General features: G+C 45.9%; 2 protein-coding genes and 1 pseudogene across 6 annotated transcripts; 2 read left to right on the top strand and 1 right to left on the bottom strand.

Annotated features, from left to right (window-relative positions):
• Window positions 1–14,491: 14,491 nt before the first annotated feature.
• Window positions 14,492–78,783, bottom strand: LOC146202319 (plasmolipin-like). Of its 3 annotated transcripts, none has more exons than XM_084588085.1 (6): window positions 78,607–78,783; window positions 47,876–48,057; window positions 34,588–34,758; window positions 33,510–33,608; window positions 30,267–30,351; window positions 14,492–21,644 (listed from the first exon to the last, which is right to left on the bottom strand). In XM_084588085.1, exons 2-6 carry the CDS (start codon window positions 48,005–48,007, stop codon window positions 21,640–21,642), a joined length of 492 nt encoding a protein of 163 aa, XP_084444211.1. In that variant the 5' UTR covers window positions 48,008–48,057; window positions 78,607–78,783; the 3' UTR covers window positions 14,492–21,639. The 3 variants fall into 3 exon arrangements, with proteins under 3 accessions (XP_084444211.1, XP_084444209.1, XP_084444210.1); XM_084588083.1 differs by having other exon boundaries at window positions 30,134–30,351; window positions 78,607–78,782; XM_084588084.1 differs by lacking the exon at window positions 14,492–21,644 and adding an exon at window positions 29,150–29,306 and having other exon boundaries at window positions 30,134–30,351.
• On the top strand, window positions 62,887–63,493 carry LOC146202320 (microtubule-associated protein RP/EB family member 1-like; annotated as a pseudogene).
• A 548-nt stretch (window positions 78,784–79,331) lies between the features above and the next one.
• On the top strand, window positions 79,332–95,229 carry LOC146202321 (kelch-like protein 36). Of its 3 annotated transcripts, XM_084588087.1 has the most exons (3): window positions 79,332–79,735; window positions 83,165–83,241; window positions 88,239–95,229. In XM_084588087.1, exon 3 carries the CDS (start codon window positions 88,351–88,353, stop codon window positions 90,166–90,168), a length of 1,818 nt encoding a protein of 605 aa, XP_084444213.1. In that variant the 5' UTR covers window positions 79,332–79,735; window positions 83,165–83,241; window positions 88,239–88,350; the 3' UTR covers window positions 90,169–95,229. The 3 variants fall into 3 exon arrangements, with proteins under 3 accessions (XP_084444213.1, XP_084444212.1, XP_084444214.1); XM_084588086.1 differs by lacking the exon at window positions 83,165–83,241; XM_084588088.1 differs by lacking the exon at window positions 83,165–83,241 and having other exon boundaries at window positions 79,332–79,731.
• Window positions 95,230–144,179: the final 48,950 nt, after the last annotated feature.

The raw sequence follows: 144,179 nt of genomic DNA on the forward strand, positions 1-144,179 counted from the left end.
GGTATACAAGAGCTGTTCACAAGTCGTTGTTTTCTATCGTCATTTAAACTGAAGGTTTTTTTTTTCTTTCTCACATTGCAACATTTACAACAATCTTCTTTATGCAGGTGGTGCCGCTACGAAAGGTGTTCTCCTGTTTTGACTGAATCTTAATGAATTAGATAAGTGGAGCTTTCACGTTGGCAACCTCACAAAATCATTGCTATTTTCTCCCTGCAGGGGACTGGCCACGCGAAGTGCACCGGATGCGGGACCCTGAAAGTTTAACGCACTGCATGTCAAGATTGAGAGAAGCTGAAGAGAGTACTCGCGGAGTACTGAAACTGCTGCGCTGCACTGCAATGAACTCTAGACTGAAGCTCTTCTGTTTGCGTTCAGTGCAGTGTCGAGAGTGTCTTTATAACTCTTATTTCGGGCATAGTGTTAAGGGGATTGTGAACATGGTTACAACGCTTTGTCACTTCTAGTGTGTTTTTCAGGTCCTTAACGCGAGTTTCATGCTTTTGCTGTGAATAGCTGTGAATACATGTGCCATTCGCAAGTCTGACCGTTAGCACTGACGAGTGTTTTTTTTTTTTTTTTTTTTTTCCACTGCGCTATTGCTGGGTCTCAGAAGGTCCGACGGCTCACATGCTCGAGCCCCAGCCCCAGTCCTTTGACCCAGCAGTCCTCCCGGAGCCGGCTTTAATTCCTGTGGCGGCCGTGTTGTCATGGCCACACATGCCGCCTCCGCCCGAGGACTTCGGCGAGCGGTTCTGGTGCCATGCGTGTGGAAGGATCTTCGCGCGCCGCAAGGCACTTTTGGCTCATTCGAACCTCTGCGTCAGGTCTCCGAGTTTTTCCTCTATCTTAATGAATTATTTAAACGAAGATTTCAAGTGTTCATCCTCGCGAAAACGTTGCTGTTTTCTCCTTGCAGGGGAAAGGCCAAGCGCAGAGGCGGAGTGAGAAAAAGTGGAACTCCGGGCTAACACTAAATTGCCCCCCCCCCCCACCCCCTTTGTGTTATCTCCATTGACCCCCCCCCCCCCCTCTCGTTTCTTCAGATTCTAAGCTGAATAAAAAAAAATTAAAAGAAAATGCGGTTAGCATGTTTTGCACCACACAGAACACAACACCAGCACAGCCACTAGCGCTTGGACGAGGAGATATATCAATTAAGGAGCTAGTCCTCGACTCACTGTGACACGGTCAATTTGCTTCTTCCGAAATTGGAGAACGGGAGTGATGTAACTGTCTAGGAGATGGTGGTGGTGATGGTGCCAGTAGAAAAACATCCCTTATCTCATCTATTGTTCCTGTTACATTTTTTAGACTCTTCCTCTCCCACTGCCACTAGGCTGAGCGATTGACGGCAAAGGCGTACCCAGAGAAGGGGGCTGGGGGGGTCTGCTTATGGGGCTTCAAACCATCCCGAAATATTTTCGTACTGTGATGCACTGCTGACCAAAACAAACGCAGGTGCCGGAAATTGTCTTTTTCACGCACGAAAAGACTTTTTGTCGTTAATTTGCGAACTCTGGCGGAGTTTCGTGGCAACGCCCTTGCACATGGAATCACATAACGCAGAGAGCCCCATCCGAGCACAAGGCTTCAAATGAGTTTCGATGGCGAGATGACTCGTCGCGGCGGCCACAGGATCTGTGGCGCGAATGATTTTTTAAAAAATTCGTAAACTTCGTGGGTATAAAGTTCTTACAGACTTTCTATCCGAAAGGTACGTCGGACCATAAAACGAGACAAGCTGAAAAACACGCAGCGAGGTCCGATGCATAAGAAAAAATTACGAGACGCTGACGACTAAAGTGGTGGAAGGCGAAAGCCGCATTCTGCTACGCATTTGTTTCGAATGTGGCGGTGAATGATGCTTCGAGTAAAGAGGCGTGACTACTGTTTCACATTCCTCCCTTTCCGGCATGGTACATGTGTACGCGAAGAATTGTGACAGATACTGCGCCTCTTCTATCCTGTAAATCAACTTTAAACGACGCTGATGCCTGTTGTACTAACGCCTCCTAGACATCTGGGTCTGCTTCTGTTTCTTTGTGGTGCGGCGTTCGAGGAAGCGGCAAATGAAAGGGACGCCTGGATCGGAATGGTGTCAGCTTCGTATAGACCAACACCGTGTTTACAGAGAAAGGAGGCGCTCGCGGCGCGGCAGCTCACGGGGGGTGAAAAGTAAAGGGACTTGAATATTTGGGGGCTGGGATTTAAAAAATTCCTATGCAAAATCTGCTAACCCATTCGAGCTGAAATAACGTTCACAAAGTAGCAAAATATCGTCTACGTTATCAGATAAGTGATTCAACATCGGTACTTACCTAGATTTCTCGAAATCGAGAAAAAACTGCTCTCTGTGGCGTGCACAATCTTCGCAGAAGAGAGTCGAAAAGCTAGTTTAACATGGTGCGTCATCTGTCGAGCAGTGAGGAAAGCTCCATCCCGGTCGTTGGCGCGCTTGCCTCGCTGCCCGACAGATGACGCACCATGTTAAAATAGCATTTCGACTATCTTCTGCGAAAATTGTGCACGCCACCAAGGGCAGTTTTTTCTCGATATCAGAAAATCTAGGCAAGTAAAGATGTTGAACCACTTATCAGATAACGTAGACGATATTTTGGTACTTTGTGAACGTTATTTCAGCTCGAATGGCGTAGTAGATTTTGCATAGGAATGTTTTAAATCCCAGCCCCCAAATATTCAAAACCCTGTAGGTGTAGCGCCCATAAGAATATATGGAACCGAAAGATTTCAAAGCAGTTTTCTCTTTTCACGGGGCATTTATGATGTCGTTATTCGACACAGAGCAACCGTGAACACCCTAGAAGAGATAGCGAAAATATAAAATCTCATTACCGAGGCGAAGTATTTTTAAAATACCGCGAAACATGTGGGAGGGCGATCCCATAGAAACACATGTGAACACAACTTACCGGAACATTTTTCTCATTTCGCAGAGCATCAGAAGTGGTGGCCGGTCGTTAAACGTTGACAAGCGCTTTGAAGAAATGTGTGATAAAGTATGGCGCGTCTTACGGACACAGTCTACTTTTAAAACTCCCCGAATATCCTGTGTTATGAATCCAGATACCGCCGAAAGGCAAGCTGGGTGTAGCGAATCGCGCAGTTTTGCTTACAGTCTGATATGCTGCCGCATAGGATATGCTTGATAATACTGTCGCTCCAGTGATACGTCTTAGACAGAATTACATTTAAAAAGCAGTTAAACGCCGTACAACAATATGGACATAACGAGATTCGCGCATTGCAGCAGACGACAGCGCAGCTCCGGAGCGTCTGCTAGCGACAGCGCCGGTGGTGCATGGTCGTCTGCAACTGTGCGCGGTCAGTTAATCGTGTTGTGAACGGTCGCGCAAGTTCGAGACTTGCATTAGTTGCAAGAGAATGTAGTGTGTCATACAACATGACGTCGGGGCATCGTACAAGACGCTCACCAAAAATTTAAAGGGTTCAACACTGCTGAACCGAGCAAAATGTCGCGGTAAGATGTGTTCACATGTGTTTCTATGGGATCGCCCTCTCAACTCGCACCCTCATATGCTTCGCGGTGTTTTAAAAATACTTCGCCTCGGTAATAAGATTTCACACTTCCACGACCCGTTCCAGGGCGTTCATGGTTGCTCTGTACCGAATAACGACATCACAGATGACCCGTCAAATTCGAAAACTGGTTTGGAATATTACGCTTCCATGTATTCCTATGGGCGCTAACCCTACTTTTCACCCCCAGTCGGCCCACGCTGGCAATAGAAGTGCCACCGCATCGTGCTTATGTCACAGATCGGTGTTGGTCCATATGCATGAATCGCCTTGTAACGTCATGACCTGTCGTGACGGCCATCGCGCGCCCCTTGTCGAACACAACTAGCATTTCATTGCACGCATTAAAGTTCACCGGCGTTCTATAATTCGTCTACAGGAAAGGCACATTATATGTCACTCGCGGAATCTTGCTATCATTCTAACTATAGACAAAGGGAATTGCCCATTACGTGAAAACGTGCCGTGAGTGCCAGCGACGCAAGACGCCCCCCGATCAGACCAGCTGGGCTACAACACCATACCACCACCGACCAAATTTGGTCCCATTTTGTTGAAACGGTTAATCGTTTCAACAAAATGGGATGGATCTGCACGGCCCCTTTCCGACTTAATCTGCTTAATCTATGGGTAACAAGTGGATCGTCGTCGCACTGACTACCTTGTGCGGCAGGCAGCCCATGACGATCACGATCGGCGCAATGCTACCGCACAATAACCGATGAGGAGAACCTGGACGTCGCCACCTACCTTCAGCGTGCAGAGAAAGCCCGACGGCTTGACCGGCTGCGCATAAAAGACCAGCCACACATTGACGTCCGAAGATACAACTTGCGACGACACGACGCAGATTACAGGCCGAGAGACCAAGTGTGGGGTTGGACGCCGATACGCCGCCGCGGAATGAGTGAAAAGCTCTTGCGACGGTATACCTCCGTCCATACTGAGCCCTTCGATGCATCGGACAGCTTAAAGGGACCATGAAATGCCTAAAATGCCTAAAGTTATTTTGTTTACCTTTCTGTGTTCGTTTTGTAAGCATCGGGTTGATGCCTTTTTGAGGGGGGAGGGGGGGGGGTTAGTGCCGCAAACCATTCAAATCTTTATTTGTTCTTTTTTTCAACAGCCCCAGAAAGCGGCCTTATCAATCTGATTCTGGCACGCGGATTAATTGTTTGTTCATGCTCGATGTCGCGAGAGACACACCTTCACCAGTTTCATTTGTCGCGCAGATGCGCCGAGATCTGTCTCGATGGAAGATTTCGGCCGCTCGCGTATGTTTCTACAATGTTCCAGGTTGTGCTAGTAATAGTTTGAGGCTTTATCTAGATGTTTCTTAGCTGCCTTTAAATTGAGCGTTGACGATGTGCGATAGGCATTCTTTGTTCGACGGCTGCCGAGCAAGATTGTTGCTATCGCCGCCTCCGAATCACTTTTGCAGACGCAAGTCAGTCCAATAAAGAAGGTTTAGCCCATAGGTCCTGTCTTGGAAAGGTTTAGCACCATAAATATCTCGGGGTCCAATTTTCAGTAAACATGAGATTGAGTAGACATATGAGTATCCCCGAATGCTCAGCCTCATTCGACGTCATTTGCATAAAGTACCCCCCCCCCCCCCTAGAAAAAAAAGCAAAAAAACAGCTTTTGATTACAAATCTGCACGCCATACTCTAGTCGCTTGTATCCCAGGGAAAAACACATCCAAACTCGTGTTACCAGGTTTATTTCTGGTCATTATACACCCGCAGCGATGTCTCAATGATTAAAGCAAACCTTGGCTGGAAAGAGGCAGCTACGCCGCCAACTAGCCGTGAAATTAAGGAAATTTCTGAATTCATTCTGCTTTTTGTGAAAACAAGTAAGAATTCGTACATTTGACCCCCCTACTTCATTTATAAACGATATGCGATCACAGGTTGAAAATTCTCGGAAATGGCTGCCGAACTTACGTCTAGCAGCACGTGGTTGACATGATCACATTTTGCTTGTGAATCCGATGGCAGCGATATCTGGTAAATCTTTTACCTTTTCTGTAGTAGTAGTATAGTAGCAGCAAGTAGTTTTCTTCACATAAACAAAAACGGAATTAAAAGGATGTGTGCCAGCCCCGGTATCTGCTATCTATAATCATCGCACCTGAACTGGAACGGCAGAAATAAAGGGATTGCAAGGAACAGGGATAGGAAGAGGTGAGCGACGGGAAGAAAAGAAAGGGTATTTTGCCTTTTCTCCCTTACAAAATCCCCGTCTTGGTCTGATTACTATCTTTTTTAATTAACACATCAATAAAAGCTATCTCCCTTCAAAAGAAGGGCGTCGTAAACGCAGGAAACAGCCGTTAGGCATGGCGGGAAAAAAAAATAATAATAAAAAAAAGACAACATCCGACTAATACACTGCAACGACCGGGGAACACCGGAAAGCCGAAGCTCAACCTGTTCCACATCAGTTATTTTGTTATCTTAATGTTATTGTTATTGTGTAATTCCACATCTTGTTATTTTAATGCTTTCCTGTTCTTGTTCGCATTGTATATTGAGTTTGCTCCCCCCTTATCTAATGCCCTCGGGCCTTTAAGGGAAAAATAAATGAAATGAAATGAAATCAGTTGAGATATTTATGCGGTCGGGCGTGAGCCGAGCCCGACAGCCATTTTTATAATAATAATAATAATAATAATAATAATAATAAAATTTATTTTTTCCTTTTCCCAGTACAAATGCAGGCCTGCCAAAGCCACCGGAGGCTTGAATGGCAGTGTCCGGCAGTATACGGCATATAAGCCATGCACCGAGTAGACATGTAAAAAGAAAAAAAAAAGGAAAACGAAAAAAAGCAACAACCTTTCAAGCAGTTGTGATACGTCAATTCGTGGTCTGTGCTGTACTGGTTGTAAGAATGAGGAAACACGTTGCCGGGAAATTGCGCACAGCTCACTTGTATACTTTGTCGCTATCATATGTTATGCAATTTCATTTATTGCTGCTCTAGATTAACTGACAAAAGAAATGGTCTCTTCTACGAAAAGTAAAAAGGCTGCAGGCCAAATATCAGGGCAGTTATCACGACGTTGCAGTGGTTGACAGATAAACTGAAAATAATGTACAATAGCTCCCCATGTCTTTCCATGTCTTTCCATGCCTTCCCTCTGCACTTCCCTTCGCTATCCTCTCCCTATCCCTTTGCATTCCCGCCGGTCGCAGCTCGGGTGCTTCAGATTTTAGACAGCAGTTGCCGCGGCCGGCAGCACTCTTTTCCTTCCTTTTGTTTGATTATTTAATGCATAACCACTACCGCCAACAGTCGTCAAATCGACATCCGCCGAGTTAAAGAATTGCGGCTGTTAGAGAAAGCAGCGTTCAAAGTAACTGCTGTTAGGCGCGTATTTGTAACAAACGCTTATTCTTTTGACAATTCATAATAAATCCAAAGGACAGAATAAAACAAACAAGGGAAGGCAAATTCTGAACGAATGGAGAACGTTCTATGAGGGCGATATCTCTTGAGAATTCCAGCTCCGGCTCTGTAATAAAATGTCTCAATGAAGGCAGAAATTTGAGCACTAGCAGTTTTATAATTACGATTGTTGTATGTCTAATATTTTTTCTGCATTATTTTGTGTTTCTGTTCTCTTTCATTCGTTCATATAAAAAGGAGGCAATCTTCAGAGTATGATTTTCTTTTTATCTCAGTTTAGAATGTCTCATACCTCTTCTGGTTGGGCTCCGCCGGAGTGACGCAGTATTTACGGTGCTCGACTACTTTTCCCAAGGGTGCGGGATCGAATCCCGGTCTCGGCGGCCGCTTTTCGATGGAGGCGAAAAGAAAGGCGCGCGTGTGCTTGTGATGTCAGAACACTTAAAGAACCCCAAGTGGTCGAAATTTCCGGAGTACTGCACTACAGCGTCTCTCATAGCCCGAGTCGCTTTGGGGCATTAAATCCCACAAACCAACCAACCTTTTGGTTATGACCTTGCCAAACGCATCAGTTCAAAAGGAATGCACAGCAACACGAGCGATCTATGAACCATAGCTTAAATGAAAGCGTCAGGCATATGAAGTAATTTTTTTGCACGGCGTTATAACAAAGCTTCATAACTTTCTTTCTGAATACTAATGGGCATTTTACAAGTAGCACTAATAAGTATGCGCGACACATCCTCGACCGCCACTTTCACCTGGATGCCACGCGAAAATGACGGGAGGTGTTCCCTGCACGTGGATTTCCGCGAAACGACGTCGCTTGCTCCATAGACGCAACTAACTGTTGCATTGTGTGCAGTGCTAGCATCTTCTAAGAGGCTTATGGAATGCACGCATTACATATTGTCCAAGTCTCCGCTAGCTCAAGCGAGAAGGCTTTGGCTAGGTTCATCTCCGTTTTGTTGGCATGGGTTGAAAGGGTAAGACGCGGCGAGGGGGGGGGGGGGGGGGGGGGGGTGAGTGTGTCACGGAAGGACCACAGATGACTCGCATCTCTTCCCTGGGCTAGGCTAGGCGAGACCAGCCCTGCACACAACTACTGCTGAACCCACCCCACAATTTCCCTTCCGTCAAACTTATTTCGCCTGGAAGCCGCATGATGAGTGAGCCTTTTTTAAAAAAACGTTCTTTTTTCTTTTTTTTATCTACAACCACAAAACAGGAGTCACATCTCCATCCAAGCCGCCTATGTTCGTTGCCACGTTACTGCCGCGGGCTACATGACGTCACGCGGGCAGGGTTGCTTGATGTTTCCATAGGCAATCCGGGATTTTTCGCGATAGTGGTAACACGGAATGCGCGTTACTATTACAGTCAGCACGCTTTTAGATTCAGTTTAATTAGAACAAATAGTTTGACCTCTGCCGCGGCAACTCTCACGTGACCGTACATTAGAGAACATCCCGGTGTTCGGTATTTTGCTGTGGTCACCCTGCTCAAACCGTTGGAGGCTAGACCTACACTCTGTCCTGTCGCAGGCCGATGATGACCGCAGTTTCGTCGGGTGAAACCGCTGCACTTGAAACGGACGTTTAGCATGCGCGATTCTTTGTTCGTATATCATTCCATAATGGCGGCGCACTTGACTCCGGACCCATCGCTTAGGACAGATCTCGTAGCTCTAATTTTGGTTAAATTTTTATACCAGCGATGATTGTGCCACAGAAATGGGACCGAACAATAAGTGTTGGTTTTCTGATAAAAACGGCTACTGTTCTAATAAGATGGAGCCAGTAGACTGAATTAACTGCCGAGCCAAAAGTGCAGAATGTCCTTCATAATGCTTGTTTAGCGTGCGTAAACCTACCTGCGCTATTCTAGCTCTCATGACTGGCCATGAATGGGAGTGGCAATGAGTGTGAGTGAGTGGCCGTGAACAGGACCGGGCGTGAGCGTGATCAGGTGAGTGGCCGCGAATGAGAGCAGCCCCCGAGTGTGAGTGCGAGTGAGTGGGCTTGAGTGCCACTGGTTGTGAATGTGAGTAAGCTCCTCTTTATGGTGCCCACCTATGATAGACGCACAAGCAATGCCGCTGTGGCACAGTCGCGCCTGAAGTCGACGGCGCTACGCAGAAGCTACAGAGCAGAATTGCAAGATCATGCCAGAACAACAACGAAAAAGCTCGACAAAGGGTCTACCTCACCTCCACAATGGGAGAAGGCAAATAAGTGGGCCCTAGACACACCGGCATACACTGCATAGAAATTTTGAAAGACGCAGGTACAGGGGTGAACGCTTTTTGTCATTGTCGACGCTACACAGAGTATCTCGAGGTGAAACATATGGGCAACGTTGATTGGCTGGTGTCATAGATATGCTGAGAGCATTGTTTGTCCCATGTTCAGACTACCAAGAAAAACCACAAAAAATCATTTCAGACAATGGAAGTGCCCTCATGTCGGCAGAGAGCTCAGAGTTCTTCACACAAAACAGCGTCGAAGTAGTTGCATGGGCCCGCTACTATCCTGCAACAAATAGTCAGATACGTGGCGGGGCTAATACGCACGCGGGGTCGTTACAGCGACAAGTCGCCAGCTTTCTGTTCAAACATTGCAGTGTGCAGAGTACAATGTACCCGCCTGCGCAGCTCGTGCTCTCACATGAGTTTTGAATACACACCTCTTCTGGAGCCACTGGCAAAAGACGGGGGCGAAACACAGCGGCGTCTCCTCTGGCCTTGTGTCGTTGCGCTGTTACACTAAAAATCATGTCTGACCAACCTGTCCATCAGTTCTCATAGCTGCATGTGCCTTAATTGTGAAGTCACTGGAACTTTAGTGCCTTGCTGGCACGTCCCAACTCTCGCACTGGAGCACATGGCTCCACAGCGTGCCATCGGTGGTGGCTTCAAATGCTATCATTTTCTCTTGCCGCACTGGCTGTCTCAGGATACCCCCATATATACCTTAAGAGATGCAGCTTACGCTGCAAAATAGCGGGGCTACATGTTGGATATTCGGTTCATATCTCATGGATCTCTTGTCTATATGCTCTTATTTTGCAGTTTTCTCCCTACTTCATCGTAAACCCATCTCCTGCTTCTCCAGCTTGACCATGCCACACGAGCGCCAACAAGGCAGAGTGATCGAACCCGGCTGCAACAAAGTGCATGGCAAGCAGCGGATACACGCACACTTTGGTGTGCACCGAACCTCTCTCGTCTGGCAACTGTGACATTCCTCTCAATTTCAACCGCCTGTGGGAATGGGAGGAGGGGTGGCCTTCACACCCACAGGGTCCCAGGTTTAAGTCCCTACGGTGAGCTGCAGGTAATACAGTAATACAAACGGTTCCTTGTATGCAATAACTTTCATGAATAAACAGGTAAAGCGCAGAAAAAGTGTTCATTTTTACTTAGCTGCCTTGAATGTATCTCCTAGGAAACAGTAAGTTTTTTTTTCTGGATAACACTGGACAACGCATGAGCTAGTTTGAAATCATGGAAATAAGGCAACTGAGCTATACAGCTATCAAGCACAATAATAAGCTTTTAATGAGGTCATGAAAGACAAAACAGTGTGCGGCTAACTACATTGTACAGTGGTGGAACTGACAATGCTCTTGTTGCAGCTTTCCTAGCAGAAAAAGAAAAGAGCTTTTTCTAGCAGACCTTTTGTGACAGAAAGAAAAATGTGTTGCGTAGTCTTGAAGCACATAAAAAAGGGAAGTCCTATGAAAATTTCATCTTTCGGAAACAGTAAATTCAGGTTTCTTTAGAGACAGCAAAATAAAAAAAAAACTGATAAATCAAGCCGTATATGTACATAGTGCGATTTTTATTGAGGCGAAAAGTAGTCAGGTGTATAAAAGAATATCCATGCAGATCTCGAGTATAATTTAAACCAAAACTCCCAGGCAGTATCTGTTGTCTTTCTGTAACGATACCGAAGGGGGGTGTAAATGGTACATCATTGGCGAAGCTCGCGACATGAATGAGAAATTGTAGCCGTCTACACGGGTGACACTATATTCCTTATTCCCTACTGCTTATTCACTACTGCTTCTCACCTACCCTCGAAACTCCCCTTCCCCCGTAGAAATGTAGAAGTCCCACGTAATTTCAATTCCTGAGGAAGTCCCTAGTGCCGAAAAAATTCCATCAAATACTGCCTTCTTGGCCAGATTGGCTGAGCTTAGTGCTTGCATATTGGTTAAGCCGTTCTGAGACCTATGTTGCCACAATCATGTATTCTCAGCGCACCAATAACAGTTATCTCGGCCTTTAGCTCTGCCAGTTCGTTATCAAGTAGAAATTTAGTGACTGTGCTTTAATTTGTTCGAAGAGTGGCACTCATATCCAAAAGCATTTGAAGTGTATACTTTCACAAGCACATCGGACGATTCTGGTTTCAGAAAAACTTCAGGCATGAATTTTATTGCTAGTGCTGGCTTAGTCCCATCGCTGCAGTAACGAAACTATACGCGACCAAACGCACGCAAGAGAGCGCACAGGCTGCGCTACATCTTGTACTATGGCTCTGGTGCCCGTTTCAGACTTCCTTTAGGTCATACCAGATAAAAAAAAAGAAAAAAAATTCTTACAGATAGAAACTGTGCAAGGCAAAGGCGGTTGCCGCGAATAGACAGCAGGAGCGCTCTCGTGCTGTAGCTATTAGAGTCACTGGAAAATTTTCAGAGTACCGCAAAGGTGCCCGCGGGCGCCATCTTCCTTCCAGACCGCCGGACCCAGTTGCCGTCTGAACGGCGAGTGACAGCATTTGAAGTCTTCTAACATGTTTTTAAAGTAGTAAAACTGAAAACTTTTGGCATGCTTATTCTGACCAGAACCAGTGATTATGTGGTCACTAACTTTATTACTTTCGTCCGCAATCGATGGGAAAAGATGTGTGTGGGTGAAATGGCGAACACTTCAGGGCGCCTGCTCTTGTAAATTGCCGGCTATTTGGATCAGCTCGTGTTTTACGGGCAGTGCAGTGGTGTTACATGTGTTACAACATTATAACGTGACGAAGCGTGAAATAGCATGTCTGCAAAGAGCGCAGGAACGTGTGCGTATATTGTCAAGAATGCCGTCCGCTGGCGCCGCTCTGCTAGACGCGGTAAAGAGGGTGAGGGTGAGGTGCAGAGTTTATTGCGCTCTGACATGATGAATCATTTTGTATAAGCAACACAAAGTGAAACAGCAGGCTTGCCGAGACAGCGTAAATAGACTAACATACAATTTAGTATCGCTGTCGCTGCTCCAAGAACGCCAAGCTTGTTTTTGTTTAAGCATTTTGCGTGAACTTAATTCTTTTGCGGCACCATCATTAAGTGAAGGAAAAGTAATGCGCTGGTCGCACTCATTTTCACCCCGAAAAAAAAATAAAAACATGGCCTACTATGTCATTGCTCTCACCGCGCGGTTGTGAATATTGTACTTTTCATTGTGTAATGTTATCTCTTTATGTTGTTTCATCGACATATGCCTCGTGCCGCCAATTTGCTAGAACGTCACTCATTAACTGGCATGAAAAATTAAAATGACATCGCACATTGATGGCATCTCTGGTTGACACACATTTGCCGAAAGTTTCCAGCTGCGAACACACAGCTTTGGTTGGTTGGTTGATTTAGTTAAGGGCTTAACACCATCCCAAAGCGGCTCATACAATGAGACACCATAGTGGAGAGCTCCGGCAATTTCCAACACCTGGGTTTCTTTAACGTACAACTAGAAATAAATAACTAATAAATCTGTGCATAGAGCTTTATGTACATTTGCATTAACAATAAAAATAAAAAAGGAAGAGCTGCGGCGGTCATCGATCTGATTCGCACACAAACATGCAGAGTGTGTGTGATTTCGCAGAACTGAATATAGATGCATCTTATGCCGGCTGGATATTTAACTTAATTTGAGGGTAGCTTTTGCAAACTTCTGCAAGTAAAATGGATGCTGCATATTGCTGCACACGTGTGGCATACGGCGTTGGAAGGTAAACACATGTTGCCATTAGGCGAACCATGTTCACGTTGAATACTTCGTGCGCTTCTTTCGCAGCTAAATGAACAAAGTTTCAAACCAATGAACCAGCGTATTTTGTGCAAGGTGTTCCTTGACGGCATGAATTTTTCCTGTTCGGTTCTGTGCAGCCACACCTACCACTGGTGCAGATCACTCTTTTCGTCCAGACACAGAGAAAACATATTTCTAGACTCAGGCCTGGTGCCGCACCTTAGACATAGCAGAATTTCTCACGTGTACACTGCGAGAAACGATCGGAAAAAGGAACTCCCACGCAAGACACGTATTCTGTGCACGCGCTTGAAAGGGATATGGCGACGCGAAGTCACGTGACCCGAAGTCACGTGACGCGGATCAGCCAGTAGGCGAGCGGCGGCGCAGGGAAAACGAATGCGGTACTCTGAAAATTTTTCCAGTGACTCTAGTAGCTATGCCTGCTCAGCTCAAATCCGCCTCCATAACTCAAGCCCACATAATGCGCGAAAATAAAATTATGCAGCAAGAGAGCAGGCAAGCTGCGTTATATCAGCGCCATCTAGCCCAGAGGTCTCTATCACATGAGAAATAGCAACATTCAATGAAGAAATCTGTGCAATGTGAAAGCGGTCGCCGCGAATACACAGCCATGGAGTGATCACGTGTTGTATCTACACCCGCTCAGCTATAAGTCGCCTCCATGCACGCTATGCTCCATGGGTACAGAAAAGGGAAGAAGACAATTAAGGAGCACAGACACCAGTTCATTTTCTTCGTCGGAGCGTTCACGTAGCATGTAGCAAACGCGGTGCTGCACTTCCGTTTTTCCGTCTACGAGCACAGGATAGCAGCGTTAGCTCTCTCAATGACTGTCAACGAAATTCTTTCATGCAAGGCATATCACTATCTCGTGCTGCCAGCATGTTGGCGACTGGTAACACGAAAAAAAAAAATGACTGTTTAGCTCAGGATAGTCTCGAATTATTGTACACTAGCTTGATTATAGCCCTGGTGTTCCATGGCGTGAGCTCAGCACTCAGTGCCTGCCAACACAGAGCAGTCTAAAAAGCGCATGTTGAAACTATGTGACAGGCGCAAGATCGTGCCTGTCATGCTAATGAGAGCTGTTTAGAAATGATGCAATTTTTGATCGCAGTTTCAGGAAAACAGGAACATCCATGACTTTCAGATATATGTTCAGGATCAGAAACTCACTGTGAAACTTGAATTGAACAGAAGATTTGGTTAGCAAGCTTCTCGGAGTTTCAAATACTTCAACACCCATACTCTCGCCGACAGTGGTGGGAGCGTGCGTGCCGCCTAAGTTTAGTTTCGTCCCTTCAAAAGTTTCCCCAACAGTCTTTTCGCATTGGTGTGGTGCAAAAATTACCTACAGCTCGATTGCAGAGCAAAAAGCAGCAAAATTTGTCATTTAGCGCAAGTGGCACAGCTGTTCCCATAATCATCCTGTAGTGGTGGAACAAATAACACACGACAACAAAAGCCATTTTTGAATATGCTGTTTTCTATCGTTAGTTGAGAATAATTCAATACAACATTGTTCTATACAAGTGCTTTTGAAACATGTACACAATGCAGATCAGATTCTTCTGCAACATTTACGTGCTACAAGTGTGACCACAGCTACGATGACAAAAACAAAGCAGATGCGACACAAACGAAAGAACTGTGACAACAACAGTGAAGCGATAAACACAGTTTATATGTCATAACCACATATGTATATATGTGTATGCATGTATGGAAGGATAGGCGCGATGGATGGACATCCTAGAAAATGCGAAGCACAAGGGCCGATAGACTGTGGTGCAGTTGACTATACCTGGAAGTTTTCTTTCCCAGGACTGCAGCCTTCCCCAGTGAGCTCAAAAGGTACACAACTGACACACCTATTACGCTTGCATTTCTTGATTTCAAACTAAGGCTTTTTTGAAGACAGACAAAAGAAAAACAAAATGGCAAAGCAGCCTTACCTTTAAACTTGTGAACTAAAACTGAATTGTTTTTCTTCTGAACATTACATAAGTTTGCAGTACTTTGCAAACCAATCATGATACTGCTGAAATAAAATCATCATGGGCATTAGTGGCGTCGCTAGTTTTCCTTCTGGTGAGAGGAGGGGATAATATGTATACATTGGCAAAGAAGTAATGTAGAAGATAGACTTTGCCCACCCCCTCTGGCTACGCCACCGTGATTATTGTGTGTATAGGATCAAGAAAGGGTCCTTTTAACAACTAAAACAAGTGAATTCCCCTAGTAGCACGAACTGTTGCAAGAACAATGCTGTAGTGCGAAGTCACTAGATACTGTGCACAATGCTTGACGACACTAAAGTATTCTGCGCAAAGGTCAACTGGAATTAATATCTGCAACCTTCACCAACATACAAGATATTATGCAAAGCTATGCAGTGTATAAAGAAATTTGGGTCACTTGCAATTTTTTGGTGCGCTATACTTCCAGCACTGTCTCGGGCTTTATGTTTACTCTTACAAAGGAAGTACTATATACAGTCATGGCTCAGCCACCACGGTGGCTGGACTGCTGAACCCAAGGATGCAGGATCGAATCCTGGCTGCGGCAGCCACTTTTCGATTGAGGCAAAAAGCAAAGGGCCCACGTACTGGGCGATATCAGTGCACATTAAAAAACCCCAGGTGGTCGAAATTTCTGGAGCCCTCCACTACGGCATGTCTCATACCTGGAGTTGCTTTAAGATGTTAAACCCCACAAACCAGCCAGTCATGAATCATTATTCTGACCTCGATTTACATTGCAGACTTGAATATTTGGAAATAATGGCAGCCAGGACTTGAAACTCCAAAAATTCTAGTAAGTACTACAAATACTAGAAAAATCTGGTACTGTAGTCTACGTCATCTGTTGGTACTTCATAAAAAGTCTAAATGGAGGAATGCTTTCTAGGGCTCCATGCATGCGAAATAAAGTGTTCGAGCTGGACCTATTGCTCATTTTGATAGGAACTGCAGGAAAAGTAATGAACAATGCTGAAGATGCCACAGCATAGTGCCGCCACCTGTTGAGATTGTGTCGAATAGTTAACCACCAAGTTTCAATACTGCCCGAAAGATTGCTTAGGATCTTTATGGCAGCTAGTGTTCCTGCATATGCTCTCAGAGGAAGAAGAGCTACGTGAAGATCTGCCATTATAAGCACAGCCCTGCTGGAAAGCCGCTCTTTGTGCGGCAGAAGCGGCAATTAAGGCATACTCCGAGGTGTTCTGCCAAAAGTTGTGCTGGTATTAACCTGCAAATTTCTATTTCAGCGAAAGCACGAGGCGTCAGCTATTGCTGTGCATCTCGGCACCGTCGTCGCCTTTGGTAAATCTCACATGCGCAGTGCTGTCCTAGTGCAACAATAACTGCAAATATGTACATGCTATGCTTAGCAGAATGTGTACCGCAACCATGTATAGCTTGCTAATAGTGACAGCAGCAGTATCGCAGCATGCAGACAGATAGGTAGGTAGCACCAGGTGTCCACACATGGCTCTTTAGGTTCGGTGCTGCTTCTTCGCATGCACAGACTAACCAATAAAGTCTGCTCCACCACAACAATTTTGAACATTTGACATCGGCACAAATACAGTTCATTTTTACAATTATCATGCTATAGCTTTTGTTTTGCAACCTAAAAGCTGAAGCTCAGTGAAAGCATGTGAATGGTGAAGCAAAATGAGCAAACATTTGTTACTAATAGCCATTCTTTACTGATGCCTATTGTAGACACTCTTGTGCAGGTGATGGAAGCCAAAACAGCTTTTCGCATGAAAAATGCACGATGTCTCAAAGCATATGGCATGCCGAGTGCAACATTGCACAATGTGCACCATTTCCCAAAACATTGTGGTTCACGTGACTAGTCACAAGAAAAATGTCGCCACAATGCACTTTTGCATTAATTAGTAAAGTTCAGTGAAACAAAACCCTGCCGAAAAAAATTCTAAGAGGGCACTTTGGACCACTGAACTGCGATGAGGCGAAAGCCTCTTGCTCGGTGGTCCGAAGCCCTCCACAACTCCTCTTTCTCCTTTTTTTCACTCCCACCCCCTCCTTTTCCTTACGGCACGGTTAAGTTGTTCTAGGAGAATTGTGACAGATACTGCGCCTTTTCTTTCCTGTAAACCAATTTGAAATGCCGCTGATGCCTGCTGTACTAACACCTCCTGGACATCTGGGCCTGCTTCTGTTTGTTGGTGGTGTGGCATTCGAGGAAGCGCCAAATAAAGGCACCGCGCGGACGCCTGGATCAGAAGCCCGGCGGGGTCATCTTGGCATATGCGTGAATCGCCTGGTGATGTCATGACTAGTCAAACCGGATGCGACACCATGATGTCAGTTCCGGTTATTAGACACGGCCGAATGTGACATCATGATGACGTGACATCCGGTCATGACGTCACCAGGTGATGATGTAATAGTCATCTCAGTGACAGTGATGACGTCAAACTACCATTATCTGTCACTATCTACCACTAACTAGCTAGCGGTGGCGGTCTCCATTGCTACCGTGCTGGCATGATGCTAGACAAGGAGAATTAAGGTATGTTTCTCATGTGCCCGGCGTGGCTAAGTTCGGATGATTGACAGCTATAGTGTGACCAAATGGATGATAGTATGAGCCATTAAAGGCTTTTGCCTTAGTATTAAAATGCTCACACTCAAATGGCAGGCCCAACCCTGTACTGATGCTTTAATTCTAATAAATGGTTCCACAGGTTGCAGAACTGTTCCCAGGATGTTGAGGCTGAAAGAGACCTAATGTGCTTGAGCTAACAACTTTTCCACAAATTCATTGCCATGTATACACCGTGGAAACAAGGCCTGTGGTACATGCTACCCATGGTGATGTATCTTTAAAAAGCCATGTAACGGCAACATTCTAGCAATAATTCGTGCTACTAAGGTTGTTTCTGCAAGCCAACCTACTACCCAAGAACACGAAAAAGCAACAGAAGCAGCTGTGAACTGAGTAACAAAGCATGAAATTCTCAGCATATTCAATATTTTTCTTGCATTAATTAGATTTCACAAGTGCCCAACACACACATAAAACGTGGAGTAAATAAGCTGACTGAGAAAATTTCAACAATGAAGAGCACATTGTGCAACAAGCTCAAAAATGGAGTGCATAAATGTAAGCTTACTCCTTTGGCAATGAAAAACTACAGTAAAGGGGTCCTGAAAACTTTGAACATGGTAAATGAACACAGCAATGAATTATAAGCTTAAGAAAATTTGAGCCAAATACAGCTACCCAACTTGTATAATAGGCCCAAGAATAGTGTGCCAAAGATTGCTTACTGTACACTGTGCCTGCTCGCTCTGAATCTGCAGCAAAGTTGGTATACCAGTGTAGTCTTGACAAAAACGTACTGGGTTTGGTGATGCTGCTAGACCATGTATTAGGCAGTCCCATACATAAAAGTTATTTCTCCTTCTCAGACATCAGGGCAGACAAGTGGAAGCTGTTGGCTAAATTCCTTCAGCATCGTGGACAGTGGCTGCCAATGGGAGCAGAAAAGCATAAAAAGTGGCCAAAGCAGGCACACCAAGTTGCTAGCCTAAATTAGCAGTCACCAGTTAACACGTGCAAGAGAACGAACGGAATAAGTTCTGCATGCAGTGCCTTATAGGCTGGGAATGGCAATAAATGAAAAACTAATACAATGAGGGATAATTCCTTTGCTGTTGATAACTTCCATGATACAAAATAACCTTGGAAAATTGTAAATTTCACAAGCAGTTATGAAATTATAAGATTTTGAAAATAAAAAAAAAAAAAAAAAAAAAAAAAACTCGTTTCAGGACCCCTTTAAAGAGCATGTGGAACAACAGGTGACTGGCAATATCTTCGATGTTACCTTCGTGCCCTAGTAATGTGGCTTCTTTCTTTAACACCGTGTCCACGCATGCACACATACACACACACACACACGCACAAACACATTCCCACCCATTTGGCAGTGGTTTACACATGACAACGCCTTTACCAGAAAAAACTACTCATATGTGGACACCCCCTTCAACCTCCTGACCTTCCCAGATACCTTCGGGCGATATATAGTTGTCATCCACGAATCTTGACAATAGTAAATAATAAACGCTCTGATCTAACACAGACAAAGCAGGTTTGGTATGTGCGTTGCTTGCAGGCCTGGCATAACTACAACAGGCCAAAAGGAAGGCAGATGACTGTGCAGATTGGGAACAAGTGCAAAATGAGAGCGCAGGTTGTTCAGCGAGAGATTCAGCTCTGCAGTATTCCAAACACAACACTTCCGAGACACATGAAATCAATCCCGCCCTGCCACTTATGTGGCTAGTTTGTGTTCACCCTTCCCCCAACCATCCATGCAGTCAAGGTGTGGAGTGGTAAATGTGTTATGGCACAATTCAGTCAACAACCAACATGCACAAGGCGTCTGCACACAACAGGAAGAGCAAGAATTTCGCAAGACGCCCTGGCATGGCACAAAACAGTTTATGAGGTTGTGCAATGGTAATAATCAAAGCCAAACCTCCAACTGGAAAACCCCATGTGCAGCAATAGCACAAGAAATGCTATCAAAGGAACAAAATAACTGGAGGAAAGTACAAAAACATGCCTCATTTGTCATGAAGTTTCAAGACAGTGTCGGGATTAATTTATGCACGTTAACCTAACAGGCCTCTCCACCCTTAAATAAATTGATAAAAAAAATGTGTGCAGATTAACTACTAAAAGGAATAAAAGGGTCCTCTCATCCAAGTGACCATGTCTCATAGTCCCGACAAGTTAGCAAAAAAACACGGGGAGGAAAACAGTGCAATAATGGGAGGACCATGAAAACCGAATGCAGCTGCTTTCCCCACATAGCATAATTTCTCACAGCTATATATCCATCTATAGAAATAATAGAATGTGTGTTGCAAGCCACACAGTAACAAAAATCAAGTTCACGGCCGACTTCAGCATTTCTTTGATGTGCCCGTCAACAGCGGCTATTTGTACATAGAACGCAGCATGCGTTAAGCTGCAAAGTGCCCTGCAGGAGGCAGGCCTTAGAGACTAATGCAGAGTGGATGCACAGAGTGCAGTTTCATTGCAGTCAAAGAAGAAAGGCAAGCGTAGCAACACACTTGTGAGACAACACTACAATGACACTGTAGTTACAACACAAGCTATACAGTGCAAATAATTTCCATGGAACGAAAACAGCACTGCAAAGGAAGCAATGCATCACTGACTGCGTGCGCTTGTTTGGCTTTCGTGAAGCATGCAGGTATACATACTTCCAATGTATGCATACTTCAAATAAGCATACAAGTCTCTCTCACTCAAAAAAAAAAAAAAAAAGACGTGTGCAACACAGCAAAGCAGTTAAAAGAGACACGCAATGTTCACGTGGATTGCTTACGAGGAGGACACTCAGTGCAATGGCAAAAACTTGAGCTTATGCTTTTGTACTACATGAGAGTGCCACAGTGGAGGACTGTACAAGTCAATTCAAGGCCATGCTTGCTGCAGGGCTAAACATGATTAAATAAACAAGAGCACAAACATAGTCAAAGACCTGAAGCTGCAACTCTGCAAGCCCAGCTCAGGCTGGTAGCAGTGTGCGTTCAATGCACAGAGCAAATGGCGATGGTATGCAAGGCATAGTACCAGGACTGCGCAGCACCTTTGCAATAGAAACAAGAACTGGGCAACAACCTATGATGCCATTAGGTCTTCCTTTTTTTTTTCAGACCGAGGCAGTTACACTACATGGCAAAATAAGTATGTCATGAGTCAATCTCCACATATGCTGCCCATTATGAAAGCATGGGAAGTAAATTACCGAAGTGTGGACATGTTTGATATCCATTTTTTGCCCACCAAGTAATTCAACCTTGGAGAAGGATGCTTTGTAATAAGCATTACGTCTATATCTTTCAAGCATATACCATTGAACTCCAGTGGTAACTAATTTTTTTGTTGCACTGGTGCTAAAAGTGTGCGCACAAAGCAATTCACACATGATGACAAAAAAATACAAGTGCTTCCTTGCACCCAAAAAGGCAGCCTCCCACACTGGCACTGAGCACAACCTTTCTTCCTGAATGCAAAGATTTAAATAAAGACTACACAATGCCCTGCAACAGAAATAAAAATATACTTTGGTACTTTTTTTTCACAAGCAGGGGCATGCAAGCAGTGCATGTCAGCACTTTTTTTTTTCATTAGAAGAAGAAAAAAAAAGGAACAGTATAAAAACCTTCAAAAGACTGCTCTGTTCACTGGTGGAAACTAAAATCTTCCCACACAAAAAACAAAACAAAAAAAAAAAAAAACTATTAATAACCGCGGGGGATTCAGCCTACCTAGCAATACACACCCTAAAAAGTAGCAAAAATTCACTTATTTTTCTCTCCTGGCACAGAACTCATAAAAGGCTTTTATAGGCATGAGCGCACAAAAAGAAATGTCCATACAGCCAGACTGAATGAAGATATGACGAATGCCATTCCCTTCTTCATTCTTTTGGTTTTCCCATTGCAGCAGCTGCCTCCCGTCACTGACACCCTGGTGGCCACTTCAGTGTCTAATGCAAGACTCACTGGGTTCCTCTTGGCACCACTCCTTCACTCTGCAAAGAAGAGCTAGTTAATTAACCTGCCAACGTATAATGTGGCTTACACATTGGCTCCTTCAAAGAAAAAAATACCATTCTAGGTGAGAGGACAGACACCCGCTTTAAAATAAAAGACTTTGTACTTCATCTCCTATTACCAATGGTGAACGTTTTCCAAGCACGTGCTAAGCAAAGGGGGTTCTGTCAGGAAAAGGGGGTTTGCACCTTCTAAAGAGCTCCTATAGAGGGAGTGAAAAGGATGCCAGAGATAATGACAGCAATGGAGGAGCTCACCACATCTAAGAAATCTGTGGGTTTCAAGAGGAGTCTGTGAAATGGTATAGTAGAAGCTGGCTTTGAGAAAATAATTGTGTTTAGCATGCACATTTTATAATAACGATGAGGCTAGCTGTCTACAGAAAAAATGAAACCAGCTGCGGAATTTCAAAAATATGACAAATCAACTGAGAGCCAACCAATGTTCTACTGTACCAAAATGTCCTGCGTGATAGAAAACAGTTAATAAAATTATGCCCGTTTGGGGAAAGGCATAACAAAACAGAATAAACTCCAATCTCACGATTACGGTTCAGATGGGCTCCTTCCTACTAGCTGCTCTGCCTACAGCTCAATTTTTGAAACCACTTGGTTCTTTATCTTAACCAATGTGCTTAGGCCACATGAACAGGCAATGATCGGAAGTCAGACTATCAAAAATGCCATTTCACATGGATCTCCCATCATCACATGTCCCGGTGGAACAGCAAAGCCGACACTGGAACGTGGTCCTCCATCAAAGAATCCCCACGATTCTATGAAAAGTGTGCAAACTTCAAAGAGAAAGACTGTGCAGTTAAAGATTACGCCATGCACAGCCATCCTGAGGCAAATTTTGGCGGCAAGAGACTTTTTTTTTTTTTTTCTGAAATATACACATGAAAAATTGAGGCCTTCATGCAGAAAAATATCCTAAAAAATGCAACACAATAAAGAAGTTTTGCTGCAAATTCAGTTTTATGTTTTCTCAATGTTTATGTGCACATACTGTCTTTTCTTAAGACCTGTAGTATGTAGATGACATTAGTTGCTATTCATCTCTAAAATGTCCCTTTGCTGGTGCGCAGGTGTGGCCAAAATAATAAAGAGCATGCTTCAGCATTTCACCTTTCCTCATGCATTCTTTATGGAAAACAGCCAGACTTCTTTTATCCGTATACGAGCAGACCAGTACTATTTGATAACATATGTATAAACTGTCTCTTAACTTTTCTTAGGTAAGGCAAGAGAGAAATTTGATTGCAGAAGTGTGCTCCATATTATTATTATTATGACTGCAACTGTACACGCTTTATATTTTTCCATAATTACCATTGCTTCAGACAATGCTAGCTTTCCTTTGGTGCATTTTATTTTGGTGAACTCTATTCCCTCAAGTTTTCTCTATCGCTTGTCCCATAGGCAACCTGCAATGGAGTTTGCTGAGACATGTGGCGCAACCTGGCGGCCGACGGGAGCTAATACTGAGTCGGCGCAGAAGCTGACGCCGTATATGTTGCGGCCGCTGTGTTCTTTCTGCGTTCGCGTTTTGTTATCCCAGTGAGTGTGATTTACTCATTTAGTGACTTCAGTGGTCTCGTGCGATGCTTCGACTACTACGGATGTGAACAAGAATAAAAATAAGCGCAAGGGCGACGAGAAAGACTACCACAATCACGAAGGAGACCTAAGCGTACCGCTTGCTGGGAGAACCTGGGGAGAATGATGAGAGAAGGAGATATTGGCTGCGAGAGATAATGTAACTGAAATTTGTTTTGTTATGGGGCCATTGACGTACAGACGCCAAGAAGCTAAAATAAGACGATTGCCCGTGAGCGGAGGAAACGGTATAAACTTCTGACTCGAGGAGTCGCACGCTGGTTGGGGCACATTACTCAGTACGCGCTGTAAAATTTGGCGTGTACTGGTATATGCTGTGCAAGATCGAGGGGCATACGTCCAGAAAATCAACAAAGCCGTGCAGCCGCAGCATCGTATTCCAGCCGCATTTCAACGGAGGCGAAATAAAAAAAAAATGTTCGTGGATCTGTGAACCGGATTCTAATGCGGTGTCTATTCGGAACCACAAAGCCAAAATATCTTCAAAACTTCCAATTACAGATTTCAATAAGCATATTTATCTGTAAATTAGTTCTTAAGGTGCTGAAAAAGTTGAAGTGGCGGAGTGTAGAGGCCCGTGATACTGTGTACGCTGAGAATGGAACTTCGTTCTATTGTTCCGCGCCAAATATTTCTTTCACCGACTGCTCAAGCTACTCAAGAGTCTCTTGTCTCAGACGATAGAATATTTCATCATTAGTAACAACAGTAAAAAATTCTAACTCTTAACGACCTCCGTTACGAAAGCTTGCCGTTGAGTGCCAGCATTTCCCGCCGGCTTTCCCAAAGCTTGAGGTACGGAGATACAAAATGCATGCCAGTTATTGTTGTTGTTAAGGGCTTTATTTTTCCAACGGTGTAGGAGGCCCCCTACTCCCCGCCCCCGGCACGCACAGTTTTCGTTGATGACGCACGCTACAACCGCACAGTGCTTGCAATCGCCACGACATCCGTAGCGTGTACCGCACCATGCCTCCTGCAACTTCCGCGGCACTGTCGAAAGGTGCACCACGAACAAAAGTGTTCGTCATGGTATTAAACTTTAAAGCAAAACCGCTAGGAAATTATTATGCTGCTGTAATCAAACAGCAAGAACAGAAAAAGAAACGGCGATCAATCTCTTCTCAGGTTCTCTCTGCACTTTCAATGTTTGGGTATGAGGTGTGAACGCAATAGGTGAATGAAAAGCTACGTTTAAAACATTTTTCATTCATTTAATTATTTCTTAATTCATCATCACATATCCGACTAATGCCCTGAGAGAATAAATTTCATTAAAAAAATTCCGTCTACTCACGCGACATTCAAAGCTGTGCGCGCGGGTGTTCCGTCGCGAGCGGCGCGCACTTCGCGGTGACGTCGACACCGTTCACGTTTTAAACATGAGCATTCTCGAACAGGCGGTGTCATTTCGTCAGTATTGGTTTTCGGAAGTAGCTCTCAAGACATTCGATTGCCTTAAAACTGCAGAAAATGAGAGCCGAGATGCTTCTAGCCGTACAACGCGAACGCAACCCGACCGCGCCAGCCTACTCAGATTGCTCGGCGCCGCCGTTGGCGGCGCTGAACGCTGCGCTCCACTAGCGCCGCCTGGCCACTGCAGGTTGCCTATACTGTTATTTCTCCTTTGCTCAATCACTATTAACAAGAGGAAATTAAGACAGTCCTCAATGTTAAGATTTCCACATGTAGTACTACAACTCATTCACGGTTCTTGTATATTTTTCTAATAAGCCTCTCTAAACTTGCTGAAAACTCCAAAAACCATACAATGCCTTCAAAATAAATGCCCTTGTAAAATATGTGCTCACAACCCATTCATACTTCACAAGGCAGAGATGCGCACACTATGATTCGTAACATGATAATCGTGACATGATCAATTCTGCCTAACAGAAGTATAGCGCGCTGCAATACACACCAAGCAAATAAATTAATAAAATAAAATTACCCTATAATGAGGCCTCTGCTTTCTCAGCTTTAGCAAGCTATGTTGCAGCTGAGCGGATATACGATCTATAACCCGAAAGCATAAATTTGCAGCTGCTGCTCCCCTCCAGCATACTGGCAACGCACCGGTCTCTGGGTGTTGCTACGCATAGCTCACTTTGCATCGCTTCTGCTGTGGATGGTGCCTTGGGGAGAAACCACTGTCTATCATAAGAGGCTTAATTCTGTTACTGGTACACCATAGATACAAAGACACCTAAAATAAAAGTAGAGTACAGTTGAATTCTGTGTCACTCTTGGCAGTGATGCAGACGTCGCAAGAGCCATCACACAGCAACCGGTGCACCAGACGATTGCTTCTTCACATGACAGTAGCATCTCATCGAAAATAAGCACGCCAGACTGTAGGCCACTTTTTAGTAAGCTCCCTATTCACCTTTTTCATGTGCTTTTACAAAAACTGCAGACCCAGATTCCGTACTGTTGTGTATATTTTTAAAAATTTTAATTCTCATAATCATCAATTTTTGCTGACCTGAACATATCGTCCATCAATGTCCAGCCCAAGTGAAGTTTTTCGGCAGGAAATAACGACAAAGGAATTGAAACTTAAAGTGCTAGTGGTGCCAGCAGGCCACCAAGGTTGTGTGGCCGACTCGCAACTTATGTCGAATGTTCCGCTGAATGGGAGCTTGTTAAACGCAAAAAACACTGCTATAGCTTTGCATGGGAGTTTCAAGAAAATATTCTGACAGCTCGATATAAGCAATAATTCAATGTATAATCAACCGTATTGCACAAAGAACAAAGGAAACGGAGCAATCAAGTGTGTGTGGCATTACCCAAAACTGAGCACCAGTACTGGGCATCAAATCATCTGCAAGAAAATTTGTGCGTAAGTGTGTCTAGCTATCAACAGCTACACAAAAAGGAACGAGCATATCTACACCTATCTTCAAGCACATATGCAAGCATGGGTTGATCAAGTCACTAATTCACACCACGCCCACACTTCCTTCAGAACTCCAAGATACAAAAGGAGTCTGTCAAAGTAAGTAAACTTGCAAAAGTCGACAGAGGTCTCCCGACCTAATCAAATGAAATCACAGTTTTAAAACGTCCGAAAAGTAAAATAAGGTAAATAAATTGCATGCAATTCCTTGACACTGTCAACTCATCTCTGAGCAGAGAAGGCACTCATTTCAACTCTAGCTGTGGTTCATTATTCATAGCCATTAGTGAAGTAGAGCTTGAAGACATTACGGACAGAATGAATTTGGCTTGTATCGATAGGGTACCATATTCTTATCATACAGACTACTTTTAATGAAAACGGAAATTTTATGAGCTAGAAAAGCTCAAACAAAGAAATGCAGGTGTCACCATCAACGGCCAATTTCGCAAGTAAAATGAATGCACTGGCACAGAATTTTCGTGCAGATCCCAGAGGCTGCGCTACACTAGCCTTCACTTCAGAACGGCAGCAATTGATCCATTTCAGTAAAGACAACGAGTTCGAATAGACTGGGGCAAAGAATTTTAAATTAATTTTCTCGTCAATATGTCTTCTCGCCAATCGAGTCTTTTGATATCAAACAAACCTTAATATATAACCAGAAAAGGCCAGAGAAGCAATATTACTGAGATTGGTAATTACATGCAGTTGCCCTCGGTACCCAATATTCAGAGTCGGACAAGCATAAATGCAGAAAGGAACACAAATGCCCCTATGTGTGCAAGCTACTGTAGTGTTATGTTCATCTGCACTTTTCCGGGCTACAGGCAGAAATTACTAGAAAGTTCCTGTGTGCAAATGTAATTGAAACATCATACTGCACAGAAATGCATAACCGAATAGCTTCCATGCAGAGCACATTTCTGAAGCTTTTCCTGATCAGCAATCTATCCAGCGCACAAGGAGAAGTGCCTTTAAATATTTAGCTCTTTCGTTACAGCAAAAAAGAAATGGCAGTTTTTCATAGGTCTCTGAAAATAATTTTTTTGACAGTACAAATAATATTACAGCACGCGTTGCAGCATACAAAATTGCACATAATGGGACGCTTTTTTCAAAAACATAAGTTACAAAGCAAAAATTTCATTTGGGAATTCACACACACAAAAAAAAGGGAAATTGCCATTTCTGTAGCAAGTCGATAAAAATAAGATAGAAAAGGCGCAATATTTACAGATGCATTATTAACAAAAAAAATTTAGAATATACATTCAGACAATAAATGACCCAAGAACACTAAAAAAAATAAGGTATCGTACAGCGCTGTTCTTCAGCTGCATAGAAAAACTACAGGTGGAAACAGCCTCATTTTTTGTGCCATGCGGTGAAGCAGTTCCTGGTTTTCGTGAGGCACCAAACCAAAACTGCTGCAAACTGGCTGTAAAGTCTTGGGAAGAAAAAGAAAAAAAGAGAAAAGATTAACTACCAACTAGCCTGTTTTTACACCATTGCTGTAAAGGTCCGGTATACATGTTGGACAAGCGGCGAACCTTCAGGAAAGAGTTTTCGTGGAATAAAACAGCCCGGACTCAGAGTCAAAGCTCACTAGTGAACAGCTGGCGCCATTTTTGGGTAATTATCACCAGTCAGCACAGTCAAACAACAAAGCTGACAATATCATTCAATATTTAACTTGCTGGAAGTCTTTTCACAAAAATTTGATGTTAATGCTTCATTACTACGTGTGGGACATTTTGTTTCAAGCGCGAGCACTACATCCTCTTTCGAAACAACGTATGCACATTAGTTTTAAAAAAAGTCTACCAAAAATGAAAATGTCGCCAGAGCGAGAACTGGTTCTACAAGTGCAGTGCCTCGAATAACCACTGGGGGGCGCTAGGTGGACGAGAAATGATTCCAACTTGTTGAAATCAGCAGTTTTAAGCATCGATTACCAGTGATCGATTTGAATAGGCACGGTAACGAAAGAGTTAATTTCCAAATAACAAACACCCTGTTTATGCAGCACGCACTGCATAAATACAGCTAGTCACCTATGAGTAGAGAAGCATTGTGAAAGAAATCAAGAATTTCGAGGCATTTAAGCTCCACCTTTAAGGTGACCACACAACAGTGTTAACGGCTCCCATCAGAGGCTGCTGTTGCAGACCCTAACTAGCGTATACACTCACCCCTCACTCTGCGTATTACCACTCATTACATTCACCCCTCATTATGCGCTCACCGCTTTGCCTTGACGGCAAGGCAAAACCTGGCCTGTGCCATGGCTGATGGTTAGGTTAAATGCATGGTGATCACTGTTGCGTAAAGTCGACCTGTCTTCAGAAAAATGGCCAGCCAAAGTTTGGCCGATCTACTTGAGGGGATGTAAAGGCAGCGTTGAACGAGCTGCAGAAGTATGTACCTTGCGAAAGTGCCTGTTCATGGAGGTATTCGTGGAGATTCATGCCTCAAAAGGAGCAGCTAGTTCATTCATATGCAAATTAGCCACACCACTTATTCGAAGGTTTCCCCGGTGGTTGGCACTGGCGGTCGCTCCCTCCGATGAGAGGTAGGTTGGATGAGGTCAGCAGCAGTTTACGATATGTTATTTTATTTACAGATACTGCAATCCACAAGGGATTTTAGCAGAGTGGAACATAACAAAGCATAAAAATACTCGCAGGCAGCCGAACAAAGTGCAGACAAAGTAGACAGCTGTCAGGTCAATACAACAAATATTTTTGAATGCACTGCACTAAAAAATAAAGAAAAACAAAAGGGAGCAAAATAGGCATATCTGCACTTTTGTGCTGTCAGCAGACACCACCACTAAACAAAGAAAGAGAAGACTGAGTCACAGTTGTATTATTTAAGTTATTTCAGTCAGTTACAGTCCTGAGAAAAAAGAAACATTGAAAAAAAAAAAAAAAAAAAAAAAAGAGAAAGTATATTTTTACACGGTGTCTAAGTTAGTTGATACCTCTGCCTGGTGGCATATCTAGAAGAAAACAATTATTTTTTATTTGAAACTGTAATTATGACCTCATGGGATATCTGCGCCATGTGTGAGCTGCGAATCGTGCTGGCCACTGGCCATTCGGATCCTCACTTGACTGTAAAAGGCAAGGTGAAAAACCATTTTAGTTTTAGTCTCTGTTGGCATCGTAAAAGATTTACAATTTACTGCTTAAAATTATATGCGCGCTGCGATGCCATCCCAGAAACTACAAAATGAAGTATGGTGGTCCTACGATGTGGGGGAACTGTATGTGAAGTGTGTTTTCGCAATGAACTTTTTTGCCTGGGCAAGAATATTTTCCCATTAGTTCAGCTAATAGAAAAACCAGGATAACTAACATTGTTCAAGGTCCCAACAACATAAGATTTTACTGTATTTCATTGTATAACAGAGTTCATGTATTGTATTACAGCTCCATTAGAAAATGTGGCTGTCTATGCAGCACACAAGCCCAATTGTACTTACTGACGCAGAATTTTACTGTATGCATGAAGTTGGAAATAAATTGATTCATTATAATTATGACTATTATGCACACTGACGCTGCCTGTCATAACAAGGACAAGAATTAGTTATCCTCTAGGTGTTCGCTCAAATGAGCTTTGAAATCAGCAGTTTCTTATATTACTCAACTTGATAAAAATAAAAAAAGAGAATGCGCGAACAAGGACTTCTGCTATTTACAAGTTACTATCTATGTTTAATATAGCCAGTATCTCATAATCTATAAAAGTGGAGGACCATTAGTAATAGCATCAGGAAACTATCTAAACCGTGAAAGCGCAAACCAACAAGCTCAGTATTAGCAGCGCTAAACATTGATGCACAACTTGTGTGAGTAGTAAAACACCATGAAGCTACGCACTGGTGGCAGCAACACGAAATGAATCTGAAGCGATGAGGGGAATGTGGCACACTCACCAGGCTGGTCTTAGCCACAGGTGTGGGTGCATGCCTTATAGCAGCGTGCATTGTTAGTAGGCGGGATAGTTGGGGCTGGTGGGCGACACTGTGTTTGAAGCTCCGAGCCCTGCACTAGGCACCGATCTCTCACCCTGGGCAGGCTCTCCAGACTTCCAGCCTTTGTACTTGAAGAAGGCATCCGCGCCATACAGAAACATGGCCACAAAGCCGAAGAACTGGGGGAGTAACCAAAGTAAAAATTAATAACAATATGATGACTGAGGTTGAATGAAAAAGGACAAGTGACAATTAAAATGCTACACATTAAGCAAAGCAACTAACTGTTTCACAAATCAAATAAACAGCCAAAATTCTGCCGCTGCATTGGCTAAAAACGACATGTGCGGTACAGTGTTCCCACACCAAGATCCAGGATGTATGTCAAACTGTGGCCATGTGAAGACAGTTGTCTGTCAGTCAGAACTGTGAGTCTTCGAGCCCCTCATCCATTAGCCCTTTCCTTATAGCAAGAAAAATGGGCAATATTTTGCAGGTTCATTTTAACATTGACTTAAAAAATTATGAAAAAAAGAAAGAATGTTTGTTAGAATCGCTAGCTTGCTTTCAGGCGATTGGTTAACTAATGACAGCAGCCATGCTATAATAATTACAGAAGAGACCCCAGCAGCTGTCCGATATACATGTAGCTGCATGATGAGCGATTGGTTGCTGAATGAAAGAAATGAAAATAAAGTCCTAGAAATCCTTTGAGAGTTTTGAAAAAGAAGTGCTTCACTTGCACTTCAATTATGCTACTGATGCAGTCTTCTATGTAAAGTATTTCAGATCTTTCAGCAGTACCCATGAACATCTATCCCAAATGGCAACGTCTAGGCAAGAAAAACACTTCTAAGGCAGACAAGTATACCTGGTATGAACAAATAACTATGGTCAAGCAGCTGCAGTTAAAATCTCAGACATGAATTTGTGCACCTTGATGAGGCAAGGACTAGCTCAGTCTGCAGGAGTTCATTTGTATCCAGTGCATTCCAAGTCGGCAGCGTTAACTCATGGCCAGACATATCCGAGTTGGAAAGCACCAGTGACCACCACAGAAACAAATGTCCTCAGGCTTTCTGCCATTTATCTATATTACCATAATTAAAAAAAAAAAAACTCAGTATTCCACGTAAACAGCAACACACTCAAAGTAGCTGCAAATCAAACCTCAGTTTAGGGCTAAGGAAAGGCATTACAACAGCATCAATTATTTCCATCACCGCCCACCCAACTGTCTACTGCAGGTCAATATGCAGGTCAAAGCACTCCTCCCTTAAAACCAGCCCAGTCCTGCACAAGCTCCATCCACTATTTCATTACAAACTTCCCAATTTCACCTGTCTACATAAAACTCTGTACCACCCCTTGCTGTGATGCTTGCTTGTCTTGGAATCCACTTCGTCACCTTAAAGGACCATCATTTATCTAGTCTCTATGTTACCATGCACTGTGCATTGCCTATTTTTGCATTTTTTTTTTCTACTCCAGGTATGATATCAACCATTCAAAGATCCCAAACACCTGCTTAAAACCTGCTTGTTGCTTCACTGAAATAAAAAAAAGAACAACAAAAACATCACGGTCTCATGATGTTTATAGATGACGAAGTGGTTCCAGAAGCTCAAGTTTCACGTGACTTTCTCTGTCCAGCCAACACTGCTATGCTTGTCATTGCCACTGCAAGCGTCACTTGTCCAGAAAAAAAAAAAAAAATGAAGGTTATGTGAAATGTGTACCACAGAATGACATGAGCTGGTGGCTGCTGCTTACACGCTCTGTAGCCACACGGTACTCCAGTGCCAAACGAGATAACCAAATTTGTTGAGGCACAATACTAAAAACAAAAATGTTTCTGAAATTCTAGAAGTGAATATGGCTATTACAAATGGCCAGCTTCAAATCTCCAATTGCAACCATGTTCCCAACTATGATAATATAAGTTAACAGTTACTACTTAGTTCACCAGGTTACTACTAGCTAGCAATTCGCCAGTTTTCTCTATGCACCATCACTAGTATTATTATGCTGCAAGTCACCTTTACACATAAAAAAAAAAAACATCCGGTGAAACATCCAGAGTACTTTAACCTTAAAGAGGTTTAATTTACTCTGCCTCTTTAATTTCACTGTTGCATACAAAGCCTGAAAGAAGAATTGCTCAAAGATAGGCAATGACACCTGTGGTTACTGGCACTGTTAAAGTACCGCCTACATATAATGACATGTGTAAATTAACAGCTCACAGCTACTTACATCAAGTAAAACCTCGTGATAAGCTGAACTATTTGCATGTAAAGCATATTATGTTGGTGTCTCGCACTGTCAAGGAGGCCTGGCAAAAAAATAATAAACAGTGTGCAAGCAACACCACTTCTCTTAAACACTATGTACACAGCTGTACAAATATCGCAAAATGGACACTGTGACCGGAATATTATTGCCTTGAGTTTTGGCACAAAAAGTTTTTACTGCACACTTTGTTGCATACTTTCTGTGCATAACTCTGTTCCTTGCGGGTCCCATCAAGCGAGACAGTCTGCGAGCATTCGAAGTGATAATGCTCGTACCACATTCCAGAGTGAAGACTGATAACTTTGAAGATGGTGGCACAAATATAAACAAAATCCACTGTTTGCCTCATTCACGGCACTGAGCAATTGCTAGTATGGTGACTACTTCGATGGGCACTAGAATGGAATGATTGTTGATGTGTAACATATTGTTGGAATAAGTGGCAACAACTAAAAAAAAAATTGCGAAGGGATATCCAGTTTCATTTACTAACGTCCTTGGTGTATATTGCAACAGTGAGTAGTGATAAGCGACAAGACTAGAAAAATTTGATGAGAAAGTGTGGCCATAGCTTCCACAAGACAGTATTAGTTAAAACCATAAAAACGAGTTAATTCTTGCCCTGCAGTGAACTCAGTACAGCAGATGACAATGAAGATTAACCATTACAAGGTGACAAGATAAGAAACAAAACATGCTCTGTGTACAAAATGCTAGTACATATTTTAGGCCATTCAGTGTCAATGAGAGTTCTAATTTAGCAAACACTTCTGCTTTACTTTCTAAGCTCCATTTAGCCACAATCAGAGCTGCACTAAACCATGGCACAAAGCTAGATGTTAGAATAATATCACTTCATGTGGCCAGGCAGCTTCAATTAATAAAGGGGTTCTGGAAAACAAAGCAGAGAGTAGAAAAGGTGGTCATTTTTTACACCTGAGGCCTGTGTGTAATTGACACTAAAGGTCCCTCAATTAGCCACTTCTCAGGCTCGCCAGTTAAAAAACTGCACATGCAAAAAAAAAAAAAAAAGAATACTTACAGCAGCCGCTGCCAGGCATTCCTGATATCTGCCTTTAACAGCTGCAGCTATCGCTGCCGTAAAATACAAAGTTGCCCAAACGCCACAGTACACAAACTCCTGAAACAGAGAAAGAAGAAAAGAAAAGCAGTGATGAAAGTAATAAAACACAAACATAAGAGGTGTGAAAATAATTAAAGTCAAGAATGCAGGTGGTACGACACTGGCAAGCACGGCTAAGATAGGTTTTGCTCTATGTGCCTTGATGTTTACCGCCTACACTAGCAAGAGGAGTCAAATGCACGTATACAGTCATGCAAAAAAGGTTCACGGGACGTGGATTCACAAAAACGAATTGTTTGTGGTGAGACAAGCCGGTTAGCTGCAATGCTTGGAAATATGAGGGGATATGCAAGTTCAACCAGATGGAACAAACACCAGCTGTCTGTGTAGCGAAGGAAAGTTATGAGATGCATTTCGGTGATTCCACAAACCGCAACCTTTTGTCCACAACTGTACATCATGATCATTATACAACACAGTGACTTGTGATAACACATCTTATTAGCATTTTCTGTGTAGTACATTCAATTAGCATGTGCCACCTCTTTCTGCTTCACCATGCATTATGTGCATTAATAATAAATGTGGCTGAGAAAGCTGACACCAGCTTTCATGCTGTAGTCTAGGCAACGCCTAATGCATGCAGCACTAAAGGAATTATTTACTTGAGGTCAAAATGTAACGAAGCTGGAATTCACTAGTAGCATAGACTAACTCATACTGAGCCTACAACTAAGAGCAATTGACTGAGAATGAGTCTTCTGTAGAGAAGAGGAACGAAATACTGCTATTTTAATGTAAACAGTGAACAAAACATAACGTCACAGTGAACACTACTGCAAATGAATGAATAAGTGCAAATGCTGGGCATGACTTGTGTCAAAAAATCCATCTCTCTGCCATGCACATTACACCATCTTATACTTGCTAACCTTTCTACAGTGAAGGCAGCAATGAGAAAATATGCTGCTTTTAATATGATTACATTGCTAAGCTGTCCCAATTAATATAGAATCTATGGTGTGTGTATACTTACTGCAAGCATCCAGGGAACAAACTTCACCCTCTCAATCAGGCGGCAAAGGTAGAAGAACAGGAGCACCAGTGTCACCCAAAATGCAGTCATCGACACAAAACCATACCAATTGGATGTGCTTGGGAAATAGTAGTCAAGCTGAGAGCAAATAAATCCAATCAGGTTGATGATCTGTAAAAGTGAACATAACACGAAATATATCAGTGATGAAACATACCACCCATCTGCAAAAAAGCGAACAGGACAAAGCAGTTGAATAGGACACATATGTATGTGCTCCCAAATGCAGGCATAGTGCTTCTGTAAAGAGACAATAGGGTTAGCATTTGCAAATATATATTTTTTTCCTACAGAAGCACACACACATCTGACCTAACATCCATTGTTTGCAGTACTCTCATAGCTGAAACTGATCATAAAATACACATTCAACTGTATTTAATAGCCAAAGCTAGCTTCTGAGCTGCTTCTTTTTCTAAGCTTTAGCATTAAGCACATAGCGCCAAGGAGTTTCTAACTACACAAAGCACAGACACGTGCAATATACTGCCTCTTTATGACAGACTGCAAACAATATTTTTCACCAAAGCAGGCCACTCCTGTGGACATATGCACCAAGTAGTTGCTTATGAAGTTGCTGAAGATTGCTGTTAAGCAGGATGGGAATATAACACTTCTTCACTGTTACAAGCAAAAGCTGGGTAAAATATAATACACATACTCAAATATGTTTGGATAAGCGCTGCCAAAGAAACAGATTTTCTTTTATTTTCCTTTTTCTTTTTTTCAAAGTAAGCTAGGATGAGCTACATGTTACCAGTAATGCCACAGAGGTTAGGACATGAGGCCCACACCCAGCTAGCTAAATTGGGTCAACAGAAATGTGCAACTACCCACTGCACAGCATACACAAGCCACACTGCCGCAGATTTACCAAATCGCCAAAGTAACACAGAAAGATCTCCAAACAAAAGGTAAAAAAAAGAAGTTTGTTTCAAATTGAAATCCAATACCACACAGTTGTCATGCCAGTGAGTACCACTAAACTGCATGGTATCATGAACAAGGCTGGATCAATATGAATGCAGTCTGCTCTGCCAGACATAGCACCCACGTCCTAATGTCTGGCCTGATGCAGGATATCAGAGAGAACCACCAAGAAAAAGTGTGCACAGCCCTCCGTTTGAATGTGTAAGAAATGATTCTGCCCTTCTGTGGAGGAAGAATGCCACAGAACACAGTCAGTGGGGGCCGCTCCACTGTCACAGTTGACGCATGGAGCCCAGTACCCAGTGAAGGTGCATAACCATGGGACAGTACAGCTCGGCATGTGAAATTCCAGGCCAATACAGTAGTCCCGAGGACCACTCTGGAGAACTATAGGCCTTGCCTGCCAGCGGAGGGGGCTGCCCAAAGCAGAGAGACAAGGCGTTAGATGAAGCAGACATTGAGGCTACATGCAGAAAAATGGCTCGCTAGAGGAAATATGAAAACTGCAAGCTTAGAAGGGATATGCTGCCTCTTCCACATTACATATGCTGCCTGCTTGTCCTTGAATAGACCATGGAGCTCTGCATCAAAGAGTGGCAGGGCATCTTTTTGCCTTGGGTCTCATTTTAACTTTGCAACAACCATGGAGACGACTGTTAGACTGGTGAGGTTCCAAAGGCTAAAAAAAGCCTGACTAATCCTCTGAAGCTTGAAGAGAGTGAGTAGCAGCTGTATGTAGACCCAACCTCAGTCATGGTGTAAATGGAAAACCTGACTGTCCCTTTCCTTTCTGGCAGGCACAAAGTGCACTCCCACAGGTTGTATTAGCACATGCAAGGACAGCAGTCTACCGCATCCCAATCTGGTTGTCTCCAGTTTGAAATCTGCCTTTCCTTGCCCCAATCGCTGTTTCTAACAACAGAAGGTTCGAGGTATATATAAAGCTGGTTTGGTCTGGTTTGTGGGGTTTAACGTCCCAAAGCGCCTCAGACTATAAGAGATGCCGTAGTGGAGGACTCCAGAAATTTTGACCACCTGGGGTTCTTTAACGTGCAGAGATATCGCGTAGCACATGGGCACCCTGCCTTTCCAGGTGCCCTGTCTGAAAAGTCAGCAGATCTCTTTAAAACGTCCACCGGCTTCTATACAGCAAGCTTAGAGTCCTATCTAGTAAAGGCGTGACCCTTAACTAACAGGGAGATTGACATATCTTTGCATGAGTTGCTTAGAACATGGTTGTATTTGGTCACAAAATACACCACTTGGCAATAGACCACTTGGCAACTGCCTTCATTCCAAATCGTATATTATTGCAGGCATAAGCAGAGGCATCAAAATCCAGACGTGGGCGACTAAGTGGCATCCAACCACTGCCGACCTGCAATAATATGGTAAAGTGAGCTTGGCAGCTTTTTCGCAAAATGTGAGGATAGCAATGTACTATCAGCAACAAATAAAATGCGAACGAGCAAACTGATAGGTCAGCACAGAGAAACAAACAGCCTCTGTGCTTTCGAAGTAAAATTCAAGTAGAAGTGCACTATAGGGTACCTGCTGCTACACCTACACTTCTGGTACTCTACAATGAAGCTATCCTGCTGCGGCATCGGCACATGCAGTGCGAGGCAGTTAGTAGGCTCATGTAGCTTTAGCTATTTTACTGCCATGCAATTTGTTTTGGCCATGCAATGTACTGCGAATAACTTAATTTTCACGTTTTTTTTTTGCTGCATCTCTTCGGGTTTAAGGGGGCACTCGATCCTGCAGAATCCAGTGAGGCAATGAAACCTACATAACATTCTTTGAAGTGCAATATTGCTTTCTGCACATGCGTGAAGTTATAGTGCATGCACATGATTGGCAAAGCACCGCCGAAGCCCAGGTATGAAGCCCTGAGGCACTGAAACTGTCTGTGAAGTCACATTGTGATGACAGCAACAATGTGGTGGGTGCATAATAAATAAAACATATAAATAGCATACAGTCGTGAATGTGATTCGAACCCATGGCAAAGTGCACAGGTCAGCTCCCCCGGCCAATTCGTTAAGGAAATATGCTATTGCTGCAGCCTGACATCACAAACAGCCCCTTTCTTATGCTGCACAGGTCAGTTACAAAGCAAGACCACGCATGGCATTTGCCTGTAGAAGCTGAAATTTTGACTCTGAGACAGACCCCTTCTGTGATGCCTGCATGGGGCCCACCGGGCGATTCACTCGGCGTATGCGGCTGCGTTCAAGAAGCCCTGAGCCGCAGCAGAGCCCCATCTGTGCAGTTTTAGCCTCTCGCTTTGGGTGGCCAAATCGGTCGGCATGGCCTAGCTGTGTTCCACGCTCGCGTGCTCGCCTGCCACCACTTACTATAGTCGGGACTCCTTTTGCGTGGCGTCGTTCGGTGAGATACCTGGGCGCAGACATCGACCAGTACCTTTCCTACTGACCAACGGCAATGCAGATGAAGAGGACAACCGCCGCAATGCATAAGCTCACTGCTCGTGGCCAGGGCATTTCATAGGAAACCACGCACTGGGGGTGGTGCTTTACATACTCCCAAGCACCTCGTTGCGTAAGCCAAATTGATTGGAAGCAGCCTGAGGTGCTGCACTGCAAAATAAGCCCCTACGTGTATGCCTCGACCTACCCAAGAACTTGCAATGTGCTAAGATGTTGACCGAGGTGGGCGCGTGACCACAGGATCAGTCGACACAGTGGGTACCAAGAACTTCTTTCTCCTCCCTGGTCATGAACCAGCTAAAAGGATGATTTCGGCTCAAGATGTTACCTGAATGCTACTTTAAAGGTAACACAATTCCATGGAAAGTGTTAGATGATTTCGGTTCAGTCAACTGCATTGTGTCATTGTTGCCGCACCCTAACATACGATGTTGCCTCCTAGCTGTGTTCACTCCCAGTTTTATGGCTGCTTAGATTCAAAGGCATTAAACAATGCAGCCTAAAAGGGAATACACCCCCAGAGAATGTGGTCTATATACTTGTTTTAAAATGTAAAAAAAAAAGTAGAAAAACTATCACAAAACAGATTCGAACCATTGTCTTCAGTGTTAATGTAGCGCTAATCCATTGCGCCACAGTAGCGACCAGAGGAGGGCATTTTATTTGGTGCTCTTATTTGCTTTCGTAAAGGTGACACTACTTAGTGGACCCTACCATTGAGAGAACAGAATCACACCACAGTAGGCGCTGCACCACATGACAGGCACGCACAGCGTGCTACCAGACGGCAGGCCATTACTGCAGTGCTAGGCTCGTGCACGAGAACAGCACTGCATTAGTACGAGCAAGTGACTAAATGTATGTCCCCCTACGGTATCTGCGAGTCCTGGCCGGCTGCTGCGAAGGCTAAAAGAGACATCGTCGGCATCACGGCGAAAGCGGAGCACTGTGCTGTGCAGCAGCTAGCCGGCTGGATAGTACACTGGTGGCTTTGTAGCCAGTGAAAGCTGCTCACTGGCAGCGGCAGCTACAATCTCCGGCCCTGCAGCTCCACAGCCAATAACATATGTGCCTTCCCTGCTACTCTTCCGAGGCGGTGTTGCTGGGCTTCCAACTGGGCCTGCTGCTTATCCTTGCTCCTTCTCCACCCTCAGCCACCAACAATATCTGGCCGTGGAACTCTATTGTTGTGCCCAATCCGTGTGCACATCGACAGCGCGGATGGATGCAGAGGCTACTGAGGCCTCGAGGGCTGCACACCCCCTCCTAGTGACAAACATCTCCCTGAGCAACGTGTGGGCGATCATCCAACCTTACCTCTGCTAGCAGCACCCAGACCCATGCATCGCGCATTGGACGTATGTGGCCCGGAGAATGAGTGCACCACGGACTAGCAACAATTGTGATGAGTGTGGTGGATGTGGTGCAGTTGAAACATTGCAGCACTTCCTCAATCCTTCACTGTGCTGCGTTCGCTGAACCGCATCGCGAAATGCTAGCAATCCACAGAGTGCTGGGTGTCATCCCCAACAACCTTGTGGAACTCCTGTTGCCACAAGACAATGTGCGTACCATGAGTGAATTCAGATGGGCCTTTGTGCGTTCTTAGAGCCGATGGGCTTGACGGCCCTTCTGTTCGAAGTACTAATGGAATGCTCCACGAGTGCCGCTTCAGGTGCCCTCACAGCGGGACATCCCCACGCAGATCGCCTGTTCTGTGCAAAATTAATGTGCGCATTTAAATTTTGTTTCTAGTGATTGGACATGACTCACACGCGGACTATGCACAGTCTTTGTTAAATGTTTAGAGCTCAGGGGGTCTCCTAAGCTATGTAGTGGCACTCCTTTAGCATTAATGAAGGTACACGGGAGAGGCCCAGTAGGACAAAAACATCTTGATTCTTATATTTAGCTGATTTGGGACACTGAGAATGCATCATGAGTCACGCGGTGTGGCTCAGAAGCAAATCCCTTCTGCACTAAACTTTTGAAAAAGACTGTATATCTGCTTGTGCCGTGCTGGCCGCCTTGCGACCCCTGCACGTGCGCCTAGCTGCCTCTCCCCCCCACAGCAATAAAATGTATGGACGCCTGCCCGTAGCGACGAGCTGTGCAATGTGTTAGACAATTGTGAGCGGGCGTCGCGCTGTTATTTTTACCATACCCCTACCCTGTCCAGTCTCCCTATCGCTCCTCTCTTTCATTTCTTCTTATTATCTACTTACTGTCACTTCGTTTCCGCTACTACAGCTCAGGTACTTCCGAGTGCGATAGCAGATGCCTAGGCTGACACAAATCTTTTCTTTAATTATTAACTAGTTTCATTAAAACCATTTGATGATGGCGACGCTGAACAAAAAGTGTTTTGTGTCCCTTGTCAAATGCTTTAGCAGAATTTCACAAGATAGAGCAGATTTAAAAATAAAGAAATCATATGCTCATTTCACTCCACCCAATGGCATCCATACAGCTTTCTCAACTATTAAATTTCTGATAAACCTGCATAGCTTTCCTTTGTAGCCATATGGTGGTGCTTGGGTGGACGCTTGTGATAATTGCAATTACTCCTTTATTCCACTTGCTTTGTGGTCAGGGGGGAGGGAAGGGGGGGGGGGGGCAGTTGCATTGGTCGCATTGGGGGGCTTCCATTGGTCGAGCCTATACTCCAATCTGCTTAAGCAGACGTGCCGGAGGCGCCAATGACTTTTCTGACTGCCCTTTCCAATAACAGCTGTTACTGGGAAGAGCAGGGATAGCGAGCAAAGCCTGTTGCCTGCGCCTCCGCCCGGCCTAGATCCGGAGCATATCAGTACTCCACATCTTTTGGCGGCAAATGCCACTCAGCTGACGCAGATTGATGGGCTAAGCCACTAAGCTAGCTATGCTCTACTAATATATATATTGTCAGGCACTTCCCGCGGTCCTTATTGAAGGAAGATGAGGTTTGGCGGAATAAGCAGAAGAGGACGAGGAAGCTGGGTCTGTCCGCTGTGGTGTGCTAATCTCCAGCGTATCCTACCGTCGTGATCCTACCATCTGTGTAAATAAACGTCGTAACAAGTGTGGTGGAGTTTGCGGGCTACAGATCACCACGGAACCTCTCCTACTTCGCTGGAGCAGAAGAATTGCTGGGCTACCCCCCCTTCGGACGGAGATGGCGCAAGCAGATGGTTCAACGCAGCCAACGCCAGCAGCCCATCCGACCACCGCACAGCCTTATCGGGAACCCCGGCACTTCTATGGCAAGCCTGGGGAAGACGTGGATGACTGGCTCACCCACTACAATCGGGTGAGCAAATACAACCGCTGGGATGAGACTACCAAGTTGGCGAATGCGGTATTTTTTCTTGAAGAAACTGCGCTAACATGGTTTGACAATCATGAAGCATCTCTTACCACCTGGGATTGCTTCATGGAAGAAATGAGAGCGGGATTTGGTGATGCTGATGCTCGAAAAAAGAGCGCCGAACAGACTCTGGCTCAACGAGCGCAAGTACCGGGGGAAACCTACACAACTTACATAGAAGAAGTCCTCAAGCTGTGCAGAATAGTTGATGCTCTGATGACTGAGGAAGACAGAGTGGGTCATCTCCTGAAAGGAATAGCGCAAGACGTGTACAACTTCCTTATCTGCAGGGACAATTTGAATACCACCGCTGATGTAACACGACACTGCCGCACGTTTGAATCTTTGAAGCGACGCCGTATCATTCCGAAGTTTGGTCGGCTGCCTAATGTGACAACTGTCGCTAGTGTGGATGTGTCTGAAACGACAAGCCTGGCAGATACAATTCGCCAGATCATCCACGAAGAGCTTCGGAGGCATCAAGATATTGGGGGCCACGTCAGACCCGTCTACAGTGGCACTTCTTCGTCAGACAATAGCCCATCTTCTACCTGTTATGATCCCTCTGTTACGTCTCCTTCGGACATCCGATGCTCTGCTGCTCATCGCCTGAACATCCAGCCTCTCACCATCAACGCCTACAACAGCGAGCACTCTCGTCCTCCTCGTCGACCACATCCAGAGCATGAAACGTTTAATACAAGCGACGATGAGCCTTATTCATCGAACAAACGTGAACCGCCAGTGTGTTATGCCTGTGGAATGATCGGCCACATTTCCCGCTTTTGCCGCAACAGTCGTCCGTACCAGCAGTATCGCCGACAGTGGGTGAACTCCCATACAAGGCTTCCTGCTGACAATGATGATTCATATAGAAGAACACCTGGCCGGAATGAGTACAGTGCAACAGCTAGCCGACAAGAACGCAGAATGGTGCTGAACCGAAACGAATCACCGGCCTCTGACCGTAGCCTGACACCACCATCTCGGCGCCTACGACGCTCCCTTTCTCCCCGACGAAGGTCGCCACCTCCGGGAAACTAGTGAGTGCGGCCGATGGAGGTGAGGTCGCAAATGATTCTAGCTTACCCATGCTCTGCCCATTTCGATGCTAAAAAACCGAATTGAAGTGTTTGTGGACGGTGTACGTGCTATGGCGTTGTTGGACACAGGTGCAACTATTTCTATTATAAGTCTCGCTTTTAAAAACTGCCTTGGTCGTAAAATTATGTTTGCTTGGGATAGTGCGACAACATTATGTGGTGTTGGTGGCGAACCGCTTAACCCACTCGTAGTCTGTTCAGTGAATCTTGTTATCACCGGCCACACATTCCAAACTGAATTCGCAGTACTTACTCGATCAATGCATGACGCAATTCTTGGACTCGATTTTCTGGAGCAATGTGGGGCCACTCTCGACTTTCGCAATGGAGACATTTCTATGAGCACTCGAATTGAATCTGCTTTGCGTGAAAATTCGCGGACCCATCCTAGCACGCTTTCGGTTTCGGAAGACATAGTCATTCCTGCAATGTCAGCAGAGTTTATACGAGTTGTTAGTTCCAGCTGTGCCAGTGATGCGTTCGACGCTGTGGTTGAACCACTCACCCTTAACTGCGCGAAGAAAAGTATTCCGATTCCCCACTGCATCATCTCAGTTATGAATGGCCATTCTTCTTTGTGGACGACTAACTGCTCTAACGAACCTGTTGTATTACCACGTGGTCTAAAACTTGCCAACTTTGACGAAGACACTTTTAAATCAGTGGCCGTGCTCAGCACAGACAATTCCCAGCCTACCGCATGCTCAGAAGAAGATGAGACAAACTTTCTTGCCATGATTAACAAATCCCTGCCAACAAGTGACCGTTACAGTTTAGTGGAAGTTCTGGCGAAACATACTGTGGCTTTCGATTTCTCTCGGGACTCGCCACCACGGATTCCCATTTCCCGTACTCAGCACCGAATCAATACAGGAACTGCTGATCCAATCCGCCAGAAGCCCTATCGTGTATCCCCATCAGAGCGCCAAACAATCGAAGAAGTTCGTGACATGCTGCATAAAGGCATCATTCAGGAATTGTCCAGTCCGTGGGCTGCCCCTGCGATTCTAGTCAAAAAGAAAGATGGCACATGGCGATTTTGTGTCGATTATCGAAGGCTGAATGCTGTTACTAAGAAAGACGTGTATCCTCTGCCACGTATTGATGACGCCATTGATAGCATTCTGCCTCCTACTATTTTTCCTCAGTTGATCTGCGATCAGCCTATTGGCAGATCCCCATGCACCCGGAAGATAAAGAAAAGACTGCATTCATCACCCCAGACGGGCTGTATGAATTTAATGTGATGCCGTTTGGATTATGTAACGCTCCAGCCACGTTCGAAAGATTCATGGATACAATTTTGCGCGGGCTGAAGTGGCACATTTGTATGTGTTATTTGGACGATGTAGTGATATTCGGGACAACTTTTCATGAACACAACAGTCGATTAGAGATTGTCTTGGAGTGTATTGAGAAAGCTGGTCTGGTACTCAATTCCAAGAAATGTCGTTTTGGGGAACGCCAGACTGTGGTACTTGGACATCTCATAGACAAGGATGGAATCGGGCCTGATCCGAAAAAGATCGAAGCTGTCACTTCTTTTAAACCGCCGAAATCGTTAAAACAGCTCATGAGTTTTTTAGGGCTTTGCTCCTATTTTCGGCGTTTTGTTCCGAAGTTTGCTGATCTAGCATATCCCCTTACTTGTCTTCTGCAAAAAGATGTGCCTTTCAAGTGGACTGCCGATTGTGACTCCGCCTTTAGTCAGTTAAAGTTTATTTTGACATCAGGACCAGTACTACGCCACTTCTGTCCATCAGCTCCAACAGAACTTCATACTGACGCCAGCGCAGTTGGAATTGGTGCTGCGCTCATACAGCGCCACAATGGCGATGAACATGTCGTTGCATATGCAAGCCGTTCTTTGAGCAAGGCTGAGCATAATTACACTGTAACTGAACAGGAATGCTTAGCTGTTGTATTCGGTGTGCAACGGTTTAGGTCATATCTTTATGGATGTACATTTAAAATTGTGACGGACCATCATTCCTTATGTTGGCTTGTAAACCTTCGTGACCCCTGTGGACGCCTTGCGCGGTGGGCTTTGCGCCTTCAAGAATTCAATTTTACTGTGTCTTTTAAGAGTGGTCGTAAGCACGGTGATGCTGACTGCTTGTCACGGTTGCCACTTGAGACTACTGATTGCGACAATGAGGTCCTGGATGAATATATAGCTGCTATCTCTACAAGTTTCCCTGATGTTGGTGAATTCAAGATTGCGCAGCGGCACGACAACGAGTTGGCGCCGCTTTTTGAGGCAGCAAGTTCCCGGAACCCTATGACCTCATTCTGCATTCGTGACGGTGTACTGTACAGGAAGAACTACTCGTCAGTAGGTGCGCGGCTTCTTCTGGTAGTTCCTACAAGTCTTAGGTGTCAGGTTCTTCGGGTAATGCACGACGATGCCACAGCTGGACACTTGGGTTTCGCGAGGACATTGCACAGGACTAAAGAACGTTTTTATTAGCCGAATATGCGTCAAACTACTCAACGTTATGTGGCCAGCTGCCTCCAGTGCTAGCGTTTCAAGCACCCAACCTGCTCACCGCCGGGTCATCTTCAGCCTATAATGCCACTACGAACCCCATTCGAACAGGCAGGAATTGATCTTCTAGGACCATTTCCCCGTTCCTCCAACGGAAACCGCTGGGTCATAGTGTGCGTAGACTACCTTACGCGGTACTGTGAAACTGCTGCTATACCATCAGCCACTGCTTCTGATGTCTCTGCGTTCCTACTACGGTCCATCATTCTTCGACATGGGCCTCCTCGTGTGTTAATAAGCGATCGTGGCCGACAGTTTACGGCAGAAGTTGTAGAAGAACTTCTTCGCCTCTGCTCATCCCATTTTCGCCATTCAACTCCTTACCACCCACAAACAAATGGTCTTACCGAACCCAATCGGACGCTTAGCAATATGCTCGCAATGTATGTCGACTCCCGCCACAAAAACTGGGATGAAGTCCTTCCGTTTATAACATACGCATTTAACACTGCTAAGCACGAAATGACAGGCTACAGTCCGTTTTTTCTTCTTTATGCACGACCTCCACGAAGCACTTTGGACACAATTCTGCCTTTCTCACTCCCTGCTGAAACTTCACTAGCGCATAGTCTCTCTTTGGCTGAAGAAGCTCGTCGACTCGCTAGACTTCGCACTCTAGCCTCCCAGGAACGCTACAAGCAACGCTACGACAAGCGTCATCAAGATGTTAATTATGTCCCTGGTGACTTGGTGTGGCTTTGGACGCCGTTGCGTAAGCGCGGCTTGTGCCAGAAACTGTTGCACCACTATACTGGCCCTTCCGTTGTATTGGAACGCCTCAGCGCAGTAAACTTTGTAGTCTCTCGCGTGACCACCCAAGGGCGTCGTTCTCGGAAGACTCAAGTAGTCCACGTGGCCCGCATGAAGCCCTTCTATCAACGTGACGAACCTTGACTCGCCCGGCGGGCATCGTCTGCGAAGGGGGCAGTGTCACGCACTTCCTGCGGTCCTTATTGAAGGAAGATGAGGTTTGGCGGAATAAGTAGAAGAGGACGAGGAAGCTGGGTCTGTCCGCTGTGGTGTGCTAATCTCCAGCGTATCCTACCGTCGTGATCCTACCATCTGTGTAAATAAACGTCGTAACAATATATATATATATATTTTTTTTTTTTTGCAGATAAATACCTCTTGCAAAACACAGATACCAAAAATAATTTTTAGCAAAGTGCCAATTTATACTGCAGCAAAAATGGCTACGCTACCAGCACGATATTCCTATCTGCTGTTAGAAGCATGCAGGAACAGCACTGCTAGCTCGATCCTTGCGGGTGGTTTCTCTTCTCCAAGGAATGTGCACCATATTTTTTTGGAATGTGCTCTCCCATCTTTGCAATTTTGCAAGAAAAATGTTTGAAGGGTAATCTTCCCGACTCATTTCTTAATCTTTTATCTGCTTATTTTCTGTTTGTTTCATAGGTCATGCCCCTCCTTTCTTGCACAGATATCCAGAACCAAAAGACAAGCACCAAGGCCATCAAAAAATTTTATGGGTTCTGTAAGTAGCATCCTGTACTCACAATGTGAGGATGTGAGTTTGTGAAGGAAGGGGTAAATAAGGTGCTGGATGAGAGTTTGGAGTTTGGCAGGCCATTAAATTTACTTCCAAAAGCATCCTTTTTAAGGGATAGTAGCCATAAGAGTTTTTTCTTTTCCTTACCTACCCAATCAAAAAAAGCAATGGGTCCACCTGGGACCACCAAGTCAGATTGAATTGGTTCTTCCTATCCCAAATGGCTTGTCCAAAGGGTATCGGCCAGCCCAACTGGTTTATTCACTCTCAATTTGTAGTCGCAAAACCAATTGGGATTCCCAATTGGAGTGAAGAATCCAATTGGGGTTCCAAGTGGACTTCTCAATTGGGAGGCCCGCTAGGGAGAAACCAATGGGCCTCTCCAATTGGGAGTGAATCGAAACCAATTAACGAGTTCCTGATGTTACTGGTGCCATTGAAAGTGGGTTGTAATGAAGAGCTGAGCCATGTTGATATCTTTGCAGCTTCCAAAAGCTGGCACATCTATGGGCATGAGCGTAACACAAAGAGGCTTGACAAGTCTGCTCAATGTTGATGCCCATTCAAGCCTAAAAATTGGACGCCCCTTTTCATGCCTTCCAAATAAGTGTTATAAATGCTTACGCTTGCAGAGCTTCCATGAGCTGCACATGTACGAGAAACTTCAGCAACCAAGATTATTTTACCCTGTTACCCTGGCTACAACTTCTTGCCAAGCATGCACAGCACAAATGAGCAGAATGAAATGCCACAATCGCAGATTAACACTGCACACACTCTTTCCCCTTCCCTCCTTGTTTTCCCTTGCCAGAGACCTACATGCCCTACTCTTTATGAACTTCATTGCTCTTGCCCTTTTGCTTCGCATCTCCTTTCCAGAGACCCACCTCTAACAAGACTCGCGCCATTTCCCCTTCAGTGAGGTTACACTGAGCATTTGATGCAACACTTCATACTATGTGGGACAGAAGTACACAGCTGCATGGTCTATAAGTATGAGTTGTGCACTCTGAAAACCCCTATGCAGCGCATAGGTGCCAAAGCGGTGAAAACTATATAACACTCAATTTGTCCAGTGGACAGGAAAGAAAACCGAAGTGTCGAATGAGTGCCTAAGCTCTAGACAGGCAGCAGTGGGCAAAAGATTCATGCTGCTTGTGCTCTGCTCCTGCAACCAAATAATTTAGGTCATGAAAAAAAAAAGCATTCTCAAAGGCGCGCACAGCAGCTGAACATTATACAATCAGTGCAAAACAGTTTCTTACATGAGCAGTGTGCACACCTCTCTTATATTCCCCCCGCAACAACATTTTTCTACCAAGGCTAAATGCAGCTTACGATTTGGGCTCCCTTGAGGATACCCGGCAAGGTGCGCAAATACGATGGGTCGAACACCAGCCATGAGGCAGTCCTAGTTGTGGTAGTGGTTGTCGTGGTCGTGTGGGAGTCGGGGAAGCCCTGGCCCTGCATTCTGCCAGTGGGTGCAGCAACAAGGACAACAGTGTGCTTGGCGCGACCTCCTACAACAAAGAGAAACCACACAGGAGCAAGACTGAACAATGCCCAGCACAAAAGAATTAGTAGCAGCAGAACAGCTCCACTCATCTCAAAACAAAATGCCAGTTCCATGTTCAAATTTGCAACATTAAACAGCAGTACTCACACTCGTCCTCAAATTTTCGGATGGTGTGACAACAGCTAACTTTGGTTTCTTACATACATACAACCATTAGGAAATAATGACAGCAAAATAGGACCATAGCAAGTCTCGCTTTGCATTCTCATACATCAACAGCATTTGCAATGCTGCTTTTAAATTTTGACAGCACTTGCCACCAAAACAGAAATGCATGGGTTAGTGAAATTTTCTGACTTTTCTGTTCTCGTGCAAATTTGTAATCTTGGGACACAAACCTCTCACTGTGACTTCATTTATTATTCCCTTTTAGTACTCTTTTAAACCATTCCGGGGAACTTTTACTCAATGACATGACCTGACAATGCTAGATACTTACGATTTGAACTCGTTGGTTGGGTCATGATACAGAAAAGAAAAAAGGCATTAAAAAAATGGGGACAGAAAAAAAATGAACACTAACAGTGGGATGACAAATAATGAATAATTGCATATGATTAAACACAGCTAAAAGCGACAACTTTTTATGTATCTCCACATTTTTAAAAATTGCTTTGCCCATATTATGGGACAAAAATGTAATACTAGAGAGAAAACCCCAGTGATAACTGTTTGCCAATACACCACCAATTCTTTCCTGTCCTATGGAGTGTACATTCACTCCACTTCTACTGTGCAACAAACCAAGTCTGCAAGGTCTAGTGATTTTCGCAAAGGTAACTGCTAAGTGATTAGTTCTTGCTCGCACATTGGCAAAGTACAATCGCGTACAAAATTTATAATTTGGAATCTTCACACGTCTGAACACATGGAAATATGAAAGGTTTTATTGTGGCGTTCCGCGACTGCTATCTGCTTGCACAGGTATAAAAACTGTGCCTGAGCAGTAGCATGTATGCACTCGCACCTGCCACCTCTTCCCTTTCAGACCATCTGTGCATGAGCAGCTAGCAACAGCTGGTACTTCAGAGATGTGCATGTGCACAGACAGTGCTTTGCAGAAAGGTATCGCAGACCACGTTATGCTAAAACTATCAGGCTATCTTTCGACCAAGCTAAATCAGTTGCGAACAGAAAAGCAAGACCTCCATGCAAAAGCCATAAAAAATTCTCCAACCATGTGCAGTTCACCAATCTATGCAAAAAGAAAAAAAAAAAAAAAAAGAGGCCTACACTGCAGCCCTCTGCGTAGAGTTGTGCTCTTCATGGCTTTTCGACAGTGACGCGAGAACAGCAATCTGCTATATCATAAAAACCCACTGCAGTGGCGCATTCGTCTGCTGAATATCTGCAAGGATACGGACTCCACTTCAGCAGCAGTGGCCTCTTTTGTACGCAGGCAAACACAAGACACCAATTATTACTGAAGCCTCATTACAGCTACCAAAATACCACTGAGTTAAAAAGAGATGGCAGCATCAATAGCATAGCAGGCCCAAAACCACGACAAAGCACGACAGAAGTGGCTGTCACGCTCCAACACTCAGGCTGGCTCTGCATGCTCAAAAAACGAACTGTTTCAGCACTGTGGAAGTGTACTAGTAGAGATTCATATGTTATATGCAGGACTGCCAAGGCACCTGCTACGAGTGCACAGTGGTCAGGTCAGCTAGACACACTGTGCACGAACAGCAGGCACCTGACCAATCCAACACACTTCAGTTTAGTCCGCTGTGCTAACCCTTTTATGCCAACCACGTTGAGAATGCAGAGCGTAATTCATTTAAAGGTAGAATAAATATCAAACAAATACTCTCCTGAATGAATTCTAATCTTATTTCAGTTCTGCACAGAACTTTGAGAAATAATGAATGATCAGTCTGGAGGAAAGCTAATATACCACCATGGCACACAGGCTGGCTGAAACCCAGACTACATTTGGTAGCATGCCTGAGTCAACACATTGAATATCACTGCAAAAGTGCACGCACGACTCACTGAGGTTTTTGCGCATACCGGCTGCTTTTCACTAAAAGTGAACTGAAGTTTTTTTAAATTTGACAGTCGATGTAGTTAGGAGCAGATGCGAGCACTGCAGGGAAAGAAGAAATATGGCATTCGAGGCCTTGTCATAGGTTGGGGCAGCTGCAGTAAAGTCTTGAGAAGCTATGAGCCCCTTAGCTGAATACCACACTCAGTCTCCTTCAGCCCTTTTGCCGTGTAGCGCTAGAAAATAGCAAACCGGCATTCGCCTTATCTGAGTAGAGCCTGCTGGTTCCACCTGCTTTTCCAGCCCGTTCCTCACTTCTTTTGAGACTCATTTGAGATGTCCACTGAGGAGCAATATAGTTTTGAGCAGGTGTCCCAGCTAAATGTAACCTATGAAGAAAAACTAACAGTCCAAGCCCAGCGAAACCAACCTTGAAGGTTTTCAAGTGTATCGTGGCCTAGTCTGCAGTATTGTTATTATTCACCAAAGCTAATTAGAAAAGACTAATTTGCCAACTTTAAAATTATACGTTTGAGGAACAAACTCAATTCAGAAGCTCTAGATCATCTCGAAAAACAACTCGCTGCAGTGCTTGCAGCATGCACCATTTACGCAGCTTTATTTGGTGGCTTTAAAAGAAACCTATCACCTGACACCAGCTACTGGCACATTATCTCTTGCCCAGAGTAAACACAGCCTAGCCTTATAAGGAGAGGACTCTCCAAGTAAAACCTAATTTTGGTCGGTTTGTGGGGTTTTAACATCCCAAAGAGATTCAGGCTATGAGAGACTCTGTAGTGGAGGACTCCGGAAATTTCGACCCCCTGGGGTTCTTTAACGTGCACTGACATCGCACAGCACACGGGCGCCTTGCTTTTCGCCTCCATCAAAAAGTGGCCGCCAAGGCCGGGATTCGATCCCGCATCCTTGGGCACAGTAGTCGAGCGCCGTAACCATAAAAGCTAATTTTGTTCACCAATATGAGTCTCAGGTTGTTCAAGTGGCAGTGCTGCCATGCGGATGCTTTTTTTTTTTTCTCACAAGAGTTACCTTTTATGCCTAATGAAAGAACTACCGTGCATAAACAGTAGCTTGGGGGAAGATTCCCGTCAGCTGCCTTTGAAGACTATCCACAACTTCTGCATTTTCACCTCTTGCCTGATGCATATATTACCTTCTTGAACGACAAAACAAAATGCTACAAACTAGGCCATTCATATATTTTTTAAATAGCTTGGTTACACTTAGCCGGAACATCCAGTATACTATGCCTTTCTTTTCCTTAAAGGGACACTGCAGCACTTTTTGCAAAAGTTGGGCATTCAGCAGAAAGCCATAGTATTTCATGCTGCGAACTCGAATATCAGATTGAAGTTAGGTAGAAGAAAGCAGAAATAGCCTTTTTTCAGCAGAAATATGCAGCCCGCGCGACGGGGCTCACCGCGGGTCGCGCCGCCGGCCGTGATTGGCCAAGGTGTCGCGTGACGACATTCTGAGGACCGGGGAAGCTGCAGATGCGGCTCCTTCGCTGCGCTGTGTCGATCGCAGCTCTCTGCGGCTTTGTGATTGTCATTGTAGCATGCCATTTCCACATGAATGACCATCGGGATTTTTACCGCATGTATCCGTACCAGATACGCCCACAAGCGATGCAGCACTTCCGTTGTGGGGAGCGTAAATTTGGCATGAAAACTTGTTTTGGTTACCGTGAGGCATTTTGAAAAGTAGTGTGTGTTATTATTAGCAGAAACTACATGGCCCTCAGCGAAACATCGGCCCGCATATTCCTGGGAAGGAAGGGCAGCGAACAATGCCCTAGCCGATTACCTCCGTCCAGGCCTCTCGCCCCGCCCGAAAGGTCATTGTTGTGAAAAATGAACCCAAAGCTTGGTGCACCAAATCCCGCTTTGAATGCCAGTCGTGGTAGCTTGGGGAAACGAAGAATTTTATAGAAAGGATGAAGCAGTACACAGCTGCCACCAGACAAACGAACAATAAGCGAAGTGCGGTTGCGGAGCTCTGCAATGCATACCAGGCATTGACGGGGCCATTGTGCTGAAGACCAAGTCAAATGCGCGCAGAATTCTGCTTGAGTCATACGACAGTTAGCAGACGTTGAAAGCCTTTCCTTTTTATCGTACTGTCACAATACACCTTTAGTGAATTGATGGCTCATGTATATTTAAAGCCAAGCTGCATCTCCTCCGCACTCCTTATCTTCTAATACTCCCGTAAGGGTTCCACGAACATATCAGACACGTGCCGTGCTGGAAAAGATCTCGCAGTCTTCACAACCTAGCTTCGACACAGCAATGGGCTCTTCTTAATCATCTGCTAGTTTGCAAAAATCATCAGCGCGTGCTACTGATGAGTTGTCCATGTTTAGCACAGAAGCCGTTGCGCGAAGCTTTTGCACAAAACAAAAAAACGAGACACTCGAATACAACCATGCGCCGATGCTGTCTGACCGTCCCATCATGAAATTGCAGTCCATGAACGATCACAGATGACTGTCACGACTGTTTTGTACAAGGAAACAGAAGGAACCGCGTCATGGTTCAGCCATGCCTTTTTGTCAAAGCTCTATAGAAATCGCATTAGGAACAAACTGCATGTAGTCACAGTTACGAAAATGCTTCGAGTAGGAAGTTTCCTTTGGTCGGCTTGAATTTATCTCTCTTCTCAGCAACGCCGCTGTGCGCCGCGAGCTTTTAATATAATGGAAGATTACATCCTCGCGTCCACAGCTGTTCGTGCATACGAACACGTGCAGAGCTGTGTTGTATCAGATGCACAACATTAAGTTAATGTGTTTTGTACATCCGCAACACACGCAAAACGAAGAACAGCACACGCCGAAAACCCCTTCCGTTGGCTCTGAATGCCTCCGGCTCCTCACTGTGACGTCACGACAGACGGAGAAGCGAAGTTTCTCCCTCCGCTTTCCTCCTCTGTAGCAGTCGCGTGGGACGTGGGAAATTTGAGTTGTGCGCTTTCACTCGACGATTGAACAGGGGCTTTATGCATAATCGAAAAAATAACTTTACAGGCACGATCAACAAATAATCTACTTCAAAAGCCTATAGTATTGGTACATTTGAAAACCGCTACAGTGTCCCTTTAAAGCCAATTTTTGATGGTACTGTACAAACAAATCAAAGCTAACAAAAGCATAATGAAAATTAACCGATAGAGCTGATTAGCACTATAAGCTTATAATTTCTATTTATAATTATATGTTTTCTTCCTTCTGCTTTGCTGTGCACAAATTGTTTTTAGCAATGTTGCTCTTTACTGTCACAGTTACTGCAAGCTAACTAGTACACAAGCAAGCTCTCCTTTAGATAAGCTTCTATAAACTGGCCGTCAAATGACGCGTGGTTAGGGAGGAAGTATATGCTTCTGCAGCAAGCTCTTGGGCTAACTAGGTTGCTGTGACGCACATCTGTTTTCATACCGACGCTATCATGAGCTGTATGGGCCAAGCATGCACAATAACTGGTGTAGCGCATTCTAAAGATACTGTTGTTGACCCATCTGCTGCACTCATAAAGGCACCAGGGGGATGGAATTTTCTCCAAAGTTTGCTTAGGTTCGCCTCAGTGTTATCCCTCCATTCTGTCTAAAATGTAGAGATGGTGCCTGTGGCATTGTAATGCCAGCAATGGTGGACCCTAGAAAACAATTAATTGAACCATGTTAATTGAGAAAATGCAACTAATTAATAATAGCTTTAACCAACGGCCCCGGCGTGGTGGCTTAAGCCACCATGCCGGGGCCGTGCCACATAGTATAACGGGCTTCTCCTGTACAGTCAAGCCCAACCTAGAAATTTAAACACCCCCTTTTAATCTCTATGCCTGGGGAACACATAGCTGCTATAACCACTAATAGAAATTTAAACACCCCCTTTTAATCTCTATGCCTGGGGAACACATAGCTGCTATAACCACTAATTAGTGGTTATAGCAGCTATGTGTTCCCCAGGCATAGAGATTAAAAGGGGGTGTTTAAATTTCTAGGGGGGCTTGACTGTACAGGAGAAGCCCGTTATACTATGTGGCACGGGCAGAGGCTCTTTATTTTTCTTTCCTTTTCATGCCTTAACATAATATATGTACAGGAGAAGCGAAAATAATTTTTGACAACGTCAGAGTAAAAAAAAAAAAACAAAAGTTAGAATTTTAAGGGGCACCTTCGGAAAATCACTAGGTTGGAGTTCTCGGCTACTCAGCTTGAGAACGCGGGTTTGATTTGGCTGCAAGTACGGCCGCGTTTTGGTGGAGGCGAAACGCAATTAGGAGCCCGTGTACTAGGCGATGCCAGTGCACGTCCCATCATACTATGTCCCATCACCACACTGCTCCACTAAGGCGCCCGGATGAATCAAGAAATTTGCATCCGGCCGTTATAGTAACAGCGACATCACTTTTTATCGTTTCGAAAATACAATTACTCTTGGCGCCACGGCGTAACAAATTTTCGCCGTCCGGCCGCGCCCCTTTTTGAAAAGCGCGCGTCCTCGGCGCACCGCGAAGCGACGTCGGTCACTAAGGTGCCCGATGGCTTCACATTGCACTGCCACCGCTGTCACGCAATGAGAAGAGAGCTTTGGCGAGCATCGTATAGAAGGCCACGAGGCACGCTCCACGGAGTGCCACGTGGTGATGGACGTCGCGTCGCCGCGCGCGCTTTTAGAAAGGGGCACACGGCGGCCAATATTTGAGCGGTAGCATCGTGGGTAAATCGAGTTTTCGAAATTCCAAAAAGTGATGTAGCTATTACCAACAGCCGTCCATAAATGAAGGATAGCTTTCCCCACCAACCTCACAAGCGCACAGACTACATAGCTATTATCGCTCACTCCAAACAAAGGTGGGCAGGAAATAGTGCCCCTAAGATATACTGAACCAGCGAAAGACACAGAAGCACAAGAAAAGAAGCACACGTGACAGCGCTGGTCTTTCGCTGGTTCAATATGTTATATTCGCACCAACTGCCAACTAGCCCAAATGGTCACATTGTTAATAGTGCCCCTAAACTACTGCACCCAGTGACGTTACATGTGAAAGCATCCGCAGCGGTGCACTGCCGCACAAGACACGTACTACGTCTGAGTGAGGAAGCAACCCTTGTGATCAAATCGTATCAGCATTCTCAGCCACAGCTCAAAAAAAAAAAAAAAAAAGAAAAAAAAAATGAAAGAAGAAGAAGACGAAAAGCACGGATGGCGGAAAGAGAAACAAATGTTTCACCAGCATTAGCCTCAGTTATGGCTTGCACGCTAGTCCCCACGTCGCAAACTACGAGCACTCCGCACATTAAATTCGGGCCGAGAGAGAATGATCCTTCACATAGCCGCTAATCCATTTAACGCGGCTAAAACGCGGGTAAAAATACACCGCGCGAGGGGCTGCTGAGCGCAACCGCGGCAGCGTCCCACCCTCTCTCGTCCGCCAAAGCACGGGAACCTAATCGCCGACGGCACGCCAGCCGAGCAGCGAGGACTCCGGTCGGGTTTATTTATCCCGTGCTCGTTTCGCCGAGACCGTGAGCAGCCGAGCATGGACGAGAGGCGCCGGCAGAGGACCTGGCCGGCTTCCAGGGCAACACCCGCACGCCGCCGGCTGGCGGCCCAGACGGAGGAGCGCGCACCTGCCGCCGCGGCCACTTGCTCGAGCCACTTGTTGGGGTGGGGGAGGGGGTGGCCCTCCGCTGTTGGCGCCACCCGTGTTTCTCTTCCGATTCAGCTGCTCAGTGGAGGCGCGCAAGCAAAATAATCGGGGCGCGGATGTTCCTCCCCGCCATAAACGTGACCCGTCTGCTCTTCGTTCGGCTGTGGCCGGAGTCGAGCGGCCGCTTGAGTCCGGCCGTGGTTCAGCATATGCGGGGTGCGCTGTCCGAACTCCGACTGCGCGACGGCAGCGGAAGTCTTGTTGAGCGCCTATAAAACGCCATTACTTCGAAAAACGGTTAAACAGTCTCGTTCTCTCTCCGTTTAATTAATGTACTTTATTAAATTGAAATGCCCGGGCTCGGGCCGACCCGAAAGTCCAGGCCAAGGTCGGGTTTAGGACCGTACACAGAGGGCCGATGTCCGGATTTTGACTCTATTGTACAGTGATGTACAAATCGGGTCGTTCCGCCGAGAGAGAGGGAAAAAAAAATTAAAGGTTTATTGACTCACCTATTTATTTTTTACTCTGCCGCGGTCATAGAGTTTCTTACTCTTACCTAGACGGAAAGCTCTGCAGCCATCTATGGAAGTTTACATGGATTTCCAGACGACCAGTTCAGCCACCATGGGCACTCAAAGCATCATGGGCCGGAGAGCTACCGAGTGCAGAACTACAACTGTTGGCCAAAACTAATACTAAGATAAACGTTGTTCTACCGTAAACAATGTCCTATCATTCAATACTGTGACTATAAAATTTCGAAAAGGGAGAGAAACAGCATATCAGTGTGAGATCTATCCAATATAAGCGATGGCTCTTTCTCCTATTGGCTTAGTTTTGAACAGCACAAATACCAATATTTCGCACTTAATAGGAGCACTTAAAAAAAAAAAAAAACGTTTTGGAATTATTTTTGGTTGTGCAATCACTTAAGGAAGTTTTTAGTGGCATTTCGGGAAACAGAAACCATTTATTGGCGACGTCTGCTTTTGCGCCTTCGCTACTATGGCTTTCGCGGTCTATGTACGCACCTTCAGATGATGATGATGATGAAAAAGAAACATCATAGTAACGCCACTTTATGCATCCGAGAAAAACCGACTGTCCCGCAACAAGTAGCACACCGGCCCATGATTCTTAGCGCGCCCATGGTGGCTGAAGTGCAGCGCCCTCAGCTTTCCCTCTAGGTAGAGCTTTCCCTCTAGGTAGTGTAAGGAACTCAATGGCCGCGGTGCCTCAGTGGTTAGGGCGCTCCACAAGAGAGCCGAGATGCCAGAGTTTGATCCTGGCCGCGGAGGTGGTATTTCGTTTGTGGTAGAGAGCATCGTTCCTGTGTACTGTGCGGTGTCCTGAAGCCTGACCTCACGTACATCAGCAGTAATATCCTTGTCTCTCTGAAAAGTGCTTGGGTTTGGTTTGTGGGGTACCGTCCTAAAGCGAGTCGGAATATGAGAGACGCCGTAGTGGAGGACTCCGGAAGCTTTGCTGAAGTACGATGGGGCTGTGTACGTGTACGTGTGTGTGGGCGTGTGTTGGTTTAATTGAAGCTTGGAATGTGGGCAAGGTGCACTGTGTGTGAAGCGAAACCGCCGAAGGCAGTCATGGCATTAAGGCATCGTATGCCTGTACCCGCGGGACCGTAGAATGCGTGCGAAATGTCGACAGCAGCATTTTCCAGCCAGGCCGACTGGAAAATTAGCGATTAAGCGAACGAGGATCCGCAAGGGGAGCCCCAGACGGCAGCCGTTAACACTGTCGAGTCAAACCCTCAAAGGCGGGGTTTAAATGCCCCCCCCCCCCCCTTTTTTTTTTCGCATAATACTTGGCTGTCCAATACGAGCGACCAATTATAGCCTAAGCTTCCGCATTTGCGAGCGAATTTGAACACGCGAAATCAAGAGCAGCTACTGCTACGGGATACCGCCGACTGTATCCATGTATTAAACATCAATTTAAAACGAAAACAGAGAAGGCATTGCAAATGTGCAGTTCAACGTCCCGAAGGGACAGACGCACTATGAGAGGCGCCGCAGTGGAGGGCTCCGGATCAATTTAGACCAGCCGGTGTTCCTTAACGCGGCTGACATTGCACAGCCCACCTTCCACGCGGCCCAAGACCGAGAAGATTGGTCAATCGCCTAACCACAAACGCCACCGCGACAAAAAGACTGGCAATTGCCACTCTTTCTTGTATCGGGCCACCGCGATCTTCTGCTCGCGACGAGCGCGACCCTTCTTCCTATCTGCGAATCGACGACAACCCACTCGTCAGCGAATGTCAGAAATGTCATCAGTCAGCGTCATGGGGTCAGTGCAAGCGCCCACAATGCCACCTCCGAGAAACTCGCTCTGCTCTAGGTCACGGGCGCACAAAAGCCGACTGAGCAAGCGGACGTCAAACCGCCTGCCACACACGCAGCCCGCACTGCGGCACTACGGACGCCAACGCCGCCGCGTGGTTGCTCCGCCCGTCCTTGTTGAGCGCCGCCGTAGAATACGGCTAGACAACAGGGAGATTACACGGAGCTTTCCTTCCTCCATGCCTCGGTTACTGTCGCGACTGCGGGCACCGTCAGAGGCTCCAGCTCATTTTCTCGAGCAAATTACAAAACGACCACCGGCAATAGTGTTATTATAACTCAATCTACGTAACCAAGAGGCAAAACAATGTGGTTAAGAAGAGTTTCGGAGCTCCTTTAAAGGGCCACTGTCCAGGGAAGGCCATTTTAAGCAAAGGAGCCCAGTGTTTCGATCAGGTACCGGAGATAGTCTGTGAAAAAATGCTACAGTGACACGCGCGCCGCAAAGCATCGAAAATACAATTCAAAGCTCTCTCATGCTCTCCTTTGGGAAGCCAGCTTCCCCGTTTCCTGTGCTGGCCCGACGGGCCACAGTAATGACGTACGTACCGCGAACGACGTCCATTGGTCCGTCTCGCTGACTGACGGGAGAAGCATGGGTGTCTACCGCTCGCTGCGCGCTTTTCCCTCGCCACGGCCAGACTGAATCCAGCGGCGCGCGCTCCCTCGGCCGTTTTTTTTTTTTTTTTCGCGCTTGCAAAGTGCCACGCCCCACCTCCCGCAAAACGCGGAGGAGGAAGGGGAATTTGTCTTGCGGAGGCTAGACGACCTCGGACAGGAGAGTGAAAAACCTTTGCGAGGGAACGGAAGGAGAGAAGCATGACAGAATCGGGTGATTGCGGTGGCTGTAACTGCATTATTAGTTACTCTTTTCAAAAAACATTTTGCGGCCTTGCGTTCTAGGGGCGAAGTCTCACAGTCACCGGGGAAGAAAATATTTTCGACCGGAGGGTGGACTGTGGGACTTTAAGGGCTCTCGGACAGCATTTGTTCCGCTAATTGGGTTTTATAGTCACTAGAACTCTGAACGTACCGCAGCTGTTTTCTAGCTATTAGTCATCGCGCCGCTTAAAGGCCAATTACAAATTACAATCACGTGGTGCGGCGCTGGCATGGATGGTCCACTCATTACAGCAACTGAGCCGACGTGTCGGCTGTCCGGCGTTTGGTGTAGTTTTATTCAGACGTAGTTGAAACATGCACAACACGTATGAACTGCAAATTATGAAGCGTTGCGCTTTCGAGTACAGAAACAGAAGAGAATACATTGCAAAGTGCTGATTGCGAGCAGACGAAGGCGCGTATATTGGTGCATGGCAACCTGCGCGTCAAGTTTGTCCCGCAAAAAGAAAAAAAAATCCAGCCGTACGAGATGAGCGCCGTGCAAACTTATCGTCTGTGACATACGCCAGGATTTTCGTTATACTGCATTTTGCCAATTAAGAGTCACTTATGGGTCTCCATTACAATCGCATGGTTCTCTCAGTGTTCCTGTTTGTATCAGCTATGTTCCTTGAAGTGTCTTTCTCTGCCGATCAGTGACATTGCCCGCTGTGGCTCATAAACCTGCACTTTCTAATATATGTTGCTCGTGCTGATTGCTTCCTTGGAGTCAGTATGTCCGCACCTCTCAATGTTTTCTAAGAAACACATTTTTCATGTAGGTATATAGCGGTAAATCTTAGCTCGAATTATACATCTTAGGAATTTTCTACGGATGTGCAAACACACATTTGCACATTTCCAAGTGTATGGTGCAGCTCTTGGCAATGGCCTTACTTATGGGCAGGACCACACTGATACCAATTCATTAAGTTTGCGTGCTGACCGAAATGAAAGCTGAAACGGGATGCAGTTTCTCCAGCATTTTCTCAAGCGCAGCACCTAAAAACGAACAGAAGTTGCTATTACTTAGCGTAGACTCTCACAGACTTGTGTGTCGTTACCTGCAGCGCTGTACAACACATGACACACGAATGAGCCGATTATAGGTATCTTCAAGCGGTTCACATAAAATCGACGTCTCCGCTACCAGATGATTTTTTTTTCTTTTTTTCTGTGGTCCCAAACGTTAACCGGCAATCATTGAAAGTGAACGAGACCTGCCAATTTGAGCTGACTTAAAGCCCTGCTTTTCAGCGTCCTTATCAACTACTTCCCACGGAGAGAAGAAACGGGAAGAAGTAGCGAGAACATTTTTCCATGCGTCCCATTCCTAAGGTACTCAGAGTGCATTTGCGAGCCTATCAAGATGGCACGCTACGGCAGCATCAGCCGACGTCACTTGCGCTGCTGCAAGCAAGAAATGTACGAGAAGTGAGCCTGCTTCCTGCAATGTGAAATACAGTTGCGAGCACACGCCAAATGACTCGAAAGAGCCATAGACTGCATAAAGGAGGCTATGAAAGAGCTAAAGTTTGCGCAGTTGTTGTGCGATGCTTTGAAGACCTTAAATCCTTACCTAAAGCAGTTTTCATTTACTTATACTTTTATCCGCTCTTTTCTGTACGGAAACGATCGATACGCCGATTGCGGTGAACACAACCCGTGTTCTGTCGGAGTTCTCTTCGCCTACACAACTCTCCCCTCTGGACCATTTTTTTTGCAACAGCTCAATGTTTCCCGCGCGCAGCTCGTTGATTGTTGTATTTTCGTAGTTGTAGTTGCATGTTGTGGTGGCGGCGGCGCAAGAGTATTAGAATCCGTAGCCAGATCAAAAAAGCCCTCGCGACAACAGCGGTACGCAATGTGGGACTGTGAGCTCGCTACAGGACGAACAGCCTCATTTGCTCTCCCTCTCAGTGTCCCTCCCTCTCAGTGTCCCTCCCTCTCAGTGTCCCTTTCTCTCAGTGTCCGTCCCTCCCTCTCAGTGTCCGTCCCTCTCACTCAGTGTCCGTCCCTCTCACTCAGTGTCCGTCCCTCTCACTCAGTGTCCGTCCCTCTCACTCAGTGTCCGTCCCTCTCACTCAGTGTCCGTCCCTCTCACTCAGTGTCCGTCCCTCTCACTCAGTGTCCGTCCCTCTCACTCAGTGTCCGTCCCTCTCACTCAGTGTCCGTCCCTCTCACTCAGTGTCCGTCCCTCTCACTCAGTGTCCGTCCCTCTCACTCAGTGTCCGTCCCTCTCACTCAGTGTCCGTCCCTCTCACTCAGTGTCCGTCCCTCTCACTCAGTGTCCGTCCCTCTCACTCAGTGTCCGTCCCTCTCACTCAGTGTCCGTCCCTCTCACTCAGTGTCCGTCCCTCTCACTCAGTGTCCGTCCCTCTCACTCAGTGTCCGTCCCTCTCACTCAGTGTCCGTCCCTCTCACTCAGTGTCCGTCCCTCTCACTCAGTGTCCGTCCCTCTCACTCAGTGTCCGTCCCTCTCACTCAGTGTCCGTCCCTCTCACTCAGTGTCCGTCCCTCTCACTCAGTGTCCGTCCCTCTCACTCAGTGTCCGTCCCTCTCACTCAGTGTCCGTCCCTCTCACTCAGTGTCCGTCCCTCTCACTCAGTGTCCGTCCCTCTCACTCAGTGTCCGTCCCTCTCACTCAGTGTCCGTCCCTCTCACTCAGTGTCCGTCCCTCTCTCTGTGTCCGTCCCTCTCTCTGTGTCCGTCCCTCTCCCTGTGTCCGTCCCTCTCTCTGTGTCCGTCCCTCTCCCTGTGTCCGTCCCTCTCCCTGTGTCCGTCCCTCTCCCTGTGTCCGTCCCTCTCCCTGTGTCCGTCCCTCTCCCTGTGTCCGTCCCTCTCCCTGTGTCCGTCCCTCTCTCTGTGTCCGTCCCTCTCTCTGTGTCCGTCTCTCTCTCTCTCTCTCTCTGTGTCCGTCTCTCTCTCTCTCTCTCTGTGTGTCCGTCTCTCTCTCTCTCTCTCTGTGTCCGTCTCTCTCTCTCTCTCTGTGTCCGTCTCTCTCTCTCTCTGTGTCCGTCTCTCTCTCTCTGTGTCCGTCTCTCTCTCTCTGTGTCCGTCTCTCTCTCTCTCTGTGTCCGTCTCTCTCTCTCTGTGTCCGTCTCTCTCTCTCTCTGTGTCCGTCTCTCTCTCTCTCTCTGTGTCCGTCTCTCTCTCTCTCTCTGTGTCCGTCTCTCTCTCTCTCTCTGTGTCCGTCTCTCTCTCTCTCTCTCTGTGTCCGTCTCTCTCTCTCTCTCTGTGTCCGTCTCTCTCTCTCTCTCTGTGTCCGTCTCTCTCTCTCTCTCTGTGTCCGTCTCTCTCTCTCTCTCTGTGTCCGTCTCTCTCTCTCTGTGTCCGTCTCTCTCTCTCTCTGTGTCCGTCTCTCTCTCTGTGTCCGTCTCTCTCTCTGTGTCCGTCTCTCTCTCTGTGTCCGTCTCTCTCTCTGTGTCCGTCTCTCTCTCTGTGTCCGTCTCTCTCTCTGTGTCCGTCTCTCTCTCTGCATCCGTCTCTCTCTCTCTGCATCCGTCTCTCTCTCTGCATCCGTCTCTCTCTCTGCATCCGTCTCTCTGTATCCGTCTCTCTGTATCCGTCTCTCTGTGTGTGGTGTGTCCGACTTTCTGTCAATCTTTGTGTGTGTGTCATTCTCTGTGTGTGTGTGTGTGTGTGTGTGTGTGTCCGTCTCTCCCTCGCTCTGTCTATCTCTCTCTCTCTCCCTCCGTGTAACTGATGTGTAGGCTAGGACATATTCATTCTGATCGCCCGATGCAAATGGAAGAGCCCCATCACCATCATCAACGCATAGGGGAGCTGCCGACAATAATCGCATTGCTTTGCGTTATGTGGCAGCGCCGGTCTCGGGAACAACGTGAACGTGTGCCGCCATCATGGGAGAGCAGGGACCCTTGTATGTCAGTGTGCATGCCGCCAACGCCACCTCATAGCACCTGAATCGCCATGAGGTGCTCCATTGCGTCAACGACTGCTAGCGCTTAAACTACATAAAGATCGAGGTGCTCTGTTCAGGAGCTGCATAAATTGCCAGTTCATACGTATGTCCTTTACTGGTTCTGTAACCTTGAAAAAACTGAATACAAACCTTCAACGCTTCAAGCTTCTCCGGGCATCTTTCAAGAAAGTGGACGTGGATGAGCCCACTTTAATGCCGACTATGACGGACGCAAGAACGACCCAATTGAGGTGAGAAGGTACCTTGGTCATCAGCACGGCCATGTCTGTTTCAACCTCGCGCTTTGCCAACAACCACAAAGCTGCGTATCAAGGCCAGTGTATGCCATCAAGCCGATGACACGCGAAATGCCAGTGTCCAAGCCGACCGGAGCAGCGACGCGGATAACGGGTAAGACAGGTGCAGAAGACTCTCACAGGTTGTAGGAGCTCGCAAACCACATTACTAAGTTGAATACGACTGTGGAAGGGCTGGAGGAGCGAAACTTCTACCTGGCCTGCCCCATGGATTTAGGGTCGCAGTGATAGTCTGTGTGGTAGCAAGGTGGCTATGAGGGGAAATATCCGAACCATCCGGAGTCTCTCTAGAGTGATCTAGAGTAGCCTAGGGCGATAACCGTAGATGGAGCAGAGTACGGAGAGGAATGAGCAACCCCAAAACTCGCGGACATTTTGTGGTTCTACTGGGAACGCTATAGAACGGAAAATGACTGGGACTGGCTTTTTCCCCCATCCCGCGGAGAATGCGCTACGTCATCCAACCCCCCCCCCCCCCTTTCACCCCAATGCCCTCACACTCCGAACAATACACGCTACTGCACAGTGACAAAGGCAGGGTTTCTTCCCTTCCCTGCCTAACTTGCACTGCAGAGAAGCAAAAAGTGAGACAGAACGGCGAACCGGAGAGGAGTGCTATTCGAAAAACAAGTAAACGAGTACGTGTGGAAAGCTGAAACGAGTGTTATAAATAACGCATATGGCAAGTCGTTTCACCTCAATATAAAGACAAATGAAAATACCCAAGTTAATCGCTGAATATCGTTTTGCACAGTGGCAACCCCGCTGCTAGGGTTTTCTTTATTTATTTGTCTTGCCAACTGTTTTGCGACCCTTTGAGACTTATCGACATATTTTTCCCCCCGCGCTGAAATATGTTCTGCAGTATTAGGGAAAAAATAATGGCTCGGCCGTTCTTTTTCCCCCACAACACAACAGATAAAATCCAGCGCTGCTGCAGCCAAAGATGCAGTACCGGTACTGCGCGTGCAAAGCCTTTCATCTATTCCATATAGCGCCGGCAGGCGAGATACGCCTGAGATAGCCACCAACCACAACGAAGAAAACAAGAATTGCACATGAACATCAATCCAATTTCGCGCACGATTCAGCAGGCAAACCTGAGGACCCCGTGCACGCGAGCATTCATTTCTGTTTGCTCGGGCTAATTAGCTGCGACCAAACCGACAAGAGGGCGACACAACAGCCGCGGGTTCCACAAACCATGTGCTGCTCCGATAACGGCTTATTACGAGGAACGTCGCCGATAGAAGCAGCCAACGTTCTTTCGCCAGTTCGTCGTCGCAAAGCGAGCGGTGACGCAAGAGCGCGGGCGGTATTCCAAGCTTTTTCGTCGGCGCGAAAAAATAAAAAAGAAGATAAACACAACGCAAAAAAAAAAAGAAAGAAAAAGGCATTCCACGCGGTTGCGACCCCGTGAAGGACGGTTTTTGCAATTTGCATCCGCACTGCGACGTACCACGTCAAAGGGAAGTACAGAACGCGAACTTTCTTAGAGTATACTTCAACGGCAGAAAAGAAGAAAAAAAAAAAAAAAAGCAGCAGCGCCGAAGCCCCCAGTAGTAGAAGGCTATGATAAGGCGCAATTCCGGAAGTGCGCGCCCCATGCAGCCAGCCGCTCAGTCGGGCTCGGGACTGGAGACTGGCTCGATGTAGACGACAACGCAACCCTTTTCCCCGCGGAACAGAAGCGCCAGCGAGAGCCAATTTGGAGACGATTAAGTTACTGAACCGCGCGACAATAAAGGAAAGGAAGGGGCGGAATGACAAAAAAAAAAAAGAAAAAAAGAAAGAGAGAGAAACTGATGCACTTGCCGGGCGCACTGATACTGACGTTAAAAAAAAAAAAAAAAGAAGCAAGGAGCACCTTTACAACTCGGCTGAATCATTACCGTAGTATATACCACAGTCACCCCTGAAGAAGGGACCGAGTTCGGTTGAAAATAAATTATTGGTTGGTGTCAGTACCTTTCAACTTCTTTTTTATTTTTGAGTCAAGTTCGCGTCGGGTACTCAGCCTGGCTACAGATAGAAGCAATATGAAGGGGAACACGGCCTCCACGCTTTGCCACCGATAGGTAATAAGCGGTAAATGCGCATGCAAAGTAAGCTGCTCGGCTGTTCCTTCCTAGCATGCCCCATCCATTCTCTTCTGTTGGCTGCAGCGCGTTGCGAAATGCGAAGACCACGCGTCCTTCAAGGCCCGGAACTTGTACACAAATGGGAATTTTACGCGGTGCCTACATGCGGTGCCTACCCTAGAATTTTACGCGGTGCCTACCCTCGTCAGGAGCATCCTGCCAGCAAAACTGATTAGCAGGCTGGCATCTCCAGAAAAATGTCAGCAGAGCCGCACACTGGTGCCACTTCGGTGTGTGCTACACGCATAGGAAGGCTGCACCGATTGGCACCGAAAGCGCGATGTCGGCCTTGAGGTTTTCGTAAAAGTCGCCGATTTTTATAGCGACATTACTTCTCGCCATCGTGAAAATTTCGTCTTGTCGGCTAGCGGGCGAACGGACACTCGTGGTGCCAGCGACGAACGGAGCCCACAGATGCACAGCACGCAAAACCATACGTATAGGCAACCGAGGAAAACAGCACGAGAAGGAACATTTGAGGGCGGACACAGTGTATAGACAGCACGTAAGTGTGAGTGCCCGTAGTATTGCGAGAAGACAAAAAGATTTCGATGTCATGCACTGATCCTGAAAAACCCTTGGCATCGTCATTCTGGTAAATGCGAAAAAAAAAAAAAAATGTTTACAGCTTGTCGAATCAGCTCTGCACAAAATATCAGGTTATTGCACAGGTCGAAGATATGTCTGCAATCCCGTTTTGGGTTGCAGACACCGAGGCGGATGCTGAAACTTTCGCCTCGGACACATAATTCAGGACTGCCCCTTTTCTTCCGAGAAGGGCCTAAATCAGACGCCGCAACTCTGGGTGACCGTGCTGCGCTGCTCGGACCCTGGGTTCCAGCTAGCCACCATCCAGCTGGCCTGGGACGCCGCCGGCTAACAACGTCTGCCGGCCTGCGTCTGAGGCGGGGCCCTCGGAGGGCCGGAGCTCCTTCATCCGCTGGTGTAAATAAAAAGTTCTACTCTCTATCCACAAGACCAGCACCCGATGCGTAGCGGGCGTACTGCAGGAAGGCAGCGGAACCAGCTGCCCTCCTGAACATGGTACGCGAAGAAACGGCACCCGCAAGAAATTGTTTCCATATCCTTGTCCTGATTAGAACTCCTCTTCCGAGAGCTCCTCTTCGCCCCAATACCCAACCCTATGTCCCTCTTCCTCTGTCTCCTCCAGCGCGCCACGTGCACCAGGGCCCGTATTCAGAGTTTGCGTCGTTATCGAAAGTGTCGCTATCTCACGTGATCTCGAGTCATCTGATTGGTCGAAACGCCGGAACCGGGTGTTGCCACTACGGAACCGGAAGAGGTGGCAGCATCATGTTCCGGCGTTTCCACCAATCAGACGAGTCGGACCCTGACCTCAAACAACCCGCGCACTGCGGCTCGTTGCGGCGGTGCGCCCGCGTGCGGTCACCGGTAGTCGCAGCGAACGGCCAGTGTGCGCTATCTCGTGGGCGCCCCAGCGCTGGAGAGCGAGAAGACCCTCGCGACTAACGATATCGCTAGAATCGCTGGAAAGGCCAGATACTCTAATTATCACCTCGGAAACCGCTTCAATAGGCGTCGCTTTCATACCAGAAAGGCCAAAATGAAAAAAAAAAAAAGAAAAAGAAAAACTTGTCGGTATGAGCTTCGCGACCGCCCCGCTCTGATGGAGAGGAAATGCAAAAATACCCGTGTGCTAGACGAATAAGGAACCTCAGGTGGCGAAAATTCGCTCTCCTCTTCCGACTCGTATCGCATTCCCCTCCTCCACTTCCGTCACGGCGCAGTTTCCGCCGAGAAGTGACAAACTGCGTCTTGCCATTCCTCGTAAACATTTGCGTTCAGTAAATCGGCACCAACCAGATTGTTAAAACGGAATCCTCAATATTTCGGGACGAGCTCATCCGGAAACGCTCGGACTTCGTTTTACACAGCCCCCTGCGTGGTTGGTGCCTGAGCGTTCGCTATGTTAGAAACCCAAGCAGACAGACAGACTTCGTGCAATGATTTTCGCCCTTACGAGTTGGCACAGAAGCGTTGAAATTTCGTTTTGAAGGTACTTGGTTGGCGCCAAAGTTTATACTCTGTGCTACAAACCCAGGAGGGCTTCTGTCGAAGACGCCACCCTCTCATCCCCCCCCCCCCTCCCCCCACTCCATGAGCCCTTGAAAAGGCAAGAAAAAGCAAATAAAAAAACATGTTTACTCCCTCCTTCCTAAACTTATCTGTAAAGGACAACGAGTTCGATTAATTGTGAGTAATCAAACAGTCTCTTGTGTACCCAGGATACGAGTGCCAACAACGCTTCGCCCTTATCGCGTCCGGCCAAAATATACTTCTACACTGGCTGGCTTTATTTGCGAGGAAGTACCTTCTCGAACGCTCCCCTGCAAACGCTACTGCGATAAGAGCCGAACGTTCGCCTGAGGGACGAAACTGCCTCGCCCGCCGACAAAACAGCGTACTCGTTCCGAGGCACTATCCCTCGCAAGCACGGCCAAAGATGCTATTCGCTGAGCGGCGTCATTTACTATTATAGCAGAATCAAATCGAAATCCCATGGAGTTAACGCATACCTGACCAGTAACGTAAGAAAAAAAAAATTAAAATAAAGAACCGTCCGCATGTGCTTTCCGAGCTATACATACCCAAGCTATGAGAAATGACAAGTGCATGCTCAGGATTATTTTAGACCACCCGCATGCACCCCTCAAATATAGTCAGCAGTCCATCTGCATCCACTGAAGAAGAGTCCCTCCAACTTGCCGTCTCCTATAAGAGGCACCGTAGTGGAGGGCTCCGGAAATTTCGACCACCTGTGGATGTTTAACGTGCACCGACATGGTACAGTACACGGGCACCTTGCATTTCGCCTCCATCGAAAAGCGGCCGAGATTCGACCCCGCATCCGCGGCCACAACCGTCGAGCGTCCTAACCATTGCACCACAGCAGCGGTGGGGCCCATTACGATATGCCTGCCCCTAATATATATATATTTAAAGAACCCCAGGTGGTCGAAATTTCTGGAGTCCTCCACTGGGGCGTCTCTCATAGCCTCAGTTGCTTTGGGACGTTAAACCCAACAAACCAAACCAAACACACACACACACACACGTTGTGTGTCCGTCCGTCCGTCCGTCCGTCCGTCCGTCCGTCCGTCCGTCCGTCCGTCCGCGCGCGCGCGCGTGTGTGTGTGTGTGTGTGTGTGTGTGTGTGTGTGTGTGTGTGTGTGTGTGTGTGTGTGTGTGTGTGTGTGTGTGTGTGTGTGTGTGCAGCTCCATTACTTCGTCTCCATTAGGACGCAGCCAACTTGGAATCGAATCCGCGACCTCGCGCTCGAGAGGACGCCGCTCCGCCGAGGCTGGCCGAGCGCCGCAACAAAACTGCTACCGCGGTAACGTCATGACAAGAGCTTATACGCAGCAAATAGAAACCGAATTCACGGATGCCGTGGTTGGAGCTCGTCAACAGACCCGAGAAACGTAATCAGAATACTCAACAAGCGACGATTTGCTTAGGAGAGATTTGCCGACAATAGAACTCCCGCAGTTAACTCGCGCGCCAGAAAAAAAAAAAAAAAATAATAAAAAGCAATCTTTTAGTTTCCGGGTTTTCGACCTTCTCTGCGGCTATCACAACGAGGCCTTTCAGGCCGTGGCAGCAACACTTTTCAGTTGACGTACAAGGACACGAGCGAAACAAACGAAGAGCAACGAAATCGATACAAATACCGAATATAGGCGCAAGCTACACTAAAGAAAAAACAAAAGGAAAACCTCTGTTGTGATCGTGCGCGACATTTAGTCTTTTGCAGTAGGAATACGCACGCAGCCAGGCTGTCCTAAGCTACCCTTAGACAGAAATGGCAACAGAGTGGCGACAGCTAGTACTTTCAAATTGGGCGGGACCTCGCGATGGATCAACCGCGCTTTGCGCCACACATTTCACAACCGCTTCGTCGAACAGACAGACGGCGCTCGTCTGCGTCGTCCCTTCGTGCTATATTTTCAGTGCGCACTTAAACCAACCAACCCAACTATCGCGTTGCTTAACCACATCGGAAAAGCCAGAGGCGCCGCAAAGCGGACTTATCCGGGCGGCCGCAAAACGTTGGCGTTGGCCGCGCATCGATTAAAGAAGACTTCTCGGTGGCATGAATGTGATCGCGACGCGTGCGACCGCTTGCTTCCCGAAGCCCCGCTGCGCGTATGCCAAGAACGAACAGAGCGCCCGCAGCCCTAGCAGATGGACGTCGTCTCATGGTCGCCTCTCCAGCCGGAAAGAAAGCAGGGCGCTGGGGGAACTCGCTTCCCCTCGCGCGCGCCCTGTCCCCACCCCTTCCTTCCTCCCTTCTCAGGGAGTTATGACAAAAGGCACATCGCTAAAAGCCAGGCCGCGCGCTGACGCTATCGATCGGATGAGCGCGTGCTTCCACCCGCATAACCTCTGGAAAGAGAATTCGCGCTGCAGCGTTCGAGCGCGCGCGGCGGGCTGGAACTTTTTTGAAAATTTCGAGCGACACGGCGCAAAATGCGTCAAAAGAGCTCTTCCAAAGGTCAGGCACGCGCTGCCAATTAGGGGCCCCAGGGCGAAGGACAGCCATTCAGCCGCTTCTGCATTCGACAAGGCTTCTGGAACGCCGCCGGCACTCGGATTCAGTCGTTTCAAAAGAGGAGGACGACTGCGCGGATCACGGCAGAGTCCTCGCAAGTGCACGCACACTCCTCCGACGACTCGCATTATTTCACACTCGCAAAGAAAAAAAAAAAATAGGACCAAACATCGGGGCGACTGTTTCAGTGAGGCAAACTGTACACAGACGTAGTGGCGCAGAAACGATGGCACACACGAAAGCAACCTGTTCTGGGCTCGGAGAAAAAGCGCGGCGAGAGATTGAGATTGACGGGCGAGCACAGTGGTGCCCCTACGCATTTTCATCGCAGCGTTAAGCGGAGGTAACGAAATTTCGCCTGACAAAATCACACCATGCAAATAAATAGCGGCGGAGGGCTCAGGGTGCATCGAAACTCGGAACGCGAAAGATTTTCCATTCTGCTTCCACATGGAAGGAGCTGGCCTTGTTCGTTGCAGCACTCGGCGACACGCCGCGCGACAGCGGGCTGAGGGCCGCCAAAGCATTGCCGCTCGTCGCTGTCGCTCAGGCTCCGAGTTTTTAGAAAGTTTCGCCCGTCGCCCGGAAGCAGCTCACGAGGCAGCCAATCGCAAAATGCTTTGAGGTACTCAACTTCCGTTCTGGTTTTCTTTTCTTTTTTTCTTTCTTTTTTTTTTTTTTTGAGTGAAGTTTATTTCCCCAGCCGGTTTGAGCGAAGAACGGAATAGCCTCCAGACGCTCGCCTCGTATGATCCGCGCATACATAGGAACGCATCGAGACAGTTCAGTAAAAGCTTGACTAGAATGGCTAGACATTGTTAATTTTCGAAGGTCACTTCTTCCAGTGCAAGTCTGCATCGCAGTGTAGTAGCGCACCCCTGCGCTGCGTTACAAGAATTTTCATCGGTGTTTTGTCGTGTACTTATGCTGTTCAGTGCAAGAAACTGGATAATAGCTTAAATATACTGCCCTTGGCCGAACGACGAGACGGCGGTAACAGAGCAACGCTGAAAACGTCGCTTCGTGCGATTTCATATAGCCTCCTTTATGCGATGTGTGCACCAGCGGCAACGACAGGCGCTGGTGAGGGACTCGAAAGCTCCTTCCGAGGCAGCAGTCAGCCGAGTCCCAAGGAAAGCAGCATGCGATATCCCGTAACGCGAAAACCGCATTCCGGGAATGCGCGAAGATTCGGTCAGACTTAGTCACGGCGCGTGCACAAAGAACGTCCCTGGTGGTGCTTGGGAATTCGCCGGCAGTCACGGGGGTGAGGCCAAATGTATCAGTCAGACATACGCGGCGTGCTGGCGAACTCCCGGAGCTACATATACAAGCTTCCAAGCAGTGAAACATCTGACCGGCACTCTCGAACGACGCAGGGACACAGAGGCGGCCGTACTGCGGACTAAAGCGCATAAGCATCCCTGCACGACACCATGGAAGCTGCTCGTGGTGGCGCAAACTAACTCCGCGAATGAGACTGGGAATTGCAAAACCAGGGCGGTTTTTTTTTTTTTTTTTTAAAGGGAAGCTGTCAAGTGTGGCATGTTTTAATACAGCACATGAACGTGCCCATAGACCAATGATGCATTTCACGAGCTCTGGAAACGTTCATTAGTCGCGTCGACGGCTCGGCACTGGCTATCATGTCCTAGGCGCACGGGGCGAGGAACGGCAAGAACGCGCTATGCCATCGAGCAGGCGCAGCGCCCCTAGCAAACACCCCTAGCACAGGGCCGACGCCCGCGCTGCGTTGTTCGACCGCGGGTATGGTGGTTATCAAGGGCAACGGAGGCCGGCGCCGCCGCCGCCTGCAGACGCGAGAAGGAACAGCCGCCCACCTCGCGCAGCCTGGCGCGTCCACAGACGACCGAGTGCAGGCGCAGCCGGAGCGTACGCAAGCACGGTAAAAGGGGAGAGGAGAGCCCGCGTAGTATGGGAAATCGAGCATCCCCGACGTAGCGAAAGCGTTTTCCGCCGCCCAACAGCCTTCTGATGGGCTGCGCACCACTGGAGATGTTTGCTGAATGTATGGATTCGCTCTGCACGCCCACGGAAGCTCCAGAATGCAGATGAAGCATGAAGCACCAGCACCGTTAGTTTGGTAAGGTGGTCGTAGCAGGACGCCGACGTTACACCTATGAAGACACCAAAACAGTGTCGAGAGACAATATTTTCTGTTTGCTCGAGAGGCAACCGGGATATGCACTATCTGTTGCAAAAGTTCATAGTCCACCGTGTCACGCTAATGACGCGGTGGCTTGTAAACTTTTGCAACAGACGGTATACCACACTTGGCACCAACGTGGTATCATGCGCTTACACGCTTATCACAATGCCGCCAAAGCCTTTTGGCAAGTGTCACTGCGCTACTTTCGTTTTGCTCTTGTCTCAACGGCTTCAGAAAGACAGTGCGCTCACACAGAAATCCTGCACTCAGGCGGAGTAGCTGCGACTAACTGCATGGCAAGCAAATAATATAGGGGCTGATAGCACTACCGCCCGATATCCTTGTGAGCGCACCATCTTTTGTAGAGGTTGCGAAAAGAGCACAACTTCTCAAAAGTAGCACAGTGACACTTGCCGGAGGGTTTCGACGGCATTAGGACAAGCGTGTAAGCGCATGATGCGTGCGTTTATTTTTCTGTCGGCCCTTAGTGCGATATTTGCCCCGTCAATAAACATTTAGTTGTCGGTCGAGTTTCCTTTGGAACAGTGCTCGTGCAGCGCCGTAGCCATGGCAGCGGGCAGAGCGCCGGTGTTGCGTGCCGCTCCTAAGAGCACGGACAGATTTTGAAAAGAAAAAAAAAAAAAAAGGACAACGAACTCGCATCTACAGGTTTCGTTTAAAACCAGGAAAATATCTGGTGCAAGGTTCGCTCTTGGGAGCTATGCATACGAGAGAGAACTCAAGGAAAACTGCCCTACTTGCAAACGCGTGCGGGTTTGACGCGTGCAGAGTCAACGCTTTTTTTTTTTTTTCTTTTTTTTTCACAGCGAGACGTACTAGCGCAAACGCATACCGGATCAGCCGGGTGCCTGTTGCGCTCCTCCGTTTGGCCTCTCGGGGCAGCGGATCGGCAATGGCAACTGCCGGACGATCGTCCCGCTGTGTTCTCCCTGTTATTCAGGCCGAATTAAATGAGAATCAACGGGAACTTTTTTTATACAACGCACATCTCCTGAGAGGCTGATGCAGCGATCAGATCTACCCCTCCCCCCTTTTCCTCCGCCTTTTTTAAGGCGAAAGCCTTTAATGACTCATGCTGTCGTGGACAAAATGTGTCCCGCTTTTGCGGCGTTCTGATTGGCCGAGGCGGGATGACGTCATAGAGGTTTGACCAATCACAGAGCACCACCACAGAATGCGCGAATGCGTGCCTTATATGGCCATGTTAATCAATGATATACCTACGTAAATATTAATTTTTAATTACTAATCAGTGCCAGTTGCGTTGCAGCATGCAGCACTCAGGCTTCCGCCTTTCACTACTTAGTCGCTGAAGTCCCTCGTATTTAATTTTTTTTTTTACCGGATATCGAATCCTTTACCCGGCGTCGGCGTTGAGCGAGAAAAATCGCGTGCAAGGCTCTGGCAGGTGCTGGTTGGCAGGTGATATGGTCGTGCGCTGATTGGTCGTCGAGTTATGTGACGTCATGACACCAACTCTGCCTTCGCCTGTGAAATGGGAGGGTGAGGTTGTAATGTCGCCTTCTCGCGTAATCCAAGATTCAAACCTCGGATCACGCTGTCCTCTCCCATACCCTGGTAGATCACAATGTTGAACTTGAGTGTCCCCCTATTTTTTTTTTTTCTTCGAGAAGGTCGCGAAGGCTTGGGGGCAGGAACGGTACATAGGGTGGGTTAAGGGTACGTGTTACGATAGTCAACCACGAGTGGCGTTCTTGGAGAACCCGACAAAGCGTCGAGTTGCTCACGACAGGGTGTTATGGGGGCGTGCCGAAGCCATACGCACGCATGCAGTCGACTGGCACTCGAAGTCGACCGCTGGCTTTGGTTCGTAGATAAATCAAACTCAGCTTTCACAGCAGCGTACTAATGCGCTTTGGTGTCGGACATTATTTGCATTCAAGATGAAAAAAAAAAAAAGAGATCGGTGCACGCAAGCGAATGAGTAGGTGCATGCAGCCCAGTTTTAAGTTGACCGAGCACTTGAGAGGAAACAGATGTCTGCAGTTTTTTTTTTTATTTTTTCCCATGGGATCCCCGAGACTTGCAACCCTCTCGGTGGAACGAAAAATATTCAAAACTAAATCCTTCTGGGAATAACGTCCAGCCATCTACAGGTACATCCCCAACGATGTGGACAGAACCTGATGAAAGAATGCCCCAGAGAAACGAGTGAATGGAGACAAATGTGTAGTCGGTGGTTGGTTAATTCGGTATACTTGTGGGAATGCGAATGAAAAGGTCGAAGTAGCCGAAAGATTGAATCCGAAAGAGTGCTGACAGTGGTCAAAACCCTTTCGGGCGATCAAAGTGAACGACAGGGCTCTAGTCCACGAAACGGAAAAGCCGAGAGGACACTCGACACACGCTTAATTCCTGATTGCACTACAAAAAGCTAAAGGTCCCCATGCACTCAAAACAAGTCGGCTATCAATAAAGAAGATGCTTTCCCCCTCTATAACGAAGCAGGTATCGCACGCTTCATTTGGATTATATATAAGCAGACAATTGAAGGGGAAATGAGGGACTCGTTATTATAGAATTTAAAAGAGCCAACAGTCTACGAGTCCAAGGCAAACGTTAGTGATTTTTTTTTTTTCTTTTTTACGTTTTTACGTTAGTACTGACAAGATTCCAATACACTATAGCGCAGCAAAAGACGAGGACACAAGAGACGAGAGACGAACACCACGAGCGCTCGTGGTGTTCGTCTCTCGTCTCTTGTGTCCTCGTCTTTTGCTGCGCTATAGTGTATTGGAATCATGTACCAACAAGCCCAAAAAACCACGCTACTGACAAGAATTAGTCTTATGATGATTTTAGGGATAAAGGATATTAAATGCAAAGCGGAAGGAAAAACAACTGGGCGTGTTGTTTCTATATCCCTAAAATCCCCATAAGACTAATTCTTGTCAGTACCAACATCAAAACATAAAAAAATATCCCCAACGTTTGCCGTGGACTCGTAGACTGTGGGCTCTTTTAAATATATATATATATGCATGGTGTGTCTGGCCTTAGAACGCGGTATACTATTAATATAGGCTAATCCGTGTCGCTTCATTCAATAATCAAAGCTTTTGTTCAGCTGCGCCTTTTGCGAAAACCCCCAGCGTAAACCGAGGCCTCTATCTTCACCCAAAGGCGCCCGTCAACCACCTTGCAGCCACCAAGAGCATCGCACAAACGCTTGTCACCCTATCAGCGTTCAGGACATGCGCTCGCAAGCCAGACCGCTATATTTTCCATACCGTAACTCGCATGAAAAGCGCCGTGCATTGCGCTATTTGTCCGCCAAATGCAAAAAGCTCTAATATGCCATGACAGACCATGCAGAAGCTGCCCGAGTTGTTCCGTCTGCTGTGCCGGAGTACCCGGGTTCGAACCCGACCGCGGCGGCTGCGTTTCGATGGAGGCGAAACCAAGAGGCGTCCGTGTGCTGTGCGATGTCAGCGCACGTTGAAGATTCCTAGGTGGTCGAAATTACTCAGTAGACCTCCACTGCGGCTCCCTTTTTACTCTTTCCACTTTCACTCCCACCTTTCCCTTACAGCGCGGTTCAGGTGTCCACAGAGACTAGTGTGACAAATACTGCGCTTTTCCCTTCCTGCGAACCAATTATTATTATTGCGTTCCGTTTGTACCGCTTCGCCTCTGCCCTTCACCTTTGCCTGAAAGATCTGGACAATAAATTCGGTTTACTAACTTAACGCACGACACTGCCCTTCGTTTCATCACGCAGTCCCCTGACCTACCAGGTTAGAGGAACCCAACGAGGACCTACAACGAGCCGTGGTTCGGCTGGCCACTGATACTATATAAAATCATGTTTCTCGTCCTCAAACGCGACAGCGGCTTGTACGGCGCGCAGCAGCAGTTCAGGTACGCCGTCCAGCGAAATATCCGAAGCGAATAAAAAAAAAAAAAGAAAAAAAAAAGAAGAAGAAGAAGAAGAAGTAAAAAAAGTACGGGTGCGCCGCTCTTCCAAAGCTGGCCGATGCCGTCCATCTCGTTCTCTCACAACGCTCCCCAACAGGTGCGACGCCTCATGATGCGGCGCGCGCCGGCACTGGACCGGAATGGCGCAAACAGCGGGACACGACCGGCATCGATCCTATGCTTCCTCCTGGGAGCCAGGCCTCTCCACAGGAGCGTCACTTTAATCTTGCCGCGACGTAAACAAGAAGCCCGTTATCGCGCCGAGCAAACACCGCGGGCGCGAACCAAAAAAAGAAACCGTCGAACAACCGGTGGAATCCAGCCACTCCGTTCAGAAAAGTATACAATTGTTTGAAGAGCACGGCTTTGGTTTAGAAATGGCACTCGGCACATGCACATACATTACAGAAATTCGATGTAAAAATAAATGCAAGCGCGTTTTTTTTTCTTTTTTTCGTTTTTCTTTTTTGCACTCACTCGGGCAGGTCGGTCCCGTGGAGGCAGGTATATACCACATAGCAGAGGGCCATGAACAGAAACGCTGTGTTAGTTTTCTGTTTGCGCCTCACCTGCGAATTCACCTTTCAGAGCCTCCTTCATTGTAGCCTTTTCCCTTTGCAGTAATGAGAAAAGATTTACAAACAATTAAGCTCCAAGAAGAGCATACGGGGACCAGAGCGAGCATTCCGATAGCATTTTCATTAAAGAATTTCCGCACGTTATTCGGGACGATGCCTCTTCGTTCTCGCTGCGCCAAGCATACGGCGCTCCAGTACTCCTTTAGTAAAATTTCCTTGCGTTTATATCATCGTGCCTAAGTAATTGGTTTCATTTATCTTCAAAGACAAAACACAAACAGAACCCCATTATAGTATATACAGCTCGCACCCTTTTCGTGTATATATATATTTTCCTTCGCTTAGCTACAACCACTTATCGCTGTACCCGTACACTGCAACGAAAGCACGTCGCAAACAGCTGCGGGAATCCGGCTCGCAAACAAACTGTAGCAGTGACCTCAGAGAAGATGGTTTGAATCGGCGTTTATTTCAGCCTTTAATAGAAAAATGAACCAGGAGCAGACCGCGCTGTCATTTCGAAATCGTTCGCGCTGACCAATATTCAAATAATTCCAAGCTAGACTAGCGTAAATTTCTCAATCATACCATCTCAGCATTACAGACACGAAGTGTGTAGTCTAAAGTCTGATCGGACGGATAACGGATACTGCAAGCGCCTCAATAAAAATTTTAACCATTGCGCACGCTAGACTCATACAAGCTGCCTTTTCATACACGTACTACTCAGGCCGTACGCGTTGGGTTTCATATCCAACATCGCCGCATCCCACATGGCCAACACAAAATTTCCTCGCAGAACAGCAATATGTAAGTGAAGGAGAAATTAAGATTTATTTTTAACATTTTCATTTTTTTTTTCCTGATAGAAAGTAACGGTCAATAGCAGAGTAAAATTATCGCCTGTATTCCTGCGATCGGCGATGATTAGACGCAGACTTATTTGATTAGAATAGCTCTGCAAAGTTCGTTTATCTCCTATCGCTACAATGCATTGTGCAAAAATGGAAACGGCTCATTTCCCACCGCAACGTGAGTCATCCCGACGCCGTAGTGAACGATCCGCCCGTAAGAATCGTCGCAGGCGCGCGAGCTGCCCAGGGATGACTGCTTGCCGTTTCCAAAGTTACAAGGCCACAGCGAAATAGGAAGAAAAAAAAAAAAAAAAACGAAATAAAGAGCTAAGCAAAAGTAGCGTGCGCGACCTACTTACATACAATACAGTCTAGAGGTCGCATAATTATTACAGCCCGACGCAAAGCTCCGTTAATTATCCGCTTGATGTGAAGGTACGCGCAATTATATTTACAAGACAACTACTCTGCTCAGCGAAAGGAGTAGAATAGAGCGCAACAAGAATCGAAGACTGCTACACGGCTCGTCAGAAGAGTGCGAGGACAAGTTCATTTCGCTGCAACCTCACACGAGAGCAAATATTCGTGCACCCCGAAGTGCATAATGTTACAATGTCAAGAAGACAGTCAAGCAGCCACCAAAACGGTCAGCACGCGAGCGCGCGCGCACGCGTGTGAACATTTCCTGTTTGTAGGCGTGTCTATGCCGACCGCGCCGCTGTGCCTTCCCCAGCCTGGGTTCAGCGCCGCTCCCACCCGTAAAGACTCCGTTAGCGGCGCGGTTGACAACGGTATCCGTATCGCTGTAACTGCGATCGGCAGGTCAGCTCAGGGAGGACACACCTGGCGTGATCTCGACCTGTCCTCCCTGTGCTGACCGGCGGTTGAACTTACCGCAACGAATCGAGACGGCCGGACCGACAAGCCGTGTAGCCTTTTACGGATTGTTCTGCGCACCGCTATCCCGCTATGCCGAGCACCCTGCATCGGACATATGCAGTCTACACGTAATACGACGGATATTCGAACAAGCGTGTACTCACAGATGTGGCGAAGACTCGTTGACCGTTCTATCGATTGCAAACAGCGGCCCTGGGCTCGGCCCCAGACTTCTGCACCGCGAATACAGGAAACAATTCCGGTCGTACTACCCGCAGCTTAGGCTTGCTTCCACGCTTGCTGGCTTGCTGTTCTCGAGAAAAGACGTTCAGGGGAAATAAACATATATATACAAAATTGACGCGTTGATAGCGCCATCTTTTTGCGAGTTTCGGTTTCGGTTTTTGTTACAGAAGTTGGCTGATATAAAAGGTGTTCTAATGTTCCAGTAGCATCACTCATTTACAGCACAAAATCATCCAGTTTCATATGTTACCAGTGCGAAAACCTCACATTGTCAGCGGTTTGACTCCGGTATTTTGGAATTTCTCAACCACAGGATTTTCACCTTCACACACCCACAACCACGTCGACCACGTCTTCACGTTTGATCTTGGCCACAAAATTACCGAGAGCAAACAAGCAGTCTACGAGTGGCACAACGAAGTAAATAAAAAGGTAGTGTACTTTCGAACACTGGAATGATGCGAGAAATTAAAACAGTGGTTATGCTTTGTTTTGGCTTTGTACTACATGTTTTGTATACGGCATTTCGATCTCGTCAAACCATGGCGCAATGCTACTGTTTTACTTTCGGCAGCAATAATTTTGCTTTATATTTCTAAAAAATGTTTTTTTTTTCAACGATTGTATCATCTTAGCCACGGTAATCTTAGCCAAATAGCCAAATTCATAATTTGACTTCTGCACAAGCCAACACAAGCTCTACCGCAGCCAAACGTTTGTATTTTTTTAGCGCTTTCACTTTAGAGGTCGTTAGCTAATCTCGAGCTTTTACTTGCTGTTGGCGCTCGCCCACTTACTAATACCCTACTGGGCATCGATGATAAATTTGTTGGCACCCTATGTTTCAATATCCCTGGCTCGTGTTCTTGCCTGCGTGCGTGACCTGAGAACTTATTGGCCCGAGGTTTTTTTTTCCATGTTAGTCCTAGCTCGAAAACCACAATAACACAGCTGACCGAGATTTCGGTTATCCGCGCTGTGGCTCGGCTCCTGCCACTTTACCATGCATGTTTCTACGTGGAGTCGCCAGCACAAGGCATGCTGTAGGTAAGTTGGTTTTATGCTGCCGTATGCAAAAACTTTCGTTGGTTTAGGTTTGATATAGGCGCGTCAACTTGTAAGCGCAATCAATATTCGTGTAGTTTAACTTTTTTTGGCAGAGGTTATTTTCGAAAATAACTCTGCTGCATCGCACTCATTATACTTGTGCACAGTACATGCTGCACCAGCCGCTCGTGTTCTGACAGTGAACATTGTGGGTAACCAACTCGCCTGTAGTAGTGGCTTCTCTGTGCACCGATGTTTCCTCAGGCTGCTTTATCACGAAGTTCATGTGTGTCAGTACTACGTTATAGCCGATGTGACCGCCAATAATGAAAGGGTTTAAAAAGCGTAATGCATTGTGCCTCCGGAGCTCGTGTACTAGGTTTCCATCTGGACTAGATTTCATCAAAAATTTGTCCGTTGCCATATTTTAGCTATCAACAGGAGGCGTTAGACTTTTGCAAGTTTACAAGATTTACGTGAGCTGTCGTATATTACATGTAATATGCGATTAGGCACGTATTGCTGTGATGTCGCATTGTTGGAAAAGAAGCAAGGTTTACAGTTGCTGGCACAGCTCGCTCAGGCATGCTGTAAGTTGTTTGGTAAGGTCTTTTCATCATTTGTGGAGCCTTTCTTAATCTGGGTAGTTACGTAACTTGGTAGTTGGGGAAGTTGGAACACAAATGATACTATGCAGTTCAACTTTTGTACCTAGCCTTGTCAGTAGGCGAGCGAGGTTGCTATGAAAAACATTACAGATTGTTTCTAGTCGGTTGCTATAACGACGGAAGTTGATAATTTTGCTTATATTATTCTCCTAATGTTGAATCCATTCCTTCATTAAATAAGCCTTGCTTTTACAGACCCTACTTGCATGTACCGCACATTATAGATGGCTTGCATACGATTTCATGTCATGATTGTGCACCACTCCTAGCTTCCACCGAGCTTTGGGTTGTACCCTTTAAAACAACTTATCATGGTGGAGTAGAAGCTACGGCACTTTGTGATGGCTTCTGCTACATGTGTGCTTTACTTACACATTTGCTAGTTTAGCACACGTCTGGAAGCTGTTGCCTCTCTTATAGTCTGATATTCTGATAGATTCTGATAGTCATAGAGACAGGTTTTCACCATTCTCTTGGTCTGCCATCGTGGTTACTGCTGTGACATTGATGTGAGTTATTCTTCACACAACCTGTTTTGTTGTGTGTCTACAATATCAAGTACACCTTTACACATTCAAACATTATATTTATAAAGGCCTTTAGTATGAAAACTGATTTTACTCTATTGTCACTCCCCAAATAAACTTAATTTTGGAGTTCAATCTGCATTTCTTCATGAAAATGCACCTTAAAGCAAATTTTATGGACATGTGAATTTGTGAAAACTTCAAACAGCAAGTTTAACAACCATTTAGTCGATAATTTAAATGAATAAAATAGTGTAGGCTGGAAATTATTCAAACTTAATTGAATGTGTTCCAAGCTACTGAAATTCTTTTCTTAGTTTTGGGCTATGAAAATACAGTCAGGCCAAATTAGCAACGAACTAACATGTTGTTTGCTGAAGTCCATTTTGAATATGTGACATTCTCCTAACATTGCTAAAAATGTTCGGTCTCAGTGTGGTCTTTTTCTGGTCATAGCATAGCTTTTAGCTTTTGCATTTTGGAACTTTTTGTGGTTAATGGCTGGCATGTCTTGCACCGGGTTTTGCGACCTTACGTGATGGAGCTTTCCTTGTTGCTGACACCCTAGTGAATGGAAATAAAACAGCGAGTACTCAGAATGAGCATGTGTAACTGCTCAAGAGCGAGCTGAAATTCGAAATGTGGTTTTCCCAGGCGCTTCGGCTGAAGTTCCAGGCTGATATTTGAGTTATTTATCATCCCAACTGGAGCAAGAGCTTTGAAGTCATCTTCGGACTCTTTGCTTCTGCTGTCATAAAGAAAAAAAAAATCTACAACAGTAGAAGCAGCGGAATCACACGAATGGTACCAAATTAGTGGTGCGTCCTGGCTCAAGCTGGACACCACTTTTGTTGGCACTTGAGACTGCCCCACTCCAAATAATTTACATTGTCACCTGCCAAAAAAAAACTATCATCATACTATTTGTCTAGATGGGGCTACATGTTCTGAAGCATGGAAATTTGTGTTTGGCAGCACATTGAGAACGATCGTGTATTGACCTATAGGGCAGTCCTGAAAGAGCTAAGCGGCGTGCACTTGCAAGTCCAGTGTGATCATAGTCTAGCAGTATTTCCCCAGTGCTGCGTTGTCTTTTCTAGTGTGTTGCTTTACTATGGAGCGTGGCACCACCAGTGGTCCTATTCAGCAGAAAACCTGACATTGTGTCAACAGAATGCAGATTGCTTGAGACGGTCATGACGTCAAACCCAAGCAATATTGCTTAAAAGGCAATTTTGTTGTAAAGTGGTGGAATGTAACTCTCTGCCCTTTTTGTCGTGAGCCGGTCACGTTACCCCTTTCTGCCCTACCTGGCCTTGCTTACCTAAGCCACCAAAGAGCACTTATTTAGTGGGGATAAATGAATGCCTTGTAGAGTAGGTGTAAGCAATCTGGAGGGACCCCTTAATGCTATCATGGGGCTCTGTAAGGTTAACTTCAGTGCTCTGCAATTTTTTGGTGGTTACAGCAAAGGAAAAGCAGTCACGATATTGAAGCTGCCCAAAAGCTGAGCATATACCAAGTGCTTCAGTGAACATTTTCAGATATTTCTTAAGGTAGGAAATATTTTTTTTTCATGAACAAACGCTCGGCTTTGGTGAGCGTAATTCCCCTTTCTGAATATGTAGCTGCTAATAAAGACTCAGTAATTTACCTTTTAATTAACCCAGTTCAGTGGTGAATGCCAGTGAAGATTTCGAAGCCATGAACAAGACAATGCCGTATCAGTTTTCTAAAGCCCTGCAGTACTAGGAAATTTGATACTGTTTCCTGCACAGAATTGAAACTAAGTCCATTAGACTAACAAGAAGTTTGGTGGAAGCGTGTCCTCAGCTAATCACATGGTGCAGTGAATATGGCACCTAATTAACACTGCATGCCCTATTATGCACTTCATATATATTCTTTTCTTGGTGCTAGGAAAAGGAGTCATTGGCAATTGCACGATCATTGTTTTTGAGAGTAGCAGGGTGAAAGAAAGTGTTTGACATGGCACAGTAGAGCAGGCCGTATTGCTTAAAAGACAATTTTGTCGTAAGGTGGTGGATGCATAGCAAAGTGCATAACAAATTTTCCACCATAGTCACTGCAACATGTCATCACCGGACATTTTGTCTTTACTGAGCTTGTTACGCATCTGATATGCTCGATTTCTTTTCTGTGCGCAAAAGAGCGTTATATTCCTTTGTGCTACAGAGCTTTAAAAAATGAGTTTTTTTTTTCTCATTTAAAAGGCAATGTAGCATCATCGTGTCCATGGCTTCAAACTCCTATTGGCACTAACCACCAAACTTGGCTAATTTAATTAAAGGTTAGTAAGCTTCATTTCATTAGCTATATAATTAAAACAGCTTGTTCCTGAACTGCATGCTTCAGAAAAACCAACCACTGGGCACAGTATGACAGCAGCATGCACGAAAAGCTGAGAGTGGCTCAGAATTCTGTAAACAAAAGAATATGTAACCGTGCGTTCATATATTAGTCACACTTTCCTGTTCCGCATATCTTCACATGCCAACCTGGAAAAATCTGACAACTTTTGTGTGCTAGTAAAGCAATTCGACGTACATCATAGCATTTAGCTTATTTTAAACATGTAATGTCATTATATGTCCAGTTTGGCATTGCCAGTTTGGTTACCTTCAATAAACACCTATAAGCGGGAAACGCATGTGAGCGAAAAAGTGAGCGAAGCGACAAGGCGGCGCGGCGTAAGCGATCAAGGTTCGCTCCGTCGCCTACTGGGGAAGACGCATGCACGCGACAGCGCGAACCGAGCGAAACGGCGACAACGCTCTGTGTAGGTTGTGTGGCTGGCATTTGGCTCGCATAGTGGCTTAGTACACCGCAAAACTATTGCCAAATCCAACAACAGTCATAACGATTGCAAGAATTAGTTATTTTGCGACAACATGGCAAAGTAAAATGTATTTACAGCAAACCGTATCGAATGTGTGTGAACTTGCACTGATAGTCACGTGACCCCTTGTTTCTATTGTTGTTTCGGTTGCGATTAGACGTTCTTTGAATCCTTGGCTATCCACCATTGTTCGTACAAAGCGAAATGTTTACGCGGTAATGCACAATCACAATGCAACACAGCAAAATAAAGCGTGCAAAATGAGCGGCAGTGACGTACGCTCACTTCCGGGCGAACGAGCGAAATTTTCTATTTCGGCAGATCCGAGCGACGAGCCAAGCGACACATGCATTTCTGTTCGCGCGAAGGCTTCGCGCGACGCGTGCCGCCGTCGCGTTCGCGTTCGCGTGAGTTTTCGCGTGCATGCGATTCAGCTTATACTGAGGAACAACTTTCTGGGCTATGTAGTGAAAGCTGCAGAGCTGGAATGCATGAGATCACTGCACAGCGTAATATAGTTCCGCCAAAAATTTTGCGTATTTTGCTTATAAATAATATACCGTTATAGAAGTAGTAATGTTATTATTGAATAAAGATTTTACTAGCCAGCACAGCACAAGTATAACATGCCATGTGCATGCTGGTAGCTGGGCTGTCCACAATCCTGCGAAGCGTGGGCAGGCCGTGTCTCGTGCTACTGCATCTCCACAACGGTTTCGGTACACTTTCACAATTGTGCTTATTTTGAAAATGTACACATGGTATTAATTAGTCATGAATTTGTGTGTACATGGGCTTTTAATTGCGTAAAGAAAGAGTTCTGTATATTTCGCTGCTTGAAAACTATTAATTCAATATCTACGTAGGCTTTTGATTATGTAAAGAAACAGCTCTGTGTGTTTGCTGCTTGAAAACTGTTAATTTAGTATCAAGACAGAACTGAAACCAGAAATGTAAATGAGGCTAGATAAGCTTGAGCTACTTATCATAGGAACACATTGTGGAAAATTCGGTCTCCATAGCCTTGCTTCCGTAACCACAAAAAGCTGTCCCTGAGTATAGTACTTTCTTACCTAGTCACCAAGTACAATCATATTTTCTCCTCACAACACATCAGTGGAACTGTTTGCCTCTATTTATTGTTGAATGCACGAATGAAAATATGTTTGCTGAGCTATTGTTGCAAAATGCGTAATTCTTTTTCCCGTCTCCAGCTTGGGCAGTGCTGCTACCTGCAGTATTTGCAAATAAATAAATAAAAAGGTTCTAGTCCTCCAAGAGTGCAGTTTTGTTTTCAAGACACATACTTTGGAAGTAGCAGTATCATTCTTCAGTCCACCTTAGCTTTGCTGTCACAGTGCCATTATAAAATACCAGAGACTTGACAGATCCAGCTGTCCATGTGCAACTGCTTTTGCACTACGGCTGTGGTGGGGCCAGGTTTCAACCAAGGAAGCAAAGGACACAAAGGGTGGTACATTGTCATGGCAGATGATAAATATATCATTGTCATTGTTATCAAGTTGGCAGTTTTCTCAGTAAATTTAGCGGTTTTTTACTCTTTAGTTAAAATATTATATTGTGGGAGGTGGGATCTTAAGCAGTTTTTAGGTCCTGTTGGTGGTTTTTTGGTTGTATTTGCTTAGAATATGCTATGGTCTTTAAAATTATGCACCCTTTCTTTAAAAAGAACTGAACTGTGAGTCTATGTCGTCACTGAGATGTCAAGGTAGAGATTATCATAGCATGTCCAATACGCAATGATTTGATTTATGAGGAATTCTTAATGCACTTGTTTCCGGTCGTGCAGTCCAGCAGACTGGAACCTGTCATGCATGCACGAATGTTTGGGAAAAACTGGCTACAGGGTTTTGAGACAGTGTACTGGAAGTTTCAAAATCAAAAAAATTTAGTAATTCATCAGAGCCCCTTATGTATTATGTAAGGTATTCCTGGCTAGCACAATCCTGATTTAATAATAACATTAGTACTGCAACCCAAGAGGCCTACTCTCGTCAGCTAGAACAACCTTGGTGGCTGCTTCTTGGACGAAGTGAACAAGTATGGGGATGCTTCCAGTGACTGCCCCTTCTTCGAGCAGGCCGAATTTTCTCTTTCCATACTGATACTTCTTTGGTCGAACTCAGGCATTGGATGCACGTTAGTCAACTGAACATTATCAGATATGAACAGGGATCCTTGTACAAACAGAGATGACTGATCCCGTCATAATTATTCAAGCTGGACTCTGAAGGCAGAGTAAATGCTGCTCAAATACAGAACTGTTTGCAAATGTAATCCAAAAGATCTGCACAATATGAAGGTGTATGTTGTCAGAAGCGCCGGAGCCCTGCCTAGAATCAGCGTTAGGTACAATCATGCACAGACTTCTCGGCAAACAAAGATGAAGCAGGCGACACCTTCATGCAAGTGAATGTGCCTGCAGTCAGCAGTTTAAGTTGGAAAAGAAGTGCTTTTGAAACTTTAATTAAAACCTTTAGAAGGCAGACAAAATATTCCTGAGAATGAAAGTATTCATAGTCTGAAGTTGCGATGTGTAAGGAAAATGGGTAACTATATTCATAATATTATTTACACTATTTGCAAGCCTGCCATGGTGGCTCAGGTGTTAGGGTGCTCAACTGCTGAACCCAAGCACGCTGGATTGAATCCCAGTCATGGCGGCTGCTCTTCGATGGAGCTGAAAAGCAAGGCACCAACGTACTGTGCGGCTCACAGGAGATCGAAACCATTGAAATTTCCGGAGCCCTCCTCCATGGTGTCCCTCTTAGTCCCAGTCATTTTGGGATGTTAAAACTCTATGAACTAAACAAAACATTGTTTACAGACAGAATAGCAGAATAAATTGCTTAAAAATGGTTTACTATTTTTGAGTTGGCAGAACTGATTATTGTTGAGTGCTATGCACAACTTCAAGACTGGTGCTAGGCGTTTGCCTTTCAACAAGAAGCCATATTAACACGATAGTGTTTAAAGCCTCATTGTGCAGAAAACCTGCAATCGGAATTGTGAGTGAAAAATCACAGGCATGACTTTGGAAGGTGACAGCCAGTAACCGACATGGCCGGGCACTTAATGGTTGTAAGGGTGTGCGACATCACATGACCATGTGACATGGCTGATTTAGCAGGGGCTTCAAACACTTCTCAATTCAAATGGTAGAGGGAGGGGAATCGAACCTTCTAGGACCCATGCATTCCAAGTCGGGCATGCTACCCGTAAGCCTCTCAGGCGCATTCATATGGTTAAGTGGAGCTTTATATCTATGTCAGACGGTCCTTTACATAGTATGGTAGTGATTAAGCAAGAGGCAAAATACACGCAAGTGAGCTAGCATCTGCAAAAGCAGTCTCGGATGGGAGCCGCTAACGCTGTCGGATCATGTTATTGAATGCAGAACTTAAGGGGTACTGTTAGGCATTCTTCGAAAGAAATAATGACCTTTATTTCTAAAATGACCAGTTAGAACAATAATTGCTACTCACTGTGGTAACTTAATGGTTGTAACATTTGGCTTCTAAGTGCTGTGCTGCAGGATCGAACCTTAGCTTCAGCAGCCAAATTTTGATGCAAGTGAAATGCCAAAATACCTGTTTCCACTGTAAGTCAGCACATGTTAAAGAACCCCAAATGGCCTAACAGTCCCGAACCCTCCACTATAGCTTCTCTGATAGCCCATGTGCAGCCTTGCATCCTTGAACTCCTTATACCATATCTCACAAGTAACTCTGAAATAAGTGCATGGTGGATTTTATAACAAAGCTGTATAAAAATGGTTTTGAGCGCAGCTCGTATGCGCTTGTTTAGTGCTTGGGCCGAATCGCTGCTGGAGCTGTTGTCAGTGTAATCAAGCAAAAGATAGTCATGAGCCACAATAGGGCATGAGCCAAGGAGAATTTCCGAGAATAGAGGAGCATTGAGCTCAGTCTTCTTTCTCTTCTTGTGAGAAACTCTCTGTGGCTCATGACAAAAATAGAGTGCTCTGTGGCGACATATATACATAAAAGTTTCTGAAATTCTTTGCCTCAATATGCCTCTTTTCATTTCGACAAAGAATGCGTTCCGCTCGGGGGCGAGATCATTTAGATGATTTTAATTGGAAAACTTAATTGGATTTTAGTTGGAGTCTAGTTGTAAAGCTGACTCGTGAAGCTAGCACATGCTTTCTGAACAAAAGTGGAAGTTTTCGGAGTTGATAGGCCGCACCGCACAGGTTTGCGAGCCACGTGTTTGAGACCTGCTCTAGAGTATCAGTTGCAAAAGTATAGGTTTGAACACTCTGCTAGGCAGGTAGGCTTCTTTCAGTTCTGTTTAGTACTTTGCGGTTGTACTTCAGTTTCCCTTCTCATTCATGCATGTTGATATCTGTCTTGACTTGCCCATTTAAAAGGCTGTGGTAAAGAACAGGCTTTTTTTTTTATGCCCAGGTAGCACTGCCGGTGGTGTGGTTATGACCATGATTCTACCAAGAGGCAGCTGAGCAAACCGGCAGAATCCAAACAACAGAAGCATCCTTTGTAACCTGTCAAAGAGCAGAGGATGAAGGAGGTCTCGAGGCACAGTGATGGAACAGTGCCGGGATTCCGGATGGTTCACTTTGAGTCACCACCACATGCTAGCGCACTTCTTAATGGCCTCAACCTTTTGCGGGCTCGGGGGCAGCTTCTTGACGTGACATTGATTGCTGGTGGACGAGAGTTCAAAGCACACCGTGTTGTGCTTGCTGCCTGCAGCGACTATTTTCGGGCAATGTTTACAGATGCCATGCTCGAGAGTCGGCAGCCTGAGATTTGTCTTAATGGTGTTAGCGCACAGGGCCTGCGATGCCTGCTGGAGTATGCATATACATCTAGGCTGGTACTGAGCTTGGCAAACATTCAAGACGTATTGGCTACAGCTAATCATGTTGGTCTCACCCCTGTCGTTGAAGCCTGCTCTTCCTACCTCCAAGATCAGCTGGACCTTGAGAACTGTATTGACGTTGCTACACTTGCTGAAACGTACTCGTTAAGAAGACTTCGGAAGCGAGTGTATCGCTTCATTTGTGCAAACTTGCACCAGTTTGCCAAAACACCTGAATTCCAGCGGCTCTCAACGACGCAGATGGAGCACCTGCTTGCCTGTGATTTCCCAGTGAACTGCCCTGAAGGAGACGTGCTATCTTTCGTACTCAGCTGGGTTGCCTGTGATGTAGCAGGCCGCCTGTCACAGGCACGGAAGTTGGTGTCTTACGTTTGCTTTTCAGAAATTCCGGCATCCAAGCTTGCCGAGTTGTGGGACTCTCCTGTGCTCCAGTGCCTTTTTTCGCGAAGGATTCCTCCACACTTGTCTGGCATTGGGGGTCAGCCGCCACCGAGCTTAGTAAATACGCGGGGCATGGAGCTGGTCTTGCTCAAGGTCGGAGGATTTGGCTTGTCTGGGGTGACCAATGAAATTACATACTACCTGCCTAGCGCAGCACGTTGGAAATATCTCACCTCTATACCCCATGTGGAGCAGTGCAATTTCGGCACGGCTGTTCTTGGGAATGAGCTTTATGTTGTTGGTGGCTGCTTCAACCAGAGCCTGCATCAGGAGAATGTGCACCCCTTTGGGTTTCGTTACAATGCACTTAATGGGGAGTGGTCGACCATGGCGCCTATGCGTTGGGAGCGCTGTCGATTTGCCCTGTGCGTGGCTCGAGACCACTTGTACGCAGTAGGGGGTGCTGGTGAAGTGCTAGGTGACACCGACACCCCTGAGGACGGAGAGGCCCACTGTGAACGTTATGACCCGCACTCTGATGTGTGGATCCCAGTCGCCCCACTCCCAGGGGCTCGAACTCAGCATGCTGGAACAGCCTGGGGCCCATACCTGTTTGTGTCTGGGGGCCTTAACGCAGACTCAGTGCTGAACTCCCTCCTTCGCTACGACACCCGCAGTGACAGCTGGGAAACAATGGCATCCATGTCGACACCCAGAGCTGACCACTCTATGGTGGTCTACGGAGATCGGCTGGTGGTCTGCGGGGGATGGTATGAAGATGGTGCAACGGGCACACGAGTCCTTGCTGAGTCTGTGGAGGCTTATGACATTGCTTCAAATGCTTGGACACTTGTGACAGCTGTACCAACACCACGTTATCATGCAGGTGTTGCAGTGCTTGGCTCCTGGTTGTACACGGTTGGTGGCTTCCACAGTGACACAACATTTGATAGGGCAAGTGGAATTGTTGAAAGGTTTGACCTCGATGGCAACCTTGGTTGGGAAGAAACTGAACCTTATCCACAAGATGTGTGGGAGCATGTATGTTGCACCCTTTTTGTCCCACGCTGTCGAGACGATCTTGATGTCATTTCAGACAAGACATTAATGTGAGTCTTGTCTGTGCTGATGTAATATCTTTGAAGATGTTATGTCCATGCCACAAAAAAAAAGTACATCTGTGAGGAGGCACAGTTACTGCCAACATTATTCAATTTGTTCAGCACTTATAAGTAGCCTGCACGTTGTGATTATGCTGAGGATGTTACTGGGTTTGCCAAAGACGGTTACCAGGGACAAGATTGTAACTTAGTATAGTGCATTTTAATGCGAAGAGGCAAATTTTTGGTACTTTCATTTTAGTCAGTCTTTGCATTTGTTCTTACTGTAAACTGCAGTGCCTTTAGTACTGAGTTAGTATCGTAACAGGCTATACACCATTTACATTGCAGCCTGTTGGTTACTACCATTTTAAGAGTGTTTGACTGTTACTAAACTAGTGTATGAAAGAATTCACTAGCTCTAGCTGAATTCACATGTGTAACAGGCCTTGTGCTCACGCTTGCACCAGATATAGAATTGTTGCAAAAGAACCGAGTCTAATATAAGATTGATAGCAGCCGTGCAGTGACAGTGCTATTATTTTATTCTTTCTATGTCCTTAGCTAGTATACTCTGAACTATTACTTTTCTTTGTGCTGCGGGTTAAGGGTCCCTACATTATTGCCACGCATGTGTGTTCTCCTTTTTAGTATATTTTGTTCGAGTTTGTTTTATTGGGAGTTTTACATACTTTTATGATTAGTCTTTCAATTTTTACTATGTTCTAGTACTATCAGATCACGGAGACTATGATCATTAAAATGTGATGAAGTGTTTGTGATCTAAGGTCTCTTGCAGTAATATTTGTCTATGCTTTCATGATGCTTAAAGATTTCACTGCTATTTTTTATGACACATTTTGTATGTTATGCCTAATACATTACATTAAACTGTCATTGGAAGGTAATGTCGTCATGACGCTGATGCGTTGAAAATTAATGTTTGGGGTGTTTTTATATGATCAGTTTCCCAGATGCCTAGTTATGTGCACTTTTCTGGTGCTGTAGTTATCAAGGGTCATGGAATCTGGAGCATTATTAGCGGGCTTTTTTTTTTTTTTTTTCTATATTGCAAGATCATGATGTAAATAGCTTTTATAACGAACCTGTAATGACTTGGCTGGGTTCAGCGCACTTGGGCTTGTCATGGGAAGTATGAAAGCAGTGTACTATGTGCCAAAGGAAGGAAGTTCAGGAATTAATTTTTTGTTCATACTTGGCAAGCGTTATTTGCCAAAACTTGATCAGTTTAGAAACAGAAGATTCATGTTGCAGTGATTTCTGCGTGCAGCACTTAACATAAACTGGGACAAACATCAACAGCCTTGCAAAGAAATACGTCCCGCACTTTGAGCACGTGGAAAATTAGCAGTCATAATTTCTGCCTATATGGCTAAGGTGACCATGACCCCAGGATAGCGATGTCATTGTCATTTGAGCACATGCTTTCCCTTAATTTATATTTTCCAGACTGTATTGAGACTCATCTCTTTAAATAGTGGCTTAAGCGTGGTAAAAGGGCTATATATTTTGTATCACTTGGCTTGTTTACCTATGGTGCACACAGTTGACTGCTGGACTGTTAATTTTTTGTGGGCTGCTTGCACTTGTGATTTGCCCAGTGGTGGGTGGCGTATGCTTTTGTTTTGAGTGCCTCTTCGCTACTTCCCTTTAGCCTATTACCCAGTCCTTTCACATGACTCACACGACTAACATGTACAGATGAGATTTCACCACATGATTTGTCTGCCATATTTTACATTGTAAAGCTAAATTAACGTAGAACACAATTTGTAAGTCTTCAAAAATTATATGTGCTAAAGCTTGCTCTCTGGTGCGTACTTGTTTTAAAGTGTGCTGGTAGTGAGTAACGTATCAACGTGCTACCTCTACGTGTGTTTGTTGTGGCAAAAGGGTTTTTATTGAAAGGCTGTGTACCCACTTGCGTTAAACTATGAAGGGTTCGAGTGTTCTTTGCTATGCACATGCTGCAAATAGGAGAATTCTGGTATCTGCTGCCATAAAGCAAACTTGGTTTATGGAGTTTGTGGCTCTTGTTTGTTAGTTGAAACCATTTTCGCATGCAGCTTAAAAATAAGCAGCAGAGGTCTTTCAAAGGCGGCCTTCCAGCCAACAGTGCCCGCCAATATTCAGGATGCTGCGGTTAATCCGAATAAGTGTTGGTTAATGCCTTTTTATCTGCTAGTCCCTGCAGTTCCATGAAAGCAGGACAAAGAAAACTAACCATGACAACATGAGAATTGTTCTTCACCATTGACAGGAGGGCCTCCTTTTAGGGGTATTTGCCGTTTCGTATTAGGTTGTATCCGGCTGTAGTAATGTCTAGAAAGCAAGCAGAGCAGTTTATGTGGCAGTGCCGCCATTTGGAGGTGGTACACATCCACGTCTGTGGAAGTTTGCAAACTCCAAAGAGCTGTGTCGTGTTTGTTGGCCAGAGCAGTATTTCTTGGAATCCCTTGTAGTTGTGCATTATTAGTGTTTGAGGAGCTCATAGCAGTTTTTTACTTTAATTAAATTAGTGGTCCTGTTATGGACTCATACTTAATGCTGTATATTTTTAGGGTACATTAATTCTTATCACCTGTTGTAATCTTTAGGAGAGGTAGTTTAGTGCTCCATAATTTGACATGTGTAAGTTAATCCCCATTGACAGGGCAATGTAGCCTGCAGGTGCTTTGACAAATGGCCTAATTTTTTAATCAATAAATGTGTTGTGTTGCGTTTTGAGAGAGGCCTGTGGCATAATCCACTAATTTGTGTTACTTTCTTCTCTTGCTTTCTCGTGTGTACTGTTATTTTGCTCTGGCACTTAGCATTGTGTTTTTATCTATTTGACCTTTTTCTGTGTTTTGAACATTTAGCTCAAGCTGGGCTTGTGGCAGTGTACACTTGCAGACTTGCAAGCAGAGTGTGCTTTGCATAGGTTGTGAAGTTCGGTTCATCAGTGCTTTTGTGGCTCAGAATTTTAAGTGCTATACGATAGAAGGGTTGACCTGGTGCTTGGCTTACTGTCCTTGCAGTCTCCAAGTAGGATTGCCACATCTTGTACTTGTGTAGGGTTATGAAGGTATTTTAACCCTTCTTGCCATATTATTATTATTATTATAGAAGCCTGACCTTTATTTTTGTTGATTGTGAGGTGATATCACAAATACTGGGTATTGCTTCAAGTTCATAGATGTACTGCTTGTACAGCTGGCATAAAGAGTGCATACTAATCATGATGGTTCATGCATATCGAAAATGTTTTGCTGGAACTTTTTATGCATTGAGATACGTTGCCAGGTGTAAAGAATAAATAACATGAAGAGTTGCATCTCTACTGTTCTTTCAAAATTAGCTGCACCATGTGGAGCAGGTTGTCGCAGTGATCACTTGCATTTTTGTTTCCATTTGATATTGTGCCTTTAGTGTCTGTATTCGTCTAAGCCAAAAGACAATAGTATGATATGTTGTGTTCATGACAAATGCTTACTGCAGTTAAGTATTACTAACTGGTCAATGCTGAATGGCATGTGACGGCTGCAATTCTTAGTATGCTGTCATTTTTAGATACTGTTTAATCATTTCCAGGTTGTCTGGCAGTAACGGTAGAAGTAGAAGATTTTGTAATAAGGAAATGTGAAGTTTGTCTGAAAGGTTTCTGTGGTGGGATGGATGAGTTAATCACTTTAGTTCTAAATTCACTGATTTTAAGATGGTGCTGGTCATTAACCTTCCTGTTTAAAATGAAGTTATTTGCTCATGTATAGAAAGTATGTTTTGTTGTATGCTTGACCAAAGTAAAGCAAGCTATGTGGGTTTTATTATTTGTGTAATCTTTGCATTGGCAAGCTTTTTACTCTGAACATTGGGATTGGTTCATTAATTGAGGTTTGTGTATTTTTATAAAGGCAAGGATCTGTCTAATAGTAAAATCGCCTCCTCCTTTTGTCTCTGATGTCTGTATGAGGGACCTTCTCTTAGACAAACAGCAAGAAGTTAGTGAGCACCTTGATAACCATCTTTGTGAATGCTCTAAGTGCTGCAGCAGGCTCTGTCCTTGAAATAATTATGATGGCCACAGAAGGCATGCACATCAACGGTATGCACGCCTCCAATGTAGTGCAGCTACAATACATTTCCTAAAGGTTGAAAATTTTGATGCTTTTCACACTTGAGAACTGGAGTGGTTATCTCATAAAAGTGTACTGTGTCCCGGGATCATGTGCACATACATAACTGACCCGATAAAGCAGCTTAGTTGTATTTACGTTTAATACCAGTCAGCAACAGCAACATTTTCACAATGCACTTAGCATAATCTGCAGGTGTGCACTTATCAAGTGTTATGCCAAAATGTGATGTCACTGCTATATTGGACATGGTGTGAGGAAGTACTTAAGAAAGTTCTTAGAAGAAAAGCTTTGCTAAATCTTTTTGAAAAGACCATGAGTTTCCGGTTTGTTGGCTGTTGCTATAGTTCCCAAGTTCCTGTTTTAATTTGCAGTTTGAAGCATATAAAATTTTACTTATGCCGGCAACTCTGGAAATAGTGCACACTTTTGAACTAATTGCTTTCAATCAGCACAACCTACATGCCTTAAATATATATTGATAGCTGCTTAACATGTTCTCACCATTGTGTCTGTGTGTGTGTACATGTGTGCTAAGCCCTGTGAAGTCTGCTGTTATTAGAAAATCTGCTTTAAAGGTCAGCAGTTTGACATGCTGTATTCACTTCAGTGCTTTTTTTTTTTTTTGTTGTGGGTTACATGCAAACATGTTTGTGCCATTCAACTCAGAACTGGTCTAGCTCCAATAATTTCTGGCAGGGGCTCATACATGATTTTTTTTTCATTACTCTGGCTTCCTGTTAAGGAAATGTGTGCCTTTCAGTTTTTTCCTCTTTCCTCTACATAGCTAATGCTGCCCCTATTGTATCTACACAGGCCAAAGTGATGGCCACACATCCTGCTCTTGTGTTGTTGTTCTGTACACCTGACTATACACTATGATGTAAAAGGATGACACTGTGATACTATTTATTAAATATTGAAAGTTTACTTCTCATTATTGGCATTTTTTTAGTGCTTCCTGCTTATTTGGTCATTTTACTGCACTAGTCGCACATGTTGAGATTTTTGTGGAAGGCATGGTGCCATTAGTATTGCCCTGTGCATGCGACATAGCTCACTGCAGGAAATATTCTTAGGCCCGGATTCTGAAACGCTCCTAACTTTAGACCGCTTCCTAACCTTCCGCAAGGAGCCCTCCATGCTCCCTAAACGTAAGGCGCCCCCAGAAGGCAAATGCGTATTCCAGAAGCTCCCCATCGCCTTCCCTGCCTAAGGAGCGCCTCAGCAAAGGAGGCCGAACCGAAAAGAGTGCTGGTTTCGAGACTATACGCAAAAGATGCAAAAAATATGCACTGTATTGCTAAAGTATACTGCTAGCGTTGTTAACTTTATAGTTTCATCGATACATCTGGCCATAAATTCTATTTGTTTGGTTAAGCACCAAAAAAAGAATGACAAAAGCGCTGTATTGGACGGGAAAGCAAACTCAGTCTGGCAACCGTCGTAACATCTGACCGGCGTCGAGAGGTCACATCGCCATCGTCGCCGCGCGTCGCTGCATTTTGTTGGTTTTGTCCTCGCGTTTCGATTGCCTTCTGTGTAGTATTCGAGCGGATTCTGCCTGTCGGTGAGATGCCGGAGACGAGACACCGCCGGTGCCTTGTAAACACCGCCGTAAACAAGTTCAGTCGCGCGTCGCAGAAATCTTGCGTAACTTTCAAAGCTGTCGTCTTCCGATAGGTAACGCAGCGTCATTCTTGCTGCTCGCTAGAACAAACGGCAGAAAACAGTTTTGCTGTCCGCGAGAACTGGCAAGCACCGAACCCAAAGACAGACTCAAGCGTCAGCAGACCGCGGCCATCTTGACTGCACACGACACCTGCCCGTAGCCAAGCGTACCGCGTGCACAGTCGTGCGGAGAAGCATGCGTTCAGGTAGAGGAGCGACGTTAGGAAGCACGAAGGTAACATCCTGGCAGCCTAAGCTCAGGGAAGCACCAAGGGGGCCCTAACTTAGGGCCCCTTAGTAAGGGACGTTTCAGAATTGACGTCAGGCCGCCTTAGAGTGTGTGAGGAGCCCTTAGTAAGGCAAGGAGTGTTTCAGAATTCGGGCCTTAAAGCTGCCATGAGAGTGCACATACGTCCCTCCGGTCTATCATTTGGGCTTGCCATCGCAATTGGCACTACACCTCATTTGCAGATACCATACGGTACTCTATATGTGTTTACCTATTTAAATAAATAGGTAAATAAAATAAATGAATATATATTCATTTAACATATCTTTAGTTACTGAGGCATTGGAGAGGAGACTGGGTTTCAAACATCAAAATTCAACATGAAAGTGGCAAAATACACAGTACGAAAGAGATTAAAGAAAAATAATTAGTATGACAGGCCAATGTGCAGGAAGAAAAATGGCATCACAGTGAAGAGTGAAAGCACAAAATGCAGTAACATGATTACTTCACAAAGAAAAGCATGGACAGTGATTGTTTAAAGAGCCGAATCTGTTATGGACGTGATGTCTGGGATGGTGGTTCTAGTTTTTGAATGTGCTTACAAAGAATTAATGTGCTAGTGCAACAGTGAGCAAGAGCAACATTGTACTGATCAACATGTGAAGAGGTGGGCAGAATGTTGAATTTACTATGAATGCATATTTTCAGCTCTAAAAACAGTACAAAGAAGACAGATGCAGGACAAACGCTGAACTTCAAATTCAGTTGAGTTTAAGTCCAGTGTTCGTCCTGCGTATGTCTTCTTTCTTCGTCTTGTGTTTTTTTTTTTTGCACTGAAAATATGCATTCATCGTACCAAGGCTGCGTGTTCTAAGGCACCCCGCTCTAGTTTCAAAAAGTAGGGCACTGCCTCTTGGGTTATCAAAGAAAGTTTCCTTCCTGATCTACCTTTTCCACTTTCGGTATAGTTCCACACACTTTCTTTTCCACCCCGAGTAGTTACGGCGCTCGACTACTGTTCCCAAGGACGCGGGATCGAATCCCGGCCTCGGCGGCCGCTTTCGATGGAGGCGAAAAGCAAGGCGCCCATGTGCTGTGCGATGTCAGCGCACGTTAAAGAACCCCAGGTGGTCGAAATTTCTGGAGCCCTCCACTACGGCGTCTCTCATAGCCTGAGTTGCTTTGGGACGTTAAACCCCACAAACTAAACCAAACCAACTTTCTTTTCCATAGAATTTATCCAATTTTTACCTTGTGTGTTTTTCACCTGTTGCTTAACACTCTATTTCTTTGTCCTTGTGACCAGCATGGTTAGTTTCTTAGTTCTTTTTTTCCACCACTACCCCGCCGGGGTGGCGCAGTGGTTACGGCGCTCGACTACTGTTCCCAAGGACGCGGGATCGAATCCCGGTCTCGGCGGCAGCTTTTCGATGGAGGCGAAAAGCAAGGCGCCCGTGTGCTGTGCGATGTCAGTGCACGTTAAAGAACCCCAGGTGGTCGAAATTTCCGGAGTCCTCCACTACGGCGTCTCTCATAGCCTGAGTCGCTTTGGGACGTTAAACCCCACAAACCAACCAACCAACCATCTTTTCCACCACTGTGAGTCAACGCTTTTTAGGTATAGGTATTTAAATACTTTAGCTGCCCACCTGTTACTGTCATACACATAAAAACAACTGAGGTGCTATCTAGCGGAGAAACCTTTACTTTCGGTGTAGTACCCCACAAGAGTACATGTCAGGAAAATATCACTGATTTTTGCAAGTGCACACTGTCCTTTTTTCTTCTAGGAGTGCTAGCCATAATTTATTACATTTTGCTCACTCTCCACTGCGTCCTTGAATAAAAACCACCTCCTTTCATTCATTCATTCATAAACCTTTATTCATGAGGATGACCTGAGGCCTGAGGTTGAGGGCGCCAGACTCAGACATGAAGTCTAGCAGGGCACTAAGCTTGCGCTTGGCGTTGGTATTGGGGGCTGTCCAGTCTTCGTAAGTCTGAATATGGTGAGCAGATGTGTAGCGTGCGCGGAGGCCAACCGTGCCAGGACAGGTCCAGGTCAAGTGCTGCAGGTCAACGGAGCCAGCAGGGCAGTTGGGGCAGCTGATATTGGTTCGGCGCCATTGACTCAGAATGTCGCACCGCGAGAGGCATGCTTTAAGGTTTTGCCGCTAGATGGCGCCACAGTGTTAGAATTCCGTGAATGAAGCGATGATAGTACTCAGTAAAACTTTCGTCGATGAGGCATGCGTTATTGTGCCGCAACAACCTTGATTGTGAAACTGAAAAAGACGAGCAAAAAATGTCGAATTACTGCCTGGCGAGTGAAGTTTATTGTTTTCGGTACGTCTTTTTTGTGGACCACCAGTAGTCATCGCGGTCGCTGATCATGGTTTCCAGCATCGGACTACATAAAAACGGGCGCATGCACTGATCGAAAAATTTTCGGTGAAAATTTTCTACATAGTTTCTACCAAAACCGTTGTGGAATCGAAAATTTTAGACTTCAATCTTCCCACTGCAGCGAAAAAAAATTGAGGCTTAATGCCAGATTTCAGTCCCTTTAATGCAGAAAAAAATGGTTCCGCCAAGGTATATGTATGAGGACATTGGCTAATAGTGTTTGTTTCAGCCAGCTAGGACTTTCAAAAATTCTTCAATGCATGTTTTTGAATAGGAAAATCTTTTCTGCTAGGTAACATTAAAGCCACAGCGGATGTGTTACATAAAAAGTCATACAACTATGAAGCCTTAATAATTAAACTTTAACAGGTTGGCCATAAGGGCCAATGACTACTTTATAGCCATCTCGGTAAGAAAAAAATGGGTCAATTTGGAAATTTCTCTCAAGCCAACCGATCGAAAACCGACCTTTTTGCCACCCATTGGGCTCAACCACTTTGGCTCAATAGGTGCTTCCAATCGGAAATAATTTAGCCATCATGGCTAAATGGCTCTCCAGTCAAACTCAAATAGCGCTTCGCCGCGATGGCGCAGTGGTTAGAGTGCTTGACTGCTGTACCAAGGATGCGGGATCGAATCCCGGCAAAAAGCAAGTCGCCCGTGTGCAGTGTGATGTTAGTGCACGTTAAAGAACCCCAGGGGGTCGAAATTTCCGGAGCCCTCCACTACATCGTCTCATAGCCTGAGTTGCTTTGGGATGTTAAACCTCATAAACCAAACTCAAATAGCCAAAATGGTTCGATCTGCCCAACTGAAGCAAAAAGGAATTCCAATTGGGTCTTTTCTCCTGGAAGACTCTCCTTTGAGCCAACATTCTACAAATGATGAGAATTTCAATCTTTATGGAAATAAGTAAGGCAAGCATGTATCGTACACAATGAACAGCTAACCTATGATACCCCACCAAATCCTGTTGAAAAACCTAGCTATTTGCGATTTTAATATGCCTGCAGGAGCTGATGTGAGGCATAAAAGACACACAAAGAAGCATGTAGGACCAGTACGAGGACGCACAGGATATGCATATAGGTTCATTTTTAACCAGCCAAAGAACGAGACACAGGGCTCGTCCTTTGGCTGGTTAAAGATGAACCCTTACCAACTTGCCCAGCCGTCAACCTTTCTGAATATGCATATAGTGCTCTCTTTAACAGGCTCCTGTATATCGCGTGTGGGGTGTATTTTAGGAACTATTGGAGCTGTGAAAAGGTCCTGTATTGTAGGATTTGTTTATGCAATGTTGCAATGGGAAATTTTGATATATGCGAGCGGTGCCCCAACTAAAGGAGATCGAGATCTAAAAAGAACAACGCGTTTTTTCAAATTATAAGTGAACATTATTTAAAGCATATTTTTCATTATCCATCTCTGAATGGGCTTCCGTGAGTGTATGTATTATTTACAAGCAACATTCGCTGTAACTCTACCGACCTGAATGTTGCACGTTCACATCTGCAACCGATGAGGAATGCGAAAGTGCAAGGAATAAATTGTATTTTATCCAGGAACATAGCAAGTATGCTCAAGAATAACAAACATGTCGCCGCCTGTGAAGCTAAAAGATGCACATGACATGCAGCATTGCACGAGATATCTATGTAGTAGAAAGAAAACCATCTTCGACGACGAAAAAACAGCCAGCGCATGACATATTGGAATATTCCGAGATGCACGTGCGAAACACCGACACATTAGAATAATAGAGGACATTGGCTACCCCTGGTGATAGAGAAAAAGGGCTATCGGCGAAGGACTACCGCACTTGAGGAAAAGATACAAAGTACAAAACAGCAAAGTAACGCTAGAAAAGGACGAATATAATCTATAAGTAACGATTTTCACCGTGTTGTGAAGCCGTTCTGTGCGGCTATGCCTAAAAATGCTCCTTGCTGGAATCAGCGCACCGGCCGTTGGCCGCGGTATTCCGACTTCTGATACTGCAGACTCGTACAAGTTATCCTTCCTCGACTGCCTACCAGTAATGTTGTCCGTAATACCATTTTTCTGCGCCCGTACCGAGCTCCCGACAATTCCGAGACGCACTCGCACAAATTTTAGACCTCCGGGAAATTTTGTGTATTGGTCAGTACCTAATGAGCCATGTGTGGATGGTTACCTGCGAGAGTAGTCTTCCAAGAAGAAGCTTGTTAACAAAGCAGAGTCCTTTCAAATGACTAGGCGCGTGATGTTCGATCCGGATACAAAGAATGTCAAGGCTAAGCTCCTTTGGCTTCCCCGCTATATGGAGCACCGGAGGATTGTGGAAGCTTTAGATCCTATGGAACGATTCATGGAACGTGAAAAGTGGCGGTGCCCAGGGATGGAGCATATGGAAACAGCATTGAAATCTCCCTCATGCTCAAGGACGGAGTGTCAGCAAGCACAATTCCCCAAGCTCTTAATGCTTATGGGGTGCAGGCATTAGTTCTTATCCCAAGGAGACCTCCACTGTGTCTCCGATGCAGCCGGGTTGGACATGTATGGTGCCAGTGCCGCACACCCCGATGCACCCAGTGCCGGCGGGCGTTGGGTATACGTACTGTGGAGAACTGTGTCTTGAGTTACGCTGACATGCTGCGCCAAGGCCAGTGGTCACGAGAAGATGACGTGGCGTCAGAACACATCATGGATGTGTCAGAGGTCGTCGATGTGACCGGTGATCTATGAACCTCAAAATGATGGGGACCAGGAGCCTTCTGCACCTCATCAACACAGAAGAATCTGCAGCGACTGGCCATCTAGAGTTCGCGTCTCCACAACCAAAACCGCTGGACCCGGGCCCGCATGTGGGTGTCACTCAGAGGGCTGTGCTTGCTGCACAGGAATCACCTGTCATCAAAGGACAACGCCTGGATAGCCTCCTCTGGAGTCAATAGAGAGGATACTGCAAGTGAATGCTCGCCAATCCTCCTTCGTCGCTGATTCTCCGTCGTTGGAGGGTAACAGTGAGCCTGTGTGGCGTCGGCCTCTGGCGTGTCCGGTTCTCTGTCGGCTGTCAGTGTGGCTGCGAGCGATGTGCTCCACTCGGGTTTGTGGGCCGAGGCCTTGGGTGTCTCAAGAAGGACATTTATATTGGGATATTTTAATGGTGTTTGTAGATCGATGAGGACCGATCAGTGTTATGTAAGAGATATGACCACATTATATTATTTACCGATTTGGCTTGCGAATATAATCTTGTGGATGTGGGACAGGAAAAAGGAGACAGTATCAATTCCACTCATTTTCAGTTTTCTTCTAATGCCCGCCTCGACAGAATTTAGGATGCAGACACGCTAGCAAGTGTGTAGTTACTGGGTGCGGCCCATCTTCCTCAGTTACCACTGTATGGTGTCTCTTCAGATAGGGAGGTACAGTCGGCACATTCTTCACCCTCGATGGGAGCTGTGGAAGATGAATAACAGTCTGCTCTCAGATTAAATATTTCAGCGTGCTGTACCTACTTGTTTGAAAGACTCACGCCATGATCTGTCAGTTTTTCAAAAGTGGGACTTGTTTAAACAGGAGACCAAAAACGTGGCAAGTGAAGCCTCAGCAAGAATCACGTTCCTGAAGAGCCACCACCTTCTTGAGCTTGGGCGCACTCTATCTGTGCTACATGAGTTAGAGAGGGTTAGCCCGGGTGCCTATCTGGAAGAAATTAATAACGTAAAAGCAGTGTTTCAACAATTTGCGATGGAAAGGTGCAAGACAGTCTTGATAAGATCTAGGTCCTGAAGATTTCTTTACGAGAAACCTTCTCGACGGCCCTGAGTGACGAAAAAGAGGATGCCTTTGCGAAGGAAATACCGGAAATGGAGTATGGTGATTGCATATACAGCGATGCTCCTGGTACTCTTGCTGATTTCTTTGACTATTATCGGAAGCTGTTTGGCAGTTGGGAAGATCCAAATCAGGGTTCCAATTTCAATTCCTTACTTGAAAACTTTCCTCGACTACATGATGAGAAGTGTGCTGCAGTGGAGGGACCCATCACTTTGGACGAAATTAAATCAGCCATTTCTGGGCCCCGCCGGGATGGTGCAGTGGTCCGGAGTTCCCGGGCTCGAACCCGACCACGGCGGCTGCGTTTCGATGGAGGTGAAACGAAGCGGCGTCCGTGTGCTGTGCGATGTTAGCGCACGTTAAAGATCCCCAGGTGGTCGAAATTACTCTGTAGCTTTCCGCCTATCGCTCCCCTCTCTACTTCCCCTCGCTATCCTCTCCCTATATCCTTTTCCTTCCCGCCGGCCGCAGCTCAAGTGCTTCAGTTTTTAGATAGCAGTTGCCGCGGCCGGCAATACTCTTCTCCTTCTTTTTGATTATTTATAAAAAAATAAATAAATCAACCACTACCACCACCACCACCTCCCCTACAGCTCCCCTTTCTCTCTTTCCACTTTCACTCCCACCTTCATCCCTTCCCTTACGGCGCGGTTCAGGTGTCCACATAGCAAGTGTGACAGATAATGTGCCTTTCCCTTCCTGTGAACCAATTATTATTTTTTTTTTCAAGGAACTTTATTGACAAAACCAAATAAAATGTACAAACACTGTTTGGACCGATAGCTCAGTAGGCTAGTGGCCGGTCCAAATACAAATATTACTCTCAGGTTCAGCCATAGAGGATCAATGATTGAAAGGAACAGTTATGATATAAACGCAACATTACTGCTACAGTTGCGTACACAGACAAGAATACAGCAAACAGCAAGTAAAATAAAATACCCACATAATTATGAGTACCAAATAAAATCGATAAGCATACTAGTACTACAATGAAGAAAAGGAAAATTAGGAAGAATATGGTTACAAAGAACAATAAAGTGCAAGCGAAGTACACGATACGCTCACAAAAATTATTGCGCACACGCTATTGCATCTACGCAACAACAAATACAAGGGTAAAGCATGTTTCAAGAACTAGGCTGCATATGGGAGTTTCACTAAGAAAGAAATTCAGGCAGAATTTGATTAGACTGGTAATATAGTTTACATATCAATTTAAAATTTCTGGCGGCTTTTACCTCGATCGGCAATTCATTCCATATTTTAACACCATTGAACTCCATCAGTCGTTCACCATACACATTTCTACATTTGGGAAGGTTAAAATTACAGTTAGATGCCTGCCTAGTATTACGCGAAGGCTGGACAAATAGGCTTAATGGAAGGGGGGAGTTAGTGCTAATTATATTGTTGATCACAAGCGCAACTTTGTAGTTACGCAAGGTTAGGTACGATAGCATATTGTTGGCATCAAAAATGTTGCTGCTGGATTGATCAAAATTACTAGTTGTTATTGCATTCAATGCCCGCTTTTGAAGACGATGTAAAGGCGACAAATATGTTTTATATTGTAACAGTATGGAAGAAGATGAAGTTTATAAGACAAGTGAAGGAGAAAGACGTTGAAAAAGGACTCTCGTGCCGGACGCGCTGCCGTTGACCAGCTGAGCTCCCTACCCTATCGTCTTGTAGTTCAGCGCTCCGACGTCTTACCCCCTTCGTAACAAATTGGTGGAGGTGCGGGGTAAGAATTTCCAACAATTCTCTTGCCATCAGCGTACAGATCCTCGCTCTTACTCCAGTCGTACATCGCGCCGACCGCCGGACAACTACATCGTTCCGGAACCACCATCCGGATATTCGTCGCGGCCTACCATGCAGGAACCAGCTGACACGCCACTTTTTCAGCGACCTCTTCCGGTGTGCTACCGGTGTGGTGCCGCGGGTCACATTTCCCGCTACTGTAATCGGCGCACATCGTTTCGGAATCCCCCGACGGCACCGAACCGACGCATCGTCCAGCCCTACATCGACAACTATCGGCCAGAACATCCTTCCCGGAGGGGCCGTTTTCAAAACGAAGGGCACCGCAGCCATTCGCCAGCGTCTGACCGTAGTGTGACACCACCTCCGTCATTTCGTGCGCGCCGCTCCCCGTCTCCACGGCGCCGATCTCCACCACCAACGCAGGAAAACTAGCCAGCGCGGCCAATGGAGGTGAGGTCGCTGGACAATGAGCGCTGCTACCTATTATTCCTCCGTCTGTGTTCATGTTAAAGAACAAGGTCAATGTGATTGTTGATGGTTTGCCAACGATGGCGTTGGTAGACACTGGTGCTACAGTTTCAGTAATGAGTTTAAATTTTAAGAACCTTTTGAAGAACAAAGTTATGTTTGTTTGGGACAAAACTTCAAATTTTTATGGAGTAAGTGGAGAGTTATTGTATCCGGTTGGGGTATGCAGCGTTAAAGTTTCCTTGGGGGGCACAGTGTTTCCGGCGGAGTTTGCAGTACTGCCCCGATCTACACATGACGTAATCTTGGGAATTGACTTCCTGCGTATGTGCGGCGCTACAGTTGACTGTCGAACGGGAGAGCTAAGTGTTAGTGGTTCTCTTCCTCGTGAACTTTTGGAAGAGACATCAAATTATGAAGACGTTTTGTGTGTGTGTGATGAAGTCGTCATACCGCCACATTCAGCAGTGTGTGTCCAGGTGTCCTGCTCCCGTGCTATTAACGACTCTTTTGAGGCTACTGTGGCGCCTCTTAATTTACAGTGCGCAAAGAAAAATGCGTTAGTGCCGCATTGTTTGGTTCGCGTGAAAGAGGGCCGTACCGGACTGTGGACTATAAATTGCTCATCGGAACCAGTTGTTTTTCCAGCGGGTTCCAAACTAGCTTCATGTAGCGCAACTCTCCCGAATTGTGTAGCTGTCGTTACTCCTTCCCTAGACAACCCCGCTACTAACTCACCTGCTGACGAAAAGCTTCTTCCGATGATCAGCGCATCGTTGAACACCTCACAACGACAGATATTGAAGAACCTCTTGTCCCAGCACCTATCCGTCTTTGATTTCACGCAGTCCAACGGCTCGCAACGTTTTCCGCTGTCGCGCGCACGCCACAGGATTGACATGGGATCTGCCCATCCGATCCGTCAAAAGCCGTACCGTGTGTCACCATCAGAGCGTAAGATCATCACCGAGCAAGTCCAAGACATGTTGAACAGGGGCGTAATACAGGAATCCTCCAGTCCTTGGGCTGCTCCCGTGATATTGGTGAAGAAAAAAGACGGAACATGGAGGTTCTGCATTGACTATCGTCGCCTCAACTCCATCACTAAAAAGGATGTGTATCCTCTACCACGCATCGACGATGCCATAGATTGCCTTTTTTCCGCGTCTTATTTCTCTTCAGTTGATTTGCGATCGGGTTATTGGCAGATTCCGATGGATCATGCTGACAAGGAAAAAAACTGCATTTGTTACCCCGGACGGCCTATTTGAATTTAACGTGATGCCCTTCGGTCTATGTAATGCGCCGGCCACATTTGAAAGATTTATGGACACAATACTTCGTGGCCTCAAGTGGGAAATCTGCATGTGCTATTTAGACGATGTTGTTATTTTTGGCCGGACTTTTACTGAACATAACACGCGACTCGCTGTTGTGTTAGATTGCCTACAGAAGGCTGGCCTTGTCCTGAATTCTAAAAAGTGCCGTTTTGGTGAACGTCAAGCGCTGGTACTCGGGCATCTCGTCGACCGCGATGGAGTTCGGCCAGATCCACAGAAGACTGCAGCAGTTGCATCATTCCAACGACCACAGACTCAAAAGGAGCTCCGCAGTTTTCTGGGCCTGTGTTCCTACTTTCGACGATTCATCCCAAGGTTTGCCGACGTCGCCTACCCTCTGACATCCCTTCTACAAAAGGACGTCCCTTTCGACTGGACCCCAGATTGCGACGCGTCTTTCCGCCAACTAAAGTTTCTGCTTACGTCACATCCCATACTACGGCACTTCAACCCCTCCGCTCCGACTGAAGTCCACACTGATGCAAGTGGGATTGGTGTTGGCGCTGTGCTTGTGCAACGTTCGACAACAGGCGAGCATGTAATTGCGTATGCAAGCCGTTCCCTCAGCAAACCTGAGCGTAACTACACTGTTACGGAGCAGGAGTGTCTCGCTGTAGTTTTCGCTGTTCAGCGGTTTCGGTGCTACCTATATGGACGCCATTTCACGGTTGTGACGGACCATCATGCCCTGTGTTGGCTTGTCAACCTTCGTGATCCATCTGGTCGTCTGGCACGCTGGGCCCTTCGTCTGCAAGAGTACGACTTCACTGTTTCGTACAAGAGTGGCCGCAAACACGCCGATGCAGACTGTCTTTCACGCCTTCCTCTTCCTACGACCGAATGTGACTCTGGTGATTTCGATCATTACATCGCCTCCGTCGTGCCCGAGTTTCCCGACGCCTCGGCTCTGCGGACTGCGCAAGAGACCGACATAAGCCTCGAGCCCCTGATTGCGGAGGCGCGGGATTCCACTGCTTCCAGCCCATTTTGTCTCCGTGATGGCCTTTTGTACAAAAAGGCTTACTCAAGCACCGGTACGAATTTTCTGCTTGTGATTCCCGAGAGCTACCGCTCGTGCATCTTACGCGCCATGCACGACGACCCCACTTCCGGTCACCTGGGCTCTGCAAGAACGCTCCATCGTGCCCGCGACCGGTTTTATTGGCCAAAGATGCGCCAGACAACTGAGCGATATGTGGCGAGCTGCACTGAGTGCCAACGACACAAACGCCCTACGTCCACGCCACAGGGCCTGCTGCATCCTGTGACTCCACCACGTGGCGCATTTGAGAAAATCGGAATCGACCTTATGGGTCCCTTCCCGAAGTCATCCGACGGAAATCGTTGGATCGTGGTTTGTGCCGACTACCTCACCCGCTACTGCGAAACGGCAGCTCTTCCTTCAGCCACCGCTCACCACGTGTCCCTGTTCTTGCTCCGTTCTGTGATCCTCCGCCATGGACCTCCGCGAGTGATCATCAGTGACCGAGGTCGCCAGTTTATGGCAGATGTTGTGGAAGAGCTTCTTCGTTTGTGTGCGTCGCATTTTAGGCATTCCACACCATATCACCCTCAAACCAACGGCTTGACGGAGCGCACAAACCGCACACTCACAAACATGCTATCTATGTACATCGCATCTGACCACAAGAATTGGGATACTATACTGCCATTTATAACGTTTGCATTCAACACCGCAACCCATGAGATTACTGGCTACAGCCCGTTCTTCCTGCTATACGCCCGTCCTCCTCGGTATTGTCTAGATACCATTCTTCCTTACTCCGTCCATGATGAACCGTGCATTGCGGAAACTCTTTGTCGAGCCGAAGAAGCTCGCCGTCTCGCCCGTTTGCGAATTCTCGCTTCTCAAGAGCGTTCAAAAGCTCGGTACGACAGCCGGCATAACCATGTGTCTTACGCCCCTGGAGATTTAGTGTGGCTTTGGCGACCTCTCCGAAAGCGTGGTTTAGCGCAGAAAATGTTGGCGCATTACGCTGGCCCTTACGTTGTGCTTGAACGCGTCAGTGAAGTGAACTACCAAATAGCACGTATGACAGCAAGTGGTCGTCGTTCAGTCAGAACTGAAGTTGCCCATGTCGCCCGGATGAAGCCGTGTCACTCTCGTGGAAACGAATAACTACCTCGCCCGGGGGGCTTCGTCTGCAAAGGGGGAAAATGTAACAGTATGGAAGAAGATGAAGTTTAGAAGACAAGTGAAGGAGAAAGACGTTGAAAAAGGACTCTCGTGCCGGACGCGCTGCCGTTGACCAGCTGAGCTCCCTACCCTATCGTCTTGTAGTTCAGCGCTCCGACGTCTTACCCCCTTCGTAAAATATGTTTGACCCCAAGATTCACAGCAGTAACTGATATGTGAATGGAAAAACGAGAAGTAGAGGGAACGTAGTATATCGTAAGGAAAATAGTATCTCGCCTTAATGAGCGTGTGGCACCCAAAGGCTAATTTTTTGCATACGTTGTTAATTTGTTCTTTCCAGTGTAAATGGCAATCAAATATAACCCCTAAATATTTAAAAGAAGAAACTGGTTCTATTAACGAGTTACCTAGAGTAAGTGTAAATGTATTGTTAATAGTCTTGTGTCTAGAGTGAAAGATTATATACTTAGTTTTGGCAATGTTCAGCGTTAAGCGATTGTTGAGGAACCAGGAAGACAGCATTGTCAGCTCATTCATTATGATCGTCTGAATTGCCTGAAGAGATTCCCCAGTAACCACAAGAGCGGTGTCGTCTGCGTACAGTAGTACTTGAGAAAAGCGTAGCACTTGCGGGAGATCGTTGAGATAAAGTGAGAACAACATGGGACCCAAAACAGAACCCTGTGGCACACCACAAGTTACATCGTTGACATCTGATATAAAATCATTAATAAGTACTCTTTACTTACGGTTAGATAGATAGCTGTGAAAAAATTTGGACGAGTTATCGAGAAAACCGTAACTTTCCAATTTCTGCAACAATATAGGATGACATACCGTATCAAATGCCTTTTGAATATCTAAAAAAACTACAACAGCTATTTTGTTCTGATGCAGGGCAGAATTAATAGCTTGTGATAAAGTTAACACTGCTGTGGAAGTTGACCTATTTTCGACAAATCCATGTTGCTGAGGTGTAATGATATTGTTGTCAAGAAATGTTCTTACTTGTTTTGCTATTAGTTTTTCGAAAAGTGCATTAATCACACTTAGTACAGATATCGGCCTGTAACTACCTGGCTGGTTACGATCTCCTGTTTTATATATCGGAACTATTTTAGCAACTTTCAGTGTATCAGGATAGCGATTATTTTCTAGGGAACGATTGAACAAGTGGCAAAGGTAAGGGCAGAGGATATCTATGTTATCTTTGACTACCCTTGATTGAATGCCGTCAAGACCGGTTGCTTTGTTTACTGCCATCTTACAACAGCTTTTATGTCTTCAGTGGTAATAGCGCGAAAATGAAAATGTTTGCATACAGTTGTTGGTACAGATGAACTATATAGCGATAGTGGGGATTGGCTAGAAAGGCTATTACTAATGTTAGTGAAGTATTCGTTGAAATCATTAGCAACTTGCAGAGAAATGCTATTGGGGGTGACTTCTTTGTGTTTATCTATACCAGTTACATTTCTAACTATCTTCCATAGTTGTTTCGTGTCCCCTTTGTTTTGACTAACCAGTTTGGTATAATACAGTTTTCTCGATTTTCTGATCATGGCTACTGACTTATTCCTGTAATATTTAAACTGCGTTCGGTAATAGTCATTTACTTTGTTTTTCTTCCATTTATTGTACCATGAATCCTTTCTCTTCAGGACGTCGAGTATATCCTGAGTTATCCATAAGCATATAGGATCTTTGTAGTTGCGTTTGACACACTCCCGTGTTGATTGGCCGATTGCATTTTTGATGTACGAGAGAAAATTTTCACATTCAATATTTACGTCGTCATCATTACATATAGTACTGAAGGTAATGCTCTTAAGTATATTTCTAACTCGCGTGTAATCAATACGGAAAGATCGCTTTGGATGATTTTGACTAGACGGTGACATACAGGATCAGGGCAAGAACATAAATGTCGGACAATGATCAGCAATCAGAACATCACACACACCTGCCCGAAAATTCATATCAAGGTTACACAACATATGGTCGATGAGGGATGCAGTTTGACTGGTTATCCGAGTTGCAGAGTTGATGACATTTTTAAAATTGAACGATTGAAGAAGAAAAACGTAGTCACTGCAGTTGTCTGATAATAGGTCAATGTTGAAGTCGCCACAGATAACAATGGGATTTTTTATACTCGCATATGACATCAAAATAGTTTACATGTCAGAGATGAATTGTGGTATTTTAGAATTCGGAGGACGGTAAACCACGCCAATTACGAGGCCACACTGAAGTTTAATGAAAAGAGCTTCAATTGCTTCGTTGCTGTATTTCTTAATATCGGAGCTACAATAATGTAATGCAGTTTTGACAAAAAGGGCAACACCACCGCCACGTGTACTGCCAGACCTTGATAGTGACAGCATTTTGTAGCCTGGAATAAAAACGGATTCGGCCTCTCTTAACCACGTCTCTGTGATAGCAATCACGTCATATCTGAAGGAAAACTGTGACAGGTACGCTAGAAGATTGTCAGAATGATTATTATTATTATTATTATTATTATTATTATTATTATTATTATTATTATTATTATTATTATTATTATTATTATTATTATTATTATTATTATTATTATTATTAGTTCTGGCCTTCAGAGCCAGAAATCTCCTGTCCCAGATGGTATATTACTAGCGAATTCTATAAAACATTTTTGCCTTGCCTAGCGCCTGTGTTGGTGGAAGTTTTCCATACATCTTATGATGTTGGTTTCCTGCCTACTACTTTCTATTCTGGGCACACAATATTAATTCCCAAAAGCAAAGATACTAAACGGTTAAAACCTGTTGATTGATATCGTCCAATTTCCCTCTGTAATGTTGATTACAAAATTTTTGCCAAGGTTCTTTGTTGTTGTCTGCAGCTGATCAATATGGACTTAATAGGTTCGCATCAGATATGTGGTATCAGAGGCCGCAGTATTCAAACACCTATCCATATTGCACGTTCAGTATTGGTGACAGTATCTGATGAGACGTACCAAGTAGCTCTGATTCAAATTGAGCTGACGAAGGCCTTTGATAAAGTTCGGCACGATTTCTTGTTCGCGGTCTTGGAGTATGCAAATACTGGTGACGTTTTGCTCAAAGGCGTAAGGTGCTTTAAGAACTCCTATACAAGGCTAATTGTTAATCAGGAGCTAACGAAACGAATACCACTAAAATAATCTGTTCGTCAAGGATGTCCACTGTCTCCATTGTTGTTTGCCCTATATCTGGAGCCCCTCTGTCTCGGTATAATTAACAGCGCAGCTATCCGTGGTTTCTCTCTAACTCAATGTGAAGTTAAGATTTTAGCCTTCGCTATGATGCCGCATTTTTTTTTTTTTTTGTTCTGACAAAAAGAGTGTATACTTGAGGCTTTACATTTGACTGAACAGTTCTGTGATGTATCAGGCGCGGCTCTTAATTCAGATAAATCCAAGAGCTTTTGGTTGGGTCATTGGGGCACTAGGCCAAGCCAGTTAGGCGGCATATGCTGGGACTGTAGCCCTCTTCAGTACCTAGGGGTTCCGCTGCACCAAGTTCGCAACAATGCAGCCGATTCACAAATTGTACCAATGCGGCGACAAACACAGACTTGGATGGGTAGGGAACTTTCAGTGTTTGGTAGGGCGCAGGTGTGTAACATATTTTTGTTTGCAAAGCTTGCGTATGTCCTTCAAGTCCTGCATTGTGCGAGGAGGAAGGTATAAATAATACACAGAATATTTGCAGCATTCGTGTGGCGCTCTCAATGGGAGCCCATGAGGCGTGACAATTTGTTCTTTCCCTTAGAGTCTGGTGGAGTGGGCCTTGTTCACCTGTTCGTGCATCAACTTGTTTCCCATTTTTTCTTTTTCAAATCGGCAAACCACCCGTTTTTTGTAGCTGTGCTCATTAGGCGTCTTAGTCCTCATTTGCCCTACTTATTTCACCGACTGGGCAGGTTCGTGAGGGGGTTTTATAGGGATTCCTTAAGGAGGTTGCTGACACTTTCAATTTCCCCACTGTGCGCTTTTCTTTAGATTACCTGTATATCATCTCGAGAAAGCAGATGACCCAGGTTCTCACTGAGTCTTTGTTCCCTACACAATTGTATCGGCAGCCTTATCTGGGGGTTTTTGTTCTAAAGCATATATGTTAGGCGAAAGTGCATTCAGGCAGCCGCAAAAACGTTCTTTTTCAAACTACACACAACAACGCTGCCTGTCAAGACATTTCTTCATGATAAGGAGATGTTCGTGCCTTGGACGGTGAATTGTCGTCTGTGTAGCGTGCCCGAGACAATTGATAATTGCTTTATTCTGTGCCGAGAAGCTATGTTCTTTTGGGATTGGGACATACTACAACGAACTCTTAAGAAGGACACTGAAATTACACCATATACTATTTGATTTTTGCCTGTTGACAAAAACTTTGTTGTGCCGTATGATCTATTTGTGTTGATGGGGACTATTAGTCCTTGGAAAAGCCGTATGATGAGCAGACATGCCGAGCCACCAAGATCTGCCAAATCCGTGTTTCGTGCAGTGTGCTTTGGTGAGAAGTGCATATGCTGCACAAGAAGAACCTCCAAACTCGCTGCGTACCTAGAAGCATGTGTGCCTCCCTTAATTTTGATGTTTTGATGGTGCTGAAGTGTCGGGTTAGGGATATGGCGGGCTCGTATTAAGCAGCCCGGTAACTTGAGATTGGAACAAGTTTGAGTAAGTGAAGCTTTCATATTTTTACGGAAGTTTTCCCATGCAATAAAGAAAAAAAAAAAAATCACCGTGTTGTGGTTAGCGTACTGGACTGACGTGCGGTAGGATCCTGGTTCGACTCCGGGCATGTACGATGAATTTTTTTTCTTTTTTTTTCTTCTTTATTTATCTACATTATTTTATACATATGAACATTTTTTAGCCCCGATCCGCATCTTCTACTGAACGAGGGCCGCCAATCACATTCTACCATCTATATATCCTACAACTCCTACAGCTACCATGTCCAATAATCCGGAATGAATAGGTCCCATATATATATATATATATATATATATATATATATATATATATATATATATATATATATATATATATATATATATATATATATATATATAGAGAGAGAGAGAGAGAGAGAGAGAGAGAGATTCTTTCAATATGGAAGTTTATAATGAGCTCTAGCGCAATGAAACCAATAAGAGCTCTTGAATGTCGCCTGCCCTAATCTGCAGTATTTTTTTTGTTTGCTAAAGTTATTTAGTGAATACTATAAGCTTTTAGTTGTTGGCTTGAAGAAGAAAGTGTTGAGGCAAATGTAGTGGACCGCCTCAAAAAACGGCTAGCTGCGTTTCCGTCAATCTGCGGTTTACGTAAGTTTATTTATATTGGCCTGGAAGCTGTCACATGACCGGCTGCACTCGCCCACTGCGCATAAAGCTTCATCAGAGAGAGCGCTGCAGAGGAAAGTGGGTTTTATCATGGGTCGTATCCCGGAACTTTGAAGTGGCGCCGTTGCCACGAGGAAGCTTTTAAGGTGAATGCATTTCTTGCCTCTTGAATGGCGTGACCACGAGCTGTCCACCATTAACAGAAGAAAAAAAAAAACGTCCACTCCTGGACTCCAACGACCATGCTTCATGCCTCATACAAGTGCGCTCACCGCTACTCTATGTCGACTTGCTGCGAACTCGTCCATAATTCTGCTTGTCTATCATAAGGTTACTAGAGGACGTAAGGGAAGGGAAATTTTGGTCGGACTCGTTTAAACAGACGTCCACCCATTGGAAAGTGAAAGACACGGTATCGGCATCATCATCATTATCACCAAACGACTGATAGTAGAAGCGTGCAAGTAAAAATAAAATAAAGATAAAACAAAAATAAACGCAAGCTATCAAACATAAAAGGAAACTAAACAGAAAAACGCAAGGAATTAAAAATACTAAAAAGCAAGAGTAAAGCTGTGCACTGCCGGAAAAAGAAAAGCAATGAAACGCAGAACGAACTCATCACAGAATTAGGTCCGCAGCTCAGAATGATTTCGCATTTCCACAGGTAAGGAGTCCAGGAGGCTCCTGGACAGAACACTGGCCAAAATATGTCATGAGATTATGGTGGAGATGAAAAGATCTTGCCTCATATAGTACAGATCGAGCACTACAATATCAAAGAAAAGGGGCTTTACAATTTTATTTTGCATTTGAAAATCGCATAAAAACAACCGAGGCGCTATCTAGCGGAGAAACCCTAGTACTTTCAGTGTAGCCGCCCACGTGACTACATGTCAGCAAAATATCGCTGATTTTCGTACTGCACATTGTTCGTTTTTTTTTCGAGGAGTGCTTGCCATGATTTATTATATTTTGCGCTCTCTCTAGTGCGTCCTTAAATAAAAACCACCCCTGCTTTCGCACCGAGGGAGATATGATTTTTGGTTCTGCCACTAGATGGCGCCACAGTGTTTGCAATTTCGTGAATGAAGCAATGGCAATGCTCACTAAAACTTTCGTGCGTTATTTTGCCGTAACATGTCACTGAGTGCCAAACTGAAAAGGACGTTACTCTACGCAAAAAATGTCTGATTACTGTCTGACGAGTGAAAGTTATATTTGTTTTCGGTACGTCTTTTTTGTCGACCACCAATCGTCATCGCGGTCGCTGCTCATGGTTTCCAGCATCGGACTACATAAAAACGGGCGCACGCATTGATCGAAAAATTCCCGGTAAAAATTTTCTACGGCGTTTCTAACAAAATCGTTATGGAATCGAACATTTTAGACATCAATCTTTCCACCGCGGCGAAAAAAAAAAATCGAGACCTAAATTCCAGTGTTCTGCCCCTTTAATAGCACATGGTAAAAAAAAAAAATACGTAAACGCTAGCTTGATAGAAACACCGTATCTAGCCGTTTTTCGAGAAGATAAACTTTGACAATTTGTTCCTATAGGGCCGCAATTAAACTTATTTGCGCTGGCGTTGATAGTAGACGTGACAAAATCGAGTACGCACAGCTCTTTCCTGTGCTACAATCCCAGTCTCCAAAATGGCAGTACCCTTCGGCCACTTTTTGAAACAGTCTGCAGATTTCAGTAAAGGACATCGCTGACATCTACTTGGACTTTCCAGTTGATTTTCGGGGTTCTGTAATTGGGAGCTGCAGTTGGCTCTATATAGTCCAACAGGCAATGAGCAAACAGAAAATAGAGGTTCCAACATGTTTCCATGCAGGGTTGCAGTCACCAGCACCAGTTGAATTCAGTTGGGCAACCCAAGGGGGAGTGACGAAACCTTTTGGAGCGTCGAGAACCATTCAGCTTGGTAATCCCATTTTGCAAATTAGTTGGAATGCTAAACTAAATAATATCTAATCGTTTTACAGGAACGGAAAAGCGTATGTATCTGTCAGTTTTCGGTGTACACCTGAACCACGTCGTAAGGGAAAGAAGGATAGTGGGAGCGAAAGAAGTGCCGTGGTGGATGGCTGTGAAATAATTTCGACCACTTGAAGATCCGGATGCACTCTAGAGCAATCGGCTGACCTATGGGGGTCGATTTGGTCGCATTGTCTAGCTCCTAATGGAATGCCCAATCGGAGCCATGTTTAGTTTTGCCTGGGGAGACAAGGCGATGGCATATCAGTATTTTTTTTTAATAAGTCCATATATATAAGAAATGCAGCGAAGAAATTAGGTGCTTTATTACGCGCGAAAAAAGGCACGTAAACGCGCACAGGAAACCCAGTTCAACCGCACACAATAAAAAAAAAAAAGAAAAAAAAAAGCCGTCGTTATGCTTACTGAGGCCAACCTAGTAAGTGCTTGTCACATATGTGTCTAGGTTCTGAATAACGAATATTAGTTCTTATTACTAATAGTAATAAGGACTAGCTTTTGACCTGTAACCACCCAAACAACGCAAAATGTTGCCAAAACGTTGCCCGAATGTCTTCAAATGTCGGTCGGTGACATTGCATATATGTTGCTAATCTCACTTATCTCATCACCACGCAACGTTCCACACTAACGTTGGTGAGACGTTAGGGCAACATTGTTCTGATGATATTGTAACAGTTGTTACACTAAAGATTCCCATCCTCTACCACACGCCGCGAACACCGCCATCTTTCCACGCCGATGTGTACGAAGATGCGTAAGACTGGCTGGACACTTTCGAGCGGGTGGCCCGCTACAACGGCTGAGCGACGACCGTAAGCTCCATAACGTGTATTTTGCGCTCGAGGATTCTGCTAGGACATGGTTTGAGAACCATGAAAACACCCTGTCCACTTGGGAAACATTTCGATGAAATCTCCTAGACACATTCTCCAACAAAGACCGCCGGGAGAAAGCTGAAGCTGCGATTCACTCCCGTATCCAGCGGGCTAACGAAAGCGTTCGCATGTATGTGGAGGACATGACGCGTCTATTCAAGCATGCCGACCCCTTCATGGCAGAGGATAGGAAGCTTCGGCACCTCATGCGTGGGGTCAAGCCAGAGCTTTTCGCCGGTCTTGTACGCAGTTCAACACGTACTGTTGCCGAATTCCTCACTGAGGCGACCACCATGGAGACGACGCTCCTCCAACGAGCCCGGCAATACAGATCGGGATGTAAGCACGCTTGGGCCCACTGTTTCTTCGATGATGGTATACGGAGCGATGTTGCCGTTTTGCGTAACCTAATCATGTCGATCGTCAGGAAGGAACTACAAGACCTCCAGCTGCCTTCCAGTGCGCCTTCAATTACATCGCTCTCTGAAGCCGCCCGGGACGAGGCGCGCCTGGCAGCGCAGTAACAACTCTCAGAGGTTCCTAGACAGACTGAGGTCAGACCTACCTATGCATCTGTCGTCTGCCGGGCGTCAGCACCAGGCTACGACGTGAATACCGTGACTCAAGCAATACAGCAGTCTTGTCTTGCCCGTGAGTCTGCTTGACCAGTCTATCAGCGGCCACGGAAATGTGATGTGCGGCGTGCAGCAGAACGGCGGCCCCTCTGTTACCACTGTGGTGAGGCGGGTGGTTTCGCGCCCGACGACCCTTGCCCACGGAACGGAGAGCGACCACTCGAAATTGAAGCTCGTCTGCCGGCCCGTCAGAGGCCTGGGACATACGGCCGCTATGACTAGATCAGCTCCACTGCGTTACCGTTCCCCAAGCCCTCGCCGAGACGCCAGCTATCCTGAGGAACGGGCGCGGTGGAGATAGAGAAAGAAAGAAAAGTTACTAGAGTCGTAAGAAGGCCCAACTGCGGATAGCGGAGACGGAGAAAGAAAACGAGTCACGGATGGTGGAGATGGAGAAAGAAAAGGAGTTACTGATGCTCCGACGAGACCTACCGAATATTCCGGCAACTGACGCTATAATAGCACTGGAGAGACAAGGTCAGAAACGGGGGAGGGCCAAGTTGCTTGGCCCGAACGTATAAGCCCGCACAAACTGATGCCGGTTTTAATGAGGGCAGGGACGACCTTGACGCTTACCTCAAGCGTTTCGAGCGCGTTGCTGAGAGTCAGAGTTGGCCTCGCGACCAATGGGCTACAGCCCTTTGTCCGTGTTTAGGCGGCGAAGCGCTCAGCGTTTTTAGTCGCATGTCTGCGTCTGAGTATTTGGACTGCAACAAGCTCCGGCAGGCACTCATGAGTCGCTTCCTTATGACAGAGGAAGGGTTCAGAGAAAAATTCAGGACTACTAGTCCCTGGAACGAGGAAACGTGTTCACAGTTCGTGACGCGCCTACAAAACTTCCTTTACAGATGGATAGAGATCGGACACAAAGAAAGAGTACGCAGATCTCTTTGACCTGATTCTAAGGGAACAGTTCCTCCGCTACAAATGTTTTTGAAAGAAAAGAAGGACACATCCTTCGCGGAAAGATTAGCAAGGGCAGAAATGTGTGTGGAGGCCCATGGCTGGTCGAACTTCGGAAAGCGAAGCACCCCGAAGAATAAGGCAGAAAACGTCATCTCCAAGACTACTGAGAGAAAGGTAACGTTGCTTCAATCATCGGACGCGAGGAGCAGCGATGAAAAGAAATGTTTTATTTGTGCGCGCACGGGACACCGCCCCGAAAATTGCCGGGCCGCCACCTCCGACGGATCGGGACCGTCCAAGAAAGAAGTGCCACAAATGCGGCAAGCCAGGTCATCCAAGCTGGAAATGCTGGGCAAATGGGGCACCAAAACAGAGAATAAAATCGGGAGTCCACTGCAGTATGCATTGATAACGGATACCTAGAACTTAAGGACGGAGGTGAAGATCCCCGTCATCAACGCTGGTTTCATCAGTAAAGAATGAGCAGTCAGGGAATGCTTACCTGTCGTAGCCGGCATGATTGTTGGCCGGACAGTTCGAGTCTTGAGAGACACAGGTTGCAACACGGTGGTGGTAAGGAAGGACTTGGTACGGAAGGAAGATATCACCGATACGAAGTCTCTAGTTTACTTATTTGAGCACTCGGTCCTAATGCTCCCAGAAGCTTGGGTCGATGTCGACACCCTGTACTTTAAGGGACGACTTCGCGCTAACTGCATGGAGAATCCCTTGTATGATTTGGTGCTGGGAAATGTGGAAGGTGCTAGGCCAGCAGACGATCCCGATCAAAACTGGCACAAGACAAAAGAAAGCGGCACTACGAAGTCCATTGAAGTAAAAGTTGGAGAGTTAGCGTCTGACACCGAGAGCACCGCACCCATGCGGATGCCACTGAAGCTTGTCCGGTAGTGACTAGAGCGCAGGCACGCAATGATAAAACGCTGAAAAAGCTTAAAGTCCTGCAAGGCCTCCCTAGTGTATTCCGCGAAGAGTTAGTTCAACAGCAAGAGAATGACGCGACCCTACGCTCGTGGTTCGACCGCGTGGGCGCGCCGCAAGCGAACAAAAGAAAGATTAGCCATCCGTTTTTCATTGCTGACGGCGTCTTTCAGAGGAAATACGTCGCCGAGTCCGGCGGGGAGTACACTCAAGTTGTTGTGCCCCAAAAGTACAGATCAGCTATTCTCAAGCTGGCCCACGATGGGTTGATGGGAGGCCACCAAGGCGCAAAGCAAACCCTACCGCAGCTTTAGATAGAATTCATCTGGCCCGCAATGCAGGCTGACGCTGAGCGGTTCGTTTCGTCTTGCGATCTATGCCGACGCACGACTCCGAAGGGTCACACCACACGAGCGCCTATGGTCCGAGTTTCCATCATTGAGACCCCGTTTCAGAGGGTAGCGATTGACATTGTTGGCCCACTCAACCCGAAGTCCGCTCAAGGCAATCGTTACATCCTGACCGAGGTGAGCTATGCCACTCGGTACCCTGATGCAGTCGCGCTTCCTAGCATCGAGACCGAAAGGGTAGCCGAAGCTCTTGTCGAAATGTTTTCCAATGTAGAAGTGCCCAGAGAGGTCCTCAGTAACAGGGGCACTAATATTACGTCCGAAGTAATGAAAAGGTTAGCCGTTTGTTGTCAGTAAAACAGCTGTGTACCTCTCCCTACTACCCGATAGCGAACGGCCTAGTCAAACGGTTTAACGGCACGCCTAAACAAATGCTGGCGCGCATGTGTCAAGAGAGACCGACTGACTGGGATCGCTACCTGGCTCCACCCCTGTTCGTATACAAAGAAGTACCCCAAGAAAGCCTCGACTTTTCCCCATTGAGCTCTTATATGGGCGAAATGTGCGTGGACCTCTGACTGTACTTAGAGAGCCTTGCACTAATGCAACCATCCCTGACGAGTTGCGAACTACGTACGAGTACGTCCTTGCTCTAAGGGACAGACTGGAGAATACCTGTAAACTTGCCCACGAAGAGCTGGAACGCGCAGAAGAGCGTTACAGCCGCTACTACGACATCAAGAGCCGCAAACGCTCACTCAAACCAGGAGACCAGGTTCTTATTATTCTTCTCACAGAGCACAATAAGCTACTCATGCAATGGAAGGGTCCTTTCTCGGTCATCAGCCGTAGGGACGATGCCGATTATGAAGTGGATTTGAGCCATGTCACAAAAATATTTCATATCAACATGCTAAAGAAATACCAGCAAAGGAAATACGACACTATTGTGGCAGCCGTCGGTTCAGTAATTTCGACAGAAGGCACAGACGCTGGAGAGATAGAGCTTCCTAAGCCCTCCCAGACACAGTCTATCGAGGATGTACATGTTTCCAGGAGACTGACCAGCGTAAAGCAGAACGAAGTAAAAATACTTCGGCAACAGTACGAAGGTACATTTTCGGATCTTTCGGGAAAAACCACTCTGATCGAGTGCCAACTGAAGTTACAGAGCAACAGGCCGATAAATGTAAATCAATATCCGCTACCTTACGCTTTGAGGCAGACAAATGCATCAGAAGTGGACGACTTGCTCCGATTAGACATCATTGAGCCATCGGAGTCGCCCTATAACTCCCCTGTGATTGCCGTACGCAAGCCTGGCGGGACGCATCGGCTATCAATTGACTTCCGGAAACTAAACGAAGTCATCGCAGACGACGCCGAGCCTTTACCCCGTGCGGACGACCTTATCGCCTCGGAAGCCACAATAAATTATTTTCCAAACTGGACTTATCTAAGGGATATTGGCAGATACCGTTGTCACCCGATGCAAAGGCGATGACTGCTTTCACGGTTGGCACGGGGCGCTTTCAATTCCGAGATATGCCCTTCGGTATTAAGACAGCGCCAGCCATTTTTACGAAGCTGATATTCCCGACATGGCGTACTACTTCGACGATCTACTCATTGCGAGTGCGACATGGGAACAGCATCGCCAAACATTGTACGAGGTCTTTGCCCGAATTCAGGCGGCTAGTCTCACCATCAAATCGCTCAAATGCGAGATCGGAATGGAACCCGTCGCATTCCTGGGCCACCAAAATTGCGTCCGGAGAGTTGTCGCCCCTCACCAAGACCCTACGAAAGATTCAAGAAGCTTCACGTCCGACAACAAAGAAGCAGGTTCGATCCTTCTTGGGACTGACGGGTTATTACCGAGATTTCATTCCGAACTATGCTAACCTGACCTGTCTTCTGTCAGATCTAACATCGAAGGGTCAACCTTCAGTTGTGAGCTGGGGCCCCGAGCAAGAACTGGCTTTCAAGAACTTGCAGGAATAACTGGCTAAGGCACCGATTCTGAAACTTCAGATTTTGACAGTGATTTCGTCCTGCGAACAGATGCTTCTAATAGAAATGTTGGGGCCATACTGCTTCAATCGCATGACGAAATCCTGTACCCAGTTGCCTATGCAAGCCACAAGTTGCTCCTTCGAGAGGTAGCCTGTTAAACCGTTGAGAAAGAGGCTTTAGCACTCATTTGGGGAATCGAGAAATTTCAAGTCTTCCTTTACTGGAGAAGGTTTCTCTTTCAAACGAACCACCAGCCTTTGAAGTTTATAAAAGAAACAAAATCTTCGAACTGCCGCGTTCTTTGCTGGAGTATTAAGCTTCAGGAATACAACTTCCGTGTCGAGTATATTAAAGGCAGCGAGAACGTGGGAGCAGATTACATGTGCCGGCTGGAATAGTTGTTCAGCTTACATTACTGCCTAGCTGCATTGTGTTGATGGGTGTAATGAAACCGTACATGATGTGCCTGTATTGGGCGCGAGCGCCACCACTGGAGCGAACGGCGCTAGCGTCGACCTAGGGGAGAACGTGGGATCACGTGACTCCTCTTACTGATGATGAAGCAGACGCTCGATTTAATTTGTGCGTTTTAAAAGCTAATAGTCGTGTTTATTTCTGTAGTTTGGACTGAGTGCTTACATTTTACTGGTTGTGTGGTAGTTTCAGTAGATTTGTTTTTTTTTTTTTTTTCATAGCACAAATGCTGTAGCCGGTGCGCGTCGTCGTAGCAGTAAAGCTCGCCAACTTCGATAACTCTGACTCGGTGAAGTGCTTTTTTACCGAATGACTAGGTCTCATACCTCAAATAAAGCTTATACAGGCCCATACCGAGTTGTATATTAAATAAATAAATGAACGTAATGCTAACGCGCACCTGAACTGCCCAGGAAAGCATCCTACAGCAGCCGTTCAACGTGAGTTACCCACTTCGTCACGCGGGCGCTTCCGAGAAGTGGCGCCACGGCATGTCCTCGCGCCCAATATGTGTGCTTACGTAATTGCTATCAATGGTCAGTGACTTGTGACATAAGCTCAGGACACGACTGACGAACTAGAGTGCTGTGGGGCTGTGCGGGTTCCGGTCAGTGCGTATATCGGGCTCGTCATGGACTAAGTGGCGAACAATATTCAGTGAATCGGACGGACCCAATCTCCTGCACCCCTTTGCGGAGCGCTATAACGTCGTTCTCGGCGCTTGTGGGTGTCTAAAATATTCAAAGACAATATTCATCAGTGGCGGGCAGTGTCACAAGCTGCCTCACTTATAGACAAGCGTCAGCCTATGACGTCAGCGGACATGCGGCGGCGCTGGCGACAGCAGTGACTTTCGGGGTGTAGGCAAAAGCTTGGGTCGTCTGCATTGGATGCGCGGCGCTTGCTGTGTTTTCGGGCATAATTCCCAATATTCCTGCAAGCTGTGGTGCGGTTGGTTGCGCCACAAGGCACAAACAAGGAAATGGCACATGTTTTCATGTTTTTTTTTTGCGGTCGGATAAAGGCGAGAGAGAAGGGCAACGGCGTTGAGCGCGACAAGTATAAGCCCTTCGGCGACGGAATGTTTTCGCGATTAACTTGCGTTGCACCTTTGCACTGAAACTTGATCAGTTCGTTTGCAACTCTTAATTGTCAAGACTGCTTTTCAGCCGCACCACGAATAGCGCAATAACAAACGCCTGCAGTTCGTGCACGTTAGTTGTACGTACTATATCAAGTCATAAGAAGAGCGCTCTGAGATCCATTCACCATGTACCCGAGCATATATATGTTCGTGCAGAATAGGACACAAAAGCTGCTGCAAAGGTAAGTGATGTTACTTTGAATGATGGCTCCTGAGCGATATTGCCAAAACAGGCCCGCACATGTGAAGCCGCTTTTCTTTAATATCACTTTCGCTAGTTTCAACGAGTGAATAGCAAGTAAACTGCCCGTACCGACGAATCGGCCTCCGCGATTGTGCAGTCGACGCCCGACGACCCCGCCCCGGTGAACGACCGCAAGAAATTGACAACTACCTTATTTACTTTATTTGTCGCGGAAGATGCGCCGAGATATATCTCAACGATTCCAGCCATTCGCATGTGTTTCTACTATGTTCCAGGGTATAGTATTCACCCCTTGTAGTTTTATCTCGATCTTCCTTCGTAGCCTTTAAAACAAGCGCTGACGCGCGAAACGGGCGTTCGTAGATCGACAACCGCCGATCATGTTTGTTGTTATCGCCGCCGCCGATTGCTTAGTTCTTTTGCGGGCGCAAGTCAGCCTAAATAAAGAATTTGTTCCAGTGAATTTCAAGCCTCCTCATTTGTCGCCAACGGCACATGTCACTACCACGTGACAATATTGTTACCATGTTGATATTTTAACTTGTATCCAATTATGATCTTGTGCATTTTGAATTTTAAATGAACCGACAGCTGAATTTTAAGGACCACTTATTTCTCGCTTAATAGAAAACTTAATAGAAAACTTAATAGAAAACTAAGGAGATATTTCTAGATAACTTGAAACGTTTATATTGATCATGGATATCTCCGGCTACAAAAAAGATCCAAATATTCTGACTGATACTTGTCTGCAAGGTAGCTAAGACATCTGGTAGCTGTTTTAGGAAGGATTTGTATGCTCTTAGCGATGCAAGGTGTTCACAAGTCGACTTAAGCAACTTGTACTCAAGACATCCTACTTCAGAAGTCTACAAGACTTTCTTATAAGACGTTTCACAGTTCGAGCTTCATGGCCACATACGCAGTTGCAATCCAATATTAGCACTGAGCAGGAAAAACCTAATTTTGCGTGTCCTTCCGAAATATGGCAAAAGAAAGCCCAATTGATATGCGACCAACATGTACGCGCACTACAGAAACATTATCTTATTAACACTTATTAACTCTGCGCATGAGCGGAAGGTCCCGGCCGATGTCGACTACTAGGTAAAGCGAATGCACGAGATTATGGCAAATGCCAATGGGAAGGCGAACCGCAGCCGCGGTAAGAACACTGCAAGTCATGTGGCTAGCTATGACCGCGCGCACAGAGGCGTTGACTCGGTCCTCAAACGCAACTACTCACTCAGCGACGTGACCGCGAGATCGCGACGGGTCGAGCGCCCAGATGGGTGAGGCCGTTCGAGGTTGCTGAGATGCTTTCTCGGCTGCAAGCAAAGAGACCCGAAGTCGGCCCGAATTGGCAGACCCATGCCAACAGTACTTTCCAGTGAAAGCGACTGTAGAAGCGGAAACTGCATGCGCTGAGCGACGCGTAGGTTAGCGAACCTCAGAGAGGTCTCTACAGGCTTCGCTGCAACACCCGAAGGCCAGCGCAGGCGCTGCGACAACAGGAAAAATGCCGCGCTCGTGAGATCACGCAGGACAACGGCTCTGTAACACCCACGGCCAGCGAAATTGCTGAATGGTCGTTAAATGCCGCGCATGTGAGATATGACGCGCACAGCTACTTCATAGGTATCGCTGCAACAGCCTTAGTCAGTGAGATCGCTAAAAGAAGGCCGAGGGCTCCGAGCGTGGGGTCAGGAACGCAGAAACGCCAGCGGCGTCGGCTGCCTATGCAGAGCGAGCTGCCAATGGAAGAACGCCAGAGGCGCGAGTTCGCGCGCGAGCGGATATAAGGGAATGCAGTCCTTTCTGCGATCTTATACCCCTGTCACACAGGCAGTTTCAATGCCCGTTGAATCAATGGCGATCGAACTATATGAAGATGGGCTACTGCCACACGGCAGTTTTCAATGACGATTGAACTTGATCGACATTAACTCAATGAGGTTCGCGAACGACCATTGGAATGCCAAGGAACATTGAGAGAAGCCCTGCACTCACCCTACGGTGAAAAAAAAATTAGCTGGTGGTTTATCTTTGGTTAACCATAGAGGGAAGTGAAAGCCTCATGTAGATGGCTGCGCTCATTGCCAAGCTTGGATTATACACATTGGGCGCTTCTCCAAACATAAAACACGCTCTTCATTGGTCTCTTCGGCACGCTGCCCTTTCAGGGCCTCATTCCGAGATGCCTTCGCGTTCCGACGCACTACTGTAGCAGGGTGTTTGTCCTCCTCAATCTCGCCCAATGTTGTAACCTAAGCAGGAGCCCGGGGGCTGCTATTTATGCAAGTATCGCCCCTGTAGAGCCCTCTACTTCACGTCACACCGACGTCACCTCACGTGACCTTGACAGTGGTCACTGGCCACTTGGTGACCTACGGGACTATACCCCAAGTCGCATGGCAACCACCAGGTCACGTGACCTTGACAGTGATTACGGGCCACTTGAGGGCCTACGTGACTGCCCCAGTTCATTGCGACCACCAGGATTAATACAGAACCTTGACCATTTAATCTCCCTCAAAGTGAAAACCGCGCATACCCGAAGGCACCTCATGTTACCTTGATTTTGACCTTGGCGACTTGGTGGCCTACGTGACTGCCCCAAAGTCACATGACGACCACCAGGTCACGTGACCTTGACCTTGACAGTGGTCGCGGGCCCCTTGGTGACCTACGTGACTAGGCCCCGTCGCAATGGCGACCACCAGGCTTAACACAGAAGTTTGACCTCTAAATATCCATCAAGGTGAAAACTGCATACCCGACGGCACCTCACGTGACCTTGATTTTGAACTTGACAGTAGCCACGAGTCACTTGGTGGCCTAGGTGACTGCCTCAAGGTCACATGACGACCACCAGGTCACGTGACGTTGACCCTGACAGTGGTCACGGGCCACTTGGTGGCCTACGTGACTATGCCCCAGTCACAATGGTGGCCCCCAGGCTTAACACAGAAGTTTGACCGCTAAACCTCCCTCAAAGTGAAAACCGTGCATGCCCGGAGCACCTCACGTGACTTTGACCTTGGTCACGGGCCACTTGGTGGCCCACGTCATCATCATCAGCCTGACTATGCTCACTGCAGGGCGAAGGCCTCTCTCATTTTTCTCCAATTAACCCGGGTCTGTGCTAGCTGCATCCACTTGACCCCTGCGAACTTAACCTCATCCGCACACCTAACTTTCTGCCGCCCCTTGCTATGCTTTCCTTCCATTGGAATCCAGTTTGTTACCCTAAGCGACCATCGGTCATCCTCTCTTCGCACTACATGTCCTGCCCATGCCCATTTCTTCTTAATTTACACTAGAATGTCAGTAACTTGAGTTATTTCTCTGACCCACTCTGCACGCTTCCTATCTCTTAATGTCACCCATACCATTTTTCGTTCCATAGCCCCCTGAGTTGTCCTCAACTTAAGTAGGACCCTCTTGGGTAGCCTCCACGTTTCAGCCCCATAGGTGAGTACAGGTAAGATGCAACTGTTGTATACTTTCCACTTGAGCGATACCGGTAAGCTTCTAGTCATAATCTGCGAGTGCTTACCAAATGCGCTCCATCCCAATCTTATTCTTCATGTTATTTTCTTTTCATGGTCAGGATCTGCGGTTACTACCTGTCCTAAGTAGACATATTCGCCTACTACTTCCAGTGCTTCGCTACCTAACGTAAACTGCTGCTCCTTCCCGAGGCTCTTGAACGAGGTGGTCCACGTGACTATGCCGCAAAGTCGCATGGCGACCACCAGGTCATGTGACCTGAACTTGACACTGGCCGCGGGCCACTTGGTGGCCTTGCGACTATACCCCATAGTCACATGGCGACCACCAGGCTTAACACAGAAGATTGGCCTCTAATCTCCTTCCGAGGTGAAAACCATGCATACCCGATGGCTCGAACTACCTGGCGTAGTGTTGCCTTCGCTTCAAAACAAGACAAACTTAGGAGAAACAAAACATCTTCTGGATTAAATTATTTAGAATACATTAAACAGTTCGTCAACTAGTTTTTCACAAGTTAAAATTATCGCTCTAAGAATGGGCGGTGTTCAGATGTAAGCGAACTGCCGCTGTTCTAGGGTGTCTAACTGCTGGTGGCAGTGCGACATGCTGAAGTGTCTCGCTCATATTCGCCCTTTACAACGCTTTGCGACAACCGTGACCAAGAGCCCCACATGTGCTTCTAACGATAGCAACCACGAACGCAGCGAAGACTGCTGAGCTGTGACAGCATCTTTGGCAGGTGCAAAATGAATGCGATGATTTTACATCGTTCGTCGTCGTTCCGCTGTTGACTGCCTGTGGGTTATGCCGTGCTGTGAGGTATTTGAATAGCCGTCTCTGAGCAAACTTTCCTTTAATAATAACATTTAGTGCGATATCCGCATCGTTCTATCCTGTTTCACTTGATATTTTTACTGGGTGCTATTACCCGGGTCGCCATCTGTCGGATGACACCCTCACTACCCAATAATCCTTGAAATTTGCCGTGGTGCCGTGTGGCATTGGTGCATCTCGATGACCCTCGAAATTCTGAATGGCCATTCACTCAATTGGCAGTGAGATTGCCCGCGTGACAGGTACTACAGTACGGAAGGTAGGCGAAGTCGTAGAATGTCAACCGCAAAGGCACGATACGGCTCGTGTGAAGTTATCCGGCACGTGGCGGTACACAAGCCGGCGACGTTCCTTTACGCGAGGCATGTGCTGAGCACGTTCAGGCGGACCGAGCCCGCCGACTGGCCTTATTTACGACACCGGCATTCCGTGCGCATGTACGGACCACGCCGTTTGCGTTTAGGCGGCGAGAGCGGCGAAGGCGACGTTTAAATGGTGTGCCCCGTGGCTGCGCCAGCGTGCAAAGGTTCTTGGAGCAGCTTGCATTCGAGCTCGAACGAATGTAACTCACGAACAGGACTGCGAGGAGATACCAGTGCACTCTGACCTCTCCCGCAGCCATCTGGCATTTCTCGGACTCGAGCACGCCGGTTCAACCCTGACTGGAGAAAATGAGTGAAGATAAACGAGTCCTGCCTGCTGCTCTGGTTAAAAATCCCCTGGGTGTCGGCGCTGCCTGAAGCGAGCGGCCCACCACAATTCCAGCCTTCGAATTTCGCGCATTCACCTTCGCCGCGACCCTAAAAACCCGAGTCCCGACTCCTGTCCTGCGGCATGGACCTGCAGAGGGACCAGCCGTGCGGCTCCAAAGGGGAAAACGACGCCCAGGTGGAGGTCGCAATAAGGGAGGGAGGGTGGGGAGATTCACATTCCCCTCGCCAGTACGACGCGGCGAACACCCTCTCTCTCTCTTTTTTACGCGGTAGTAGCAGAAAACGTTTATTAGCCAGGAAAATAAAAGACGAGGAAAAATTGCAATTGTTGGTATTTTCGTTTCAAAACTCCACTGGCCTTGGCTGCCGCTCTAGCCTGTGTAACGAGTGTGCGCTGCAGTTCAAGCTCCCAGCTGCGCAGAGAGGTCTCCCATTGCTCCTTCGTTTTATATGTTTTGATGTCCGGAGGTTTCGGGCCCTTGCATCCCCATGTGATGTGGTATGTGTCAGGCCTATCGTCGCATCATGGACATTCACCTTTATGGCGTTCGGGAAAAATTATGCTGGGTTTGTGGAGAATGGGGAATGTATCTGTCTGGAGTTGCCTCCAGTCCCGAGCTTCCTGAACATTTAGCTTCTTGTGCGGAGGAGGAAGTGCTGTCACTGTAGTCTTAAGAAGTAGAGTCGCTTGCTGTAAGTGGCGGAAACTTCGGGAAGAGAACATAAGTCGGCGTTAGAGCCCGCTTGGTCGGTATGTTCTCGAGCTAGTGCGTCCGCTACCACATTGCCCTCTAATCCCGCGTGACCAGGCACCCACGTGATCTGATGTTTTAGGGAGGAATGGGCACTCAGAGAGTTGGTGGTTAAGCCCACAAGTTTCTTGGGCATTCATCTACAAGTAGGAGTCGACCGGCTGCTTGTGATTCTGTCATAACGTATACACTCAGGCCTACGCCATCGCCATACTGGATCGCTAGCATGATTGCTGCAACTTCTGACTCCGTGATCGTCGTGTGTTTCAACTATGCGCTGACAACCTCGTTGTGGGATGAGTTCACAGCAACTGCAGTCGCCCTCGTGATCTCGCTGTGTGTTGCATCGTCGACATACACTGTGTGGGGGCTGCGTGCTCCAGTCCGCTTGATATATTTTATTCTGGCTGATCGACTGCCGTAAAAGGCTCCGCTCGATATGTTTTTAGGAATTTGGGCGACTTGGACCCTCGAACGATATGTTGTTGGGAGGTTTGTCGTGCTTTGGATGATCTGGACGTCTGCCGGGTAGCCTACCCGTCCCAGAATCTGCCTTCCAGTGTCTGTGCGGAATAGGCGTGCGCGTTGCGAGAGGAGGACGGCCTCCTGAATCGCCTCGAATGAGTTGTGCACTCCAAGAGCCTCTAGTTTGGCGTTTGAAGTATAGGTAGGAAGGCCAAGTGCATGTTTGTATGCAGTATGTAAGATGACATTTACTTTGGTGAGTTCTTGTCGAATTATTGTTAAGTATGGAAGGCCATACCAAATGCGGCTTACAACGAGTGCTTGGATGAGGTGTAGTGTGTCCTCCTCCCGCATGCCTGTCCGGTTGCGTGCCACTCTTCTGATCATTTTCGCGACTTGCTGCGTTGCGGTGGATAGAAACGTGATGGCATGGGTAGCTTTTCTATTGCTCTGGAGCCATAAGCCGATGATGCAGATTTGTCAGACTTCTCGGACGGGGACGCCGTGTAGGATAGCCTGAATATCTCCTGGTGACCTGTAGCCACGTCCTTCTATGCGGACGATCTCTGATTTTTCAGGTGCACAGCAAAGTTCACACTGAGCGGCCGCCTCCTCGATGCAGGTGGCAGTTTGCTGCAGTTTCTTCCTTGGCCGCCAGAAAGCCTTTGGTTGTCCGTACAGCTATATAATCGGCATACAGTATAAATCCAATGTTTGGAACTGTTTGAAGGCTTCGAGCCACACCAATCATGGCAATATTGAAAAAGGAAGGGGGAGATTATTGAGCCCTGAGGCGTACCTTTATGCGGCATGTCCTGGGTGTCCGCGCGTGTATCGCCCATGCCGATTGTAGCCGTTCTTTTCGACAGGAAATTTTGGACGTTGTTTAATACCCTAGTCACACGGTCATTTTCAAAGGCGATTGAGTCGATAGCCTTCGAGATTTTCAATCGCGATCGAACTCGAAGGAGTTGTGCCGCTGCTACACGGCAAAACTCGAAGGCTATTGAAATAGTTCTGGTGTTTGGCGCCAAACTTTTATGGCGCTACTATCGTTGCTTTCGGTTTTGCTTAAAGAACTAAAATCTCTCTATAAATGCAAAATAAAATATAACTGTTACCTTTTTTTAGTAACTGCAGGTGTTTAGTTGTTATTCAAGGACAGCTTTCTTTTTTTTTTTTTAACGCGTTGGCGTTCATACGACTGTGCTTTTCATTGTGTTTGTTTTTCTCGGCGGCGCATGCTACAGATAGTAGTAGAGAAGAGTACATAAATAATACGCCTAAAAAAAGAGCGATACTATTTTAAAACTATTACGGGTATTAATATTTTACCGCGTAAATTAAAGATATACAATAATAACGCTTGTTCACGTTTTTGTATCGTAAACGCGCTGTGCACGTGTGTGCGTGACGCTCCTCGGGTCAACGCTAGCAACCTTGCGCGACGTTCGAAGGCCTTCGAGATCTCGATAGAGTTCTGAGCTGTTCCGTTGACTCGATAGACTATCGACTCAATGGCCATTGAAAACGCCCCTGTGGCAGCTTTCGAAGGCCTTCGAGTCGATAGGCAGTCGGTTCGAGGGCCTTCGAAATGCCCATGTGACAGCGGTATAAAACGCGTTCCTAGCAATTATGATTGCTTAGTTCTGTATGATGGCATCGTGACACACGTTGTCAAATGCGCCCTTGAGAGCAAGTGCCATCATCTTTCCCCTTCCGGCCTCCTTCCCCCGAAACTGTTGTGGAGATGGCGGGGGTGAGAGAACTGGCTTAGTGCGCAGGGCAGCCCCTCCTTCTCCCTTCCCTCTCGTCTGGGCCGCAGTGATGCCGCGACGCCAGAGTGCGCGGATGCTGCTACGAGAACGAGGAAGAACATTGGGCGCTCCCAATAAACAGCTTGGCCCGCTCCTTGGCCCGCTGGCTGTGCCTCAGAGTGTCGTTCTTCATGGCCAAGGCTATGGCCCGAGCTAGCTCTGTGGTGTCTGGCTCTGAGAAAAGAGCCCGAACTCCGTTAGAGCTAGCGGTGTGGTGTTTCGCTCTGATAACAGAGCCCGAGCCTCGTTAGAAACCCCCAAAATATTTTATTCAAAAGTAAGACATCCTCCACGGACGTTTATAAAACATTGTTATGTACAAAATGCGTGAATGGGGTCGTCCTCATTAAGGGTGCATACGCGTGCACGCGGCGGTTCTCTTCAGAACATCCGTAAGTTAGGTCCTCTTCGGTGTTCACCTTGTACGTGTCCATAAAATAACTCATTTTTAACTTCGCCCCGCCGCCGTGGCTCAGTGGACGATTAAAGGCGCATTGAAAGAGGGCTCACCGGAGATGAGAAAAACCAGTGTTTTTGACAGATATTCAATCGCCTGTCATCCTCCCGCAAAAATGTTCGATATAACTCGCACTTGCAGCACCTGAGATGGAGCCAATTAAAATAATGTCCATATTTTTCTCTCAACTCATACCCCGACCCGCGAAAGAAAAACATATGAGTCTCGTACCTTGCGCGCTCCTCGCTCGCTCATTTATTTTTTGACGCTTGCCCGCCCTCCTCCACTCCTCTTTCCGCTTCGCAGCTGGACAGCAGAGGAAAAGGTGGAAAGGGAGAAGCGCCATGGTCTCCTATCGAACCGGGCGAGCGGCCTACCTTCCTCGTTATATGTGGCTGGCGAACAATTTAAGCATTCCACTGCTTTACGCCACCTGCGCTAGACGATATTTGATGTGCGGAAATCAAGGCAAACGCCAGGTACCGCAGGTCACCGCGCGGTGCGAAAGCGCGAATTATTCAACATATCTTGTAATTATAAGCTCGCTTTTGAGTATTTTCGGCCCTTTCCCTACGTAATGAACGTCACCGAAGTCCCTTTCTGGACCCTTTTTGAGCCGGTAGACCCGAATACCATGCCGGCCGCAGCGGCCGCATTTCGATGGAGGCGAAACGTAAGGCAGCCGTGTGCTGTGCGATGTCAGTACACGTTAAAAGGAAACTCCGGTGATTTTTAGACCGTGCTGAGTTAATGACTGATTTATATTGATGAAGGCTTGGTCATGCTGGTACGCGATTTTGTTTTTTACAACATGCAAGCAATAATTTTAAATGAGCAAAAAAACTTGAATCAAAATTGAAACTGCCGCGCGGGGGCATTGCTTGACGTCACATGAGGGCGCATGCAGCCAAGCTGCAAGCACCTGTTGCCGTTCGTTCCGTCGAGTGGGGCGAACATGAATCGCTGTTACACACGGCACCATGCGGACATGTTGATGTCGGTGAGCTGTCCTCGATGTCATAGTCATTTAGTTTCAATTGAAAAAAAAAAAAAAAAAAGATGAGCAGTACTCGGCATGCACGGCCAATGAGAGCGGAACGAGCGAGTGGTCTTGAATGTGGCTAAATAATTTCCGTATTAATCATTAATTTCCTAAAACTTTTAAGTCGTTTATGCGCTCGCAAATCCCGAAGCAATTGGCTGGCATTAGGCAGCTTGCATGAAGCGATGCATGCTGGGTAATGCGCCATGTTGTCGTTGGCAGCAGACGACGTGCAGACCAGTGAACTGCTTCGAGTGCCCTAATTGTCGTCTTCGACGGTCCACCGAGCAAACACGCGGCTACTCGTGCGCTGCCCTATATACGTGCGTGCAAGACGTCGGCAGGTTCCTAAGGGACGTATGCGCCGACGCTATGCCCGAAAGATCGGACGTGGTACGAATAAAAGTCAAAGCAGTGTGATGTGGACTCGTTCACTCTACGTGCGGACGACTGCACAAATGGTCTGGACTTATGGCCGCCCGTCGACATCGCCGACAGTCACGATTTCTAGTTCTGACGACTAGTTTTCTACTTGCCGGTACTGGCGTCGATCCCGCGTCTGCTGGCCTTTGCGAGCGATTCACGCCGGCGTTGCCTTTGCCCTCTCGCACTCGTGCAGGCATATTTTTGGAATCGTGAAGAAATTGCATTCAGCCTGCCCGATCACGCCAGCGTCGTCTGCGGCGACCATAAACGCGGCTGTGCTACAGTACGGTGCTGCTTCGTCTGCTGACAACGACGAAAACATGGCGTATTACCCACCATGCACCGCTTCATGCGAGCTCCCTATATGACGCCCTTAGAAATATGACCATTGACAAAGAGTTGACAGACTATGGACAACTTGTGGACAACTTGTGGAGTCAACAGCTTCCACACAGGTTATTGCCTGTGATCAAAAAGTGTAAATGAAATGGATATTTACCTCTAGTCAACAGAGTAGTTCTTGACTAGCATTTGTGTAAAGTTTGTTAACCATGTTTTGACCTAACTAAATACGTATAGTTGTTGACTAATGTGTGTAAATTTTGGCAACTATGGGTTGACTGGCTGAAGCATATACGGATTATCTTCAAAAATTCTCAGGGAGACCTCAGTTCATAGCTTGACTCCTTAGCTTCTTTTCTTGCTAGTGACTTTGCTCTTGATTCCTTTAGTGCTTTTTGTCTGCTGAAGAGTATGCTTCCATGCTAATTTCCTTTAACCTTTGTAGCACCAAACAACCAAAAGCGTGTAGCAAATAATTACAGATGTTTGTGTTTGCTCGCAAATACTTATGCAAAAAATAATAGAATCAGATGTAATTCGACAGCCTGTTAGCAAGTAATTATCGTTTATTATGCTGAGAAAAAAAGTGGAGCTCTCGAGGAGACGGCTCTATATATTCATAAATACGCCGTCTAGCGGATATTATTACGATCACGTGATTGACATATACGATGCATGATTTCCGATATATCTCATCATGACAAATCGTTTGGCACTACTCCCGTTTGTCTACGGCTGCCCGTTACAGAGATATGTCTCCCGCTTAGTAAACATAGGAATCGTTTGGGGAGTTTCGGCGGTCCAGAATTCGGTCACTAATTGAATATGTTTATATTTTAACTAGCAATTCGAAGTGTTCAATGTGTAGGTTTTATGTAATATATTTTTATTTGTATACCACAAACAATAGGGTTATATCTTCACACCAAGTTCTGTCTACAACTGTTCCCGTAATGTGGTTCGTGTGGGGGGAGTCAGGCTGCACCAAAATTCACTTATGTTCGCGAACGCCGATATTTGATTCCTGTGGCCTACTGCGTAATCCTGTTGTCGCTAGTATGTTGTTATGGCAGTGTAATGTGTGGTTCTGTGACTGTTAACAGCACTTTACGTTTATATTGAAACAATGGCACATTATTGCAATAAATTTTCTTCGTAATAAAAAAATGATGACTGATCAGACCTGTCTCAGATAAACTTAAACATTTGCAGATGTGCCACTTTGTAGTCAGCAATTTGAGTGCTTATAGAGCAAGGTTGACATTTTATGTGCAGTCAGCAACTATGATACAACTTGTAAACTCGCATTTTGTGTGCAGTTAACAACTATGCTACACCTTGTAAACTCCACAACAGCAGCAAACTCAGTCAACAACTTGAATGTAAATCGCAGAATTAGTGCTGTGTTGACAATATGTCCTAAGCCAACAACATCAGTACACCCAGTCAACAATTCGGAGTGCCACTATTTGATAGGGGTGGGCCAGATATCAACAACATTTGTGTGTCCTTTTTGTGAGACATTTATTGATTGACTTTACGTAAGTAAAAAACTGGAACACATACTTTACACACTCATTTTTGTAAGGGCGGCGACCGATCGTTACTGCTATAGTCCTAATTCCCATTCTTTCCTCGATACCAATCCAAAATCTACCTCGCTGCGAGTGAGATCATTGTCTCAGTATTAAGACCCCTGTCACTTAGAATATTTAATACCATAACCACCGAATGAAATTTCTTCAATTCACTGACATTTTTCTACACGCTGCTACACGACAAAAAAAAATGTCTTTTTTTTTTTTGCAATTGCGATGAATAAAAATTAGAGCATACACAAATATTAGTGTGCCTTCAATATGTTGCGAAAACGATTGCGATGAGAACTGAAGAAGCTTTCAAATTCATATTCGCTTCTTGCATCATGCCTTCCAACACATTGATCACGACTATCCGTTAAGAAGTCCAGCGTCGGCGTTGTTAACGGAAGGTTACGGAAGATGCGTGTCCGAGCCCGGCTGCAAAATTTTAAAGCCCATGGGCTGGCCAGTGTCTACTACGTATACACTTCGCACACTGCAGTCCAATATTTACGCTGAAAAACCCTGCCAATCACGCGACCAGAAATATTTCTAGACATCTCGACACAACTTGTAGCCACCTTCTAACTCAGTTCACGCACCCACTCTTTCAAACTGCAGGACTTCTTATAGATATCTCGAAGACCAAGTCTCGATGTCTACAAAAGACGAGTGACAGCTAGTCTACGTCATAAAACGTGCATGCCAATCAGAAGATCCAACAATTCATTTTGAGCGGTCCCCGAAAGTGCTGCCTCGCCAACACACACCTCTGAGCCACAAAAATCTAGAAATATAAAGTGTTTAAAGCCACACCTAACGCGCGCAAGAGGTTTTTGGCAGCAAATAGGACGTCTTTTACAAAACTCTACTCGGCACCTACAAAATATTTGGTGTAGAATTCGTGTGCGCACCCATGGAATGGCTTTAATTTTTCAGTTTATTTCTTGTAGTCGTGTAGGAATGAAAACCTTCAACTAACAGAACGAAATCACAATGCACCTGGGTAAAATTAACGGGTCCATGAGAAGCTATTTACTAAAGCTAGAAAACGCGAACGAAAAATCGGTACTCCATCAGTCTTTTCTACAACTCTAAAATATTTTAAGCTACAGCTTCACTAACACCCCAGATATCGGTGATCAACAAAATTAATTCTCCTTTTCTCCCCCAATAACTCAGCGCACGCCGGCGGTGCAAGAAAAAAAAAAAAAGATATCAGGCTGCGACGGCGCCCCACCGCGCCTCGACCCACCCGCGTCACTTGGGAATGAGTGGGCACACTCAGAAAGCCCAGTCGACACCAACGGGAAGGACGTGGAAAGTGCGTTGAGGCAATACCACCTAGACTACTTTAGCTAATCTAGGTGGTATTGGTTGAGGCGTCGCTCTAATCACTTGTGAATGGTCGCCAGGAGCACTTTTAAAAAAGGTTTTTGTAAGATATAACGTTCCACGCAAAGCTTCTAAATTTTACTCACAAAGACATGCTGCATTACAATATTAGCGCAAATATAGTTTCTAGTCCCTTTAACAACCTTACGCAACTTTTCTGGTCGGTGATTCTCCCTAAAGGGAATGGCGGAGCCCACTGGGGTGGATATATAAGGATGAGCGAATGTTTTCTGGAAGAGTAAGTGGAATGTTGTGCGTGCACGGCTGCTGCTGTTCATCTCCCACTCGGCGGCATGCGTATCCCCACCGCGGCTACTTGAAAACTACGTTTCGAACAAAATCTTGTCTCCGTATAGAATATTTATTAATTTATTTATTCCTCAAATGCCCCTGTTGGGTTATTACATGAGGGGTGAGCTGTTTCAGTTCTTTGATGAGCCTTTCAATGAATGCTTTGAGGCGTGCTGTATGAGCGGGCTGAACTACGTCGGCGGGGGTGAGGGAAATGTTATACTGGTGAGGGTCCCAAATTGCGCATGCGTATTTCACTTTGGGACGAACGAGCGTAAAATAGGCCAGCAGTTTTACAGAAGCAGGTGCAGGTCGCAGGTTACGGCGTAAAAAACCAAGCGTGCGATTGGCGTCTTTAGTAACATTAGAGACGAGGGCAGACCAATTGAAGGAATAGGAAATGGTTACATGAATACATTTATAAAAGCCAACTGCGGAAATTTTAAAGCCATATATATATAGTATGTAGGTGAAAGAAAATAATGTCTACGGTGGAATGTAATCAGTGACGTCTTTTGTGCTTAGTGACATGACGCCATTTGCCGCGCCAGGATTCAATGTAATTCAAGTCATTTTGTAATAGTTCGATACCGTTGGTGTTAGCGGCTGGCCGATAGATTAGCGACTGGCCGATAGATTACGCAGTCATCAGCAAATTGTCGCACGTTAGAAGTTATACCAGTAGGCAAGTCATTAATGTAAATTAAGAGAAGCAAATGGCGGTGTACAGTACCTTGTGGCACACCAGAAGCGACGGGGCTTAATGGTGAGGAATGTCCATTAGCATGCACAAACTTCTTCTGGTTAGTGAGGAAGTTCAGACATTAACGTTTAAGTATAGAAGCTGTTTGTGGGGAACTTTGTCAAAAGCTTTCTCGAAATCTAAGAACAATGCATCAATGGCATGTTTAGGTCTAGGTTAGAACTGATGTCATTAATAAATAAAGCTAACTGCGTGTAACATGAAATTCCTTTACGAAAACCATACTGACTAGGGCGAAAAAAATTTACAGATATAACAAAGTTTGCGATGTATGTGTAGATGACATGCTCCATTAGTTTGAAACAAAAAAAAGAATGCTTGTGAGGGATATGGGACGATAACTATGGCATGAAGATGGTGAACCTTTAGGTACTTGACTCACCTTGCCTACCTTCCAGTATTGTGGCAACACTCCAGATGATAATAATTGCTTAAATATGTGGAACAAAATAATACTTGTGATATGTTTGGTGTTTTTTTTAGTAGTTTGGAGTTGATGCCCTCAACCCCGGCTGAGGACGAGACTTTAAAAGAACCAATTAGGTTCGCAATTCCGTTAGCATGAAAAGATATGGCAGGCATGGCAGGGTGATTGTATCGCGGAAAATCTGGAATTTCATCGCTAGGCTCGTTAGTAAAAACAGATGAAAATACGGAGTTCATCGCTTCTGGTACATTTATATCAGGAATAGGATTGTTTTTGTCATTAAGCAGAGATAAGTGATGGTAACGCGATAGGTTAAGTTTACAAAACTGTCTAGGCTTTGTTCGCAGCATTGTTGGATAACGCGTTGCAATAAGGTTTGTTTGGGTTCGGCGGCAAGTGGCTGAAATGTTTTGCCAATGGTATGATATTTTTCCCACGCGGCTGAGGTGTTTAAGCGTTTAGCTGCGCTATAGTACCGTTTCGTTTCGTTGTTTAGACGTTTTAAGGTAACATTGAACCAGGGTGATGTAAGTCGCTCCGTTACTGTTATGGTGGGAATGTGTGCGGTGATAAGTTCATGAATTTCATTCATGAAAAGCGACCAGTTAGTTTCGACAGAGCGTGTAGTGAAGTCTGTTAAGTACCACGTTGTAAACTGCGATTACTTGTCATAAATCGTCCGTAATCACCGTCATGACAGACGTTTGTTTCTTTTTAGCCTTTTTTTTGGGCGAGGTAGCTGGCCTCGGAATGAAGCGTGTATTATTTTGTGATCGCTAATGCCAAGTAAGCACGTAAGGGACGAGAGGTTGTCAAGGTGGGAAGTTAGTACCAAGTGGAGCAGGTTTAAAGAATGGTTATCTTCTCTGGTGGGGCGGAAACAAGCTGTGATAAACTGAACGTGAGGCATGCGTTCAAAAAGTCGCGTTCGGTGTTATTTTTGGCGATTGTTAATGGTGACATCAGACCACGTGATGGCAGGAAAGTTGAAATCACCCTAAAGGAGAATGGAAGCGTGGGGGCAGAGCGAAGTTAAGGAGTGGACAGTGCCGTAGAAATTATTAGAAAACGAGGCATCAGCGCCTGAGGGGTGGGGGGATAGAAGGCTCCGATAATAATGGGTGTGTATGAGATGTTGCAGATTATAGAAACATATTCTAACGGGCAACTGATGTTAATTACAGTTCAATGTAGGCTATGATATCAGCAGCTATTAGTACACCACAGCCTCGTCTATTTACACGATCGCGTCGGAAGACATTGAAATTGGGAAGAAATGTTGGAATTTCGGAGAAATGGATAGTTGCATTTAACTAAGTTTCACTTAATAGCACAAGTTTGCTGTGTGCTGTGTCGATAAGGCTGCGAAGTTTGTCAACCTTGGCCATTAGGCTTCTTATGTTAGTGTACAGAGATGGAACGGCTTTGGTGCTTGCAATCGTGTTAGCTTTGCACTCTAGTTATGGGGTACGTGGGACGACTTCGTACGTAGAATGGTCAAATGTATGTTTTCTTGTCAATAATGAGTGTGTCATGACGCTGAATGAATTTTTCCCGTTGTGCCTTGCCATATTCAAGACGGGTGTTGGGTGAGTAGTCCTTGCTTATGAGGTAATTTGTGCTTTTCAGCTTATTAGCTTTTGAAAGTATCTTTTCTATTGCCTTGAAGTGACCGAATTTCGCGATAGGGGGGGGGGGGGGGAGGGGATAGGCCTGTATTTGTTCTCATCCAATCTTCCTAATCTGTGTGCACGCTCGATGTCCATTGGTGTGATATCGATCTTTGGTTTATCGCTACAAAGTTTTATTACTGCGTCCTCGGACTGGGACAATGATTCCCGCCCTTTATCGGTTAGTTCAAAGAAAAGGAGATTATAGATCGATGTGCCCTGCCCTCTGAATCATCCAGCTGGCTTGTTAGCACTGATATTTAGTGGGTATTATCCTTAACAAGTGCCTATAGACATCTTCAATTTGTGATTTTACCGCTGCGATAGACGAGAATTCATTTTCGATTTTTGATAACCTTCGCCTGATTTCATCTAATACTGTGTCGCTTTGGGCTACTTTAGTTGAGGCTTAATCTTCACGGATTTCTTTCAGGGCGGTCATGATGTCGTCCGACGCCTCGGATGAGGATGAACGCGTGAGATGGCCGGGATTCAGCTCTGCGTCGCCAGCTTGTGCTAGCTATCTCACCCAAAAACTCTGATGCTCAAATTTCACTGCAAGATGACACCGGGGCGTCCATAAGTAAAGAAGAGTGCCCGTTTGTTTTTCACACTTTTTTCACATCTGTCTTTACTCAAGAAGATCATTCCAGTATCCCAAAGATAACCGAGGTTGACTATCAGTACATGAAACCTATAAACACAACTTCTGCTGGAATTGCATCTCATATCGACAATTTCAAGTTATCAACTTCCTGGGGAATTGGTGGCATCAATATAAACATCTTAAGAATACTGTGGATAATTTTAGCGCCATCCTTGCTCTCATCTTCCAACAATCGCTGTCTACTGGGGAAATACTGGATGATTGGAAAATAGCTTAAGTAGTTTCAATATTTACAGATGGTGGTAGAAATTGCAGTAATTACCACCCCATATCACTAACCAATATCGCATACAAGCATGAACACGTCATCGCTTCATGCATCGCGCGATACCGATAAGAGATTAACTTTTTTCCCAAATCAATTTTGGAAGGGTTTCTCCTATGATACGCTGCTAATCGAATTTACCAATGAACTCCTTTCTAATATGGAAGAAGGTTTTCCAGACTGATTGCGTGTTACTCGACTACTCTAAGGCATTTAATCGTGTTTCGCACACCCGCTTAATAACCAGACTTTCAGCGCTACACTTATTATTCTTTAATTATCTGTTGGGTGCGTAATTTTTTTGTCATTTTGCCAACAGTTCACAGTCGTTGACGGATACTCATCCTCTCTGACTGTTGTATCCTCCGGTGCTCCCCAGGGCAGTGTCTTGGGTCCATTAATGTTTTTAAGTTATGTATCAATGATCTGCCATTCAACATTGCTTCAACCATTCGACTTTTCGCTGATGACTGCATAATGTACCAAAAATTTCACTCACCCAATGATCGACTACCTTAAGCTTCAGAAAGACTTGGATCAGGTCACTAACTGGAGCACATCGTGGAAAATGAAGCTTAATGCTGATAAGTTTAAAACTGTGACTTTTATCAGCAAAAAGACGCCTTCAGTTTTCACATACTCCCTTAACTTTAGTCCTTGTAAGCCATTGTCCTCATATAAGTACCTTGACATACACTTGACTTTCAATCTTTGCTGGAGGACTCATTATATCGGTGCCAAGGCATCGCGTACTATCGGCTATTTTAAGTGCAATCTTCAAGATGCCCCAGCAACTGTTAAAAAACTCGCTTATCAGACTATCAGACATTTGTTACCAAGATACTTTGTTGGGCGAGTTGGTACTTATTCATTATTAATATAAACAGCGCGAATAGTCAGCGCATGTACTGTGGCTTTCTTGTTTCTTGTCCCTTGTCTTCGTGTTCGCGCTGTTTATATTAATAATGTATCAGACATTTGTTAGTCTCCAACTAGAGTTCGCCTCATCGATCTGGTCACCGAATCAAACGTATTTAATACAATCGCTCGAACGCGCTCATAATCGCGCTGCACGTTTAATAAAAAGGAAATATGATCGACAAACAAGAGTTACTAATCTCAGATTATCGCTGTCACTCTCGATACTACAGGTACGCAGGAAGGACGCTTTTCTTCTGTCATAAAATAATCCATAGTCATCATCCTAGTACTCTCCCCTTTGCCGAACCGCATCGTACAACCCATTGTAATTACCAGAGCTTTCGGCGCATAATCGGTCGAACCACAGCTTTTAATTGATCAGCGCTACCGCGTGTCATTAGATATACTGGAATGGTTGGTTGATACTGGAATGATCTTCCTGATCGCATTGCTACCATTCATGACCCTGCAGCCTTCAAAGAGCAACTACTGCTATAGTTTTCTAAGTTGTTTATACGCTTCACTACGCTCTGTTATTCACCCCTCAGTCACCTTTGATTGCCACCTTTGTTAATTGTCTCCTGTTATGTCATGACGTATGACCTGCTTTTTGTATCCTTCGCTTCCTGTACTCGCCCCCCTCACACAATACTCCAATTTGGAGCATGTGATTATCTTGAATGAATGAATGAATGAATTCTAAAGTGAATGGTCAATCCGCAATACAAATTTTTATGTTTGTAATACGGAATGGCCCTCTAAAGTTATGGTTTAAAGCAAAAAAAAAAAAGCAATGCCTTTTGGTCTTTTAGGCCTTCAGAGCTGATTACCAGTCATTCAACCGTGAAGAAGGGCTACACCATATTTCGAAATGGCGGCTTAATTAATTTAGATATTTACAGGAGTCCTTTTCCCCGTGTTTCTGAAATTTCCGGTGACGTAAACACTACCGGGTTCCGAGTTTGGAGATAAAAGTGGAGTGGGATAACCCGGGTTTGAACAGGTGTTGTCAACTTTGTAAGCGTTTTATGTCAAAGACGGTTTGCGTTTTGAGTTTACGATCATTTTTTTTTTAATCTATATAACTCGTTGAAACACCTCTCGTGATCCCAGTTTTATTCCGATTCACTTAGCTTATATTGTGTTTCTTTGCTGTACGGCTGCTAGCAGTTGATTAAGAGCAGCACAAGTGTAAATATTCTGGCTTGCCAGTGTTATGTGTAAAACGAGTTTGCCGTATATATATATATATATATATATAATGGCAACAATACATTTCTTGTGTATAGGCATTGCTGTTCTATGTCATAAGATCCTGTCGGTTACAACACTCGTTTCGCGAACGCCAAAGTGGGACAGTGTCGCTTCACAGACTTTTTTTAATTTAGCTGAGTCCTGCCCAACTGCATGCAATTAGTCAGTTGTGTCTAGAATGTTGCAACTATGACGTGACAATGGTAAGCTGCAAGAGAGGTAGGGCTGCGATACCAAGCTATATATTTAAGGAGTCCAGCTTGTAAACAGGTACTACCTGATATTCGATTCCGTACAATAATCTTCAAAATATAGCCGGAATGGTGTTCGGTGTTTAAGATACGCGCATGTGGAACACTGTTTCATGTAAAGCTCTCTCATTAAACATAAACAAGGTTCCGTTTCATATTTAGGCGGAACTTTAAAAAATGAGTTATACGCACGTTGGCACCCACCCGAAAGATGGTGAATTATATATGCCTGGGCCGGACGAGGCCAGATGAAGCTGGTGGAGGTCCAAAGCGATTCTGAAGCGCAATTAGTATTATTATTAGGGTATAAAGACTAAAGACCAACCGAACCATCTAGCAGCCTTAAGATAGCAGGCGCTTGATGCAGCAGTCACGCTTGATAAAGCGAATAATTAGGTTGAGGCAGTGGGGTCGAAACATCTTCAGCATTTTCTCAAACTTTCAATGGTGTACGAGAGGCCTCCTGGGTTGTGGCCTCCCGCTGCAATGAGAGTGCCAAGCGGGCCACTTTTGGCAGGCAGAATTGGCGCTGTGAGATGGGCCAAACGTCGAGCTAAGGCGCGTCCTATAGTCGAGATGCTTATGAGAGCTAATGAAGTGTGTTGAGCTCATGAAGGGTGTTGCTTACGGCAGCAAGACGGCGGTCATGGAAATGGGAATTCGCGAAGGAGTGTGTAACAACTCACCTGCCGGAGCAACTAGCCTCTAAAATGGATGGCTTCCTTGCGTCGCTCCTATCTCTGCCGCTGGAAGAGTAGCACCAAATGTGGTGTGCCATGCTGGGATGCGTAATATATATGGTCGGGGTGCCGCAATCATTATTCATCTAGTTTCACATAAGTTGCAGCTACAAATGGAACTTAGGTGGTGTTTGTTAAAAGTTACATTAATGACTGGAACTACATAGCTGAAGTTTGGGACGCACTATTATACGGAAAGTCGTCTGGAGCTTAATTTCGCTACCACAAGAAGGCCTTAGTGCAAGCTCGCTCAGATACTGAACAATGCCACCATCTTCAAGAGTGGAGACGTTGATAGTCTTCCCGGACGTAGCTCAGGCCTTTCAGGTGTTGCTAAGCAGAGTAACGTCAATGTAGGGGCAAAATAAAAGATATATATTTACCCGAGTTCTAGCAAAGCGCCAAGCAGCAGATCGCAAACAGCTCTGACATTTTCATCAAGATGCCGACTATAAGTGCCTGTTATTGGCACGTATTGTTTGACGGGTGCATTTCCCTTTCG

Source organism: Amblyomma maculatum, chromosome 1, assembly GCF_055883805.1.
Source record: "Amblyomma maculatum isolate TAMU_Amacu chromosome 1, ASM5588380v1, whole genome shotgun sequence".
Lineage (NCBI taxonomy): Eukaryota > Metazoa > Arthropoda > Arachnida > Ixodida > Ixodidae > Amblyomma > Amblyomma maculatum.

What these genes read in the sequence shown, in the direction of transcription:
- LOC146202319 (XM_084588083.1), bottom strand. Translation starts at nt 48,007, where the DNA reads ATGCAGGGCCAGGGCTTCCCCGACTCCCACACGACCACGACAACCACT. An exon ending in TTGTTCCCTGGATGCTTGCA is followed by an intron (nt 33,609 to 34,587) that starts GTAAGTATACAC and finishes TCTCTGTTTCAG; the next exon opens with GAGTTTGTGTACTGTGGCGT. An exon ending in AATGCCTGGCAGCGGCTGCT is followed by an intron (nt 30,352 to 33,509) that starts GTAAGTATTCTT and finishes TTACTCCCCCAG; the next exon opens with TTCTTCGGCTTTGTGGCCAT.
- LOC146202321 (XM_084588087.1), top strand. Translation starts at nt 88,351, where the DNA reads ATGAAGGAGGTCTCGAGGCACAGTGATGGAACAGTGCCGGGATTCCGG.